The sequence below is a fragment of the Stegostoma tigrinum genome, chromosome 9 (assembly GCF_030684315.1).
Source record: "Stegostoma tigrinum isolate sSteTig4 chromosome 9, sSteTig4.hap1, whole genome shotgun sequence".
NCBI lineage: Eukaryota > Metazoa > Chordata > Chondrichthyes > Orectolobiformes > Stegostomatidae > Stegostoma > Stegostoma tigrinum.
This window is the reverse complement of record NC_081362.1, coordinates 63946735-64090913: the sequence shown is the minus strand read 5'-3', so window position 1 is coordinate 64090913 and position 144179 is coordinate 63946735. Positions and strand designations below refer to the sequence as shown.

General features: G+C 40.7%; 2 protein-coding genes across 12 annotated transcripts; one reads left to right on the top strand and one right to left on the bottom strand.

Annotated features, from left to right (window-relative positions):
- Positions 1–54965: 54965 nt before the first annotated feature.
- bicral (BICRA like chromatin remodeling complex associated protein) lies at positions 54966–121878 on the bottom strand. Of its 2 annotated transcripts, none has more exons than XM_048536791.2 (12): positions 121722–121878; positions 100531–100576; positions 91817–91865; positions 84967–85038; positions 79945–81936; positions 74069–74288; positions 72171–72292; positions 70481–70542; positions 68427–68575; positions 60097–60191; positions 59701–59803; positions 54966–58676 (listed from the first exon to the last, which is right to left on the bottom strand). In XM_048536791.2, exons 2-12 carry the CDS (start codon positions 100569–100571, stop codon positions 57733–57735), a joined length of 3849 nt encoding a protein of 1282 aa, XP_048392748.1. In that variant the 5' UTR covers positions 100572–100576; positions 121722–121878; the 3' UTR covers positions 54966–57732. The 2 variants fall into 2 exon arrangements, with proteins under 2 accessions (XP_048392748.1, XP_048392749.1); XM_048536792.2 differs by lacking the exon at positions 121722–121878 and adding an exon at positions 100693–100847.
- Positions 119936–143503, top strand: tbcc (tubulin folding cofactor C). Of its 10 annotated transcripts, none has more exons than XM_048536801.2 (5): positions 119936–120927; positions 122102–123225; positions 128465–128602; positions 138078–138183; positions 138296–143503. In XM_048536801.2, the coding sequence occupies exon 5, from the start codon at positions 138561–138563 to the stop codon at positions 139605–139607; it is 1047 nt and encodes a 348-aa protein (XP_048392758.1). In that variant the 5' UTR covers positions 119936–120927; positions 122102–123225; positions 128465–128602; positions 138078–138183; positions 138296–138560; the 3' UTR covers positions 139608–143503. The 10 variants fall into 10 exon arrangements, with proteins under 10 accessions (XP_048392758.1, XP_048392757.1, XP_048392759.1 ...); XM_048536800.2 differs by having other exon boundaries at positions 119936–121166; XM_048536802.2 differs by lacking the exon at positions 119936–120927 and adding an exon at positions 121433–121819 and having other exon boundaries at positions 122403–123225.
- The last annotated feature ends 676 nt before the right edge of the window (positions 143504–144179 follow it).

The following is a 144179-nucleotide window of genomic DNA, read 5'->3' as shown; positions in this document are numbered from 1 at the left end:
ATCACTAAAACAAATCTTTAAGACAATAGGTCACTTCCAGAAACATGTTGAAGTAGGACTCAGTTCAGAACAGTAAAAAGCTTTCTCATACAACGAGTTAATATCGTTGCCTACCTCTATTAGAAAAGGTACCTGAAGCATTCCTGGGAAAAAAGAAATAGTGCTTCAAACAGAAGTTTGACTAACTTGACTTTCACAGAACTTACTTATGTCAATGTTAAGTGTAAGCTTGGTACAAGAACAAGTTCACTATTCTGTCAGATTAGATACTATGTCTGAAGAAACAGAAGTTCCAGCCTACAGAAATGAAATTACATGCTCCAGCTGGAACAACTCCTAGGATGCTTCAAAAAGAGAATACTTGCTCAAGTCAATAAGCAAATTCTTGGCCCAGAAATCCAGCAATTATAGTAGGAAGTAAGTAATTCTGCAACAGAGCAGCCATCTTCCTTGATGGACATAATTGAGATTAAAAGTCTCCCAGATGATGTTAAACAACAGTTACTAGGGAAGAGTTCATCAATGAAGGAAATTTGGGCAGTGAAGGGACTTTCTAATAAGGTAATTGGCCAACTATTGGATTCAGCAGAAACAACACCTTCTGTAAAGGGAATCTAAAAGAAAAATGTGTGCAGAGAAATTACTTACAGAGAATTACATTCAAAATCATCAGTCAGATCTGTTGGATAAGTTTGAAGATAGCAGGAATTGATAAGAGGCTTAACAATGGGCTGTTATGTGAATAGAATGAGCTGAGTCATGTAGGTCTGCTAAGAGTTAAACCCGCAGGAAATCAGGAGCTGCTGCCCCTATGAGATAAGGCATACATTTGGACAAAATATTCAGGATTGCACATTAGTCTTTAGTTGGAGAGTCCATTAGTCTTGTTTGTGTCCCAAAGGAGACAAACAAGACATACCATTCTTCTGCTAGTTGTGCTTTTATATCTATGCTCGTTAATTTTAGTTCTTACATATATTATATATATTCAGCTATTATGCAATAAATTATATCTTGTTGTGCAACATAGCTCTCATGTTTTATCCTCTAATGCTGACATTCAGACACTTCCTGAGACCCAACAAAGAAGGGAAAAATGATGGCAGTGAACTATCCCAAGCACAATTCACAAATGGCTGGTAACAAGGTGAAATATGCTAACAATGCTAGTATCTAAGAATACAACACTTTCATATATGTTTACAGAAAGAATTCATAGTGAGAGGTGAGATAAATGATACAAACCTTGTTAAAATCTATTTTGAAACTTCCGGCCATTCAAGCTAACCTAAACTGTTCTTAAGCCCAAATTTATCCCAGAGTTAGTCCTGTCCAAATGGATTAAAGTAAGATCACAGACTTAGCTCGTACCTCTACAGTTATTTTTCAGTATGCCAGAGATAACAAGATTACTGAAATTCCAGTAGCATGCATCTGGGTAAGGTCCTAGGTAAAGGGTAAAGTGTAGGGGGACGTTTGCTTTGTTTAATTCTTCTTGAAGCAGCTTCATTTTAGTACCTGAAAATCCAAAGCAATTTACAATTTCTACCCATGAATAATCTGTGGAAAGCAAATGTTTCACAATTACTGGAAGAAAAAGATGAAGACCCGTTAGGTTATGATAGAATGACAACCACAGAATGAGTGTGCCACAAAAGAAAATTATTCAGGCTGTCAAGTCATCAAGATTTCTCTGCAACAACAATACAGCTAGTGTCCAGGTTGTTTATAAGTAGCTCTATAACTTTCCTTGTCTTCAGGAGCTTACCTGACGCCCTTTTAAAAAGCTACAATTCAATTAGCATGCACTACCCTCTCAAGCACTGTATTCCAGATCCAAACCACTTATTGTGGCTGAAGTGGTGCTAACATCAGAAATACCTGGATCCCTTGCTGACACTGCAGTCACTCAAGCAGCACATTTATCATGATTGCTCACAGCTATCATTTAAATCAGCAGCTAATATGAGGCACAATTTTGAACTTTGGATTTTTCTGGTCACCGCTAAGGTGCAACCAAGGCAATCGATCATTTACTATAGACTATTGTTTCAGACAAAACACCAAGTCAAACATCAACTGCGGAAGAGAGAATCTTTTGATGAAAGATCAACTTGAAACATCAGCTCTGCTTCTCTTTCCATAGCTCCTGAGTGATTTGCTCATTTCCAGCATTTTCTGTTTTTAATCAGTGTTTACATTTGTGCAGTAAATTGAATCATTTATCTTCCTGTGTATTCAATGTAAAAATACAGTGAAAAGTGCAAACGTTCACGTATGGGTTTGCAACTGAGCTTCAAACAATGCCAACACAGTGTTTTGAATGTTGTTCACACGTCCAAAGTGGATGGTGAAAATTAACAGAGAAAAAAGATGCAACGAGGTTATGATAAAGTCAAAAAATGTATTATATATGTAAAAGTATAACTCCAAAGAAACAAAATCAAATTATATTTGTATCTGGAGACAGCTTTACAGCATGGCCACACACGATACTCCAGTGACCATATTTTCTGTACTATGAGTATCAATTGCAGCATTGTACTAGATAAGTTTAAAGCTTAAAATAAAGATTAGGGATAACATAAAAAATGTTTTGATCTTAATTTGAGAAAGGCATTGATATTAGCCTATGCTAAGGCTATCTGCCAGCTCCCTCAGGAAAAATAAACGGAAAAGACCGCTGAAAATGCAGAAGATAACGTAATATATAATGAGAAGCAAAAGAATATAAACGTTAAATCTCTGAAAACAAATATTGAAATAACACTAAAAGCTGTGGAACCAATTTTCTATGCAACTGAATGTCTAATGGTTTTTGTTAGCTTCTTTCCATTGGTTAAATATAGTTGTTCTCCAGCTTTAAGAAACATTTTGTAAAAGGAGCTATTCAAAATGGAATAGAATGTGTAAAACTTGATTATGACACTCTTCCAAACAAAACAAATCAGAAAAGCAGCAGAAACAGAGTAGGAGCCAAAAACAACTAATATAATCAAAACTTTTGGTTACCTGCATGTGCTGCAAATACAGTTTAATCCTGATAAGCACATTACTAATTCACCAGGAAATGTTAGGCTCACTTACTGAGAGAGGGTCTTTCTACACATTGTGAGAGCAAGGAATGGAAATGGATTTTAAAATGCCTTAATGCATGCCCTATTGACAGTGAATGGCTAAAAAAATGGTCTTTGACTTGGTTAAATGGCAAACATAGTTCTAAATGGGACAATGGTGTCCATTTGAGCCATATCCATAACTTTATCACCGAAAAGAAACTTATCTCCATTACAATAAAGAATTAAAGCAAACACAAATTACTCAAGTATTCATTACCTGTACATGACAGCCACAGGGATAAATCTGTATTGGAAAAGAAGCTCATTATGGAAGATGGACTGATTCTTCTCAGTTTTCTCTTCAGAAATCATGCAGGCATCCAGATCCATGTCAATTTTTCATAATTTGCATAAGAAACTATGCTTCAGATGAACGTTATCTTGACAGTGAACGGACAACTCAACTGAACTGTCAGCACAACTGAACTTGGCCTTGATACTCACATGAGCACATTCCATCCCGAGATCAATATCATTGAATGGAAATGCTTGTTGTTTTTTGACTATTCTCAAGCTTAAGGGCACCAAAGTCAATTGTAATACCTCAATCACCATCCTGGTCCACATCAGCCAATAGCATAGTTAAGGGACCGAAATTGGGGATGCTTGTTTTGATACCACATCTTATTGTATGTTTACTCATTAAGCCAGCCTGACAAGTGACAACCTTTCAATATATTTCTTTTAATCTCTGTCTTTCCATCAAAAGTCCTTCAAGTCCTATTTTAATAAGCAAAAATGATGCTTTCTATAGTTACACAGGTTGAGTAGTAATTACAGTTGTACCCAATTGACATTGTAATGGGAAACTGATGAATGGGAATCAAAAAACAAAGAATAAAGAAAATTACAGCATAGCAACATGCCCTTCAGTCCTCCAAGCCTGCACTGACATGCTATCTGTCACAACTAGAGCCCTCCACCATCCCACTATTATAAGTCACTATCATATTTGCTTCCACTACCTACCCTGGCAATGAATTCCAGGCACCCACCACCATCTGTGTAAAACTCCTGCCTCATACATCACCTTTAAACCTTGTCCCTCACACCTTAAACCTATGCTGCCGGATAACCGACTCTTCCACCCTGGGAGAAAAGTTTCTGACTGTCCATCTCTGTCCATGCCCTTCATAATCTTGTAGACCTCTGTCAGGTTGTCCCTCAACCTCCATCATTCCAGTAGGGCAACCCAAGTTTCTCCAATCTCTCCTCATAGCTATTGCCCTCCATACCAGGCAACCTGGTAAATCTTTTCTGTACCCTCTCCAAAGCCACCACATCCTTCTGGTAGTGTGGTGACCAGAATTGATCACAATATTCCAAATGCAGCCTAACTAAGGTTCTATAAAGCTGCAACGTTACCTGCCAATTTTTAAACTCAATGCCCCAGCCAATGAAGGCAAGCATGTTGTATACCTTGTTGACTACCTTCTCCACTTTCAGTGACCTGTGTACCTGTACACTCAGATCCTTCTGCCTATCAGTACTCTTAAAGATTCTGCCATTTACTGTACATTTTCCATCTGGATTAGACCTTCTGAAATGCATTATCTCACATTTTTCCAGATTAAATTCCATCTGCCATTTCTCTGCTCAAATCAATCTATATCCTACCATATCTTCTAGGAGTCCTCATCACTATCTACAATTCCACTAACTTCTCTGTCATCTGCAAACTTACTACTCAAACTAGTTATATTTTTGTCCAAATCTTTTGTATATTTTACAAATAGCAAAGATCCCAAAACTGATCCCTGAGGAACGCCACTCATCATAGCCCTCCGTTCAGAAATTCCATTGCTACTGTCTGCCTTCTATGACTACGACAGTTTTTTATCCAACTTGGAAGCTCACCTCTGACCCTGTGCGTCTCTACCTTCTCTATCAGTCTGCTTTGAGGAATCATGGGATTCTTGGTGTAAAACCTAAACTACTAAAACTCGAGAGGCATTTGTCTGTGAGGTAGAGGGTTAATTTCTAATCAAAAGGAAATGAGATCAAATAGAGAAATAGACAATATCATTTAACAATGAGAAGTAAAAAGGATGGGATCAGGGAAAACAGTGAAAAATCTAATTATGAATGAAACAGCTGGTCATATGAATTTTTTGTAACTGAATAAATTGACTAATCATACATTGTGCAAGGAGAAACTGTCTGATCATCCTTGACAATAAGATTTCTGTTTGCATGCTTGTATCTAATTAAGATTATTCATTTAGGACACGGCATTGAAGCATATTTTGGATACTGGGACAATTCCTCACCCTTGCCACATCAAACTTGTAAGCGACCTATCGAGTTGCAACTATGGGAACTTCTTCCAAACAGTTATGTGCTTTCAAAGACCATTTGCCCTCATGCACAAACAACTTACTGACCTAGAAATGAACAAGCCTATCCAACTATAATCTCAATAAATGGAGATAACAAGGTGTGGAGCTGGATGAACACGGCAGGCCAAGCAGCATCTTAGGAGCACAAAAGCTGATGTTTCGGAATAAATGGAAACATTTTTGTATCACTTTAACAACAAAATAACATCACCAGCACTGAGGATTTTGAACACAGGCGCACCACATTGCAATACAAAGCAAAACCATTGATTGCATCAGTCTGAAGTCCCATTTGTCTAAATAATCTTTAATCATTAATTTAAAAATTCAGAAGTCACATGCATGTTGCGTAAATAGTGCACAGGGCACCGAAGATCAAGTTGCTGACAATGGAAGCAATTCCATAAGTCCATAAGACTATAAGACGGAGGAGCAGAAATTAGGCCATTCGGCCCATCGAATCTGCTCCACCATTCAATCATGGCTGAAAGTTCCTCAACCCCATTCTCCTGCTTTCTCCCCATAACCCTTGATCCCCTTGATAATCAAGAACCTATCTATCTCAGTCTTAAACGTACTCAATGACCTGGCTCTGCAGGCTTCTGTGGCAGTGAATTCCATAGGTTCACCACTCTCCGGCTGAAGAAGTTTCTCCTTATCTCCATTCTAAAGGTCTTCCCTTTACTCTAAGACTGTGCTCTCGGGTTCTAGACTCTCCTACCAATGGAAACTTCTTCCCAACATCCTCTCTGTAAGTTTCAATTAATCCTCCCATCCTTCTAATCTCCAATGAGTATAGTCCCAGAGTCCTCAAACGTTCCTCATATGCTAAGCTTTCCATTTCTGGGACCATTCTCATGAACCTCCTCTGAACCCGCTCCAAGGTCAGTACATCCTTCCTGAGATGTGGGGCCCAAAACTGCACAAAATACTCCATACGTGCCTGACCAGAGCCTTATAAAACCTCAATAGTACATCCCTGCTTTTACATTCAAGCCGTCTCAAAATAAATGCCAACATTGCATTTGCCTTCTTGACTACTGACTCAACATGCAAGTCTTCCTTGAGAGAATCCTGGACTAGAACTTCCAAATCTCTTTGCACTTTAGACTTCTGAATTTTCTCTCCATTTAGAAAATAGCCCATGCTTTTGTTTTCCTTACCAATTTGTATAACCTCACACTTTCCCACATTGTACTCCATCTGCCACTTTTTTGCCCACTCTCCTAACCTGTCCAAATCCTTCTGCAGCTTCCCTACCTCCTCAATACTACCAGTCCCTCCACTTAGCTTTGTGTCAGCTGCAAATTCAGCCAGAATTCCCACAGTTCCTTCATCTAGACCATTAACGTATAAAGTGAAAAGTTGTGGTCCCAACACTAACCCTTGCAGAATACCACTTGTCACCATCTGCCATTCTGAAAAAGACCGTTTTATCCCCATTTTCTGCTTTCTGCCAGACAGCCAATCTTCTATCCATGCTAGTATCCTGCCTCTAACACCATGGGCCCTTATCTTACTCAGCAGCCTCCGGTGTGGCACCTTATCAAAGGCCTTCATGAAGCCCAGGTAGATAACATGCATTGGCTCTCCTTGGTTTACCCTTCTCGACACTTCCTCAATGAGTTCTAGCAGATTTGTCAGGCATGACCTACCCTTGATGAGTCCATGCTGACTTTGCCCTATTTTACCGTGCACTTCCAAGTACTCAGAAATCTCAATCTTTACAATGGGCTCCAAAATCTTATCCACACTCGAGGTTAGGCTGATCAGCCTGTAATTTTCCGTCTTATGGCCTACTCCCTTTTTAAACAGGGTGTCACGTTAGTGATTTTCCACTCCCCTGGGACCTCCCTGACTCTAATGATTCCTGAAAGGTCACCACTAACGCTTCCACTATCTCTTCAGCTATCTCCTTTAGAACTCTGGGGTGTAGTCCATCTAGTCCAGGTGATTCCCATTTGCAGAGTTCCTACATCACTCAGTAGGTGCTTTTGTTCTCCCCTTGTTCCAGAGTTTCACATGCACTTTCTGCAAATTTCCTCATATTTTTTGATGACTTTTATTTGTCCTTATTCCTGTCCAAAAGATATTGCTTTGATGAGGATAGCGAAAAGAAGATTGTGGCAATTTGCAAGTGCAGAGGTCATTCATCTTCTTCCTGCAGTGCTGGGGTGTTCTTCCAGTTTACAGACTGGCACAGACCCAGGTGACAATGTCAGACCAGGCTGGAAGAGTGGTACATTCCAGCACCTCAGATGAAAGGTGATGGCTCCACTCTGCACTATCCTATCAACTAGGCCCTCCTAATCCCAGACAGAGCCGGGTGCCAACATGCATCGGTTCGCCATCTCCAGGGCAATTCTTCCTGGTAGTGGGCAGATATTTCGCTGCTGGCACGTACACAGTAGGGCGAGCATGACTTGACCCCATTTATAATGAGATGAGTAGCAGAGAATTGCATGAGAAAACTCGCTAGGGCTCATTCAGCAAAATTCTCTATGCAGCTCCCTGAAACTGAAACTAAGCTGCATTTTTGGTAAAATGCAGCTCATGAATACTTGAAATCTGAATTTAAAAGAAAATTTTTATAAATACACAGAAAACCAAACAGCCCACAGCCAGAAATTATCGGCTAAATTCCAAGCAATGTACATTGAATCTCAACAATTAGGCAGAGTTACTCCTGAAGTGAATTTGATTATCCCTCATGCTCACAGAACAATTTCCAGCATCTTCTCTTTGCATGATAAATCCTCGTGGTGGCAACTGAGTCGATATTAATGATTTACTCAACACGATTACACAAACTTTCTTCAACATTGCGATAGAATTGCCATTAATGTAGGGGCAAGCCAGGTTTTTTTCTAAAAACAATTTCCAAAATCAGTATGCCCTATATTTTATATCCTTTTCTTTGTACGTGCATCAATGTTTATTCTGTCAGTAACTCAATTTTAGCTGAATTAAAATTCCCCTTGTGTTTCCAGCTTGATTTAACTAAATCATTAGTAATTTACTCAGGTTGGGCAGAATTAGTACCTTCCTCGTGATGAGTTTTTTGCGGGGTTTTTAATCAGGCAAGTGGGTAGAGGGCCCCAAAACTCTCTGCCATTGCTTCAAATAAATCAACAGTGAGAAGCTCCATAGACTTTTCACTTCAAAAACTGAGGAACTGAGGCCCTTAAGCAGACATTAATAGTCCACTTAAGGACATCACCCTGTCACCACCGGTGTTCTCTCAGCAGGGGCATGCCGGACAGGAAGCCTAAAACAACGCAGACTTCCAAGGAGTGTCCTACTCAGGGCCTGATTACAGGACTTGGTTTTGGTAGAGGAATCATTGAGAGCACTCGTCTGCCCTTGCAACTGAATCTTCTCTCCATTCCTCCCTTCCGTTTTATCTACACCTGCATATCTGGTGAGTGTAGGTCTCAATGCCTCGCTGGTGGCACTGTCAATCAATGAGGAACTGTCAACAGCTCTAAAGTTCACCCTGAGAATCCTTGATCTGGGAGAGGCGGTGGCACTGCCCAGTTCAGTACCTGACTAATCCTAAATGTGGGGACCCTTCCGCAAAGGAAGCAATGCACGGCTCTGACCAACTTTTCAGCTGGTGGGTGAGACACCCATCAGCTCATCAAATGCTGCTCATAATGTTGTCCAAAGACATGCAAAGCTCAGGACAGAAAAAAAATACAGTTAGCATGAACTGCTCCTTTAAAACTTTCAAGCTGCCCCTGCTGCACAATGACAATCCATTGCACCCCTTTCTGTTTGTTTTCTTTTCGAGCATAGGAACTTAAGAAAAAGACAACCCCTAATGAAATGCCACACAAATTTTCATTCCTGTTGTTGAGATTAGTTAATGCATCTTACACTTCGAGCCTTCTTCATTTGTTATCAAACAATGCAATGAAACTTAGTATTATCTTTTGAAAAGTACCTCAATAAGTTCTTAAGTGGCAAGGATATGTTGTTAATGAAGGTTTACATGTTTTCTATATAATAAAGAAACAATAAGAAGGTGGTGTTGTATGCAGCCGTGGTTTATGACAATGGAGATAATAGGGCTTTATGGGTTGCAGTGACAGACCTTATCACAATAAGTGATAGGAAATATTGTACATATAGTGAACACCTCATCTATTGGATTTCCTTCTTACACTGGATCCTGACATATCCAACATTTATTATAGTTTTATATATTTCATATCTTCAAATGAATTGTTTTGTGAATTCACTAACATCAGATTTGAATTTCCAAATAAGCTATGATTGAATAAGAATGGTTTGCACTGAAATATTTCACTCCTGATCTCATCACTCCTGAGCAAATGGTAAATGAAAACCAGATTAATACAGACAGCATTCCAAAGAATTCTGTTTATCTTAACATCCAAATCAGTGATAAAGAAAACATGCCGTGAATTCCCACTGAAAATAATGGAAATTCCACAAATGTCTGAGTGAGAATGGTATGATTGAAGTAGAATTTGTATATGGTCTGTGTATTTGTGATATCATTGAAATAGATTCCTGTTATCGCAGTGAGTTGGTCAAATAACTGAGAATGAGAGGCAAATTCAATTACCTTGGTCAGGAACCACTATTGTTATTGCTGAATTCCACCCTGAACTTCATCATTCTCTATTTTTGTCTCCTGACCCCAATATACATGGTAATTTTTGCCTCTTAATCCTTACAGCAACAAGATTCAAAAACGCCAACAAATATGACTTTGCTGGTAATTTTTGTCTGTCTGTGATCTTCCTTGCTCTAGATTTGAGGGATAACAACAAACATTAAGTAATGCTGTAATCACAGTGAAAATGGACAATCAATATGTAGCTTCCATCATTTCACTTTGATACAGTAATGCTATCAGATATTAAAAATAGACTTTAAAAGGACACACATCAACCTAAAATGGCTGCTGTGATCATCTGACTCATCCAAGACAAGCTCATGGAACCCTCAGTAAACAAATGCCAATCTGAGTCAAAATTAGTATTATTACAAAAGGACTGATACACAGATCAATGGTGGCTCACCCAGGATTTGAACGCACTAATAAATGAAAGTGGGAAACAAATTGTTCCTTGAAAAACTGTTTTAAAAATGTGTGAATTAGTTTTCTTGATTATCTAAGAGTAAAAGTGCTTAGTTGTCTAACGTTTGATGTTAATACCCTTTTGAAGACAGAACTAAGTAACTTATAGAAATCTAAAACCCTTATCCTTGGAAGAATTAAAAGTAACAGCCAAGCACTTTGAGATGGACTTCTGCCTGAATGTTGTGTGTTATGTTTCATGGTCAGTGTGTCAGTATACCCTTAAGAGACATATTTGTGATATTTTCATTTTATCATATGACTCAAAGGTATAAAAGTCTCAAGCTCTATCTTTCCTCGGATAACTTGAAACATGACAGTCAAGTGCCAATCTGTCACTCTTGTAAAATAATAGCTCAGATGCTTAATTGCCTGAGGAATATATTGCTTGTACATAAATGTTGGTTGTAAAAAGTGTCTTTTGGGTTCTCCAATATCACAATATCCACACCCAGTTTCTTATATTATGGGTGATTCCATAAACATTGTCATATCAGGAAACCACACCAGGAAGCTAGAAAACAGGAATTGTAAAATAGTCAGCAAAATAACTAAAGCTAGGAACTGAGGGCTATGATAGAGACTACCGCTAAGGTCAGAGCTGCAAGGCCTTTGTCTGTGGCATTAACGGTAGTCAAAGCTTGCTCAGACATGACGTTTTGACCAAGAGTTTGTTTCCAAAGGACTGGTAACCACTGACTGTTTTACACAACCAGAGAGAAAAACCAGCTTTTTCCAAAACATTACGTACTCTCAAACCTTTGCCTAGGAAAATAAAAGTTTTCCCCTGGAAGCAGATTAAATTCCATTGTGCTGATAAAAGGCCTGAAGAGAAGGATGCAAGAACCCTATAAGAATCTAACCTCAAATGGTGATTTACAACACAGAGAAATATTGTTCACTTTCTGATCTTTAAGGTGGCGAGATGTTCCAATGTACTGAAAATGGGCTATCAATATTCAACCTCTGTCCTTTGGCTTTAATGCCTAAGAACTTAATAGACTAAAAATGAGTTTAAAAAGAACAACTACTGGCCTAAAATTCCAGGTGTAATTCCCTGACTATGCTGAGCTAAGCTCATGGGCCCATTACTAAACTCAGATCAGTCTGAGCCAAAATTAACATCATCCTAAGGACACTTAGACACAGATCAGAATCTCCAACATGATTCACACCTTTCTGAAAGTTGCACATTGAGATGACAGTTTGTCTGCAGAGTATTCAGTTTGAAAAATAATGTACAGACTCAGGAATGTACAAATGGATCTTTATCAACAGCTGCTTCTGAGCAGATAGGAGACAGGGAGAAATGGATTTGTGAAGAGCTGGAAAGCTTTCTCTCCTACCTTCAATTTTAAACAATAGATGATGAAAAACAATTTAAACAGCAGTAACTAATAGCTCCAGAATATCTGTACCCTCACCATTCTTGAGCAAACAAGACAGCAGCTACATAGTTGGACTCAAATTGGCATTCTGCAACCGAATGATTAAAAATAACTAAACTGCAACCACTTTGTATTCCTATCCAGAAGTCCCCACTTCAATCCCATTTCTTTGTATGCTCATTAGCCGTGTTTTATGTGTGTGTTTGTTGTCACATTTTAATTTTCTTCAGCTAATAAAATCTCACTCTTGTTCAGTTATGTAAGTATTAGAATTGGCTCTCCTTCATTTTTGATCTGGCAAATTAAGTTTAATTGAAGTTTGGTAGCTGCATGCTTAAGTTGAAAAAACAGATTGATTTATGAGTGCAGTTATTTACATAATTTAGCAAATGTGGCACCTGATTTATGCTTGGCTTGATCTCACATGTGGGATAATTTATCAAATAATCAATTTTAATGGCATCAGTTGAGGGATAAATATGAGCAAGAACACCAAGAAGATGATTCCTTCCCTCCAGTAATGCTATAGGATCTTCACACCTACCAGAGAGGGTAAGCTTAACATTTCCTCCAAAAGACAACATCTTCAAAAGTTGACAGCTCACTCAACCTGGATTACATGCTGAAACTACTGTTAAATGAAGTAATAGTTGTGAAAGGGCTGGTGTTGGAGACCTCAATAAGCTCTAATCAATCTGATAATATCATGGGTGGGGAAAAACAAAGTGTAGCTCAAGATCCCAATGGTTCCTAATCGTCCTAGTTATTATGTAGAACAGGCTGAAGTAATTTGTTGATGTTGCTATCATCTACATCTACATAAAAATTGTCTTATTTAGACAGAGGTTATGACAAGGCAGGATGTACTGGATACAGGGATGCTGTTTCCCCTGACCAGGACGTCCAGGATATGTGAGAGTTCCAGTGTTCTAGATGGGATCAAAATAGTGCCTTGTATTATTTTGGCAAGACCTCCCTATTTTTAGAGTCCATTTCCTTTTAAGTAAAGGCCAATGTTCTATTTGTCTTCTCCATTACATGTGAATTTATAAGACAGCTGTTTGTGTTTTATACACAAGAATTGCCAAATCCCTCAGTGGTGTAGCTCTTTACAGTATTTCTCCATGTGAATATCATTCAGCTCTTTGATTCTTCCTGCCACAGTGTATAACTTAATATTTTCTCATATTCTATTCTAACTAGAAAGTCTTTGCCTACTCAGTTAACCTGTCTTTGTACACAGTCATCAATTGTGCTCACCATATGCTTTCCCCACTTATCAATACATCCACGTTGTTTATCCAAATCATCAGTGTATGTTGTACATAATTGTAGCCCCAGCACACTGATCCCTGTGGCACTCCACCAGTTATAGTTTACCATCCTGAAATACCCCCCTATTCCACCCCTATGTCTTCTATTAGTTAGCCAATCCTCTATCCATACTAATATATTACATTCAATACCATGGACTCTTCTCATGCTAAGTAGCCTAATGTGTGGTACCCTATCAAAAGCTTTCTGAAAATCCAAATAAGTTACATCCATCTCTTCTCCTCTGTCTATCCTTCTTATTACCATCTCAAAAATTCTAATAACTTTGTCAGGCACGATTTCCCATTTATGAAATTTATGCATTTCCAAGCTAACTGGCTATATTTACCTGCTTTTCTCTCCCTATTTTTTTTAAATGAAGGTGTTACATGGGCAGTTTTTCAATCCTCTAGGACTCTTTCAGAATCTAAGAAGCCCTGGAAGATTACAACTAATGTATCCTAGATTTCAGTTGTGCACTAGTAACTATTACTTTTAATTGCTTAGGGTGCATCCAATCAGGTCCAGAGAACGTATTGGTCCTTAGCCCCATTGTTGATGGTTATTGGGTTTATTTCTTCTCCCCCTTTTAGTACCCTTCAAATGCTAGTAATGTCTCCTTCTGTGAGAACTGATGCAAAGTATTTATTAACTTCTCTCCCTATTATTATTTCTCCAGCCTCATTGTCCAAGGGGCCTATGCTCACTTTGGCTCTCTCTTCCCTATATATTTTAAAGTAGCACTAGCAACTTTATCCTGTCTTCCTCAATTATTTCTTTGCTCAGCTTGTGTTGTTTTTAAAACTTTCCCAATTCTCTGGCTTACCAATAATCTTTTTGACATCATATATTTTTTTCCTTTCAATTTCCTTTCAATGCTATCTTTAATGTCCTTAGTTAACCATTATCGGCTTATCACCTTTCTAGAATACTTCTCTCTCACTGGACTATATCTTTACTGTGAATGCTGAACTATTTCCATTAATGTCGGCCATTGTTCCAAAATAGTTTTTGCTGCTAAACGGATTTCCCAGTCCAGTCCAGCCAGCTCTGCTGTCATCCCGTGACAATTACGCATACTTAAGTTTAGCAAAGTTCTTTCAAACCAGGTGTCCTCCTCTCAAACTAAATGCTAAATTCTGCCATATTACTGCCACTGTTTTCTAGAAGTCCTTTCACTCCAAGATTATTCTTTACACATCATCAGATCTAAAATAACCGGATTCCTGGCTGGATCTACCACTTACTGTAAATGGTCTTGATGAATTCTTCCTCAAGTCTTTCCTCTGTCCCTTCCTGTCCAATTCTGAGTGTCATTATCCAAGCAGCTGCTCTGTAATAATGCCATATCCTCTTGTTTCCTAAGCCTACATTTCCACTCTCCCAAACTTTCCCTCCTGTAATTAGTGTAAAGCTGCCTCTACAGCCCTAGCAATTTGATTCACCAGGACATTGGTCAAGCATGGTTCATTCTACCAGAGCAGGCCATTCTACTGCAGTACAGTACCAATGACCCCCCCACCCCCCCACCCCGTACTGTTAGCCATTACACCTGCATTAATCCTGAAGCCACATATTTAACTCCTTCACTTCACAAAATCACAGCAGTTTTACAGCGCAGAAAGAGGTCATTGGCCCATCCTGATGAACTGGCTTGTTATATGAACATCATCACCTGGTGCTAATTTCCTGTTTTCTTCCCATGCCCTTGCACATTATTTTTGCCCAAATAATGATCCAATGTCCTCTTGAATACCTCAATTGAACCTGCCTCCACCATACTTCCAAGCAGTGTATTCCGCACCCCAATTACTTGCTGAGTAAAAATGTTCTTCCCCATTTCACCCTTGTTTCTTTTGCAGATCATTTTAAGCCACTGCTCCTTGTTCTTGTCCCTGTTATGACTTTATTCACCCATTGCCAGCTTACCCAAGGCTCAGTTAGTAATCCAGAGATGTTTACCTCAGAGGCTCTGCTTTTCAATTTAGCTCATAACTGTTCAAATTCTTTCAGCAGAACCTGCTTTCTAGTCTGATCAATGCCATTGGTGTCAACGTAGATGATGAAAATTGGATCCCTCCCCTCCTACGCCATGTTTTTACCCCAGGCCCAAAGAGATGTCCTTAAACCTAACACCAGGTAAGCAAAACAGACTTTGAGAAATCCGTTCATCTAACCCCGTAACTATACTGTCCCCTGCCACAACTACATTGCTGCTTCCTTCCCCCCCTTGAATGGTTCCCTGTACCAAGGTGATGTAGTCAGTTTGTTCATTCTCACTACCGTTATCGATTCTCATATCTATAGCTTGCAAGAACCTCATAACTATTGGATAATTGCAAGGGCCAAGACTCCTCAGATATAATTCCTGGGTCCCCATACCTACATCACCTGCAGTCATAGCCTTCTGTCTCTAATTACAGCCTGAAATCGAATTACCCAATCTGAGGGGTGTGACCACCCTCTGGAGCAAAGTGTTCAGATAATTATCCTCCTCTCTGATGTGTTACAATGTCTGCAGCTCAGACTCCACCTCCTCAATTCAGGCTTGAAGTTCCTTGAACTACAAACACTGATCATCGATATATGGCTTTGGTGTCCAGCAGCTTCAACATGCTACAGCAACACATCACCTACCCTGCCATTATAATAAATACTGAACTGTAGAAAAGAGGATTGATTGCAGTGCTCTAGCCCCACCATCCGCTGCTCTTGATTTGACCTACAACATGGGCAATACACTGAAGTCAGACTTGAATCTATAGCTTTCTGCTCAGGAAATGTAGGCTTAGAATGAGGGTGACACTCACAGTGATCACAGCTGACATTGTCCTCAATAACTTCTTCAAATCTACTAAAGTTTATTAGATACCAGTCTAGAGCAGATCCCAGGAATGAATAAGAATAAAGGAGAGATTATTGCTAGTTGAAGACTTTGTTCATGGCACTTCTTGCCTCATTAATAAGTTTGACCCCAGCCACAGCTACCAGGCTTACAGTACTGCTGTACTGCCAAGCCATTTAGCACACACTCAACACTAGGAAGCTTGTTGTTGTTGTCAGCAGGCATCAGTCAAGTCAAGGGAGGTAGCCTGCACTAGGTCGACAAGAGCAGTAAATCAAGGGCAGCTTGCAGTACCAGGTCAGAGATTCAGGCACTGTCAGTGAGCTGTCAGGATGCTCTCCGCATGAGGGGTAAGGAACCAAATATCAAGCAGCCCACCATCTGTTGACTCTGTTTTACAGTTGTGCACTGTTTTTCACCTGAAGTAAGACATGGGCAAGTATTATATGAGATGGAAGTTGGTGGTGCAGTTTTTACTCTTGGTACGGGAGAGGTGGAATGTCCTGATTGGGTAGGCGATACAGAGGGCATGCAGGATTAGAGGTGTCGGGGGATGGGATGAGTAACAGCGTCTGAGGGAAGATGTTGGAGGTAGCAGCGAGAGTTTTAGAGCATGAGCCTTGGTGGGTGGTGGGTACAGAAGCCGAAATAGAGTGAGTCTAAGGTTTTGGAGAGAAGATGGTGACATGCCGGTGAAGTGAAGAAGGACATTGAACTTCTTCCTATAGAGCTGGGCATTCTTCCAGACACCTGTTGCTCCAGGTGGCAACCTCGGGCCAGGCTGGCATGGCCTACTGTTGTGGCTCCCTCTGCTGGCCCTGAGGAAACTGTGCACGACACCCATCCAGCAGGACACCAAGATCTCTGCCCGTAAAGTAAGGAGTGAATTTTCTCTTGCTTACTACATCCAGAGCAAATGTCAGGAAAAATGCAGGGCAGCACCAGTTTGACCTCACTTGTCCAGGTGCATAATGATCCTGAAAACTTGCCACGAATGCCAGGGATGCCGGTCAATTCTGAGGTATCCCAGCAGTGACGAAATATTCCTGGTAAGACGTGCAGTAAGATAGGGCTAGGAGTTAACAAGAGGATGCCATAGGAGCAGTGTAGTTGTTAATGAGGCAGGTTTGGAAGATACGATGACAGATAGCAGAAGCTGCCTGGAACTGACATCATAATTAAACACTGCGGGGAAACTGACAACCAAAGGCAGCATTGTTCATCTACTGAGATTTCAGTTGTGACTCCATCAAGTGATATTTCTTGATAATAACCTTCCTGAGAAACAATAGAAGTAAAATCTTGTGTAGGCCATTTGGCCCATTGAGTATTTTTTACCATTTATCTAGATAACTACTGCTACCTCAAAGCCATATTCTCGCATTATCCCCTTGCCATTTTGAAATCTTTAAGATCAAAAAATGTGTTAATCTCCATCTTGAGTTTGCACAATGATTGAGTCTCCATAACCCTCTGGGCTAAAGAAATCCACCAATCATTGAAGAAACTTCCCTTCATCTCAGTTCAAAATGGTCCATCCCTTAATCTGTGATTATGTTTACTCACAGAGGTGAGAAATAATGCATTACACATTGCTCCTCAGACAAGTTGAGAGAAGTAATGCTCTCTGAAAACTCACTGTAGGTTTTATCCTTCCATCCTCCTGTCTCTGCTCGCAATAGCTCCTGCGTCTTCCTCTCATCTTGACTGCTCCCACTCAAACATCAGCTTCCAGTGATGGATGCTGGTGCAATTACAACATTTAAAAGGCATCTGGATGATTATATAAATAGGAAGGGTTTAGAGGAATATGACCCAAATGCTGGAAAATGGATCTAGATTTATTTTGGATATCTGGTCAGCATGGATAAATCAGGCCGAAGTGTCTGTTTCCACGCTGTACATCTCTATGGCTTTATGAGAAGGCAGAAAAATCTGTGCCAGAGTAACAAAATATTGCTAGCAGAAGTAAGAGGACAGTTGCAGAAAATTTCAAGAGAGGCATTCAGAAAATATCCATCATCCTTAAAAAAAGGTCAAGCCAATTGCTAAAACTTATAGGTAGCAGAGACCTTTGTAAGTAGTCGTAACTATCAATGCTACAATTTGTAGAGAAAATTTATTATACACTGTGCCAAGAACTGAGCTGAAATGATTTTAAAAAAAGAAGTGCAAGATTCCTTTTTAGCCAATTTAATGATGTTTTTTAAATACTTTAGTCACATTTCCTGAATAACTATGGAGAAGCTTTATGCAAGTGGTGAGCAATGCACATTCAGTACTAAATGAGTGCATATATATCACGCTTTACCATTAGAAAGCGATTCGCTTGAATATCTAGAACTGTGTCTCTAAGGCAGTGGAAGTTACTTATAAGAAACCTGCTGGTAGTAGTTAAAGCAGAAGATTTACATTTGCTGTAACAAAAAGTGATTCATGGCCAGTTTGGGAAAGAAATTCTTCAAAATGTTAAAGACACGTCAGGTTCCTATAAATATTGATCACCATCACAGATCAAATTTCACAGTTGTTGAAACGTTAAAAAGGATAAGAGCAAACTTAAAAAACACTGTCCCTCGTGTGTTTAAATTTTTCAGACATTGGGTCACGTAAATGAGATTTACAATGATACCATGCCCCCTGCTTTAGACTTGGTTTCCTGTGGAGACCACAAGCTTTTGAGTTGCAAAGCTGATTAGGCACAAACACATTCTTCAGATTTTTCTGATTTAATATCTGCCTTCATTTAGGTTAGACTAAACGGCTATCCTCCTGAAACAAATAACTAAATTAAAAAGAGGATGCAGCTTTTGATGTCAAAGCAGCTCACATTTCTCAAATAATTAGCAACAGACAATTGCAATCTACCAGTTATTTACACAGTACTATTGCCCTTTGATATTGTCCTTCAGATCTCAGTGTGCCGAAGATTGGATTGGTTTGGTTTGTTTAACACCAAATCATAGGATTATATGACTAAGATTGGGCAGGTCATCGTAGAGTTCATAGAATAGCAGAATTACCTGGCTTTCTCCCTCCTTCTCCCCCTCCTCCCAATCCCAATTAAATTCTTATTTACTTTTCAATACCAAGCAGAGCATGATCTTGTGAATCGTTCAGGTGAGGGATGCTGATATTTAGCACAATATTCTCACTGATAAAAGTAAGATTTAATAATGTTCGCTTAGAAACAACTGTTCTAGATCATAGGGAAGCCAATTCTAATGCTCAAAACAAAAATGGAAAAAACATACTTGTCAATCTTTTCATAAAAAGTGGCATTTGTAAAAAACAATTGTAAAGCATGCAGTTTACTAACAAAGAAAACTACTGGTTAATCATGAGGTACTTTCAGTGTTTCTGAACTGCTGTAATTCAGCAGGAACGTTGCAGCTAACAGCCAAAAATTGCTCAGCAGCTGCAATACAAAGCCATTTTTAATGATATAGCTTGGCATATGTGGGCGAACATTGTCATAGAACAACACAGAAGTATTGCTGACATGACAAGCCAGCTCCCAGCATGTAAAGAAGCTGTAAAGTTTTGGCAATGGATTAGAGACAGCATTAAGCTTGTTCTCAATGTTCTGGAGGGCTGGGAGGGTGTCCAGAAGAAAGCTGCACTGTTTAAGAAGAAGCATATATTTAAGGCATGTACTTCAAAATAGGCAAGCCAAAAAAAAGTATAATACATGCAATTACACGACACCTTACTGAGTCAAAGTGCTTCACATTATAAATGACTTTTAGAATCCAATGACTCTTGTTATTGAGACAAACATAGAGGGAAAGTTTCAATTGTAAAAGTTTAATGGGAAAAAAATGCTTCACTGACACAATGAAGTGTTAGCAAGAATGTCACAAGTAAGGAATTAGAAGTGAAAAATAGCAGGCTTTTGCAAATCACATTAGAAATGCCATATTGGACTACTGGATGGATTCCAGGAAGAAATTTCCATGGGTCAGATCATTGCATCTTAGTCAGCACTGCTTTTGCGTTTAAAGGCAAACTCACATGTAATAAAAGGGTGGCACCTGAAAGTGCTAATCCCATATGAACAATGGTAGATTATTTGTGGGAGGAATAGTTTGAAAGTAGTTGGATTTGTTGATATTGGGAATGAGAACAAAACCAGTGATATGTACCATATCAAGTGGAAAGCCTGTGGACTGCTGTAAATGTTATGCGATGGTTTGTATTGTAAATGTTAGCGAATGCAAAGTCATGGAGTCAGAGTCATACAGCACAGAAACAGGCCCTTTGGTCCAACCAGTCCGTGCTGAACATAATCCCAAACTAAACTATTCCCAACTGCTCCTGGCCCATATCCTTCCAAACATCTCCTATTCATGGCCTTATCCAAATGCCTTTTAAGCATTGCAATTATACCCAAATCCACCACTTCCTCAGAAAGTTCATTCCAGACATGAACTACCCTCTGTGCAAAAAAAGTTATCCCTCATGTCTTTATTAAATCTCTCCCTCCTCTCACCTTAAAAATGTGCCCTCTGGATGTAAAATCCCCCATCCTAGGAAAAAATTGATCTTTTGACGATACAATACAAGCACAGTGTCTCATATCCAACTATGTCAAAACTGGAGTTGTCCAAAAAGCATACATTTTCGTAAATTGCCATGCATCAGACGTAATTGTTATTAAATCAATAAAATAACTTACTGCAGGTGTACCAAACTAATTATCAATTCCCCCATCATCATTTCTCTTGTATCAAATGGGTCTGAGTGACTTTGGCCCTATCCTACCCAGTTTGACAAAAATCCAGCACAGCCTGTGTGTCAACCTTACTTAGCTTATCATCTCATCTTGTTTCAAACATTATTTATTCATTAGTATGTATTCTTTTGTTAAACTTTGAGAAAACAAAACGTATTCACGTGATTTTACATGTCTCCTTAGAATTGAATTGAGGTTCCAATTTCTTTTCACTGAAAACCGGTAAGATTTAATTCAGTTAGGCAGTAGCAAGTGTCAAACAACAAGAGAAATAATGACCAACGAAAATTTTTTAAAAAACAAGATGGGGCAAGAAGCAGTGAAGACGAAGGGCTAGCAATGGTTATGAATGATGGGTGGCCAACTGATAGAGAGCAAAGGATCAGATGGCCAAGATTAAATGTATACAAAGCACTAGAAGGTACTGTCATATTTCTTCTTTCAGCAGAGAGGGAAACAGCTTTGCTAATAATCAGTGTCATATTTTAATGATTAGGACTAATCCAATTTAACCCCAATCAAATCCTGTAAAATAGAGTTGTCCACCTAGTCATGTGCCTCAGAAGATTTCAAATAACGATATAAGGTCAAGGCCAATCAACTCCTAATTTCATTTAAAACTGGGATTCTGATTTAATGGTCTACTGTTGCAGACATTGACTTCTAATGCCCCCCAGTGTCCTGTACAAAAAATACTTTCAGATCTGCATTTATTAATGAAACAAACCTCTTGATCTGCAATGAGCAATTTCAAGACAGGATTGATCACTTGTTTGCTGGTTAACTTTGAAGACAATTTACTGAAAATAGTTCTTCCTCAATCTTCTCTACTTCTTTGCTGAAAAATATTTGGCATCACCTCTGTCACCATGACAGCCATGGCTCGAAGGTAGAACGAAGAGGGTGCTGGTGGAGGGGTCCTTTTCAGACCCTGACCAATGGTGTGCCACAAGGATCAGTGCTGGACCCACTGCGTTTGCATTTATATCAATGGTTTAGATATGAACATAGGAGGTATGGTTAGTGGGTTTGCAGATGACACCAAAACTGAACGTGTAGTGGGCAGCGAAGAATGTTAGGTCAGAGTACCTTCGGATCTTGATCAGATGGGCCAATGGGCCGAGGAGTGGCAGATGGAATTTAGTCTAGATAAATTTGAGGTGCGGCATTTTGAAAAGGCAAATCAGAGCAGGACTTATACACTTAATGGTAAGGTCTTGAGGATTGTTGCTGTACAATAAGAGTACACATTCATACTTCCTTGAAAGTGGATTCACAGGTAGAGAGGATAGTAAAGAAGGCATTTGGTACGCTTGCCTTTATTGGGCAGTGCATTGAGTATAGGAGTTGGAAGTCATGTTGCAGCTATCCAGGACATTGTTTAGGCTGCTTTTGGAATACTGCATGCAATTCTAGTCACCCTGCTATAAGAAGGATTTTGTGAAACTTGAATGTGTTCATAAAAGATTTACAAGAATGTTACCAGCGTTGGAGGGTTTGAACTATAGGGAGAGGATGAATAGGTTGAGATTTAGGCTATTTGGTTGGTGTGGGCATGTTGGACCGAAGGGTCTGTTTCCGTGCTGTACACCTCTATGACTCAGTTGGTAGCACTGTTACCTGGATTACAAGATTTCAGGTTCAAGCCCCACACTGGGAACTTGTGCATAAAAATCAAGACAACTGCACTGAGGAGGTGCTGCACTGTCAGAAATTCTGGATTTTTCATGTGACATGTAAACAGGGTCCCACCTACTCTTTCAGTTGGGGATCCCAAGCAGTATTTTGAAGATGTAGAGATCAGCTATCCATAGTGTCTTGACCGATAATTATGGCTCAATCAATGTCACAAAAGCAGATAATCTGATCATTATCAAATTGATGCATATTATACATTACCTGATCATGCTTATGGAAGATTGTTCTATCCAATTGCCCCCTATGTTTCCTATATTACAATAGTGACTGCTCCTCAGGAGTTTTTAGTTAGCTTTAAATTGCATGGAATAGTATAGGTTAGATGGGCTTCAGATTGGTATGACAGGTCGGCACCACATCGAGGACCAAAGGGCCTGTACTGTGCTGTAATGTTCTATGTTCTATGTTCTATGCATTGCGACCATGAAAGAGTCTATATAAATGAAAGATTTTCTTTCCTTTTCCTGGCTGCAATAGTATTGCTCAGAAACAGAGCAAAAGATTTTCCACCATCCCTGCTCATCAAAATAATCAAGAATTTACATCAGTGCAGATTTGAATCATGGCACAATGCCCTGCTGCAGGCCTACGGTGCACTGGAAATTCAATGTAATGTTACAAGGGGAAGGGTTTGGAGTTTTTTGATCAGGGTCAGTTCTTGAAGCCTTGGGGCAAATACTCACCTGTGTTGCACGTCTGCAAAGAAGAGGAGGGGCAACAATTCAGTGCATTCCTACAACACTTCGGAGGTACCTACCCCTCAATGGGCCACAGCAGTGCAGGAAGACCTCTGTAATGACAAAATGGCGCCCTAACCAATGATGGCCGCATCCTGTGAACAAACAAATTAACATTGTCTCGCTTGAAACAAAAAGTCTAACTCTTTAAAGATACCAACTCTAAAGACGCACAGTGAAGCAAATCAATGTATGTTGGCCTATGCTGTAGTGTCATTGTGTTAGTGAAGTGGCAAAAAAAGTTATCATGCATTTTGTGTTTCTATGCCTGGAAGTGAAACCCACGTCAGGCACTTTACCAGAGATAATGGGAACTGCAGATGCTGGAGAATCCAAGATAATAAAATGTGAGGCTGGATGAACACAGCAGGCCCAGCAGTGTCTCAGGAGCACAAAAGCTGACGTTTCGGGCCTAGACCCTTCATGATGAAATGTCAATTTTGTCTCATATTCAAAATGTTCAATCTCCTGAAGGGTTAACATCTTTGTGGAATATATTCCAGCTCTTCTGTTTGGAACGGTTTAAACAGCAAGTTGAAATTAAATTCAGAAGTTACCCAAAACGAAGGTCAAATTCTAATCATTCTATGGGCAGGGTATACTCAAACACCACCACCTCCCCCACTCCAGCCCTCCCTAATCACCTTCCCCTTCCTAACTCCCTACCCACAACTTCAAATGTGCCGGTTGTATGAGACCTAGAAAGTCCCGAATTCCCTGTTTTGTGTCCAGGAATAATTCTAGCATCGGACTACCTCCCTGAAAAAGCCAAAAAGGCAGGAAACTGGAGCACAGCTACAGGCTCTGGAGACATAGGGAACTTCGGATCATAGCTGGAGTTTGGATTCAGAAGGTTCTGATTCCAGAATGATAATTCCCAGTAGATTCCTGCAAAAGCAAATCATGGTCCTACCTGAAGATTTTGCCCTTTCTTTAGGGGTCCCCACAGACTCTGCAATTGACAGGGCAGGAGACAACCTGTTATCTGTGCTTCTCACCCATGGAATCCCAGGCATATTGACAGGAGAGAAATGGGACTGGAGGTTAGGAATACTCGCTCCCATTGCATTTATCCTTCTTTCAGTAGGTGCAGCGCACAACTTACACACGCACCTACAACCAATCACCAGGAAAACCTGGAAACACCAGAGTACTCTGAATGATTGACAACTGAAAGACTCAGGTGTCAATCACTATTTCCTGATATATGAATCCAAAGTATTTAGCATTCTCTGAAGCAAAGCAATGGAAAACATCATTTATTTTATTTAGTGTTCACAGTTTACAATCAGACGAGAGTTATAGCGTTGCTCAGCTCAGAAACAGACCCTTCAATCCAACTTGTCCATGCCAGCCAGATATCCTAAATAAGTCTAGTCCCATTTGCCAGCATTTGGCCAATATCCCTTGAAACCCTTCCCATCAATGCACCCATCCAGATGCCTTTTAAATGTTGCTATTGTACCAGCCTCCACCACTTCCTCTGGCAGCTTGCTCCATACACACACTGCCCTCTGCATGGAAAAGTTGCCCCTTAGGACCCTTTTAAATCTTTACCTTCTCACCTTAAACCTCGGCCCTCTAGTTTTTGGACTCCCCACCCCAGGGAAAAGACCATGGCTGTTCACTGTATCCATGTCCCTCATGATTTTATAAACTTCTAAAAGGTCACCCCTCAGCCTCTGATGCTTCAGAGAAAATAGTCCTGTCCTCTCCCTGTAGCTCAAACCCTCCAACCCTGGTAACATCCTTGTAAATCTTTTCTGAACACTTTCAAGTTTGACAACATCCTTCCTATTGCAAGGAGACCAGAACTGCATGCAGTATTCCAACTGTGACCTAACCAATGTCCTGTACAGCTGCAACATGACCTCCCAGCTCCTACATGCAGTACACTGACCAAGCAAGGCAAGCATACCGAATGGTTTCTTCACTATCTTGTCTATCTGCCACTCCACTTTAAAGCAACTGTGAACCTGCAGTCTCAAGTCTCTTTGTTCAGCAACACTCCCCAGGACCTTACCATTAAGTGTAAAAGTCCTGCCCTGATTTGCCTTTCCAAAATGCAGCACCTCACATTTATTTAAACTACACTCCATTTGCTACTTCTTGGCCCATTGGCCCATCTGAATCAGATCTCATTACACACCGAAGTAACCTCCTTTTGCTGTCCACTACAGATCCATTTATGAAAATACTAACCACACCTCCTATGTTCACATTCAAATCATTTATGTAAATAATGCAAAGCAGTGGACCCAGCACCAATTCTTGTGGCACTCCTCAGGTGAATAAAGTAGGCTTACCCTCAAAGATCACAGGAAGAAATAGTTTGAATATCAATTCAGTCTGGCTCTCGCTTCGCTTTGCCTAATTCTCTTAAAATGGCACTTCTCTCTGTTACTCCCATTCATATTCTCCTGAGAGACTTCTTCTGCAGAGAATCTTTCATTCTCATTTCTGGTATGTTTCCTTCACTCCTCACATTTGATGGCTGCACTTTCTTTCTGACGGTATTTACTGCCTCGTCACTAAACATGATGAATGGTCAACAATTAATGCTCATGAAAAGCAACAATGAAAACAAACACTGCTCGACCACTGTCAGGCAACACTGCTTCAATCCATTCCTGGCTCACGGTTGTTTTGTACAACTACAACAAGATTTATACAAGTTGCATGTGAGACAATATTTAAAAATGTTCAATTCAGTCAAAAGGCAACTTTTGTAATTTTGCTAATTCCCGAGAGGGGACAACACACAACTTCTGCTCTAATTCATTATTTATCTCATAACGCCCTTTCAGACGATTCACTCAATTCCCTTCAGTCATCATTTATAACTTGTATTTTGTGGTGAACATTTGTGGTCAACACAGTGAAAGGATATTCGTCCAAGAAATTGAGTTTCTTGTACAGGTGTACACCCTTCCATGTTGGGACTCCGTACTTTGATGGCCAAGTTGTCACTGTTCTGGACAATTGGTAGTAAATTCTGTATGGTCGATGCATCCAGCCATCAAGGCGAGCTTCAGGTTGTCTTTGAAGCTTTTTACTTTGCCTCCCCTACAATGCTGGCCACTTGAGAGGGAGAAGAACATAGCACAGAACCATTTTTCAGCCACAATGCTCAGTTCATTGCATTTGATTTTGCAGAAGTTTGCTTGGGTGCTTCTGAGTCTGGATTCCAGGAGGACATCAGCATTTATTTGATGACTCACACATTGGATTTGAGAATGTGATGGAAGCGTTGTTGATGGAATTTCTCCAGTGCTCTTATTCATCAGAGATTCCTGTACTGCAGTGCAGGAGCGCGGTGACTACAACTTCTCGGTACACTAGGACCTGTATTAACGTGTTTTTGGTGTCAAACACAAGCTTGTAGAAGATGAGAAAAAATGTGAAAGTTTTTGAAGAAAGTTTGAACAAATTAGTTCTGTCTCCATCAGAATTTACAAAAGCGATATGTGATTTTATTGAAAAATGAAAGATCTTGAAGTGACTGAATTAGGTGGTTACCCAAAGGATGATTCCATTTGTGACAGAGATTAAAACTGGTGCACATTATTTGAGAATAAGAGGTCTCCTTTTAAGACAGGAATGTGAAGAAACTGTTACTCTCAGTGGGTCATTAATAAACGAAATTCATGTCCATAGAAAGAGGCGGAGGTTGTTCTCTAATTGTGTTGAAAGCTGACTTAGGTATACAATGGAGTGAAAGGCTTACTTGGGGTGGGGGGGGGAGTTGTCAGAGAATTGGGAATGGCACCTTAACCAGATTAGCCATTATCTTATTGAATCATAGATCAGTCTCAAAGGGTCAAATAGCCTGTTTCTGCTCTGATGTCCTTTGCACAGATCCAGTATTGAATCTCCTCTTCAATTATGGCCCTTTGAAAGAGGTGGCTGCTGAAAGATAGTAAGTGCTCTACCTTTTCCAGACCTCCTTCTTCAACATATATGGATAGTGGAGTGTTTTGCTGATCAGTTTTCAGTTGATGTGTTCAGTTTTATTTGTGGCAGAGCAGCTGCAGGGCAGGAAATAAGAGAAAGCTGCTTGGATCTCACAGCCTCAATGAATAACCTTCCTCTTGAGACAAAGATGTGTCATTCGTTAATTGGCACATGATGGGTGAAGCTCACAACAGTGAACAGACAACAGTCAGGGCAGCAGCCATCTGCTCATTGCCTTTCCAGAGAGGTATCACTGAGACCAGCAACTAAATGACATGGCTGACATGAACCCTTAGCTATGAATTTGTGGTGCAACCAATACAACTTAGACTGGAGCGTCTGTGGAATGCAGTGTCAGCATTAAGAACCCCAAATCAGGAAACGTACTTGATGCAGTGAGGAGCTTCCTCTACTTTGGTGCAGCATCATGTTATTAATTTCATTGCACCAATTCTACCTTTTTTTTATATATTCACTTGTGGGACATGGGCTTCACTGGTAGACCAGCATTTATTGCCCATCCCTAGTTGTTCCTGAGAAGGTGGTTGCAGATGCTTTCTTGAACTGTCGCAGTCTATTTCCCATAATCAATATCATTGTTGTTTCACCAGGTAGAATTGTCAATGGGATCTCAAATATAATCATGTCACAGGTATGTTCATGGGTTGCTCTACTGAAAACCAGCTTCACACTTTGTGCACATAGCCCCATCATGGCCATTTCCAGCATTAAAAAATCATCAGACTTGATCTGCTGATAATCAAACATGACGATAATCCATTGTGCAACTTTCTTCTCTCTATCATAATCTGTATTTCTTTCAGTGTTTAAGAGCCATCACATTTACAATGCTCTTTTGCTTAGGTTTGCATTTTTATATATAACATACAAACAACTTGGGGAAATAACTATATAAAGCTATTTAAAGGCTCAATCTCCAAATGGTTCTGGGACTGTAGCCAATGTGCAGCAGGCCATGAAATGTTGTATAAAATCTATTATCTATAAAGTTTCAGATTTTATAATGATGTATAATTAATTCTGTTGGATACATGAGGCCCCCTCCATATTAAGAAAACCAAGTGCAGTTTAGGTAACTGCTTTGCTCATCACTTCAGTTTTCCTGCAAGTGCAATGCCCCAGGCTATCCATAGTTCACTGTGTTAATTCACCCTTCTATTCCCACTCTGGCTTTTCTTGACTAATACTCTATTCCAACAAAGCCCGATGTAAACTTCATCTCTTTTTTCTGAATATTCATTTTGACTACTTCAGTTTTATTACATTTACAAGCCTATTTAACTTTATTGATGATCGTTGGACTGTCATATTTTCCGTTGTTCTGAATTCCCTGCAATTCACTTTTCCCAGGCCTTCTCCAGCTATTGCTGATCTGGTTCTTCTACAATCATAGCATGCGATCAACAGAATTTGCACTGAAATTTACAATGTACCTCTGCTTCTTTCTTAGATTTCTCGTGTTTCTGCCCAACACTTCACTGAGATGGCTGTTTACAATGTTCAATTCCAGATTCTGTTGTTTTACTTTTCTCTGTTTTAAATAACAAAACAAGACCAAAATACTTCTCAGACAGTAGGAACTGCCAATGCTGGAGAATCTGAGTCAACAGGGTGAAGAACTGAATGAACACAGCAGGCCAAGCAGCATCAGAGGAGCAGGAAGGCTGACATTTCATGTCTGGACCCTTCTTCAGAAAGGAGAAGGGTCCAGAAGCAAAATGTCGGCTTTCCTGCTCCTCTGATGCTGCTTGGCCTGCTGTGTTCATCCAGCTCTATACCCTATTATACCAAAATACTTCTGGATGTGAAGGTTCAGTCCTATCCTATGATGAACTCAGTCTATTGCTGTATCTTGATATTCCTTAGATGATTCCTGGATTTTTTTATGTCTTCATTGCTCTAGTTTAAAAGATCATGCCGTGTGTTGAAGAAGAACCTCCTGGTTAAGATCCTAAAATGACCTGTGGTCCTTGTCCTACTGCCACGATATCATTGTATTATGACAGATTAATCTTTCTCATGCCATATATTTTCTTTATAGTGGCACATTCAGAGGCATTGGGTTTAATTTTATGCAGTTGCCCCTCCCCTGAAGATGAACTAGCAGGGAAAGGAGCTGTCATGGTGGTACCACTGTGCCCATTGTCTATCCACATCTGCTGGCATTTTACAATTAGCAGGGAAGAACTGAGCAACTCACCTTCCCGTGAACTATTTGAGGTCTCACAGGCTTCCTCTCACACTAATAATGTTTTACGTGGGGTGACAGCTGTCTGCACCACATGACAAGTAGGTTTTTTGGCTGACTGAGGTGCAGCCCCTCCTGTTCAGGTACCTTGTGCCCAATTGGGGCATGGAACCCCCATCCCCAACCACAGTACCCTAAATTTCCAAACCTGCTCTCCTAATCCTGGGCCTTCACCCACCTCACTGGCAGACAGTCTACACCAGAACTCCCCACATTATAGCTTCCCCTACATCAGTGATCATCGTTACAGTCTGCTTGCAGTTCCAACAGTGGCCACCAGTGCCTGTAGCACTGTTGGAACTAAGAGGTATCTACCATCTCTTGGCTGCTAACTCTTGAAAATAAGAATATACTGTGACCATTGTAAGGCATATTTTGTTGCGGTACACACAAATTCCCCGACATTAATTGGGATAGTCAGAGTGTAAAGGGATTAGAGGGTTGGATTCCTTGAACTGCATTCTGGAGAAGATTGAATGTTTGCAGTCCAGTGACCCTTTGTCAGAAGTGAAAGTAGCTGTGAAATGGTGACATTAATGCTGATGTCGAGGCGTGAGCAAAATGGAGTAAGTTGAATTGATGGAGACAGTGCACAGAAAGTGAGAGCATAACAGGGAAAGCAGACAAAGGAATTGCTTATGATAAGCCAGGCAGGAGGTAAATGCTGAATGGTGCTAACAGAGCAATGGAGGGGGAATGGACCAGGGTGTCACAGAAGGAACCATCCCTGTGGAAAGCTGCTAAGGAAGGGGCGGGGGGGTGGTGGGAGGATCCCACTGGAAGTGTTGAAAACAGCAGCTTATAGTCCTATTGATGTTGAAGCTGGTGGGGTGAAAAGTGAAGACAAGGGGGTTTCTACCATTGTTGGATGCTTTCAGGTCACACATTGAGTACAATCTTTATGAGTTGTTATAGCTGGTCATAAAGTAGTTTCCTGGATCTGCTGTGCTTGGCAGTGAAGTGCATGAAATTAATGTAAAGACTATCTTCCAGTTCAGATTCAGTAATGTCTATTTATAGATCTACAGGAATAGTTTTGTTCTCTGTGGTGTTTGGAAGATGGCTAAGAACATCAGAGATGGTCATGAGGGAACTTGGCTTGTAAGCAAACCCTTTGCATCTTCACAAGTAGGCATTGTTCCCTTCAGCCAGGTTCGAAAGGCTGTCAGTATTGCTGGGGTGGTGTGCTGTTTTGCACAAGCAAACACACAGGCTGATTGTTAAACATGTGTTAGTTAGTAAGGATATGTCTGAAGATGGAGGAATCCTGAAATAGGGGTCTCCCAGTACTGTCAGTCACGGGTACAGTCCACACACAGTCCAGGGGCTTTGCCACAGTCAGTTGTCCACACATCCTTTCACAGTCGGGCAATATGTCTGACTAGAGTCTGGAGCGTGGGCAGCAGTCAGATCCATCACAAGCAGTCAATGGAATTACATATTATCAATCCTGAAAGCTTTGAAGGCACAGTCATGCATCTGGTCAGCCATGTATTTAAGAAAGATGGTAAAGAAAAGCCAGGGAACTATAGGCCGGTGAGCCTGACATCAGTGTTGGGCAAGTTGTATGAGGGGATCCTGAGGGACAGGATTTAGATGCATTTGGAAAGGCAAGGACTGATTAGGAAGAGTCAGCATGGCTTTGTGCGTGGGAAACCATGCCTCACTAACTTGGCTGAGCTTTTTAATGAAGTAGTGAAGAGGATTGATGAAGGCAGAGCAGCGGAGGTGATCTATATGGACTTCAGTAAGGTGTTCAACAAAGTTCCACGTGGTAGACTGGTTAGCGAGGTTAGATCATGTGGAACACAGGGGTACCTAGCCATTTGGATACAGACTCGCTCAAAGGTAGGAGAGAGAGAGGGTGGTGGTGGGCAGTTGCTTTTCAGACTGGAAGCCTGTGACCAGCAGTGTGCCACAAGGATCAGTTTTGGATCCATTGCTTTTCATCATTTATGTAAATGATTTGGATGTGAACCTAGGAGGTATGGTTAGAACATTTGCAAATGACACCAAAACTGGTGGTGCAGTAGACAGTGAAGAAAGATACCTCAGCGTACAGCAGGACCTTGATAAGATGGGCCAATGGGCTGAGGATTAGCAGATGGAATTTAATTTAGACAAACATGAGGTGCTCCATTTTGGAAAGGCAAACCAGGGAAGAACTTATGGTAAAATCCTGGGGAATGTTGATGAACAAAGAGACCTTGGAGTGCAGATTTATTGTTCCTTGAAAGTGGAGTCCCACATAGACAAGATAGTGAAGAAGGTGCTTGGTATGCTTGCCTTTATTGGTCAGTGCAGTGAGTATAGGATTGAGAGGTTATGTTGCAGTTGTACAGGTCATTGGTTAGACCACTATTGGAATACTGTATTCAGTTCTGGTCTCCCTACTATAGGAAGGATGTTGTGAAACTTGAAAGGGTTCAGAAAAGATTTACAAGGTTGCAAGAGTTGGAAGCTTTGAGGTATAGAGAGGGGCTGAACAAGCTGGAATTATTTCCCTTGGAGCATGGGAGGTTAAGGCGTGACTTTATTGACGTTTATAAAATCATGAGGGGCATGGATAGGGTGAACAGCCTAGATCTTCTCCCCTGGGTTAGGAGTCTAAATCCTGAGGACATCGGTTTAAGGTGAGAGGGGAAAGATTTAAAGGGGACCTTTTGAAAGGCAACTTTTTCACACAGAGAATGGTGGATGTACGGAACAAGCTGCCAGAGGAAGTGGCAGAGGCAGGAACAATTACGACAGTTAAAAGGCACCTAGATGGGTAAATAAATAGGAAGGATTTAGAGGGATGTGGTCCATGTGCTGGCAAATGGGACTAGGATGACTTTAGAATATCTGGTCACCACGGACAAGTTGGACTGAAGGGACTGTTTGCATGCTCTACAGCTCTATGACTCTATGTCTCCAAGTCATTCAAAGGTTTGGGATGAATTTAGTCCGGTAGCTCTGTGCATTGATCATTCAGGAGGCTGCATTGGGGGAATTGCAAGGGCAAATGGGGCTTGCTGGCAAAAGAGGTGGGGCAGCCAAAGCTTAGGGAAAAGCAGAGGCATGAGTTGAGATGAGGCGAAATCTCAAGGTATAAAGAGCGTAGGCAGGAACAGAATTGGAGGGCATGGTAGGCTATAGGAACAGGGATACTGGCAGTGATCACTGCTGTAGTTTCCACAGGTGGAGCATAAATGACCAGGCAGGACAGAGTGAGTGTGTAATATTGATGCTCAAGAGGCATGGAGGATAGTTGAGGCACAGGTCAATGTGATGTGTATTCACAGGGTAATGTTAAGTGAAGTGGGAATTGGCAGCTCTGGGTGATATGTGATGACCAGGCAGAACCCAGTGCTGATGATGTTTATGATGTGCTGTGCTCCCTGCCAGCATTTGCCATTCTTTAGATGCTAACTACAACTGAAAAATGGCTGGGACAATACCCAAGGTGATAAAGTCATTGGATCTAAGTTTGCTGGATACTAGGCCACCGAAAAGGCAAAGGTATGAAGCAAACATTTGCAAACTTCAGTTACATTTAAATCCTAATTATTTCATTGCCCATTTTCAATACACATAAAGTGAATATGCTGAGGGTTTAAATGCTATCAAGATGAATTGCACCATGCTATTATTCTCACAGATCTAAGACTGCCATCTCAGTGATGCAAAAGTTAGCAACTACAGTTTAAAAATCAGACAAATGCCAGAAGTATCTCATCACTTGCGAAACTTCCAAGAGTGCTGTGGGATGACAAGGGCACTACTTCATCATACATCATGTAAGTATTCCATGGAATGTACTGAATACAATGAGCAGTTGAATGGTTGATGTGGCTCTGGAATGAGAAGGGGGCTCAGAGCATAGTGAGCATTCTCTCTCTGACATAACACATTGGTCACTCAGTGGGCATTGAATTTTCACCAGGTTGATGCATGTTCTTCTACTAGAACAGCAGTGGAAAAGATTATAAGGCTACTGTAGATGCAATTCCTCTGCTCAGACTAGCCTAGGGCACTGTCCAGCACAACTGAGACAGAACGTGTGGTATCATCCTGGAGAGATGTGTCCTACACAATTGGAGCAGGGAGCAGAGTGACGTGTTGGAGGTTGAGGCTCTGGGAGCAGTATTCTGAGGAGAATGACAAGGACACTAGGGAGGAAAATTCGGCATGTTGAGTATAACAAGCCAGCCAGGATCTGATTGACACCTGGTTCCAACAGATGTAAGTAGAATGCAGAAAACCATTGTGGAATGTAAATATATATTGGTTGCATTGCCAGCATTTGTTTGGCATTGTGGATGTGAACTTCAGCCTCTGCTGGTTTTGTTCTTGCTTGCTTTTGCCGACTGTAAGTAATAGCTTGCATTTGGAGATGTCTAATTGCTTGCCTGCGTGCACTGGTCCCCTGCTGGGCAATAATGAGCTGGAGGTGTCTATTCAGCACTGGGGACAGTGTAATGCTTGCTTCATACCTTTGCCTTTTCAGTGGCCTAGTATCCAGAAAACTTAGATCCAATGCCTTTATCACTTTGGGTATTGTCCCAACCATTTTTCAGTTATAGTTAGCATCTAAAGAATGGTAAATATGTTTAAACAGGATGTAACTAAGGACAAGTAAAGTGTGTGACATGGCTATTTAACAGAGATCAGGGTGGGAGGTTGGGTTCCACGTGCCAGGAAATGTAGGCCATGCCCAGCTGTGAGCTATCAGCAGCGCATCTTTGTGGTGGTTGTGCAATTGCATTGCTTGTGAGGGACATCACCAGACTGTACCATTGCACCATTGCACTGCTGGTGAAGGGCATTGCCAGACTGTAACATAGCATGGCATTACCAGATTGCCAAGTATCTGGCTGCACAATAGCCTTGCGTAGAAACATACAAGAAAGGAGTATGAGTAGGCCATTTGACCACTTAAGTGTGCTCTGCCATTTGATATTGTCATGTCTGATTATCGAGCTCAATACCCTCATCTCAACTACCCTCATATCTTTTGATCTCTTTAGCCACAAGAGTAAAATCTACTTCCTTCTTGAAAACACACAATGTTATGGCCTTAACCACTTTCTGTCGTTGCAAATTCCAAAGGCTCACCACTGTCTCGATGAAGAAATTTCTTCTCATCTCAGTCCTAAATGGTTTATCCCTTCCTTATCCTTAAACTATGACTTTTGGTTCTGGACCCCCTAATCATCGTGAACATCCTTCCTGGATCTAACCTGACTAGACCTGTTAGAATTTTATTGGTTTCTATGAGACTCCCCCCTTAATTCTTCTAAACTCAGGGGAATAAAATCCTAACCGACTCAATTTCTCCTCATGCATCAGTCTCACGATTCCAGAAATCAATCTCATGAACCTTTGCTGTATTCCAATAGCAAGAGAATCCTTCCTCAGATAAGGAGACCAGATCTGCACATAATATTCCAGGTGTGGCCTCACCAATGCCACATATAAATTCATGACACCCTTGTTCGTGTAATTGAATCCTCTCGCTATGAATTCCAACACAGTTTACCTTCTTTACCGTGCGCAAGGAGCACATGCATGTTTACTTTCAGGGACTGGTTCATGAGTACAACCATTCAAATACTAATCTGCCTTCTTACTTTTGCTACCAAGGTGAATAACCTTGCATTTGTGCACTTAATATTGCATTTGCTATGCACTTATTCACTCACTCAGCCTGTCTAAATTACACTGTAACATCTCTACATCCTCCTCATAACTCACCCTTTCCCCCCCCCATCTTTGTGTCATCTTCAAATTTTGAGATATTACATTCAGTTCCTTTATCTAAATCATGAATGTATATTGTGAATAACTGGGGTCCTAGCACCAATCCCAGCAGTATCCCACTCATCACTGCCTGTCACTCAGAACAAAAAAATTATTCCTATTCTTTGTTTCCAGTCCACCAACCAACCTTCTAACCATCTCACTACACTACACCCAATCTCACGTGCTTAAATTTTGCACATTAATCTCTTATATAGGACTTTGTCAAAATCCTTCTGAAAAACCAAATAAACCATATCGACTGGCTTCTCCAACCAATTCTACAAGATATATCCTCAAAGAATTCCAGTAGATTTGACAAGGATTATTTCCCTTTTCTAAATCCATGCTGTGTCTGATTCTAACACTGTTTTCTAAGTGCTCTGCTATAAAATCCTTCATAATGGACTCACATTTTCCCCACTGCCAATATCAGGCTCAATGGTCTGTAATTCCCTGTTTTTCTCTACCTCATTTTTTACATAGTGGGGTTATATTAGCCATCCTCCATTCTGTAGGGACTGTTCCAGAGTCTTAAAAATCTTGGAAGATGTCGACAAAAGCATCCACTATTTCTTGGGCCATTTCCTTAAGTACTCTGTGATGTAGATTATCATGCCCTGGGGATTCACCAGCCTTCAAACCTATCAATTTCTCTACCACCATTTCACTACTGATGCAGATTTGCTTCAGTTCCTCCCTCTCACTGAGCCCTGCGTTCCCCATCATTTCTGGTCTGTTATTCTTTGTGTCCTCCTTTGAAGAGTGACTTGATGATGGGATACCGGCCTCTGTGGAGTTATTTCACTTTGGTCCTCCTTTTCTGAATTCAAAACTATTTCCAGTCTTAAAGGTCTATAGATTTTTCTTGCCAATTTGGATGCCTCTTTTATGTAACTAATACAATCTCTAACTTCCGTCATAAGCGTGGTTTGGCCTATGTTCTCTTTGCATTTTTGCACCTTTTAAAGACGATGTGCGTGTAGTGACGCCTGTCTTTCAATGGATATCTGCTGAACAGTGAGTTATTCCAGGAATGGCATGTGCTCAGATGGGGTTGGAACAAGATGAGAGGGATCCCATAGGGGTGGAGTAGACAGTTAATGAGGTGCGTCTAGTCAAATATGATAGGAGATCATGTTGGGTCTCGCGGCAAGATATCCTCCAAAAACCTTAGCACAATTGATGCTTACTCAAAAAAATGTAACATTCAGCTTGATAGACTGGCATCCATGTTGTGTCATGTTATTTTACATTACATTCATGTAGCAGACTAAAAGAACACACCCCATAGACAACATGACTCAGAGACAGTGACTGAGGGAGAGACAGATGGATAGCTTTATACCAGAACACATTGTGATGTAATGTAACTGTCTTACAGGTACAGTGCTGGGGTCTTCTAGAATCTATGCCATGATACAACATTCTTGGAGGGAGAGATTAAACAGGGTAAAAGGGCAGCGAGAGAACATGACAACATTCTGGAGGAATGTGTGGAGTGGGTGTGAACACTGGCAGAATGTACATGGTTGTCACCGAGATTATTGAGTTGAGGAAGGAGATTGGCAAATACAGTTCCTTGAGGGCATTCTTGCACAAGTGTGAACATTGTTCTTCCCCGACATCTAGAAGAAGAATTGCTCCTAGGAAACAATCTAGGCCACTATGGCCTCCTACTGATGGCCTTAATTGTCATCTTCCACCTGCCACCCCTTCCAGCAGTTTATCGTGGCCTCGGTTTGTGCTCTAAAAGAAGTTTTATTGTAAGCAGTGCACCTACTAGAATACCCCTGTCTGACAGCTACAGGCTTGCACCAAAGCCTTGAAGTCAGCAAAAAAAAGTTCTTCAGCACTGGTCACACCACTCACTGTAGGCTTCCGTACATTGAAACAACCCTAGAATGTAGAAAATAATTTTAAATCATAGCACATCAGCAAGAAATCCACATTCAACCAACTTGTTAGTTCGTGATTTTGTAAATGGTGGTCCTTCTTGCTGTTGAATGCACCTTCAAAATGCCAGCATGCACATCAGATTTTAGATGTTGCATGCTGAGACACGGTATGCCTGTCTGCAAACTTCCAGTGGACACTCACTCATTGTTTCTCCAATAGTGTCATACACAATTCATCATAACAAGCATACACACACACACACACACACACACACGCACCACAGATGCCACCTGGGAAATCCTAAAGACGCACATGGCACCCACACAGACAAATGTTAAGGAGCCCAATTCCTTTCCAGTATGCATGAAATAATTTTAAATCCAGTATGCATGAAATTCATTGCGGAAAATCTAGAAACGTTACACGAAGGTGCATTTGCAACATTGCTGTCAGACATGAACCATCTGCCATCTAGTGGTTAAATTAGGGTAATACCATACAGTACTTTTCTCTCCTGGAGTAACAACTGAGTCAGAAATACCAAGAACTGCTGATGCTGGTGTCAGAGGTAACATAGTGTGGAGCTGGAGGAACACAGCAGGCCAGGCAGCATAAGAGGAGTGGGAAAGTTAACGTTTCAGGTTTGGACTCTTTTCTGAAGGAGAATCCGGAACAGAAATGTCAACTTCAACAACAAGAACAAAGTTGCTGGAAATACTCAGCAGGTCTGGCAGCATCTGTGAAGGTAAAAACAGAGTTAACGTTTCAAGTCCGGTGACCCTTCCTCAGAACTGTTCCTGATTTGCAGCATCCGCAGTTCTTTCGGTATTTAGAAATGTCAACATTCCTGCTTCTCTGATGCTGCCTGGCCTGCTGTATTCCTCAGCTCCAAACGATGTTATTTCAAACAATGGAGTCAGTCTTTTTACACTAGTTTGTTTATTTAGCAATTCTTAAATCCTGCAAATACCACTCAATTCTGAATTTAGTAGACAAGGGAGTTTTCTATTTTGCAAAGTGTGTTTTACAATTTATCATCAAAATACAGGGAGCCTCGTGGCATCCACCATTATTTATTGACAGGGAAGGTCAGATTCATGATTGAACACCAAAATATTGCCAACTGAGTTGCACTGGTAAGACTGACACAATCTTCTGGCCAGAGGCATCAGACAGTGACTGTTGTCGTTGGTTGGTTCCTAAAGTTGCTGGCTCCTTGACAGGCAGGCCTCCAGCAGAGGGAATGATTGCCAGAGCAGGATAGAGATGACAAGAACATCTCCATCTCAAGGCACAGAATTACAGGGAGAAGGCAGGAGAATGGGGTTGAGAAACATATCAGCCCCTGACCAAATGGTGGAGCAGACTTGATGGGCTGAATGGCCTAATTCTGCTTTACAAAATGTTGGCAGTTGATCACTCATTAGGAATTTTCAGTTCATAAAGTTTATTAAAAGCCTCAGGTTAGTTATGATAGATTCATTAATTAAACTAAAAAGAAGTCTTTCATGGAATCAGATCATATATGGGTAAAGGAACAAACACAGAAATTGCCGGGGAAATTCAGCAGTCCTCGCAGCATCTATGGAGAGAGAAACAGCGTTAATGCCCCTAGTCTGATGTTACTGCTTAGAAACGGGGTCAGTAAACCTCCTGCTAACTACCACCACCATGTTCTCCCACTGCAGCTGATGGATCAGATCTCCGCCATGTTGAACATGAAATGGAAAAGTACTGAGGCTAGCACAGAATATACTTGACACAGGTGGCATCGACATCCATCAGCCAATAATGACTCATTGGTACCAGCACTGATCAAGGAGTCCTGAAGAACACGACAGCTTTGTCAGTTTTGTGGCAGTGGTGAGGGAACCAACAAGAGTCATTAACTTACTCGACCACATATTCACCAAACTACCTGTCACAGACATATCTGTTTATGACAGCATTGGTAGGAATGACCGCCACACAGCCCTGTGGAGATGATTTGCATTGTTTTATGTTATCGTCCTAAATAGGACAGACTTCAAACAAATCTAACATCTCAAAACTGGATATCAATGAGGAGTTGTGGGTCATCAGCAACAACAGATTTGTACTTAATCACAATATATAACCTGATAGCCTGGCATATCTTCACTGTGCCATTACCATTAAGCTGGACAACTAATTGAGTTCAATGCAGAGCATAGGTGGGCACGCCAGGAGCAGCACCGTGCATAACTATAAATGAGGTATCATCCTCATGAATCTACAAGACAAATTATTTCCATGCCAGACAGCAGAAATAGCATGCAACAAAGAGAAATGTAATCCCATAACAAATACAGCAGGTCTAACCTCAGCAAAGCAGCCTCATTCAGTTGTGAATAGAGATGTACAATAAAACAGCCAACTGCAATTAGAAGCTGCACAATTAGCTCAACCCAAAATGCAGTATATATTGCATAAGACCTTCAGACCATCAGATATCAAAGCAGAATTAGGCCATTCAGCTCATCAATACTGCTCCAACATTTGGTCATGGCTGATACATTTCTCAACCCTACTCTTTTGCCTTCTCCCTGTAACCCTTGATAGCCTTACCAATCAAGAACCTATCTATCTCTGTCTTGCATATACCGAATGACTTTTCCTCCACAGGCCTCTATGGCAATGAGTTCCACAGGCTCACACCCTCTGGGTGAAAAGATTCCTCCTTATCTCAGTTCTAAAGGGTCATCCCTTCACTCTGAGACTGTGCCCTCGGGTCCTAATCTCTCCTACTGGTGGAAACATCTTCTCCATGTCCATTCTATCCAGGTGCCTCAGTATTCTATAAGTTTCAGTAAGATCCCCCCACATCCTTCTAAACTCTACCATGTCCAGAGTCAGAATCCTCAACTGCTCTTCACATGACAACCCTTTCATACGAGGGATCATTCTTATAAACCTCCACTGGAACCCTTCCACTGCCAGCATGTACTTCAGTAGACACAGGGCCCAAAACTGCTCACTATATTCCTAATGCAGCCTGACCAGAGCCTATACAGCTTATATTCTAACTCTCTTGAAATGCATGTTAACAATGCATTTGCCTTGCTAACTATCAACTGAACCTGCATTTTAACTTGAAGAAGTTCCTGAACTAAGATTCCTAAGTACCTTTGTGCTTCAGATATCCAAAGCCTTTGCCCATTTGGAAAATTGTTTACACCTCTATTCTTCCTACCAATCTACATAACTTCACACTTACCCATATTATAATCCATCTGTCACTTCTTTGCCATTCTCCTAGGCTGTCCAAGTCCTTCTGCAACCTTTCTGTTTCCTCAGCTCTGTCTTTACATCAGCTGCAAACTTAACAACAATATCTGCAGCTCCTTCATCAAGATTGCTAACATAGAATGTGAATAGTCGTGATCCCAATACAGAACGCTGTGGACCTCCACCAGTCACTAGCTACCATCCTGAAAAAGTTCCCTTTATTCTCAATCTCTGCCTTCTGCCATCTGCCAACCCTTCATCTGTGCCAGTACCTTGCCCCTAACACCATGGGCTCTTATCTTATTTAGCAGCCTCCTGTGCAGCACCTTGTCAAAGATCTTCTGGAAATCCAAATAGATCACATCCACTGGATTTCTGTTATCTAACTTGCTCATTACCGCCTCAAAGAATTCTAACAGATTTGTCAGGCATGATTTCCCTTTGTCAAAGCTGTGCTGACTCAATCTTCTTTACCCTGTGCTTTTAGGAACTCCCCAACCTCATCTTTAATAATAGATTCTAGAATCTTACCAAAGACCAAGGTCAGGATAACCAACCTGCAGTTGTCTGTCTTCTGTCTCCCACCCCTCTTAAATAGAAGCATTACATTAGCTATTTTGCAATCCTGTGGGACCTTCTCTGACTCCAGTATTTCCTGAAAGATCACCATTAATGTCTCTACAATGTCCTCAGCTATCTCCTTCAGAACTCTGGACTGAAGTCCATTCAGACCAGGATTTTTATCCACCTTCAAACATTTAAGCTTTCCCAGCATCTTCCCATTAGCGATGGCCAATGCATTCACCTCTGCACCCTGACTCTCTTGAAGTTCTGATATGCTACAGTGTCTTCAACCATGAAGACTGATAAAAAGTATCTATTCAGTTCCTTCACCAGTACTTCGTTCTTCATTATTATCTCTCAATTTCCAGTGGTGCAATGTCTACTCCTGCCTTTTTCTTATCTTTTATGTACTAAAAAAGCCTCTTACAATCTTCTTCTATATTATGATCTTGCTTACCCTCATATTTCATCTTCTCCCACTTAAAATGCTTTTTTTAGTTCTCCACTGCTGGTATTTTAAGGGCTTCACAATCTTCTGGCTTCCCACTAATCTTCACCACAGTGTAAGATTTTTCTTTTGCTTTTATACGGTTTCTGATTTCCCTTGTCAGCCATGGTTATCTTGTCCTCCCCTTCATATGTTGTTTCTTCCTTGGGATGAATTTCTGTTGTATCTCCCAAGTTATCCCAGAAACTCCTTCCATTGCTCCTCCACTGGCACCCCTTTCAATCAACTGGCCAGCTCCTCCCTCATGTCTTTATAGTTAGTTTTATTCAATCCTAGTGCAGTTACATCTGATTTCAGCTTCTCTCTCTCAAATTGCAGGGTGAATTCAAACATGTTATGATCACTGGCCCCTTAAACTCCCTAATAAAATCTGCCTCATTACACGTCACCAAATCCAGAATTGCCTGTTCCCTCATGGGCACTACCACAAGCTGCTCCAAAATGCCATCTTGTCGGCATTCCTAAAATTCATTTTCTTGGGAACTGCCACAAACTTAATTTACCCAGTCCACCCACAGTGAAGTCCACTGTGATTGTAATTGTGCTTTTCATACATGAGTTTTCTATCTTCTGGTTTATTTTCTGACCCACATCCTGACTATTGCTAGGAGGAGTATACACAACTCCCATCAGGGTCATTTGTTTTTCCTTATGTGGTTCCACCCACACAGATTCTATGCCTTCTGACTCTATATCACTTCTTGCCATTGATTTAATTCCATCTTGCTACCAAGGCAATCCTGCCCCCTCAGCTTATCTGCCTTTTCCTTCAATAGGATCTGTATCCTTAGGTATTTAGTTCCTAAGTCCTGATCCCCTTGCAGCAATGTCTTTGTGATACCCACAATATCATACACACCAATTTCAATCAGTGCTGTAAGTTCATTTACCTTGTTTTGTACATGCACACACTTAAGTACAACACCCTCAGTCCTGTGTTGACCATTGCCCTTCTGATGGTTGTCCCCTTTTCTGCTGTGCCCGAAGGTAGATTCCTGACCTTTTCCATACTCTCCGGCCTATTACTTGTTCTAGTAATGTTAAAAACCTCCACTGAGATTCCCCCGACCTGCCTTTAAATTTTTCCATTGTTTTCCACGCAACTGAACCCACCTCCTGCCCCATTTAGTTTAAAGTTTTAGCCGCAAACCTAGTAATGCTATTTGGAAGGTTCCAGCGTGATAGAACCCAGCCATCAGAATAGCTCCCCCCTTCCCCAGTACTGGTGCCAATGCCCCTGAATTCAAACCAATTTCTCCCACACCAATCTTTGAGCCGTGCATCTATCTCTCCAATCTTGTTGACCCTGTGCCAATTTGCTTGTGGCTCTGACAGGAATTAAAGATTATTTCCTTTTTGTTTTTTTTTAATTTAAGCCCCTAGCTGCTCATATTCCCTTAGCAGAACCTCTTTCTTCTTTCCACCTGCATTGTTGTTGTCTATGTGGGCCACAACAACTGGACCTTCTCCTCCCACTCCAGGAATCTCTGCAGCCCAGATGAGATAACCTGAACCTAAGCACCAGGAAGGCAACATAGCCTTTCAGACTTTTGATCCTGGTCACAGAGAACAGTGTCCATTCCCCTGCCTACAACACCCCCGTTTACAACTACATTTCTCTTTTCTCCCCTTCTTGAATGGCTTCCAGTACCACAGTGCTACGGTCAGTTGGCTTATCCTCCCTACAACCGCTGCTCTCATCCACATCGGGAGCAAAAATCTCAAATCTTTAAATAAGTTCACGGGCTGAGGCTCCTTCAATCCCACCTCCTGGATGCCTCGACCTGTCTCATTCAATGTCTTAGCCTCCAGTCCCGACCACTGACTGGATTCAAGGTAGTTAATCTAAGAGGCATAATTGCCTCCTGAAACACAGCATCCAGGTAACCCTTCCCCTCCCTGGTGTGGCACAGTGTTCGAAGTTCAGTCTTCAGCACATTAACTGTAAGCTGAATTTCCTCAAGTAACCAACACTTGCTACAAATTTGGTGACTACAAACCACAATGGGGTCCACCAGTTCCTACATCTTGCAGTTACAACTCATCACCTAGTCCAACATCTCTAGTTTGTTTACTTAGTCCTTAAATTGACTTTTATAAATTTCCTACTGGTCTTTTAGTCTGTAACCTGTAACTATTTCCATTGTTAAAGCTTTGCTCTGGAAGTAACCTACAGTAGGCAGTCTAATTAGTAGCTGTTACAAACCAATGAACTTACAGTTTTCATGTTATGTCACTCTCTTTTGTGTTGACCCCCGACCCTGGGCTTCAATTTATCCTGTAAAAAGACATTACAAACTGTAACCAAAGAAGCAAGCAAAAAGGACCTCTTCCCTTCTACACCAAACTCCAAAACTGTCTCAAAATTCCCTGACTTATATAGTCACTCGGGCTGTGTCTCACTCCAGATGTGACCGCTCCTTCCTGACTGTGTGCAACTTACTACTGAAGCATTTCCAACCATCTTCAGACAGAAATAGTGGGGATTGGACAGTCTATCTGAGCCTCCTCCTGAGGTTCCCAGTGTCACAGATGTCAGTCTTCAATCATTCACTTCTTCCAACATGAAATCGCAAAATGGCTGAAGGGACTATCTATGGGCCTTGTCATCATTGTGACAGTGGTACTGAAGATATTTGCTCTAGAATGTTGTTTTCACCTAAATAAGCTGTTCCAGCACAGCTAAAATGCTAGTCGTTTATCTAATAAGTGGAAACTTGCCCAAATACGTTCGCTCCACAAAATCTGGACAAAGCCAACCTAGCCCATTATCAGAGATAATGGGAACTGCAGATGCTATCCTCCGACACTTCCGCCATTTACAATCCGACCCCACCACCCAAGACATTTTTCCATCCCCTCCCCTGTCTGCTTTCCGGAGAGACCACTCTCTCCGTGACTCCCTTGTTCGCTCCACACTGCCCTCCAACCCCACCACACCCGGCACCTTCCCCTGCAACCGCAGGAAATGCTACACCTGTCCCCACACCTCCTCCCTCACCCCCATCCCAGGCCCCAAGATGACATTCCACATCAAGCAGAGGTTCACCTGCACATCTGCCAATGTGGTATACTGCATCCACTGTACCCGGTGCGGCTTCCTCTACATTGGGGAAACCAAGCGGAGGCTTGGGGACCGCTTTGCAGAACACCTCCGCTCAGTTCGCAACAAACAACTGCACCTCCCAGTCGCAAACCATTTCCACTCCCCCTCCCATTCTCTTGATGACATGTCCATCATGGGCCTCCTGCACTGCCACAATGATGTCACCCGAAGGTTGCAGGAACAGCAACTCATATTCCGCCTGGGAACCCTGCAGCCATATGGTATCAATGTGGACTTCACCAGTTTCAAAATCTCCCCTTCCCCCACTGCATCCCTAAACCAGCCCAGTTCATCCCCCCCCACCCACTGCATCCCAAAACCAGTCCAACCTGTCTCTGCCTCCCTAACCGGTTCTTCCTCTCACCCATCCCTTCCTCCCACCCCAAGCCGCACCCCCAGCTACCTACTAACCTCATCCCACCTCCTTGACCTGTCCGTCTTCCCTGGACTGACCTATCCCCTCCCTACCTCCCCACCTACACTCTCTCCACCTATCTTCTTTACTCTCCATCTTCGGTCCACCTCCCCCTCTCTCCCTATTTATTCCAGTTCCCTCCCCCCATCCCCCTCTCTGATGAAGGGTCTAGGCCCGAAACGTCAGCTTTTGTGCTCCTGAGATGCTGCTTGGCCTGCTGTGTTCATCCAGCCTCACATTTTATTATCTAGCCCATTATCACCCTGTTAGCCTATTACAAATAATCAGCAAAGGCATAGGAGAGGTTATCAAGAGCACAATTAAGTGCCACTTGCACAATGATACCCGTTCACTTTAGGTTCCACTGGTTCACTCAGCTCCTGACCACATTACATACAGTCTTGGTCCAAATGTAGACCAAAAGAGTTCAAATCCAGAGTTCTGAGTGACTGCTTGGCTGAGTGTGGTGTCAAGGAGCTGTGGCAAAATCAAAACCAAAACCAGTGGGAGACAGGGAGAAACACTGATTGGAATCTGAGCTAGCACAAAGGAAGATGGCTGTTTCTATCAGAGTTCAAAATCAGTCCCAGGACAACATTGCAGGAGTTTTTTTTAGGATAATGTCTTAGGTTCATCCATCTTAGCTGCTCATCAATGACTTTCCCTCCCTCGTAATATCAGAATTGTTGAACATATTGCTAACATATTTCTGGAAAAGAACCACAACCAAAAGACTAGGCATCAAAATTTTAGTTTGATTTCCATCTGGCATTATTAACCTGTACGTGGATATTCTTGTCATCCATTTTGATTTTTATAAACTTTAGGGAGAAAAAAATGTTGATCCATAATAAATAAATTGTCAACAACAGCAAATGTAATTAAATGTGGATGAGTAGGAGGCTTTCAAAAATATAAAAATCCAGTAGGCAGAAGACTGATTGCACTATGAAAGCATGCATATTACAGACAGTAATAAAAGAACTTGCGGGAAAGATACAAAGTGAGTTGACTGACTCATAAAAAGGATTATTACAATCTGCTAGGCAGTGTGTTAACTATATTTTAAAAAGCAAAGCAAGTTAGAAAAAGTAATAAAACAACTGTGAAAAAGTAAATTGATTGAATAATACAAACATTAACACATAAAATTATATAATTTGCAGTAAATAGACCATTCAGTTAAACTATTCAATAGTACTTATGCTCTACATAAACTTCCTTTTACCCTACATGATCTAACCCTATCAGGATGTCCTCCTAACCAGTTCTCCCTGATGTACTTATTTAGTTTCCCCTGAGATACATTAATGTGATTGTCCTCATGTGTTCCACATAGTAGGAAGTTCTATTTTCCAACCACCATTAAGCTAAGTTTTTCCTGAATTTCTTACAGTATTTAATGGTGACTATAATATTTCTGAAATCCAATTTTGAATACTTCAACATCTTTTCACTATCTAGCCTATTAAACTGCTCCACAATTTTAAAGATTCCCACTGGCATGAAAGTGTAGCATAAATGAAGACTAAGTGTGATAAGTGAGCACTGCTAGTTTCCACTTCCAAATCCCAACTGATATTTTAAAAATCTGAACTGTAAGTATTTGGTTTTCTCTTCCTTTGGCCTATAGCCCATACTGGTTCCTCTATTAAGCAAACCATTATAGATTTGAAAAATCTGCAGTGATGTATACCAGAACTGATCAAAGCAATTTATATTGTAAATTCCTTGTTGATTGTAGCTTGATTTGTAAGGCGTGCTACTGTAAAACTACACAAGTTCAAAGCAAATGGATCATTAATCAACGTGACACTTTGGCCAGCAATGCAGGTGTTTGAGTGAAATTGATGCAACAAAATAAATTTAGTGTTCATTCGCAGCACTGATGAACAGGTCTTTTAACTTATGTCAATAAATAACTTACTTAATTCTATTCTGAGGAGAACATTGTAGTGTTTATGTTTATGCTGACAGCTGTCTGAAAAACTCTTGGGGTTATTATTGGATTATTTAAGTCATTAAATAACACTTACTGGTTTTCACATCATGCAGCATAAAATATACAATTAAATTCTTGTTAAAGCCAACTGTGGTATTTACTACTCAAAAGGTAAAAGGTTCATCTAATCAGATTACTTCCCCATGTCCAATGACACTGACGGATAGTGTAAGGACAGAACTCTTAGAGAAATGCCAGCTATTGTTTCCAAAGCAAAATGAATAGACCTGCATTTGGAGAAAACACATGTTCAACTCTGATTTCACCTGATTGAACCTGTTATTTCAGGGTTGACATTTACTTTCTAAATCCATGAGGTAGACCTTAGTTTTGAATAAAATAGGCAGTAAGTTTGCAGCTAATTTTGTTTTATACAATTGCAATGAGTAAAGATATGTCCTTGTGCCAAGATCAAATGAAAATTTCAAATTCACGATTGATGGATTTATCTTTAGCTGAGATATTAAGCCTTATTAAAAAGGGATTGTCGAACCAAAGGGAGATGAAGTTAAAGATACAAATCAGACATGATTTAATTAAGTAGTTCAATGGGTTTGAGCGACCTGTCTATATTTAGAAATTATTGGAACTTCTTTTCATTATTTATTCATGGAACGTGGACGTCACTGGCCAAGCAAGCATTTATTGTCCATCCCTAATTGGTGCTGTGCTGCCTCCCCGAATTGGTGCAAGGTTTGCGATGACAGGACACCCACAGTTCTGTTAGCGAAGGAGTTCCACACAGCAGTGAATGATGATATATAGTCAGAATAGTGTGTGGCTTGGTGAGGAAATTCCTACAATAATGTTCCCATGCATCCGCTGCCCTGATCCTTCTTGTTGCTAGCAGTCAGGAGCACAGAACATGTTGTCAGAAGAACCTAGGTGACTTACTGTAGTGAATGTTGTAGATGGCACACATTGCCCATGTGCATCAGTAGTGAAGGAGTGAATATTGAAGGTGGTGGAGTGCCAATCAAGGGGCCTTTTGAGCTGGATTGTGTTGAGCTTCCAACAGTTTTTGGAGCAGTACTCATCCAGTCCAGTATTCCATCAGCTTTTGCCTTGTAGATAGCGAAGACACTGAGACATGAGGCAAGTTATTTTCTGCAGAATTCCTAGCCTCTAACCTGCTTTTGTAGCCGTAGTATTTATACAGCTAATCCAGTTCTATTTCTGATCAATGCAACACCCAGTCCCCTCACATCCAACCCCCTCCCCATCCCAAGATGTTGACAGTGGGGGATTCAGCAAGAGTAATGCAATTGAACATCATGGGCAATGGTTAGATTCTCTCGTCTGAAATGATCATGCCCTGGCACTTCCGTGGCTCAAATGTAATTTGTCACTTATCATGTAAAACCAGGAGTTCTCAAGGTTTTGCTGCACATCGACACAAGATGTTTCAATATTTTGAGGAGTCACAAATGGTGCTGAACACTGTGTAATCATCAATTAACAACCTTATTTCTCTCAGTATGGTGGAGGGAAAGTCATTGATCAAGCTGAAGATGGTTGGGTCTAAGACACTACCCTAAAGAATTTCTGCATTTATGTCCTGGAGCAGAGGTGATTGACCTGCAACAACCACAACTTTGTTCCTTTGCGCTAGGCATATACCAAACAATGGATGGCTTTCCCTAATTTCCAATTGACGCCAGTTTGCAAGGAGTCCTTGAAAACATAATTAGTCAAATGCTGCCTTGATATTATGGGGAATCACACTCACTTCACCTCTAACTTCTATTAACATTTGGACCAAGGATGTAATCAGGACTAGAAAGATCTGGAGGGGCCCAGAACTGAGCATCAGCAAGCAGGTAAGTGCTTCGTAAGTGCTGCCTGACAGTATTGTCAACGAGATAATGGGAACTGCAGATGCTGGAGAATTCCAAGACAATAAAATGTGAGGCTGGATGAACACAGCAGGCCAAGCAGCATCTCAGGAGCACAAAAGCTGACGTTTCGGGCCTAGACCCTTCATCAGAGAGGGGGATGGGGAGAGGGAGCTGGAATAAATAGGGAGAGAGGGGGAGGCGGACCGAAGATGGAGAGTAAAGAAGATAGGTGGAGAGAGTGTAGGTGGGGAGATAGGGAGGGAATAGGTCGGTCCAGGGAAGACGGACAGGTCAAGGAGGTGGGATGAGGTTAGTAGGTAGCTGGGGGTGCGGCTTGGGGTGGGAGGAAGGGATGGGTGAGAGGAAGAACCGGTTAGGGAGGCAGAGACAGGTTGGACTGGTTTTGGGCTGCAGTGGGTGGGGGGGGAAGAGCTGGGCTGGTTGTGTGGTGCAGTGGGGGGAGGGGACGAACTGGGCTGGTTTAGGGATGCAGTAGGGGAAGGGGAGATTTTGAAACTGGTGAAGTCCACATTGATACCATATGGCTGCAGGGTTCCCAGGCGGAATATGAGTTGCTGTTCCTGCAACCTTCGGGTGGCATCATTGTGGCACTGCAGGAGGCCCATGATGGACATGTCATCTAGAGAATGGGAGGGGGAGTGGAAATGGTTTGCGTCTGGGAGGTGCAGTTGTTTGTTGCGAACTGAGCGGAGGTGTTCTGCAAAGCGGTCCCCAAGCCTCCGCTTGGTTTCCCCAATGTAGAGGAAGCCGCACCGGGTACAGTGGATGCAGTATACCACATTGGCAGATGTGCAGGTGAACCTCTGCTTAATGTGGAATGTCATCTTGGGGCCTGGGATGGGGGTGAGGGAGGAGGTGTGGGGACAGGTGTAGCATTTCCTGCGGTTGCAGGGGAAGGTGCCGGGTGTGGTGGGGTTGGAGGGCAGTGTGGAGCGAACAAGGGAGTCACGGAGAGAGTGGTCTCTCCGGAAAGCTGACAGGGGAGGGGATGGAAAAATGTCTTGGGTGGTGAGGTCGGATTGTGAATCACCTCCTGCAAAAATTCCATCCCCTATTCCCAATTCCTCCGCCTCCGCCGCATCTGCTCCCACGATAAGACATTCCACTCCCGCACATCCCAGATGTCCAAGTTCTTTAAGGACCGCAACTTTCCCCCCCACAGTGATCGAGAACGCCCTTGACCGCGTCTCCCTTATTTCCCGCAACACATCCCTCACACCCCGCCCCCGCCACAACCGCCCCAAGAGGATCCCCCTCGTTCTCACACACCACCCTACCAACCTCCGGACACAACGCATTATCCTCCGACACTTCCGCCATTTACAATCCGACCCCACCACCCAAGACATTTTTCCAAGAGTTTCATCTCTTCAAAAAGACATCATACTACTATTCAATACTCCCCTCACCTGAGGTGTGGTGACCCTCAGCTTAAGCCACCTCTCCAATGAGAGAACAGCCACATGATCCTCTGGGACAGCGGACGCATTATTACTCTTCATTACTTCAGTACTGCACTGAAACCTTGGAATTAATGTGGAGCAGAATTTGAATTCATACCCTTGGAATCAAGAGTCAAGAACATTACTGCTGAAACAGATTTGACACCAGGGGCTGGATTTTCAAATTGTTCAGGACCAAAATCAGATGCAAGCAGATCAAACCACCAAACTCTATTCTGCTTGCCCACAAACATCCTGATTCAAAGCAATTTCAATGATCATGGTTCAAGGACAAACTGACCCCACCACTTTCCAGAGACAGCCAATTAAAACAAAAAACAAAAGAGAAGTCCAGCACAGGAATAAGCTCTTTGGCCGTGCAAGCCTGCGCCAACCATCATGCTCTAACTAAACTAAAAAAAAACAAACCTCCTGCACTTATTCAGTCCATATCCCTCTATTCCTTCCTTATTCATGTAACCACCCAGATGCCTCTGAAATGTCACCAATGTGCCTGCTTCCAACACCTCTTCTGGCAGTACATTCCAGGTTCCTACCCCTGTCTGTGTGAAAAACGTACCTCGTACATGTCCCTTTAACATTCCCCCTTTCACCTTGAACCTGTGCCCCCTTATAAATTGAAACTTCAACACTGAATAAAAGCCTCTGACTATCCACCCTATCTATGCCTCTCATTATTTTGTAGACCACTATCAGGAGTCCTCTCAGCTGCCATCTTTTCAGTGAAAATAAACCTAGTCTCTTTAATCTTTCCTCATAGCCAATGCCCTCGAGACTGGGCAACATTCTGGTGAAGCATCTCTGCACTCTCCAAAACCTCCAAATCCTTCTGGTAGTGTGGCAACCAAAAGTGCATACTAGTAATGTTGATTACAGGCCTTAATAAAGTCCTGTTCTTTTGGCAATTCAGATTTCTAGTCAGGGACACGGGCAGTTCAAGTTAGGACCAGGTCTAAAGTGGTTGGAAAAGAGTAGAAAGCAGGGAGGGATAGGGAACTAGGATAATAAAGTGTGAAGCTAGATGAACACAGCCTGCCAAGCAGCATCTCAGGAGCACAAAAGCTCACGTTTCGGGCCTAGACCCTTCATCAGAGAGGGGGATGGGGTGAGGGTTCTGGAATAAATAGGGGGGAGAGGGGGAGGCGGACCGAAGATGGAGAGAAAAGAAGATAGGTGGAGAGGAGAGTATAGGTGGGGAGGTAGGGAGGTGATAGGTCAGTCCAGGGAAGATGGACAGGTCAAGGAGGTGGGATGAGGTTAGTAGGTAGGAAATGGAGGTGCGGCTTGGGGTGGGAGGAAGGGATGGGTAAGAGGAAGAACAGGTTAGGGAGGCAGAGACAGACTGGGCTGGTTTTGGGATGCAGTGGGGGGAGGGGAAGAGCTGGGCTGGTTGTGTGGTGCAGTGGGGGGAGGGGACGAACTGGTCTGGTTTAGGGATGCGGTGGGGGAAGGGGAGATTTTGAAGCTGGTGAAGTCCACATTGATACCATTGGGCTGCAGGGTTCCCAAGCGGAATATGAGTTGCTGTTCCTGCAACCATCACCATCCTCACCATCAAACCCGCAGACAAGGGCGGCACAGTGGTAGTATGGCGGACTGACCTCTACATTGCCGAGGCCAAACGCCAACTCTCCGACACCTCCTCCTACCGCCCCCCCTTGATCATGACCCCACCCCCGAGCACCAAACCATCATCTCCAACACCATTCATGACCTCATCACCTCAGGGGACCTCCCACCCACAGCCTCCAACCTTATTATTCCCCAACCCCGCACGGCCCGTTTCTATCTCCTTCCCAAAATCCACAAACCTGCCTGCCCTGGTCAACCCATCGTCTCAGCCTGCTCCTGCCCCAACGAACACATCCTCACCTATCTGGACTCCATTTTCTCCCCTTTGGTCCAGGAACTCCCTACCTACGTCGTGACACCACCCACGCCCTCCACCTCCTCCAGAACTTCTAATTCCCTGGCCCCCAACACCCCATTTTCACCATGGACGTCCAGTCCCTATACACCTGTATTCCGCATGCAGATGGCCTCAAGGCCCTCCGCTTCTTCCTGTCCCGCAGGCCCAACCAGTCCCCCTCCACCGACACCCTCATCCGCCTAGCCGAACTCATCCTCACCCTCAACTTCTCTTTCGATTCCTCCCACTTCCTACAGACAAAGGGGGTGGCCATGGGCACCCGCATGGGCCCAAGCTATGCCTGCCTCTTTGTAGGTTATGTGGTTATGTGGCACCTACACAGACCCCAAACCCCACCTCTTCCTCCTTTACATTGATGACTGTATCGGCGCCGCGTCTTGCTCCCTAGAGGAGCTCGAACAGTTCATCCACTTCACCAACACCTTTCAACCCAACCTTCAGTTCACCTGGGCCATCTCCAGCACATCCCTCACCTTCCTGGACCTCACAGTCTCCATCTCAGGCAACCAGCTTGTAACTGATGTCCATTTCAAGCCCACCAACTCCCACAGAAACCTAGAATACACCTCCTCCCACCCACCCTCCTGCAAAAATTACATCCTCTATTCCCAATTCCTCCGCCTCCGCCACATCTGCTCCCACGATGAGGCATTCCACTCTCGCACATCCCAGATGTCCAAGTTCTTCAAGGATCGCAACTTTCCCCCCACAGTGGTCGAGAACGCCCTTGACCATGTCTCCCGCATTTCCCGCAATACATTCCTCACACCCCGCCACAACTGCCCAAAGAGGATCCCCTTCGTTCTCACATACCACCCCACCAACCTCCGGATACAATGCATCATCCTCCGACACTTCCGCCATCTACAATCCGACCCCACCACCCAAAGCATTTTTCCATCCCCACCCTTGTCTGCTTTCCGGAGAGACCTATCTCTCCGTGACTCCCTTGTTCGCTCCACACTGCCCTCCAACCCCACCACACCCGGCACCTTCCCCTGCAACCGCAGGAAATGCTACACTTGCCCCCACACCTCCTCCCTAACCCCCATCGCAGGCCCCAAGATGACTTTCCATATTAAGCAGAGGTTCACCTGCACATCTGCCAATGTGGTATACTGCATCCGTTGTACCCGGTGTGGCTTCCACTACATTGGGGAAACCAAGCGGAGGCTTGGGGACTGCTCTGCAGAACACCTCCGCTCGATTCGCAATAAACAACTGCACCTCCCAGTCGCGAACCATTTCAACTCCCCCTCCCATTCTTTAGATGACATGTCCATCATGGGCCTCCTGCAGTGCCACAATGATGCCACCCGAAGGTTGCAGGAACAGCAACTCATATTCCGCTTGGGAACCCTGCAGTCCAATGGTATCAATGTGGACTTCACCAGCTACAAAATCTCCCCTTCCCCCACCGCATCCCAAAACCAGCCCAGTTCGTCCCCTCCCCCCACTGCACCACACAACCAGCCCAGCCTGTCTCTGCCTCCCTAACCTGTTCTTCCTCTCACCCATCCCTTCCTCCCACCCCAAGCCACATCTCCATTTCCTACCTACTAACCTCATCCCACCTCCTTGACCTGTCCATCTTCCCTGGACTGACCTATCCCCTCCCTACCTCCCCACCTATACTCTCCTCTCCACCTATCTTCTTTTCTCTCCATCTTCGGTCCGCCTCCCCCTCTCCCCCTATTTATTCCAGAATCCTCACCCCATCCCCCTCTCTGATGAAGGGTCTAGGCCCGAAACGTGAGCTTTTGTGCTCCTGAGATGCTGCTTGGCCTGCTGTGTTCATCCAGCTTCACACTTTATTATCTTGGATTCTCCAGCATCTGCAGATCCCATTATCATAGGGATAGGGAACTAATTCACATTCAGGACTCAGATACAATCCATTTTCAAGTTAAGCTTCTTTTGTACTGCTGGCTGTTGTCTCTCCATTATTTTGGCCAGGCAGTTGCACGTATTCTAAAATAAACTGATGTCCTTTTCAGAGGTACCACCTTTTGAAATGTATTTTTGCACTGCCCACCTTGGCTGGTGGGCAAGCCAATGTGTGCAATGCTGGAGGGGCTCTAATTACCATCCAGCTTCAGGAATTCATCTGCTATTCTTAATTGAAAAATGAGCCTACTTCTTGCCATTAATTGGCCTGTGGACTCTTAAAGTTCTGGAGGGTTCATCTGGAATACGTTGCACAGGGTAGGGATGCAGAATTGAACTGGCAAACAGTTTCAGACCCAGAAATAAAAATCCTGGCCGCAGATAGATTTCGGCCTGTTATTTCTAATGCAACAGAATTCCTGCTCCTTTAAGCTGCTGCAGGCCTTTTGAATCCTACAACGTCAAATCATCCTTTCTCCTAAGTGCTCTCCCCATATTAAAAGATAATTTATACTTAGCATTGACACCAGCGTCAGCTCTCACTTTATTGAGAAAGCAAAATTCCTACACCACTATCAATACGCAATTGGAAAATCAGCTATGAATTAATTCCTTTATTCTGGCTTTACACCTCTTCCCACTACTGAGCAGTTATAACCTCACGCACCTTTATATCTTTCATATAGTGTGCAGATGGTAGATAGCATAATCATTTTAAAGTCTATCATATCAATTCAAATCGCGGTATTTTAAATATTTTTCAGAATGTGTACTTTATTTGTTAATTGTGCTCATTAAGAACATAAGAAACAGAAGTAGGAGACCACACACCCTTGCAGCCTGTTCTGCCATTCAATATGATTGTAGCTAATCATCTGCCCAACTCCACTTTCCCACTTAATACTTCCTGGAGGAACTAAAATCCATGTGTCTCAGCTTTGAACATACTCAACCACTGAGCAATTTTAACCCTTGAATATAAAGAATTCAATATATTCATAACTTATTGATTGAAAAATAATCTATTTATCTCAGGTCAAAACGATTGACATTATATTCTAGGACTCTGGTCCAATGTTCTAGAATCACAAGCCAGGACAAACAACTAAACAGTCTACCTTGTCAAACCCCTTCAAATTCTTACATCCTTCATTTTTTTGAAGTTTTCAAGATATTTTACTCAACTCTCACCTTAGAACTACTCTATCATTCCAGGAACCAAACTAGCTGAGGGTTGTCAATGCTGTCATGTAACTTTTTACTTCAATTATCAAGATATCCTGTTGCACTGCTGAATGTGGGTTGCTGTTCTATCTCACCATAAATTAGGTTACCATCATTAAACTTTTTATATTTGAACCTCACAATCAACACAGAAACCTTGTTTTTATCAATTCAACATTAAGGTTCCTTAATTAGTGTTCTGACATACTATAACGGTGTTTTAAGTTGATTCGGTTATAAAATGATTTGCTACAGCAAATACTACAAAAACAATTCTCCCCTCCTCCTCCAAAGAAGGTGATTCATATGTCATATTAACCACAAAAATTGGCATTTCTCTACTCATTAATTTTTAGACTGAACACAAAAAGTGACAATTGAAGGGCTATTCATATAAGGAAGTGAACGTGGTCTCTACTGGTCCAACATACGTTTCAGCAGTAGTCACAAGAAGTACACTAGAAACTGCCTTATTTGATTAATCTCCTTGGCATGGAAGAACTGAACCCAACTGTAATAAAGTCAAGAATAATTTGTGATCTGTTCTACATTAAATAAAGTTTGGGAATTTCCTGGTCTATTTGGTTCAGAACCACAAATCAAGAATGCAATTTATCTACTGAACCATCAGGTATCCCAGTTACAGGTGAACTATCATTATTCAGATTCAGTTTGCTTTCTCAACACTTCCTACATTAAATTCCAAAAATATTCAACATTTTCAAAGTTCACATGAATGGGGATTTTACAAATTTAACAATCAATGAAACATGCCTTTTTCTTAGTTTATTGTCTTTAAGGCTGGGGATTCAACTCAAGGACTTTTGTTGCTTCCTGTGTGTACAAATCTTTCAATTTGCTAATCTTAAAAAATACACGACAAAAATTAATTAGGTTTCATCTTTGGCAGGGCAGCAATTAAATAATGGTTCACAAAGCATACTTCCTTTCATAAGAAATAAATCCCACATCTCAAAATATTTTGTGCCAATCTTCCGCCATCATTTTAAGAATTCTAAGATTCTTACTGTTACTGTACTATCCAGGTATATCTATCATAGACTCAGTTACTACTCGTGCAAAGAATATCAAAATAAATAATTACAACACAACATTCAAATAAACTGTAATATTGAGAAATGGTGGCCACTAGCCTGCAGTGCTACAAATTTGAATACACAGATAATCTTCAATAAATTAAAAGAAGAAAAGTTCAACATAAATCGGTTTTGTTGAATTCTTTGGCTCATTTGACAAGTTGATTCAGTGTTTTGTTAGCATCCAACTAAAATATTTTTTTAATAATTCATTCAGATCATGTTTTACCATGCTTTATATACAGGTACTGAACCAACATAACAAAAATAACTTTGACGTTTCCTTTTTTCTTTTTTTTTACAAAAAATCTTTATAAATATTTTAAAAATGTGTACAAAGCATTTCTAAGGAGGACCATAGCTGGACACTACACAAATCAGAGAAGTTAAAGCAAAAGGTGCTGTACCAGTTAGTCCATAAGTGACAGTTTCTTCTTGTGAAGTCAGTTTGTAAGGCCTCACTGATCTAACCGTGTACTTGTGCTCCTCACTTATGCATGGAAGCTTACTGTTGCACGTGCAAGACAAAAATAAAAAAGTCTGCAAAATGGGAATGCAATCATCATCTCTTAAATCTACAGTCCAGTGGATCACAATATGGACATCCACACTGCACTTTGTACTTAGGTCTTTAAAGACCTAAAGCAGCTTCCTTAAGAAATCATACTTAGTGGTATTAAAAATGGAAAATGAATAATGAAGTGGGTTTTCACTTCAATATCTACAGTTCCAGTTTTAAATTTTGATTTAAATGGGAATGTTGATCATCAACTATTCAAAAATTAACTTATTGGCACTCGATTCTCAAAACATCTTACATAAAGTAAAAGACAAGAAGAACACAAAATAACACTTACACATTAATGTTTGAACAAAAACATGAATTACTACCACAAACTGAAAAGCACTCTTGAAATTGAAGAGCACATTTTACATGAAATTAGAGCTTTCAAAACAAAACTCAATAAAATTAAATATATTTTAACCACTTTAAACAAAAGACTTAATGTGCACCTGGTGCCACCATAATTATTTTCAAAGTACAAACTACAATGGATCTTCCTAAACTCAAACTAGTATGCTTCAAAATAAATCTATTTCCTAGCTTCTACTCCATTTATCCTCTTTCCAGGATCTCTAAGTGCCTGTTCTCAATACTGAGTAACATGCTACTTTATCTCTATAAGTTGTCAACACAGCTGACAATCTTTGTAATTTCTCTTCCTTCGGGGTCACATTATCAACATTCCAAGATGCTATTTACTGCTGCTTCTAAGATGGAGTCTGTTTCTCTAATGCCCTCATTATGATCTGGGATACATTTGTCTACATAGTTCTCCACAGGAGCTAAGGCTGAAAAATGAGGAGTTTCAGGTGAGTCATTTTTGATGACAGCATTGTCAGAAGGTTTATGAGCTTGTTGTAGATCCAAAATGCTATTGATTGCACTCTCCAAATGTTCATGGAGTGATGTGTCACATTGTGCTTCTTTTGCCTCTTTAGTCTGGACACATGTTAAGTCTTGCAGTTGAGAACTTTTAGCATTTCTGTTTTGGGACTGGTCATGCCAAGGCAATTGTGAGTCACGCTCATCATGTTCCAATTTAATGGGATCACTAATCTTATTAATAACAGTGTCCGGTGCTTCCTTCATTAGATCTTCTACAATGACTTTATCACAAGAATTATTATGCTTCTCCTCAACATCAGACATACTTTCATCTCCTTCACGTACTTGAACAGCTTCAACAGCAGGTTCACAAACTTTTGTGCTTTGAGTCTGTGCAGAACCAGGCGTAGAACCAATAGTAACTTTACCACCATGGTTGCCAGTGTCTGATCGCTCTTGAGTTTTTGAAGATTTACTTTGTGTTCCAGTTCCATAAGATGTCTCTGGCTCGATTGTTAGTTTTAGTGCTCTACTGCTACTGTAGGATTTACCAACACATGGACTGTTAGTGGGAGAGTTGGTGGTTGCTTTGACTTCCGTTGTCGCAGAAGAAGCTAAATGAACTAATCTCGAGGAGTCATTTTTCTGGTTAATAGTAGCATTTGCTGGTGTAGACTGACTGCTACTACTGGCTAAAGATTTATGTAGCATCATATCTGCAGTTAGTGGTTGTGTTTCAGGTACAGATTTTATAAGAACTGTAGAGGAGCAACAGAATTTTGCCAAATAGCCATCTAAAGGAAAAGAAAAAAAAATAGATCAATACAGTATAAAATTAAATATATATCAGATTGTAATGAGCAATGTTTTCAATTGAACAACTATTGTTGAAGCCCTGAAGATTATTTAACGATAATTTAAAATGTGCATGATTTCAATTTAGAGTAACTTTCATCTACTTCTTTGTAATTTCAAAACCAAAAATAGCATGGCTGGCAGCTTCTTTAAGTAGTCCCTTTCTTTTTATCTACATCAGTCTTTTAAAAACATTTATGTTACTATCTTCTTCCAAATTGATTGTTTAGCTTATGTGGCTTAGGTTTTAAGTATTATTCTTGCTTCCACAGCAATCCTGGACATCAAGAATACACAGGCATTCTTAATACTCGGTATTTTTAGGCAGGAATAATTTCATGTTATTACATTCTGACATCTATGTTTAGTACAACTTTATATACCAATGTTAGTATGTGCATGCATGCCCCATCACTCCTGGTAAGAAATCTACTAGTGGTAGCGACAGCACAGTGACCCAGACGACCATTTTACTATACTGGTTTACTGAAATATGATAAAATTTATAAGATAGCTAATCTGTTCATTGAATTTGTATTTCTTTTAGTAAAGGAAACATGCATTGATAATAAATGCACAAAGCATGTTAACTAGGATGATTACAAGAAGAAGTGCTATTCTGTTCGTGAAATTCTTTTAACCACATCCCCATTGCCGGCTACTAATGTTATTACAGTTTGAATAGCTTAGCCTGTATTGTCAAATATGAGTTCCTTTGACCCTCAACTACCGCAGGACCTTCATTATGACTTTCTAACAGCATACTTTTGACTGCAGATGAGGAGTCTAGGACGCTTTGCCTCTCAATATTTTTTTTTTAAAAATCACCAGATTCTGAATACCATTTTACAAATTGATCATTGCTGCAAAGTTTTATTTAAAAATATTGACAGATTTGAGTACTTTAAAATATATTTTTGTTTCAGGTTATCTTACAACAATCACTACAGCCACAGTACTAACCAGAATCCTCCAAAGCTAAGCGTTTGTCCTGGATAAGGGATGCTTTCTCATCCTGATTGAACACTCGGTCAATCATCACCATTTCAGCAGAAGGATTTACCCGCTATAACCAAATAAATTAGGGTTACTACAATTCGTCAAAAATATTGTCACTTCTCATTTATATACATATACCGAAAAGTATGCTTTCTATATGAATGCATTTATTGCATTCTTAATCATATTACAATTTACATTTACAATCCATTATTGTTTACATTCAATAATTAACAGGTGATTTGTACATATATCAACATGCAAAATTCTTAAATATCTTCTTCTGCCGTAATTTTCCAATTAGGTTAAGATAGGATGTTAAGTGTCCACTGGATACTTTCATATTATAGTACTACTTACCATTGCATCTTCCAATAACAGACTTCTATACTTGCTGAGCATCATCTGAGTACGTTTTAGCAATTGCACTGAGACATCTTCAAATTCATTATCCACTAATTTAAGAAAATGGTTCAAATTAATATTCTATGCCCATGTCAAAGCACTATTATATTTGTAAGTAAAATAATGATTGTCTTCTAAAAATATTGCAAGAAGAGTTCCTCAAATGCTGGCTTTACTTTTGTGTATCAAACATATCATTAATGGGAGATCAATTCTACTCTCCTTTGTGAATGCAGAGAATTTCTGCAGTATCACTGGCCAATCTGAGATAAATGGAAAAGGAAATACATAATACTTTACAGCACTATTATTTCAGAAAGAACATTAAAAACATTTCATGTTGATCTGCTTTGTCACTTCTTTGATTGTCCACATCATTAAAAATAATCATTTCAGTGTGAGTGAACTATCTGATGTCAATAGGTACATCTCCATAAAACAAATAAGACAATAGTGACCACCTATCATATTTCAAGAACATTTGATCATTTTTCCAAAGAAAATATTTAATTTTTTTCAAAAACTCAATGATTTGTTTAAAGGCATAATGAATTTAAACAAGCTTTTTGTAGAAGCACATAACATCTTAAGTTTAAGATTATACTGTTATGGAAGGACCGAGGCACAAATATAACTAAAATGGTTTCACTGAACTAAACCTGGCTCTCAGAGCATTAAATTCAAAGGAAACATGGATAACAAGTACTAATTGAATTTTGGATAAGGTGCCTGAACCAGTGTGCTGCAGAGAACAAATGACAGTCAATCATCAATACTCACTACTTATGACAATGCTAAATTTGAACTCAACAAATATCACTGCCAATTTAGGCGAGTGGGTTTTTCTCTGTAATGGGATTCGATAGTGAGGGTGTGATAAAACTTGATAATGAATTTAATTTTGTTTTTAAAAAAAGCAATGAAAGCTAGAGACAGTCAGGCAACAAAGAATTGCACAAAGAATAGAATTCAAAAGCACGGAGTTAGAACTTATTTTTAAAGTAAAGCAAGGTAGAGGTGGCATGGTGCACTATATTCATTGTGAATAATATAAAGACAAAAACAAATTTCTGATGGAAATAATTCAATCAGAACTGTTATTCTGTATGTTCAACTGATCGAAATAAAGCAGCTTAACAATTTGTTTTAAGTTTCCTTTCACTAACTGTCCAGTCAGCCTTCAGACAAGAGATACAGGTGCAAGACACAACCGTATCTGCTTCAGATTAGATGCTATTCTTATATTACTCGGTTAACCTACTGTACAAGTTATATAGGGAAACATGAGTCGACAATATAAAAGTAAGGTGTGCAAATGTTTGAGAATGATTAAACATGAAATGGACTCAATATCTCAATAGTAGTTAAACTGCTAAAAATCAATCCTTGATACAGGAAATGATAATTACTTCTTTAGAGTGTTTTGCAATCAAAAAACACTCACTATTTTGTGCAGTCTTATATTCCTTCCTGCCTGCTAGCTGAAGATAATAGAGAGAGATATGTGGTAATTTCAATACGAAGCAGTAAAACAATTAGGTTCAGCAAGGTGAGATTAAGGAGTTAGAAATGCTGCGGTAGTCTTGAGTCAACTTACTGAAGTCAAGCAAACTGATGCACTGTTTTGGAGAACTGTGGCACATTCTTTAGTTTGTATTATTATGCAAAGTTAAGTTGCATCGACTGAATTCATTGGTTCCAATTTGTGCATTCACTTAATGTGACCTAATACAGATAATGGATTTGTACCAAACTTCACATTGTTCAAGTGTTTACTTGATCAGCCTTGAGGATGTCTAAGTACACATGCTGAAGTCACAGATATACAGTTCAGAATCACACAGAAAATCTAATGTAACCAGTTCCACTCCCCTATAGTCTAGGGTAAGAGCTCAGTGAGTCTACAGCAGCAACTGATGTCACTGAACTTGATAAGACATCTAAAACAGACTTCAATTTGAAATAATGACGCTAAGATTTAGTGAATGTAATGGGAAGTAATATCTTTCTCTGAACTGTTGGCTGTCTTAAGAGTTCAGCCCATTTGATTTCATGATATCACTGTCTGTTAGAGAATTATTCTCAATATCTTATCTAGATTCTAAAGGATTCTACTTATATCATTGAGATCAGGTTAATGATGACTTTATTAGTCTATTGTCATCGAACCAGCATCAACACTCAAGACATTGTGGAATCTGATAATGCAATCCCAACAGAGTAGCACCAGGATGACATGTTGTTCAGGAGCTATTTAAGTTCAAATCTGGTAAGGTGAGAACTATCAGAACTACCTTACAGCTGTCCTGCTAAAATGCAAGGGTTGGAAAAGAATTGACACAAAACTGTGCCATTTGCACAGTTCTGTTATGGTACTGCAACCTGAAACACAGCAAACCAAGCTGGGGCACTGAGGGTCACTTAATACTGAAGGGCTGCCAAAGAGTAGCCTGGACGGTGATAGCGTAAAGAATAAATGCTGTCTTACCTGAATAATGAAGGTGAGAGAAAATGAGAATGAAATTTACTGGAATTTGATAAATACTGCTCACATTTTGTATGATTTTACAGAAGTGCCATACATTGCATGCTATACATCACTTAAAGCTTAGTTCAAAATTACTCAGAATGCACAGCATTTTAGTGTCTGTTCATTTTGTTTTAAGTGCACAAAACTAGCTTGAGCCTTCCTTCAGCTGCTCAGGTCACAATCAGAATCTTAAATGGCATGACGAATTCTGAGCCCATTACACACAAATAATTGTCAACTTGCAAAGTTTGAAATCAACAAAATTAAAGTCTATTAGCTAACTCTGTGAGCTGATTTTTGAAGACTAAGTGAACTGAAGAATATGGGCAGAAGGGGTCATTCGTTGTATGACCATCTACTTTGTTGCACCCAGTAACATTGGTCCTAAGCTCAATTCTCTATTGAACACTTTGACTAGGCATTCATTTTTTGCTTTGAATATATAGCAGTTTTTTTTCCCCAGTTATAGTTGAGCTGAAAGACCTACAAAACTAGTTAACGCCTTAGAGACCTAGAATATCCTTTCAGTACTATTGTCTCTCCAACTAATGTGACAACTTCTAAATCAAGAAATCAGGATTATACAAAGATAGGAGGCAAGCACATCACAACTTTGGGCCTACAATTCAACAACCAAATTAAATGTGTAACCTTGTGTTCAAAGTGCAGAGATAAAGTAGGGGCCTATATAGCCACAAATGCATCGTCAAATTGCCCTCCACAAGAGGAGCAGCAGTCATCTCTCTTGATGCATATTTTCATTAAAAAAAAGAATAAGCTCTGCCAAGAAAGGCATTTGTCACCTACTTGGAGGACCACTGGTTGTGCAATTAAGCATATTTCCCTGCTGTTGCTGGAAAGGATCCAGTAGCATTGAAGTTAAAGGCTGTAGTTACCTGGACAGTCACTGGCAGAGCTGTTCGCATCAGGGGACTTGTATGAAGGAGACATGAGATGTGAGGTAAGAGCGAATGCGGCAAGACCACTTCAATGCAAACAGACCTCTCTCTTAAGTCTCCTCAGATCCTCTTCTTCCTTCTCTATAACCAGCAAATAGACAGGTCTACCCAGCAGGATGTCCATCTCAAAAACTGCATTGTTGAAATATAAATTGCAGCTGCCACCAAGCCACCACAAATAGAAAATAGGGAGCTGCTGAAAAAATCAAAACTCAAAAATGCAAAAACTAAGCTATGCCTGAAACCTGAAGCAAGGAATGGGACAAAAACAATGCAAGACAATTGACTGAACATGAGTGCTGCAGCAAAATAACATAACCCTCTCCTACAGTTTTTTTTCATAGGGTGTGAAGACTGTTGCCCATTTCTAATTACCCGTGAAGTTAGGGCAGTTAAGGGTCAGACCATAGAAACATAGAAGATAGGAGCAGGAGGAGACCCTTTGGCTCTTCGAGCCATGATCATCCAACTCAATAGCCTAATCCTGCTTTCTCCCCATAACCTTTGATCCCATTTGCCCCGAATGTTATATCTAATTGCCTCTTGAATACATTCCATGTTTTGGCATCAACTACTTCCTGGGGTAGCAAATTCCACAGGCTCACCACTCATTGGGTGAAGAAATGTCTCCTCATCTCCATCCTAAATCGTCAACCCTGAATGCTCATGTTGTGACCCCTGGTTCTGGACATACCCACCATCATGAACATCCTCCCTGCAGCTACTCTATCCAGTAATATTAGAATTTTATAAGTCTCTGTCAGATGTCCCCTCATTTATCTGAAATCTGGTAAAAACAATCCCAATTTAGTCAATCTCCCCTCAAGTAACGGCAGATTTTCTCTTCAAAGGAAATTAGTGAATCAGGTGGGTTATTAAAACAATAGCTTATAGTTGTCATGGCCACCATTATTGAGTCTGAGCTTACAAATCCTGTTTGATCAGTTGAATTTAAAGAGCACCAGCTACTGTTATGCAATTTAAACCCATGTTCCAATGGCACTGACCCAGGCCCCTGGATTATTAGTCCAGTTACATTAACACAATGCCACCAAATTGTAAATGTTCAAATGGCTAAAATGGCAGTAGTATTTGTTTCAAATCTATGAGGAACAATTTCAGTGTGTGACTTGTAAAAGCAAAAAACTACGAACAGGTCGTGCAGGATTTTACAGCCACATCCAGACGTGGTTTTGCAGGTTGGGAGTATGGGAAGAGATGGACACATAAAATGTGACAGGTAGCTGGCTCGTGTTCGTACCCACTCCCAAGTCAGTGTCCATAATATGCAAGATAGTGGTGCATCGACAAGAGTGGAAGGGCATTTTTTTTAACCAAATTGATATCAAGATGGAAGGAAGCAAAATACACCCTTGGGGGTAAGCTGTGAGCAATGGAGGTGACATGCCACCCCAAAAGATGTCATGACCCCTCCCCTCGCCTCTGTGCCTCTCTTTCCTGTATCCAATACCCTCAGCCTCTAGCTCCCCTTCCTAGAAAGCCTAATTCTATCCCACCCAAAATAACTAAACTTACCTGTCTCCAGGATCTATGCTCTCTTCTTCAGGAAAATAACTGCAGTTCCAACTGTAGCTACTCGGGTAAAATGAAGCCTTCAGATGTTTAGGCTGCTGAAAGTGTATTATCACTATAGGGTGCCATTGCTTTTTAATCAGTTGGTTTGCAACTGACATTTGCAGGGAAGTGGAAAGCAAATTAAGTAGTCAATTAATGGTCATTTAAGGACCAAAAAATGCTAACTTCCTGGCGAGTGAGAATAGGTTCCAGTTTCCCAAGTGGAAACCACGGTGACATGCCTACAGGTTGGGGTTGGCCTCAAATTGCCCCAATCTGGTGCAGGTGGTGGAACAGATTGGATGGAAAAGGGTTGGCCTCCAAAAGCCATCTCACTTTCCCTCCAACTCCCTGACACCCCCACTCCCCATGGCCCCTACCCCATGACAAAAAACCTACCTTCTCACCATTGGATCCCCTGACCATTAGGCTTCAAATGACTGACTTTAGGATTCATAAGTTACTGGCCTTTGATTGGTCCACAGCTTCGGGTGACCCATGTCAAGGTGAGATATTTGCCCTTGCTTGACTGTCAACTTCTAATGAGCTGATCGACCCGCAATCAGATGAGTTGGACAAATGCCCAACACTTTTAATAAAAAAAGAGAAGGTTTTGCCCATACCTTGTGTATTTTAGGACAGGAGGCCACTTAAATCCTGCTCACGCGAATATACGTCCCTAACCATTTGTTACCACCGATGCACCCCATCTCATATTCAGTTTTACAATATTTAAACCATAACAGTGAGCACAAAATTGAACAGGGCTTGAAAACAAGTCAGAAGCCACAGTGCAGAAATACCTTGTGTCCACTACCTCTGATCAGGCAGACACAAACTTCATGCCACCTAGTAATACTTGCATCTAGAACTAAGAGTGCTGTCGTGAAGCTACACAACTGAGTAGAGATTGCAAAATCGTGACAGGCTAGTACAAGTTAAAATACTACTAAAAGCCAACCTATAACTCAAACACATGGGGACGTTATAGCTGGAGCAGATATCTTAAGTCACCTTCACAGTAACTCTGATGTGAGGAACACACAATAATGACACCTCATTCCACAAAATCAGCTCTAAGAGTTTACGACGCTACACCCTTGCAGGATGACAGCATTCATCCTTTCACCACTGCAACTCCAACAGTCTATGACAGTCAACCAGCAAGCCCAAATTACTGCCTCTCATTCCTACATTGTACAATCTGAAGCCTAGCCTTCTATGCTTAAAGCTGTGCAGGGTTATCTTGCAAAGTCATTTGGAGTCTCTCCCATTGAAAGCCAATCATCCTGCAGCCATTGCATACTAACACAAAGACAAACAAAACTACCCAAGCACACAAAATGGACAAAATGATTAGTTGACAGTTATATGCAGCATGGCATGGCTTAAAATATAAATTCAGTTTAGAATGTTTATTTTGTGGTGACTTTTTATTTCACTGTGACTGAGTAGACTGGGTGATAGCGCATTGGCAGGGTAGAGTTGGACGAGTGTGAATAGGAACTGTGTCACGTTTACTGGCAGTGTAGTCAGGTGATTCAATCATAATGTGTGACCAGAAATGGACCTTGTTGTTACCTCCTAACTTTCTCTTTTCCTCCTCCTCTCCTATAGCTGGTCTTTGTATGTTTGGTGACAAGAGCTATCTGTTTGTGTTGGTAAAGTTATGATGCACACAAACCACTGTGAATCTTGCTCTGCTAAATATGACAACAGCTCAGGACTCTGGACTGCAACTATCTTATCAAAGGATAGGTTTTGCCACCCAGAAGCAAATCTCTGCTCATGAGAGCCTAATTACAGGTGGCACAGTGTTGGCAACAAAATTAAGGTATCATGACGGCTGCCTGAACAGCTCACACCAATTCAACATAAAGCGTTGAAGCCCTTTCAATTGAGGTACATCTCATCATTGAAAGGTGACATCAGCAGATGCACCGTGCATCTTTGGAAGACTGAAATCCTCATGGTGCAATATGCTTATGCACCTGCTTCTCTCTGACAACAAAAGTGAAACAGTTTCAGCTCTCTTGGAACACAGGACATCAGTGACTTGCCTCATACAAAGGTTGGTGCAAAACTGTAAGATTATAGAATCCCTACTGTGTGGAAAAGGCCCTTTGAACCAACAAGTCCACACCGAACCTTAGAGCACAACACCCAGACTCATTCCCCTATAACCCACCTAAGCTACATATCCCTGAACACTATGGGCAATTTAGCTTGGCCAATCCACCTAGCCTGCACACTTTTGGACTGTGGGAGGAAACCAGAACACCCGGAGAAAACCCACACAGATACAGCGAGACTGTGCAAACTCCATAGTCGCCCAAGGGTGGAATTGAACCCGGGTCCCTGGCACTCTGAGGCAGCAGTGCTAACCACTGAGCCACTATGCCGCCATACCATATATGATGTAAGAAGCCAGATGCAGAAACATTCGCGGTCACTGTTGCCTTCACAGCCAGTAACAATGCTGTCCCTGTCCTGCTTCAAGGCTGCAACAGCTGGCAGATATCAGTGAAGATATCCCTAGTCAAGTGCGAACATCCAGCACACCATTCCCCACTGAGGTTCAAGAAGGAGAAGGGCTCCTTCTAGAGCCTTGTTGTCCACCTCCTCCCTCTTCTAGTAGCTTGCCCCTTTCTGTGTTGCCACTTTTCCTCCCACTATGACTCAAATACAAGGTAAAACGCAGGTTGCTGATTTCTTAAAATAGCATTGTCTAGATATCTCAGTCTGCAAAGTTAAGGCAGGGCATCATTTGGGAGCACTGAGGTCCAAATCAGTACCACAGCACTGACTGACAGCACAACTGCCTACCGTGGTTTATTTCACTGGATACTCACTATGTGAGCACCATCACATAATTGGCATCCAGTGCCAGAAGTGTGCATATGTGCACGTTTTTGGAGGATAATAGTACTAAACAAATTTCTTTATTCGCACTTCACTGCTCTCATTTAAACTTTTATCTATCCGAGTACAGACAATAATGCAAATGCTAACTGCTTCACATTTGTTACCATGAACTCCAGAAGAACATTACAGTTGTAGCGGGTAATTAAGCAGAGTAGAAAGAACTTGTAAGAAGCTATGAACATACAATTTCTAATTATTGCAGACTAAAATATTGCTAAATTTCTTCATGAAATCACATAAAAATATGGATTACTGCTTTTGATACTAAAATGGGATTGATATATTCAAACATTTACCTATCAGGAATTCTTCCTGGGAAGGCAGATTCCCTTGGAAAACATGATATGGAAGAAGCCGTTGCATGGCATCCTGTAGTGAAATGAAGGGTGTTTTATAGTCAGGTTGTAGAACATTTCTTTGTTCTTCTTGTAATTGCTGGAGAATCCTTAAGTAAAAATATGAAAAGGAACTATCAAAATGAGACAACTTGTTAATTTACAGTTTAAAATAAATCGCAAGTTTATCCAGTTTTCGGTTAAATGACCGATAGCCAGAATCATCCTGTACTGTACGATACCTGGATGCGTCCCAAAAAAACTACTGATTACACTTTTGGCACTAGGCAGGAAAGGTGGACAATGAGTTTAATTAGGGCCCTTTGCTTTTCAAAAACAAAATTGTTGTAGAATATATTTATATTCCAGTTATGTTTCTGGGGAAAAGGTTTTCATAGCTGAATTAACCAAATCGATTAACAAAAGGGGGCATCTGGTATCACAATAGGTCAACACTGAGGCATCTGTACATATCCAACTAGACTGACTGATTGAAGGTTTTGTCCATCTCTATCTGATATTCTTCTACAAAAAGTTACTGTTATTAGTCTGACCTAATTCTGTAACTATGGATCCACAACACAAAATCTTGGGAACTGCTAAAAAAAAGGCATGCAATTGAACCTTCTGGTTTGTCCTCATCAGGAACGAAAAGCAAAAAATATCAAATGTCAAGAGCTGCAACAAATTAATCTACATGTGAAGAAGGTGTCAACTGGTTGGTAAGGGGACTCAGACTGGTAGAGGGTTGCTATAGAGAATGCAACAGAGAACATTTAGACTTAAGGATTTGTTTGAATTCAAACTAGGAACATCAGCTTTTCTGATTGGTCAAGGCCTTACCATCGTTAAGTTCACAAGGATTAGCTGTGTCCCAAGTTTTTGCTTAGTTGAAAAAGATGCAACGAATGAACATGTCCTTTCCGTTTGCAAAGGCCACTGTTCACCTAATGAATACTGATTGTTCTAGCACATGTAAGTTAGCCACTCCGTGAGTCCATCGATAATCTTAAATTGGTTGTTAGTGCATGCTTAGTACAAATAGCATAGTTTTGCAAGCATCATTCAATTGCAGAATCATATTTGATGTTGATTGCAGTGTTCTGAATTTTGCAAACATAGTCTGGTGGATATGGTCAGTACTTTAGTTGTTACGAGTGCACTGGCTGTACAGAAATAATACATTACACAAACTGTTGCTGAGTTTGTCCTCATTGAGCAAAAACCAGGACAATAAGGGCAAGGACAGGTAGCGTGTCAAGATGAATTGGTGGTGTAATCTCCTGTTTCGTGTAGGTTAGAAACAAAAGGAAAGGCATTAAAATGATAAATGGATAGAGAGGTGGGCAGTGAGTGAACTGGTGACGTTATTCTGAAGGATCGTAGAAATGACGAGTTTGAAGATGAAGCAGGAGCAGTCACAAAGGATTAAAGGCTTCGAATGTTTTTTTTCAGGATAAATTGATGGAAGTGCACTTAACAGGGAGAAACAAGATCTGAAGAAATGAAACAGTAAGCAATTATTGACGCAACAACAGGACTTAACCATGAGGATCTGAGCAAGGATAGATGGGGCTGAGGCGATAAGGACAGCAAGAAGGCAATGGCTAGGAGGAAGCTGTACGCAATGGTGGAGAAGGGAGGCTCGTGGTTATTCAGATGGCACTGAGTTTAGTCAAAGAACATGAGTAGCAACGTAACTTGACATAGTTTAGCCAAATCTGGCAGTGGACAATCGGGCCAGTCAGACGGTGGGAACACACAAACCTAAGGCACTCAGATTTGAGGAAGTAAAGGTAACATATGTGTTAGGACGTCAGAAACGAGATAGGACAAAGAAGGAATTGCAGGAGACGAAGCCATCTAAAGCGGAGGCAGAGATGAAACAGAGCAGAACGACAGAAGCAGCAACCTAAATGTTGGTCCAGAGGAAAGACAGCTATTGAAAATATTAGTTGGGAATATGCATTAATATTTTTTAAATGTACAGTAAACAATTGAACAAATATACATACAAACTTTCTTTAGTAAGTTGCTTTGAAGCAGGTCTCTTCTGTCCAACATTTTGGCCTTCGAACTAGAATGAAGCAAACAAATGAAGTAAAACTATATCCATGTACAGCAGAAGTAATACAAGTAATACACAGCAACTTTATCAACATGTCCACAAATATGGCCTAACATATCTCCAAGTTGATCACAATATTTTTGAGACATGTGACACTGGTTAGGGGTTCACACTAACTTTTGTTTGCAGAATACCACTTCAAATTACAGCCTTCTAAACCGCTTGCAAACAAGAAGTAAATAAATAGTTAGATAAATAGATAAACTGCAGTTTGCTAAACAATAGCAAACTAAGGTAGTGCTTAATGCAAGGAAAAAGCTCCTTTCTAAAAGTGCACTGACTATACAGAAGTAACACATTATATAAATTATTGCTTAATTTGTCCTCACTGAGCAAAAACCAGGACCACTAAGGGCAAGGACAGTTAGCATGTCAAGATGAATTGCATGGTCTAATCTCCTGTTACAGGTAGGTTAGAAACAAAAGGAAAGGCATTAAAATGATAAATGGATAGAGAGGTGGGCAGTGAGTAATCTGGTGACGTTATTCTGAAGGATCGTAGAAATGATGGGTTTAAAGATGAAGCTGGAGAGTCACAAAGGATTAAAGGCTTGAATGATTTTTTTCAGGATAAATTGATGGAAGTGCATTTGACGGGGAGAAACAAGATCTGAAGAAATGAAACAGTAAGCAATTATTGACGCAACAACCGGACTTAACTATTAGGATCTGAGAAAGGATAGATGGAGCTGAAGCCACATGGACAGCAAGAAGACAATGGCTAGGAGGAAGCTGTACGCAATGGTGGAGAAGGGAGGCTGATATCTGAATATTAACCACGTGTGACTGAACTAGCTAAGAAGTTAGTCATGCCCCTATTAGCAATATAGAATTTTAGACCTGCTCAGTTTACTGTGGGGTTTTGAAAAGTAAATACCAATTTATGGCAACTCAAAGTCTTGAAGATACGCCGTTAGAGTAAATCAATATTTTCATATTGCATATTATATAAGAAGATACTTAAAATTATTAAATAGCTCAAACTGTTAGCAAATTCACAATGTTTTAAATAGATATCATGCTTTGCATTTTTCATGAATCTTTCTAACTCTGCATTTTTCATTAATCTTTCTAATTACATTTTTATTACACATCTTGTACAGAAAAAATTTTACATATTTCTAACATTCAACACTGCAAAGCAGATACACAAAAGTACTGAGTTACATTTTGCAATATGAGAGGCATCCTTATAATTGTGACATTGTCATTTAGCATTCAGATGTAAAGATATTACAGCAATCTGTAAAAATATTGTATTGAATGTGGCTTTGTAAAAAATGAAGTTTTCTTTTTGAAGTAACTTTTTAAAAGTTTATGCTAATATTAACACAGTAACTGTTCACTGCATTTTAAACTCTAAGCTTAACTCTTAATGCAAAAATATGCAGAAATTTTGTCATAACTTCATTGCATCTTTTGGGAAGGTTGCTTGCAAATTCCTTAATTTGTAATTGAGAGACCCATTTTTAAGCTAATGTACTCTGAATAACTTAATGCCTAAACAAGTTGTTAGCATAACAGTTGTAAAATTGCATTGGACAAAAAAAACCAAAGACACCATAAAAGCAACCCACTTGTGAAATTTTCTGCATCTCTGGCAGTCCTATCATTTTATCCTGTAGCGGATGCAGCTGTCCTAAGTGCTGTTGTAAAGTACCAGCTGTTTTGTGAAGTTGGCTGTCATTCATTTGCACAGCTGTAACATACAAATATATAGAACAAAACTTTATAAAGTATAATTAAAGAAATATGACCATAAGGTTAAGTTAAATTTGGAAATTTACTAAAGAAACAAGGTGTTTATCTTTAATTAGTTGTTCAACTTTTAACTAATTAATCACAGGGAATTATATTTTTGAGTTGATAAGTTCTGTAAACCATTACACAAAATCTCTAAGACATAACACGGCAAAGGTTTCATTTTATATTTTCACACTACTAATTTTAAAAATCTATACCAAATCCTGTACTTATCTCTCTGATGACACCGTTCATTAAAATAAACTAAAATACATCATGTGCCTCAATTTTGCTGACATTCAGTGTCTTGACAATAAGAGTCAGCACCAGTGTCACATGAACTTCATATCTGCTCCTATTACTTGTTTTGTCTGAAAAACGCTGGATAAGTGGATTTACACAAACTGTTTCAATTCATTTGGTTCACACGTCAAAAAGCATCCCTAAGCTTTTAAAAACAGTTAAAGGAGATAAATTAGATACACGCATATTGTAAACTGGGAGATGTTACTGCTGTAAATTGCTATATCATTCTAAAGGCAATTTTTTAATGGATGTACTATTAGAAAGTAAGAAAACACTTAACCAGAAAAAGCCATTTATCAATCAGACACTTTTCCACACAACAAATATGCATCAAAAATATTTCTCTTGATGTATTAAAAGGAAAGAAGTCCAGAAGATCTAATTAACTTTACAAGTTACATTTAAAAGAAAACTTTAACATAACACATGTCCCATGACATCATGGAAGAAAATACATTTTCCACAAACACATCCTAAACAACATGACATTTTCAAAAAGTAAGAAGCTGAAGTATTCCACAGGAAAATGATTATCTGTTTTTATGCATAAAAATTTTAAAGGTTTCAGTTTACTTTGGACCTGATATTATTTAGTTCCTGTTGACTTAAAAGTGCTAATTATTTACTTGACACTCTATCACTTTGAATTATAATTGATTTGGATTGTGAATTTTACTCTAATTTCTGAATTATCTACAATTTTTATCTTCAATCTACAATTTCAACATTATATTAAAAAAAGTAATGTTTTTGTAAATATTGTCTGCCCTTTGTTTTATTTCAGTATTAGATTAGATTCCCTACAGTGTGGAAACAGGCCCATCGGCCCAACAAGTCCACACCGCCCCTTGAAGCAGCCCACCCAGACCTATCCCCCTATAACCCACACACCCCTGAACACTACGGGCAATTTAGCATGGCCAATCCACCTAGCCTGCACATCTTTTGACTGTGGGAGGAAACCAGAGCACCCAATGGAAACGCACGCAGACACAGGGAGAATTTGCAAACTCCGCACAGTTACCCGAGGCTGGAATTGTACCCGAGTCCCTGGTGCTGTGAGGCTGCAGTACTAACCACTGAGCCACCGTGCTGCCCTATTATTGAAAAATATAGCCAATTTGAGTTTTCATTCAGCCTTTGCAATTGAGATATGAACTCATGTTTTCTCCATTCAAATGCTTAATCATTTATTGTCTATTTCTAGCAATATGCTTACTTTGTAAGTTGACAGAGCTATCATTACCCATACATGTTACCCATACTTCTAATGCCTCATTACAACACATCTAAGTATATTCTTTATACAAGTGCATCCTATATATAAAAACATTTTGAGACTTATTCTTAACAATAAAAATACAAGGCAGTGGGTCTTGTTGCAATTTCCGTCCATACAATTACACAGAAAATTTTCCTTACTTACCTGCACATGTGGTTTTGTTATGAATTCCCGTATTGTTCAATAAGTTGGGTATACGGGGCTGTTGTATGCCATTATTTGAATGGATCTTTGAAACAGAACTCGGAAGAGTCTGACTGCCAAAGACTGAAGCTGAAACTTGACTGGAGAGCTGTCCCAAGCTAGCCAAGGAATGATTAGTTACTGGTTGATGTTTACTTGTCGCCATCATTTTCTTTGGAGCCTGCAATCATGACGATGTATGAATAAAATCATACAAGCATTCGATTAAACAATTCACATAAATGCACAACTGCACCAACTTTGGAAAATATATCAAGATACCAATTAACACATTTACAATTCTAATATATTAATTCATGTGCAAGCATTCTAAAAAAATTGAATCGGGAACAAATTCTGGTTCAGTCATAAAATGATTTTTTCAATCTAATCACGGTAACTATTTTGTTCTTGCTCTCACTCAAATTAAAGAATAATAAATTTCAGTACACTGAACCATAAACATACTCCACAGAAAAATAACTTTTAAGTTAAAAATCAATTTTGATTTTGACATTTCCAAAACACTGTTTGGAAGTTAGTAACAGCACCAAAAAAAAATTTATAAAGTTGTCATTTTCTAAAAAAGACAGAAATCATAATGCTGAAGTAACCTGCCTGCTATTTTCAACATGTACCGCACACCAATTTAATACCGCCTATGCATCACTACAGATGTAGTCTAAAGCAAGCACTAGCTGCCCTGTTGAGCAGCAACATGCCTAGTAAGGGAACCAAAATTGTTAAGAGGCTAACATGAGTTGAAGTTCCAAGCTTCTTACATAGGAGACGCATTGTGGCTGCAGCAGGTATTAATTTCATTCTACAAATAATTCTGATCCAAGAAGCATGTGTGTCATTCCACATTGAAGCCTTATGGTTGAGGAGAAATATGCAGCATCCATAGGGTGTGACAAAGTCAAAACCCATGCACCAGGATACAGCAGATACAATTCAATGAACTCAAACAAGTGGACAAGATCAGTAAGTTCACCTTCAAATATCATATCTCATCAACTACAACACCAGACTTGGATATTACTCCGTGCTCCATCCCCTAGTAGTTACCAACCAGCAATTTCTATTGATCATGATTCTAAGCTAAGATTCACACAATCTTTTTACATTTAGTATTGTTGAAGTGAATTACATTTATTGTTACATGTACTCACATGAGTACAGTGAAAAGTTTGCAAGTCGCAACTTATGGCACCATCTTAGTTACAAAGGTACCTAGGTAAGAATCTCAGGTACAAAGCAGTAGAAGAAAGAAACAAAGTTAAAAAATGAAATATTACAGTCCTTCTTACTAAAAAGAAGAAAAACAAAGAAACACAATCAAAAATCTCACAACCACATCTCAGCGCTAATACACTGCCAACTACTCAACTATAGCTACTTCACCTCAGCAGATTATGTTTCCTAGTAGAGCAAACATTCCCAACCTTTGAAGACCTCAGCTAGAATATCATTGTGGCCACAGGCTTTTTTTTCTTCTACTATATCTAATTGTATCTTGCAGATATTCCATAAATGGTAGTTCACACATGGAGTCCACCACAGGATACTGTGGGATAGCCTGGAGAGTATTAGCTGCTACTGTGGAATAACGGTTTGTTATGAGCTCTTCTTCCCTTCCTCTTCCAAAGTGTCTTGTTCTGTGTGTCTCTGGTCACTCCCCAAGTCATGTACCATTCCAAAGATAGTGCCTAAGACTGCACCTGTGTCTGGGATTTATGGTTTGTGGAGAAGCTTTACACCCAGGAAAAATTTCTTTAGCACCCTTCACACCACTTCTGATAGCCTTTCCGAGCTTAATAACTCCATAAAGCATTTCAACACTTATGATTTAGCTCAGCTTTAGTTTTGGTGTTGACCTGCAAGTCAGAAAATGAACAGTTCGCACGAATTGCGTGTACTTTGTCCAAGCTACAGTTCTAATTCAAATTCAGCTGGAACACAAAATGAGGGTTGGAACTACTACAATCTCTCAATTTTGTCAGTCACTTGTGTGAAACAGTCAATTGCCTGATCGATTGGCATGAGGTGAATCTTGGAAAAACTTAAAAGAAAAATACCACAAACAATTTTTAAAAAGAGGGTTCTTTGTGAAAGACAATAAATAGAGAAAATTAAGTTAGCACAGAGCTGAACACAAAAATGATGAGATCAACATGCTAAGTTTCAATGTTGTTCACGTTCATGAAGATACGGTAAATGTGGATACTGACATATTTAAATTCTGTTTATGTTTAAGAATAATGCAGGATACATTGTAGTATCAGGTAGCAGGATTAAGGAATATATTGTGGCTAGTGAAGAACTTGGAGAGGAAGGGCAGAGGTTTTCAGTACCCACACTGGCATCAATGACATTGACGGAACTAGAAACGAAATTCTGCTGAAACATTTTTAAAACTTAGGAGCCAAAAAAAAAAGAATCTCCAAGCTGGAACCTCTGGATTACTGCCTGAGCCATGGTCAAACTGGCATAAGGTAAATTAAATCAGAGTTAAATGTGTGACTCAAAGATTGGTAAAGGTGGAATGAATTTCAGTTTGTGGGGCACTGGCACCAGGAGTAGGGTATAAGGGATCCGTTCCAGTGAGATGGGTTTCACTTGAACTGTGCGGGGACCAGTGTCCTGGTGAATCAAATAATTAGAGCTGTAGAAAGGGCACTACACTAATTAGACAAGAGAGGATGTAAGAGAGGGGAAATGTGGGCTTACAAAATAAGAGAATGTGACAGCATTAGGGGACAGCTTATTTAGATAATGACTCTCAGAGTTGGACAGTAAGGGACAGAGCGTACAAACGTAGAAAACTGGTATTAAATAGGTTCAAAAGGAGAAAACAGTTGTAAAAAGACAAAAATCATATCACTTTATTTAAATGCTCATAGAATTTAGAGCAAAATAACTACAGGTTATGCCATGACACTGATATGGCTACAAACAGTTCAAAGCTAGCAATTACATATTCGGGAATATATGACTTTTGAAAAGAACAGGTAGGAAGGAAAGGGTAATAGGATAGCACTGCTGGTACGGGATCGAACAAGTACAATAGTAAGAAGGGATCCTGGATCAGAAGATGTACAATCCATTTGGGTTATGGTAAAAAAAAGGGGAAGAAGTCAGTTGCGAGTAGTCCACAGCCCTGTCAACAGTAGCTATATAGTGGGACAAAGAATAAACAAGGGGAAAATAAAGGCAAGTAACAAAGGTACTGAGCCATGGGAGACTTTAATTTTCATGTAGCCTGGATAGATTGACATGAGGAAGAATTCAGAGAGTATACACAGGCCAGTTTCCTACAAAATTATGTTGCAAATCCAACCAGGGACCAGGCTATTTTGGATCTGGGAAAGGGGTTCAGCAGCAAAACTGCATGAGGAACAAGGGCAGATTTCATGAAAATATTAATGGTTCATAGCAAAGATATATTCCACTGAAGAAGAAGGATTCTAAGAGGAGGAAAAGCCAGTCAAGATTAACCAGGGAATTAAATGATATCATCAAATTGAAAGAAAAAACATACAATGTAGCAAAGATCAGTGGTAAGCCAGTGACAGGGGGCATTTCAAATATTCAACAAAAGAGGACAATAAAAGAGGCAGATGAAAAATTCTGAGGAAAAACTTGCAGGCAAAACCAAGATAGACAGCACAAGCCTAATGGATGAAAAAAAAGAGAAGCCAACATTGTTGAAAAGTCAACATTGGCCTCTTCAAGAACAAGGCTGGAGAAATAACAATGGCATAGCAGAAAATGGAGTATGAGTTGAATAAATACTTTTGTATCAATGTTCACAAGAGAAGACACTGATAGTATTCTAAAATTATTAAATACTCATGGCATAAAGGAGAGGAAATAAATACAACAACTATCACTGCAGGAAAAGTACAAGGGAAACCAACTAGACTAAACGTCCAGCATCTGATGGGATGCATCCAAGCAATAAAAGAAGGAGGTACAGAGACAGCGATGCACTGGGAGTAATCTCCCAAGAATGCTTAGATTCTGAAAAGTTTTGGAGGAATGAAAACCTGTCAATGTAACACCTTTATTCAAAAAGGGAAGCAAATAAATAATAGTGACTGTGGGTTAGATAGTTTAATGTCTGGCATTCGGAAGGAATTTAATTGCACAGCATTTAGACGTAAATGATCTGATCAAGCAGAAAGGCAGCAGGGCTTCATGAAAGGAAAGTCATGTCTGACAAATGTACTAGAATTCTATAAGCAGGTAAGAAGCTGGATAAAGGGGAAGCAGAGGATATAACATATTTAGATTTTCACAAGGTGTTGACAAGTGTCTTTAGGCTACTTGATAAGATAACAGCCCATGGTGTTGAATACAATATATGAGCATGGGTAGAGAACTAGCTAGCTAACAGGAGTCAGAGAGTTGCCATAAGGGGAGCATTTTCAGGATGACAATTTACAACTAGCGCAGTGCCAGAGATCGGTGCTGGGGCCAAAATTATTTACAATTTATATGAACAACTTGAATGAAACAAGCAATTGTACTATAGGCAAGTTTGTGGATTACACAAAAATAAATGGAAAAGCAAGTGGTAAAGATGACAAGTGTCTACAGAGGTATACAGACAGGTTAAGCGAGGGGACAAAAACTTGCCAAATAGCATGTGAGAATAAGTGAGGTCTTGTGCTCAGGCTGGACGAACAGAGGAGCTGAATATGACTTAAGTGGAGAAAGCTACAGAACAAAGGAATTTGGAGTTCTCCGGCATGAATCACAAAAAGCTAGCAAAGTTCAACAGGAGTAGGGAAAACGAAAGAGTTTTGGCCTTTATACCAAAGTGAATGCGGTATAAAAACAGGAAGGTTTGCTAACATAATCAAAGCACTGGGCAGACCACTGCTGGAATACTAAGAACATTTTTGGGCCCCTTGTCTAAGGAAAGATATCCTGGCATTGGAAGCAGTCCAGAGAAACTTCACAAGCTGATGCCAGCATGGAGAGACTGTCTTAGGAGGAGAAGTTCAGTAGGATGAGTCTGTACTCATCAGAATTTAGAAGAATGAGAGATGGCCTCATTAAAACAAACAAGATTCTTAGGGAGCTTGACAGGGCAGAGTAGAGGTTGTTTCCTGTTGTGGGAGAATCTAGAACCACAGGCCATAATCCCAGAATAAGGGGTTGTACATTTAAGACAGAAATGAAGAGGAATTTCTTCTCTCAAAAGGGCAGTGAATTTGCAGAATTCCTGAGCAGAAGGCTATCGAGGACAGACTGTGAGGTATATTCAAAGTCAAGATAGACATATTTTTCATTAAGGGAATCAATGTTACAGGGTATGGGGAGAAAAGTAGAACTGCAGATGATCTGAGCAGACATTGTCTAATTGAATGGAAGGGGCAGACTCAATCGGCTGAATGTCTTACTTCTGTTCCTACATCTTATGGTCTTATGAAATTTTTCAAACAAGCTGTGCTTACCAGAACATACCAATAATCATCATGTAGTCTAGTCGGTAAACGTTTCACAGACTCTATCAGTCATGTGATAAAATACAATATGAATTTGCTAAAAGTTCAGAAAGCAATAAAGCCTTTCAGTTTTTGCTCATTTGGAGAGATAAGTAATTTACTGAAGCACTACATAGCTTTGGTATCTTTAAAAGTACATTAAAAGATGCATGTATGCATAAAGAATTTTGCACCAATAAAGTCAGTGTACTATTGTTTCTACATTTCAATGCTGTACAATGCAATTGCTCAGGTGATGCGATGAAAAAAAAATCTTCTCTAGTACAGCATTTCATTTCTTTAAAAATTTATCATTCACAAATTAAGTAACTGATCACTTACTTGGGAGTACAGAAATTGTTGGTGATTGCTGGTTTGCGTTACTGGCATGTCCGTCCGGCTGAAAACAACCTGTCGAGAGGGCTGCATCACACCTGCATTTTGATGATAAGGATTGGAAATCCGGTAAATTTGATTCATTCCCAACTGTTGCTGACACTGTGGGTGCTGCTGTGCAGACTCTACTGTCACAAGAGATTGCTCTCCCTGACAAACCATTACAATATTACCACTGGAACACATTTGTGTGACATGGTCACCACAACTGCTTGCCGATATTACAGGCTGTACTGTAGACACGTAGCTGGAGCACACAGAACTAGGTGTATTTGAAACAGTAAGTTGGTTTTGCAATGACTTTCCTCGGGCTGCATTCTGCCCAGATTGCTTAAATATTCCTGTATTAATGCTTGAACCACCAGCAGTGGGTTGCACACCTTGAGTGGTTGGAAAATTAAATACCATCTGTGAAGTCTGGTGGAGTGGAACCTGCCCAGTAACTAGCTGCGTTGAGCCATTGTTTGTTAGCAGCTGCCCGCCTGAAGCATTAACAACTTGCTCCATGCCATTTTGACTAGAAACCAACTGTCCAGCAGAATTCTGACTATTCAAGAACTGTCCTGAAAAAGACTGGGTAGCCAACACTGTACCTGATGAATTACGATTTGCTAAAACACATTCAGAAGCTACTTGGTTAGAGACCAACTGGGTTGATACAGTTCGATTTTGTAGAATCTGTCCATTTGCAGTCTGAAGGTGTGGAACAGTTGAATTCATATTTAATGCTAGACTGGTAGGAATGAAAAACTGGTTCTGGGATACAAGAGGTTCATGTTGCGCAATGGGAGGATGAATTATGATACTGTTTCCAGTTTGATTTAAAACTTGTGGTCTAATAGACTTTCTAACCGCCTGTTGCTTTGCAATATTGACACCCAGTGATGGACCCACTGATGAACTCTGAGCAGCATTTGTGGAACAAAAAGGAAGGCCATGCTGTATCTGCTGTTGTTGTAATGCAACTTCATTTTGGATTTTGAACGCTGTCTGCAATTCCAAGTTGTTGACATTGTAAACTGTTTGTTGTTGGTTCATTTGAGCAGGCTTAGGCTGAATACTCAGTGAAATTTTCGGCTGACTTGGTACAGGGCCTCTCTGAATGATAATGTTATGCAAAGGCAGTGCTGTTTGAATGTTATTACCACTGAAGTGAACAGACATAGGTTGCGGTACCTGGCCAATATTAGAGGTTCCACAGTAAGTGTTTCCATTAAGTGCAGTCACTCGTCTCTGAAGCAACAATCCACCAGTTTCATTTAAGCCAGATGTACTCAAGGACATTTGTTGCTGGTTAGGAAGAGATGACATATTGTAACCACCTACAGGCACAGGGTTTATAGCTGGTGGTTGTCCACTGCTCTTCGATATAAAATGAGACCCTTCAAGGTGATTAAGAGTCATTGGAGGCTGTTGAGTATCTAATGAACTAATCAGCTGGATTGGTCCAATACCACCAGCTTGGTTGCTGCTAGGTACATGCTGAATCGCAACACTGTTGATGCCCATTTGTTGAAAAAAACCAGGCTGTACATTAGTTTCATTATTCACAAAGGGTGTTCTCAAAACTTGCTGCAAAATGGGAGCCGGTGTTACATTCATCTGCTGCTGTGTCAGGCCTCTTACTGTTGAAGTGCCAGAAGGTAACTGTGAAACCTGAGAAAAGGATGCAGCATGATGTGAAGTTTGAGAAAAATCCTGGGTAGAAGTAATACCAGCCGCCAAATCTGCTTCCTCCTGCAACGTTTGTTGAGTGATATTAGCCTCCTGGAGAGATTTCTGCAGAATATCAAAAGGCTGGTCCCCATTTAAGTTTGAGAGCGGTGAAGAGGTATCCAGTTCCTCCAAAACATTAAGACTACTTGCTAATTGCAGTCTTGAGGATTCTTCTCCAATATGGTTATGTGTATCTTTAGTAGAAGAGGTAGGGTCAGCACTCTGAAAAATCAAAGTTGGAACATAATGTAATCATACGTCTATCAAACTGACACAATCTTGTCTGAAACACATGACTGCACAATTTTATTTCTTTTGAAAAGTCAGGTTTTGGACAGATTACAACATTTTAGAAACAGCTAGAAGCAACATTTAATAGGAGTGGACTTTCCAAAGTTGTTGCCCCATCTGTTACAGAGTAACACTGCAGTTGTCCATGGCCAGACAACATTTGCCCACATACTAAAGATGGTATCATGAACACAATTTGGATTGCATGCATTTGGGTAGCCTTCACCTTCAAGCATACTTCAGGGACCCCTGTCCTGCTTCACCACTGGAAGTCAGAATGGCTCTTACCCACTCCGAGAGACTTTAAAGTTTGGGAAAAGAGGCAAAACAGATTAATGTTGTTTTCATTATGTTCATGAGGGAATAAAATACAGTATTCTTAAAGGTAATCAATCCCATTCTTTGTTTCAGGCATTCATTGAATCTTTATTAAGGTCTCATAGAAATCCACGCTGGTTGTTAGCTAGTGATAATTCAGTTGAGTCAAATAAGACCTCAATAATCCTGGCATAGTCTAGGAACTTACCCAACCCTTACAGTAGTTTTCTTTTAACTGAAATTTGGGATGGACTAGAAAAATTGCAAACACGTAGATCCTTTTCAACTTACAACATTTCAATGTTGCAAGTCCACCTAAAGTGCAGCAGTTCAAGAAGGCAGCAGCTCGCCATCACCTTCTCAAGAGCAACTAGGGAGAGGCAATAATTACTGGCTAGGCAGCACCACTCATGTCACATGATTGAATTAAAAAACCTTCAAATTCTTGCTTGCCAAGTAGAAACTTTTTCTGTTTATTCCTAAACAAAACTTTAAGTTCCATATACTTTAAATAACACAGTCTGGGAATTTATTTGGAGTTCTTTCCATTCTGTAACTTCACCTGACATGAAAGGTATCTGCAAGATTTGCCCTGCATGTATCACCAAGGTCCATAAAAACTAAGCAAGATTTTTGGAGCTTAGGGGATTCACTAGCATCCTTTATAGGCTTTATATGTTAGCTCTATATGTTCACAGTAAATGCACTACTGTTAAAATATAATTATTAAATCCATCGAAGTATGGCTCATGGTAAATCAAATGATGACGAGGACAGGAACATGCTAACATTGATGAAATACAAGAGCCGTACTAATGCTTTTATTACTAGCAGGTGTTCCATATTGCTCAAGGTGGATGATGTACTGTTTTAAAACCACCATGTTTAAAGCCACATAATTTCTGTTAAGGAAACTGTAGGTGATGACAGACTTTCAATAGGTCTTCAAGAAACCACCAGGCCTTTCTTCTTTTTCAGAAAATGTTGACAACCACACAGAGGTTATAAACAATCATATTTATTCTTCACATATTCTTTCAAGCATGAGATAGATATTTTAGTGTGACATTCAAGGTATGGCAGCCATGAAGAGAGTATTAAAATATAGTGCTTGTATATTAAAGCAGGTCTCATTTGTTATTCACACTTGAAGATACTGGAAATTGGAACTGGGAAAAGGCATGTACGTCCATGGAGAAAAACCTGGAAAAAGATTTTTTGAAGAAATCACCTTAAAAAACTGAAATAAATATTCTTTCAACAGTAAGCAGATAAACAAATAAAGTTGTCTTAAAGTTGTCCCACGTATCGTAATTAAATAAACACACATCTCTGCAAATAATTTGGAGTTGCAATTCTTTATTGATGTTGCCCATCTATTTAAGGTGTCATTTTTTATAACTCAGTGGAGGTTGATTCGCCGGTCAGTGCAGAACTGAGAGAAGGGTGCACGACACCAGGTCTTTTGAGTAAAATATTAAAATGAATCCCAAGCTACCCTCTGATGAAAATATTAACTCTTCAGATCAGCAATATTTTCAATCACTTATCATCTCTAGCCTTGGTACAGTAGTGAGTTTGAAGAATGATTTATTCAATTTTCACGAAGGAAACTTGATGGGGGAGATGGCATCAAGCTCTGAGAACACAATGGGATTAACACCTGTATTTACTAATTGTGATTCCCAAATCACAGGATAACATCACTCATGGGAAACAAACTTCCCACAACTGACCTTTTAAATGTCTCGTGGTGCTGTGATAGTATCTCTACCAATGAGCCAGAAGGAGCAGACTGAAGTCCTGCCTGCCCTGAAGTTATGTCATAACAAATCCAAACAGGTCAAATAGAGTAACTACATAACTATTTAGTGCCTTTAACTTCCAAAGTGATTCAGACAGGATTAATCAAGACAAAGAAGGAAAGATTAGATGGGTAACGGGATGGTCAATGAAGCCAGCTGTCAACAACAATAAAGAAAATAATAGAAAACAGAAAATGAAAACATGTTTTGTTAAAACTGCGTACAGTTCTGGTCACCACATTACCAAAAGGATGTGGATGCTTTGGAGAGGGTGCAGAGGAGGTTCACCAGGATGTTGCCTGGTATGGAGGGCGCTAGCTATAAAGAGAGGTTGAGTAGATTAGGATTATTTACATTAGAAAGACAGAGGTTGAAGAGGGACCTGATTGAGGTCCACAAAATCATGAGGTATAGACAGGCTGGATAGCAAGAAGCTTTTTCCCAGAGTGGGGGACTCGATTACTAGGGGTCACGATTTCAAGGTGAGAGGGGAAAAGTTTAAGGGAGATATGCGTGGAAAGTTCCTTACGCAGACAGAGGTGGGTGCCTGGAATGCATTGCCAGCAGAGGTGGTAGAGGCGGGCATGATAGCGTCATTTAAGATGTATCCAGGACAGATACATGAATGGGCAGAGGGATACAGATCCTTGGAAAATAGCCGACAGGTTTAGATAAAGGATCTGGATCAGCGCAGGCTTGGAGGGTCGAAGGGCCTGTTTCTGTCCTGTATTTTCTTTGTTCGTTCTAAAACAGATGCAACATATCATATTTAGAGTAATCTTACAGTTATTATAATCCACATATATAGTATAGAGTTTTTTTTAATTTCAGTACTTACAATGGCATCAGCAAAAAGTGAATTGGAGTTGTCAATAGTGCAGGCTGAACCAAGCAAATCATCCTCATCTATCTGTGAAAACCAAAGATCCAAGACTCAATCATATTAAACATCAACAAATTGTAATTACAAAAATACTTATAATATATTTTGACATGCTGAAGTGTTTCACAGGAGTGATTATGAAACCAAATTTGACATTGAACCACACTGAAACATAAGGACTGGAGGGGGCATCTGGTCAATGTCTAGTACCAGCATATTGATGGTGAGTGATTCAACAATGGTAATCTCAGATTGCTGTGATGGAAGTGTGCATTCTCTTTTGCTGTTGACTATCATTGTCAATTACCAATCTTATCAATCCAAACCTGGATGCTATCAAGTCTTTCTGCTTCTGAACATGGGCTGCTTCAATATGTGTGGAACTGAGAATGAAACAATTGAAGAGAAAGGTTTAGAAGAGAGTCTTAAAGAAAACAGAGGTGAGAAACCACAGAAGTTTAAGGAGGGAATTATAGAATTTAGAAATGTGGCAATTGAAGGCACAACCTTCATTGATGAAGCTAAGAAAATCAGGAATATACGAGATAAACAGAAAGTTCAGGGGTTATAGGAAACGAGAAGGTTGGAAAGATGTTGGTTTGAGCTGATCAAAAATTTCAAGATGAAATTGTAAAATTGTATACAATGTGATGATAAGCACTGCCTAGCAGCTCTGGCGTTTCACGCTGGCATATGAATCTCTGCCACATTTTATGCAGAAAACAATAGGGAACTGAAAAAAAGTTGAGGATTCACTGGTCTCTTTTAGTTGAAGCCATTATCTCAATCAGGTGAGCTTTGCGCTTCTGAATGATTACTCATGACTCTCAAATAGCCCTGACACATGTGCAGACAAAGCCTGTGATATCAGGTGGCCACAGCAGACCACAGGAATCATCTGCACGTGCACCACTAATGGCATTGTTCCTCTGTCATGCTCACAGCACCCAGCACTGCTGCCAAATCCTTTCCAAATGCCCAAGGCACAGGGAAAGGCCTTTCTGCAGTCAGGGTGCCATGCCTGAGGGGCAGCTGCTCCCTCCTTCTCTTCATCCAAGTTTCAGGCTGCCAAATGATGGCCACTGGAAAAGCACTGCTACTTCAGTATCCCTGTTTCAGCCGCCATTCAAAGCCTTCACAAACTGACCTCTGTCATTCACACTCTTTGTGATATGATTCAGGCCAGAGTACCGGATCACATGGATTTACCAGCAGCACCATCCTGGAAACAGGTTTCTGCCTCTTAAGAATAATCAGATGCCTTTGTACACATACATTCTTCCTGTGCCACCTAGAGGTGGTGTTTACAGTAATCAGGTCCTATTGTGTGCCAAAAAAAGCATTAGAGGGAGACTCACTGCCTGCCAAAGCTGCTTAATGTGATTTCCTCTTTCCATGACAACATGATAGAAGATGAGCTATGACAGGGCAGTATCAAACCCTATGAGCTTCGTAGTCATTTAAACAGGGTTCCTCCCACACCTCCAATTGATTATTGATGTCAGCAACGATTTTCTCTGCTTTTGTTTCCAACGAAGCCGTTTCTTTCCCAAGGACCCGTTACTTAATTGATCCCATCAGACAGAACCCTAGTATTGTGTGTATTTGGACGGTCTGGAAAAGCTGCAGTCAACAGTTACTCGCATTCTGCCTCACAGTCATTCAGTCTTCTCACTCTACTCGCTTTTATGATTAAGAAAAGCAGAACATTCAGCTTCAGTGACTGGTTCCATCATGGTGATTGAAAGCAATCCTTTTCTTATAATTTAAATGATATTCAAAGGTACTCCTGCCTTGTTATTCTTCTCTTGAACCCAGGTCTTAAACCTTCAATCACAGCAAATGTTCAGGATGGCAAAGTAGCAAGCAAAGGGAGTTGAGAAATAACTTAAACTGTAAAAGCTTCAGCACTCCTGAACCATTAGGGCTTGCATTTCCTAGGTGTTCAAGCTCCAGCTTCAGATTTAATCTGGATCTTAAATGGGAAAGCAAATCCAGGAGAAGGAAGTGGCAAAGTGTTGGGGTAGTGGGGGAGGCTACAATTTGAAGGACAGGGGATGGGGCAGAGGCCACAACTTGGAGGTCGGGGAGCAGAGAGAGGCCACAACTCAAAGTGTCTGGAAGCATGAAGCGTCCACAGTGACTAGGATCAGGAAGCAGGACTGTATGCAAGGAGGTGCAGGTACTGTAAGTAGCAAGTTACATTTTTCTTCCATATTTAACTTACTATACTTTTAAAATTATTTCATTAAGGATTTAGCAATTTGAAATATTTCAACTTGAGGGTATAATACTTTAGTTCTTTTCTAATAAGGAAGGACTTACAGAACCTAACTACAAGTCTCAGAAATGCTAACACAACTTTAACTACTATAAACTCTATTTTGCTTTTGCACTCTCCATAGAAATGCCAAAGAATGCCTGCTCAATTCATATTTTTTTAAAATCAATGAGGGCAATATGACTAATGTTGATGCAAGGACAGCGTTGTTACTTTGAAAGCAACAGAAACTTCAAATGTTGCATCCCAACAATAGTCCAAACTAGAAGTATCTGTATTAGTCAGTGTTAAACCAGTATTCCATCGAGATCCCGCAGATTGATGTGATGCATCTATAATGTGTGGGTGAAAGGAGTTACCACACCTTCCATTTGTGTGCATGCTGGTTTGCTTCTCATTTTTAACCTATATCTGTATACACTGCTGACTAGCAACTATGTGAAAAAGGCCAAATATGTAAGTCTCTCCATATCAGCAGAAAGCCTCCCCAATGGCCAGCGTTCAGCTGTGCCTCCTTGTGACCACAGATAGAAACTGGGTCCCTTGCACTTGGCTGAAGCTGAACAGGAGTGTGAAGAAACTTGGTACGAGACACACAGTGTGCAACCCCAGCAAAAGGACTATTGCAATTCATCCAACAGTCACCACTCACCTCAAAGCAGACAATACCTAATTAGAAAAGTATTGTTAATCTATCCGCTTCAGTGAGTGCTTGGTGCTTAGTCTCTGCTCAACAAGTGAAATGAATCCATCATACCAACGAACAATTGAACAAATTCAAAGAAACAAGATGCCTACTCATGGACTGGCAAGGTAGAACATCAGGGTCATGTGGATGAAACTGACAAATCTCTTGGATCTTGTTGATAACAACTGGAAGATGGCAGTAGTCAAACAGACCTTACAGGAATTCTACAAAAGCATTTGACAAGGTCCTTCACGGTGGGCTGGTACAACAGATGAAGTTACATGGGATCCACAGTGACAAAAAAACCCAAAGCCTTGTGGATGCCGAAAAACATAAACATAAACAGAAACAGAAACAGAAATTGCTGGAAAGCTCAGCAGGCCTGGCATTATCTGTGGACAAAAAGCAGAGTTAACGTTCTGGATGGAGCCAGAGGACAAGAACAATTGTTAGGCAGACAAAGGAATCAGTAAAGGTCAGCCTAGCAGAAGGCACAGCTGCTAATGGGGACCATTAGTGGCTGACAATGTGTTAGTTGTGAAAGCAGCCTGTGTAATGACAAGGCCTGGTATATGAGGATTCAGATAAAGAGAGGGGAGAATGTGCTCAGGCCCTAAAATTATTAAACTTGATATTGAGTACTGAATGCTGCAGGATTCCCAATTGGAAAATGAGCATGTTGTTCTTCAAGATTGCACTGAGCTTCGCTGGAGTACTCCCGAGGCAGAGATGTTGGCAAGGAAACATGGCAGACAAAAGGAAGCTCAGGGTCATTTTTACATACGAAACATAGTTTTGCAAAGCAATAGCCCAGCCTGTGTTTCACCTCCCCAATGTTCATCAGACCACATTGTAAGCGGAGAATACAGCAGACTAGATTGAGCGAAGTGCAGGTAAATCATTGCCTCAGCTTGAAGGTTTTCCTGGGACCTTGTATAGGGAGCAGGGAGGAAGTAAATGGACAGGTGTTACACCTTCTGTGATTGCATGGGATAGCACTGTTGGGGCATGAGAGGAGGAGTGGAGGAGCAGTAAACCTAGGTGTCCTAGAGTGGAATGCTGACAAGGGAGGGGAGGGGAATATGCGTCTGCAGGTGGCATTCCGCGAGAGGTGGTGGGAAAACGCTTAATGATCTTTTAGATGTGGATGCTGGTGGAATGGTAAATGAAGACCAGGGAGACCACATCAGTGTTGTGGGAGGGAAGAGAAGGGATGAGGGAGGGATGATGCGGGAGATGGGCTGGACACCGCCAACAGCCCTGTCAACCACGATTGTGGGAAATCCTCAGTTGAAGAAAAAGGTGAGCATGTCAAGGGGCTCCATTGTAGAGATCATTGGAACAGATGTGACAGAGACGGAAAGTTTGGGAGAATGGATAGAGTCTTTACCAGAAGCACAGTTTGAGAATGTGTAGTGAAGACAACTGTGAAAGTCAGTGGATTTATAATGGAAATCAGTGGCCAGCCTATCCCCAGTAATGGAAACAGAAAAGTCAAGGAAGGAAAGGGAGGAGTCAGAGATGGAACAGGTGAAGAGGAAAGCAAGGTAGAAATTGGAAACGAAACTGATGAACTTTTCTATTCAAGACATGAGAAGGAAGCAGCAATGATGTCATCAATGTACTAGAGCAAGATCTGTGGGTGGGAGCCCAAGTAGAGCCGAAACAAGGAATGTTCCACATAAGCCACAAGAAGATAGGCATAACTGGGGCCCATTCAGGTACCCAAGGCTGCACCTTGGACCTGAAAGAAGTAAGAGGAAAGTTTTGTACACAGGTGGGAGGTGCCTGGAACACGCTGCCAGAGGAGACGGTAGAAGCAGATGTGTTAGCAAAGTTTAAGAGGCAATTAGACTGGTACATGACTGGGCTGAGAATAGAGGGATACATACCATGTGGAAGCAGTTGGGATTAGTTGACAGTAGTATCATGGGCAGCACAGATATGATGTATCGAAGGGCCTGTTCCTGTGCTGTATTATGTTTCATGACATGAAAATTAAAAGCGTTGTGCATAGTGAGGAAGGTTTTCAATGGATACAATACAACATAGAGCAGTTACAAAGTTGGGCGGAGAAATGGCAGATGAAGTTTAATCTGGACAAGTTTGAGGTGATGTATTTTGGAAGGTCAAATGCAAGCAGAAAGTATACTGTAAATGGAAAGACTCTTTGGGGCATTCATTTAGAGGGATCTTGGGTGTAAATCCATTGCTCCAAGAAAGTGGACACACGGCGAATGAAATAGTAAAGAAGGCATACACCATGCTTGCCTTCATCAGTTAGGACACTGAGTACAAAGGTTGACAAGTCATGTTGCAGCTGTATAAGACGGTAGTTAGGCCACATTTGAAGTATTGTATGCAGTTCCAGTTGCCGCACCATAGGAAAGATTTGGAGGGTTTGGAAAGCATTCAAAAAACATTTACCAGGATGCTGCCTGGACTGGAGTGTATTAGCTATATGGAGAGGTTGGACAAACTTGGACTGTTTTTGCTATAGCATCGGAGGCTGTGGAATGAACTGACAGTATATAAAGTATATAAACTTACGAGAGACAATGGATAGGATGGATAGTGGCAGTCTTTTTCCTAGGATAGAAATGTCAAATACTAGGGGGTATAGGTTTAAGGTGAGAGGGAAAAATTTAAAGGAGATGTACAAGGAAAGGATTTTTTTTTACACAGAGGATTATAGCTGCCTGAATTGCACTTCTAGGGGAGGTGAAAGAAGCTGATATGATAGCAATGTTTAATAAGCATTTAGATAGGCACATGAACGGGCAGGGAATAAAGGGATATGGACCACTTACAGGTAGGTAAGATTTGTTCAGAATGGCATCATAGTAGGCTCAGACATAGAACTGAAGGGTCTATTCCTGTGCTACATTGTTCCATGTTCTATGTTGACAGACTAAACATTGAAGTAAGTTCTTCACAAGAGGCCAGGCTCACCAAGAGCAGATCACTGAAAGTAAAACATTACATATTTGTTTGCCTGGGGAAGAGACACTCCTTACTGTCAGTAATTTAAGGCCCTTTCCAGCTCCATTCCAAACTGTTCAGAACGTTTCTCTCTCCATTCACCTTGCAACATTCATACAGTCAGCCCCATGTATATCAAAGATCCAACTGTATGCTCCAAATACAGGGACAAAGTTCAGATTGTTGGGAATGAGGAAAAAAAAGTTGTAAGTGACTTCGAGACAATAGAAGTCAGTATTTCAATGGGAGACAATAGGCAAAAGATTCCCTCTGAAAGCAGATGCAAGCCAGCATTGAATCATTTACATTTATCATGTTGAGACTGATCTATATTATTTCGGAAATTAAAATCATCACAAAACTCAGAAAACCTTTTTAGTAGTTTCACTGAAATGCTGTATACTGCTACTTTTTGAAATACCAGAACAGTGACAATCTGCTCAATTAGCACTGACTATATCAACAACCAAATTGATTCCGTCTCCTTTTGAATATTGGCAATATCTATCAATATTGTTCTATCGTATATTTTGAGCAATTCTGAGGAAGATACACTGCACCCGAAATGTTAAATCTGATTTCTCTCCACAGGTGCCGCCAGACCTGAACTTTTCCAGCAATTTCTGGTTTTGTTTTTGGTTGTTATATCATCAGTTTGGCTTTAATTGTCACTATTAATATTGATCAGAAAACCACAAATGTAACAAGGTGTCTATTATTTTGCTTTAATATTTTACATTATACTGTTGAGATATACTTAATCTAAGACTTACAAATCAACAAAATTTCATGAATGCAATAATCGTCAACCTGGATACATTAAAATTCATAATGGTAAACATAAAATTTCTTACTTCTTGACTACCAGGTCCATGAAGAAAATCATTCAATGCCTGTACATCACTGAAAAAGAATTTATTTTAAAAATCAATTAAACCAATCAATTCATTATAAATGTCACAATTACAAGTAATTTCCAGGGGGAAAAATGTTGGCATATAACACTTACAAATACTTTTTTAAAAATCAATTTGATGCTATTGCAGACTGCACTCAACTCAATGTATGTACATATCAATTTGAAATGAAACTTTCTCCAAGTTACTAATGCAGACTTAAGTCTAGCATTTTAATTTTGTTATGAAAACAAAGTTTAATAAGTCACCCAATGAATTCATTCCATAGAAGAGTCAAATCTTTATCACAGAATGACCAATGCAAATTCGTAAATGTTTCAACTAAAGCATGGTTGTGACTATTTAGGTAATGGAATAACACAAATTAGCATTTCAGCTACAAAAACAAAATTTCTGGAAAAGCTCAGCAGGTCTGCCAGCATCTGACAAGGAGAAAACAGAGTTAACGTTTCAGGTCCGGTGACCCTTCAGTTCTGATGAAGGGTCGCTGGACCCAAAACGTTAACTCTGTTTTTTTCTTCACAGATGCTGACAGATCTGCTGAGCTTTTCCAGCAATTTTGTTTTTGTTCCTGAATTACTGCATCCGCACTTCTTTCGGTTTTATTTAGTACTTTAGCTACTTTTGAGATATGTGGCAGGATTCCATGTTTTGAGTCAGGAGCCTGACAATCAGGTGAAATACAGGTTGAGGTCCCATTATGTGCTGGAAACAGCAATGAGACAGTGATAGTACTGAAATTTTAAAAACTGTAGCCTAAGCACATGCTCACCATCCAATTAAATGGTGGACAGATTCTCAACACTGGACAGCAAAGACCCTCCAGTGTGGAAGGAGCTAAACACTGCTACTGTCTTTTAATTACTTATTTGGCTATCCAGTACTTGTTGGCAGGTCACAATTCTGCCTCTTATCTGGCTTCCAGGGGTACTCTCTGGGTGCAGAATATTGCCTATAAATCAGCCAGTGATGTGAAATCATATGCCCACCTGCCTCAGTGACAAAATCCTGCTCATGGATAGGAGGTCAGTTGGAATTTTTTGGATTTTATGCAGAAAATAGATGGTTGTAATGGAATTGAATGGAGATTTATCTGGAACAAGCCAAACATGTGGCAGAATGAAGTCCAAACTTTTTTCTACAGCTTTCTGGATACTAAAGATACTTCGAGAGATTGTACTAAAAGGGAACTTAAAATAGAAGCAAATAAAAGGCAAAATATGAAGAGTTTGATTTTGTTTTTCAATGTTTTAAAAGTCTTTCCAAACATACATCAGTGAAGGCGGCCTTGGAGATTATACCAGTTACATGCCTTTGTCTATTGAGCTATATAATTAGCTACTGTAAGTTTGAAAAACTAACACTGGAACATCCTCCAATTTCCCCACCTTCTTGTGTAAAATACCTCACCTCTGCTGCACAACTCCCTTCCCACTACTTAAGACTCAGAAATCAGGAATGCACCAGGGAATTTGAACAGAACTAACCCTTACTGTAATATGATGTAATGGTGGACTAATCTACTACAATTAAGATTCCAAGAAACAAAGGTCTGAAACACAAAGAAAAGAAAGAATCACACCCCTGTCCTTTCCCCCACTGTCCTGCAAATGTATACAACTCAATTATCCAATTCCCGCATGAAAGCAGAGATTGCATCTGCTGCCACCACATCTGGGTGCACATTCCAGTTCCTTACCACTCACTGCATAGAAATGTTTTATCTCATGCCACTGTTTATTCTTCAATCAAAGGTAAGTTTCTAACTACTCTGTACAGATATCTCATGATTTTTAAAAGGCTCTAACAAATACCCACTCAACAGTGCCTTCTCTAAGGAGAACAGCACTAGTTTCATCAAGTTATCCAGATAACTGGCATTGCTCATCACTGGAACTATTTTAGTAAATATTTTCTGCACACTTTGAGGACTACACTCCTCCCTAAAGGCCAGTTGGACACAATATTCCAGTTGCGACCAAGCCAGTGATTTATAAGGATCACCATAACTTCTTGCTCTTATACTCTGCACTATTAGTTATGAAGTCCTGTGTACTTCCTTAATCACTTCCTCAACCTATCCAACCACCTTCATACATACCCAGAGGTTTCTCTGTTCTTTTACCTCTTTAGAATTGTGCCTATTATTTTACACTGCCTGTCCTTTCTTCTGATGGAAATGTATCAGTTTTCACTTCTCTGCATTAAATTTGACCTGTCATGTTCACCAATTTCACAAGCCCAGTTATGTCCTCTTCATGTTGATCATCATTCTCAATGTTCACTAAACTTCCAATTTTAATGTCAAGACCCAAATCAAAGTTATTAAGTTGTACCAGATAGGCAGTAATCTTAGTATTGATGCAACTGCATATTTTCCTTCAGTCCAAAGACTAATCATCCAACACGACACTGTTCCCAGTTATTTAACCACTTTCATATCCATGTTAACCTTGCCCCTGTTGTTTGCAATAAATGGGGGAAATGTTTGATTAGTGAGTTTGTGGATGACACAAAGGTTGGGGAACTGCAGATAATAAGGATTGCCAACAGGGTACAACAGGACAAAGGCTGGAGATTTGGGTCAAGAAATGGGAGATGGAATTTAATGCAGACAAATGTGAGGTGATGCATTTTTCAGGAGAGAAGTATTCAGTAAATGGCAGAACCCTTACAGCATTAAATATAGCAGGATCTAGGTGTACAGGTCCTCAGTTCCCTGGATAAGGTGGTCAAGGAGGCATATGGCATGCTTGCCTTCCCTGATTGGAGCACGGAAAATAAAATTGGCTCATCATGTTGCAGCTGTATAAAACTTCCGTGAGGCCACATTTAGAATTTTGCAAACAGTTCCTGGTTGCCACATTAGCAGAAGGATGTGGAGGTTTAGGAGAAAAGGTTTACCAGGGTGTTGCCTATTTAACATGGTTAGGCTAGGCATGGTTAGGCAAAGTTAACATGGTTTGGAGGGTATTAACTATGAGGAGAGACTGGACAAACTTGGTGTGTTTTCACTTGAACAGGCTGTGCAGTAACCTGAAAGAAGTTCTCAAATTTATGAGAGGCACATACAGATTGCAGAGTAGGGAGTCTTTTTCCCAGAGTACAAATGTCAGTTTCTAGGGGTTTAAGGTAAAATGGTGAAAATTTGAAGTAGATGTGAGGCAAGATTTTTTTTACAAAGAGAGTGATAAGTGCCTGGCATGCGCTTACAGAGGAGCTGGGAGTGGTAATTTGACAGATACATGAATAGGCAGGGAATAGAGGGATAAAGACTGCAAAGCAACAAAATATTTTTAAACTATAAAAGCGCCATGCAGCAGTGTAGGATTAGTGGACTGAAGGGCCTGCACTGTTCTTTGTTCTTTCCATGGGTGTCAACTTTACTAACATATCTATTGTGAAGATCTTAATCGAACAACTTTCAAATGCCCACATATACATTACTCACGCTGTCCACATTAACCGTCCCTGCTGTCTCGAAGAATTCAATCACGATAATAAAACCTAATGTGTCTTTCACAAAAACAAAAATTGCTGGAAAATTTCAGCAGGTCTGGAAGATGCTGCCAGACACATTGAGATTTTCCAGCAATTTTTATTTTTTGTTTCAGATTTCCAGCATCTGCAGTTCTTTCAGTTTTGTGTCTTTAACAAATCCATGTTGGCTTTTGTTAACTACTTCATACTTGTCCAAGTGAGTGGTGACTTTGTCCTAATCATCATTTCTAAAAGCTTCACTGCCATTCACTGCTCTGTAATTGTTCTGTTTAGCTGGGCACCCTTTTTAGAACAAGACTGTAATATTATCATTTCTCTACCATGTCAACTGGCAGTAGCCCATAAATAAAAAGGACTGGAAAATTAGGATCAATGCCTCCCTAACTTGCTCCCTTACTTCCATCAGCAACACAAGATGCAACCTATGTACTTTAAGTATAATCAGTACCTCCTCTTTATTGAACTTTTGTCCATCCAGTGAGATTTCTAAAAGGGTAAGAATCAAAAACGTTTTTCATTGTTGCTCTTTTTTTGTCAAGCACTTACCCCTTAAAAGAAGGATAGGCTATATTACCTATTTTGTGGGGACTCTTAAAATCAAAGCATTCTTGACATACAATATGAGTCAGCCACAAGTGAATAATTCTGTGTCACTGGCCCATGTCAGTTTGCTTGAGCTATTTTCCTGCCAGATAAAAGAAAAAGGAACGGCTACCTCTTCAGAAGGGCTGGAAATTCACGATAATTGAAAGACCAATTACGGCAAATGATCAGAGGTCACATGGAATTTCAGTCACAGGTCACCCTAATGGCCCAATTGGAAGTAGGCAGCTGTGGTCATTTTTCATTTAAAAGTTTTTTAGAAGTGCTGAGAGGATATCTGGTAATTTCAGGCATTTAATGTTTACTTGTTTTGATAATACTGCTACAGCACCATACCAAAAATAAGCAGACGACTACTGGAAACAACTTTATCTACACCGTTCATGGCCTAAAGATAGCTTAAAGCCTTCACAGTTGTGTGCCGCCACTATTACTAAAAAACAAAAGGGGCTGGTAATTTCCTTCCAATGAGGACACAGAATATGAATGGTCTAATATTCTGTTTTCAGTGTGTTTGTTGAGTAAGGAATGATGAAAGGGAAATGTTGGCCAGGGGTCTGAGAGGAAACATCGATCGCCTTCAAGCATTTCAACAGAGAATCATACAATCCCTACAGTGCAGAAACAGGCTACCTGGTTCAACAAGTCCACACCAACTCTCCAAACAGCATCTCACCCAGACTCACTCGCCACCCTATCCCTGCATCTCCTTAGCTAATCCATCTAACCTACACACTACGGCTAATTTAGACGGCAAAAATATCGAACCTACATACCTTTGGACTGTGGGAGGGAACAGTAGCAGCCAAAGGAAACCCACAGACACGAGGAGAATATGCAAACTCCAAACAGACAGTCACCTAAGACTGGGATTGAACCCAGGTTCCTGGCACTGTGAGGCAGAAGTGTTAAGCCACCGTGCTGCCATTTCTATGGAATCTTTAACATGCATGAAAATAACAATTTGAACTCTCAAGTTGACATTCTCTTCAATAATATGGTACTCCTCCAGTTTTGCACTGGAATGTCAGCCTAGATTACATGTTCTAAATTCCAAATAATAAGAAAAATACGTTGTGAATCCAACCCAGGGTCAGAATATTTTGGATCTAAAGATGTGTAATGAGGCAGTCGAAATAAATGCTAACAGAGTAAAAGAATCCCTTGGAAACAGCAATCATAACATGGTAGATTTTGGCATTCCGTTTGACAGGGAGGAACTTAGGTTCGAAACAACTGTGCTAAACTTAGGTAAGACAGAATTCAAAGGAATGTGGGCTGAGCTGGTTATAATGGACTGGAGAATGTGTTTAGCAACAAAAATATTTAAGTATCAATGGCAGATTTTCAAGAAGAGTTCATGGCTCACACCAAATACATATTCCAGTGAGGAAAGATTCTAGGAAGAGGGTAAACAAATCATGGTTAATAAGGGAAACATTAGTTTAAAAGAAAAAAAAGTTGCAGAAACTGCTGGTAAGGTAGAGGATTGAGAGAGATTGAAAAATCAATAATAGACAATCAAAAAAAGGAAATAAACTGAGAGAGTAAACTTACAAGCAATTTCAAGATGGACAGCAAGAGCTTCTTTAAATACGTAAAAAGGGAGAGAGAATCAAAAGTGAACCTATGCCCCATACAGAGTGAGGATGAGGAAATAGAAACAGGGAAGTAGAAAATGGCAGAGGAGTTGAAAAAATACATTGCATCAGTCTTCAGTAAGGGATTACGGGGTGAAGGCAGGAGAATGAATTTAAGAACCATATCAGCCATGATGGAATGGCAGACCAGATTCAATGAGTCAAATGGTCTAATTCTGCTGCTACATCTTTTGGTCATATGTACTTCACAGTACAATACACTAATAGCATCCCAAAATCACTAAACATTAAAGGGGCAAAAGGATTGGAAATAATTATCAGTAAAGAAAAATTGCTAGGGAAACTAATGGGACTGAAAGTCAAAAGGTCTCCTGAGTCTGATGGGATGCATCCTTGGTTATTAATGGAATTAGCTACTGAAATAGTTCATATCTAGTAGTACTCTTCCAGGAATCCTTAGATTCAGAGTCTTGGATAACTGCCAAGTAACACCTTTACTTAAAATGGGGAGGAGACAAAAATAGGTAACAAAAGGCCAGTCAGCTTCATGTCGGTTATTGGGAAAATGTAATCATCAACAATAACAGATGGAATAAAACAGCATTTAGAGCACATAATATTATCAAACAGAGTCATCGTGGTTTCATGAAGGGGAAATCATGCTAGACTCATTTGCTAGAATTCTTTGAGGAGGTAACAAGCAAGTCAGATAAAGGGAAATAAAACGGGTGTAATGTATTTGGATTTTCAGAAGGTTCTTGATAAGATACTATACATTACATTGTTTAATAAGATAAGAACCAATGCTGTTAGATGTAATGTATTAGCACGAGTGGAGGATTGGCTAACTAATAGTAAGATGAAATAAAAGATGAGATGGGGAGAATGTTGGAGCTAGCAAACTGTAACTAATGGTACACCACAGAGATCAGTTCTGGAGCCACAATTAATTACAACACATTAATGTCTTGTATCAGAAAAGTGAACAAAGAATTATTATGGAATATACAGATAAATGTGAGATGTTGCATTTTGGAAAGTCGAACCAAGGTAGGGCTTCTACAATGAATGGTTGGGTCCTGAGGATCGTTGTGGATCAGAATGACTTACGAGTACAAGAGCAGAGTTCACTGAAAACACTGTTACAGGTGGAGAGGGTGGTGAAGAAGACATTTAGCATGCTGGCTTTCATCGATCGAGGCACTGAGTGTAGGAGTTGGAACGTTATGTTACAGTTGTATAAGTCGTTGGTGAGGCTGCACTTGAAGTATTATGTACAGTTTTGGTCACCCTGTTATAGGAAAGACATAGTTAAACTGTAAAGTGTGCTAAGGAGATTTACGAGGATGTTGCCAGGACTAGTAGACCTGAGTTGTAGGGAGGCGTTGGCCAGGATAGGACCTTATTCCTTGGAACATAGGACAATGAGGGGTCTTTATTAAAGTGTATAAAATCATGAGGGGCATAGGTAGGATGTAGAAGCGTGTAGTTGTTTTCTCAAGAATGAGGAATTGAAAACTAGAGGTCATAGGTTTAAGATGAGAGGGAAAAGATTTAAGAAGGACTTGAGGGGCAACTTCCAATGTAGCGAGTGGTATGTATGTGGAATGGGCTGCCAGACAAAGTGGTTGAGGCAGGTACAATAGCAACATTTAAAAAAACATTTGGATAGGTACCTGGATGGGAAGGCTTTGGAGGGATATGGACCAAACGTGGGCAATTGGAACTAGCCAAATGGGCACCATGGTTAGCAATGGGCCAAAGAGCCTGTTTCCATGCTGTATTACTCTCTATGACTGGGTGTTCATAGAAATGTTCATAGAATCCCTACTGTGTGGAAACAGGCCCTTCAGCCCAACAAATCCACACTTCCCCTCCGAAAAGCATCCTACCCTGACTCAATCCCCTACCCATCCGGTTCCCTGTGTCTAATTCACCTGAACACTACATACAATTTAGCATGGCCAATCCACCTACCCTGCACATCTTTGGACTGAGAGAGGAAACCAGAGCATCCGGAGGAAACCCGCACAGACACAGGGAGAATGTGCATGTGAGGTTTTGCAAATTGGCAGGAAGAATAGAGGGGTTGAATATTATTTATATCAAGATAGACTACAGAAAGCTATAGAACAGAGGGATTTGGGAGTCCTCATTTATAAATTGCAAAAGGCCAGCATCCAAGTTTAGCTGGTAATTGGGAAGGCAAATGAAATGTTGGCCTTTATTTCAAAGGAAATATTATATAAAAATAGGGAGGTTTTGCTTAAACTGTTCAAGACACTCAGCAGACACAGCTGGAATAGTGTGAACAGTTTTGGGTCCCTTATCTAAGTAAAGATATACAGGCACTGGAAACAGTCCAAAGAAGGTTCACTAAGCTGAAATCAGATATGGAGGGCCTGGCTTATAAAGAAATATTGAGTAAATTAGACCTGTAATCATTGGAATATAGAAGAATGATAGGCAATCTTACTGATAGATAAAAATTTTGTAGATGACTCAACAGGATGGATGTAGGAAGGTGGTTTCCCCTTGTGGGAGAATATAGGACCAGAGGCCATATTGTCACAATAAGGGGTCACACATTTAAGACAGAAATGAGAAGGAATTTATTCTCTCTGAAGAATCTCTGTAATTCCTTACCACAAAGGACTGTTGAGGCTGAGTCATTAAGTATATTCAAGGTTAGAATAAACAGATCTTTAATCAGTAAGGGAATCAAGTGTTATGGGGAATATGGAAGAAAGGGGATTGATGATTATCAGATCAGTCATAATCTCAGTAAATTGCAGAGCAGACTTGATGAGCTGCATGGCTTAATTCTATTCTTCTATGTCTTAAGGTAAAAACATGGAGTGTGATTTCAAATCCCACAACCTTCCATACTAAGCTGACACAATTTAAATTATTTTATACAAATAATTTTACAAAGAGATTACATACCCAATAACATCTCGCAGATCACGGTCATCATCATCGTCCATGACAACTGGAAAAGATGCAAGATTAGAATTGTACATTTCACCTTCAAGCAGTAATTACTAAATTATAATTCAGAATTCTGCACTACCATAGACAAACAAACTAAAATGGGTGAACATTAACCATGATATCAGGGCCTCCATAATAGCTTTCTTTGAATTGGTATGATACTGTTTATGTCCAGTTGTTCAATTCAAGGCTTCTACCATCAAGCAGGTTGACTCAAACCTTTGGAATTCTCTGTTCTGAAGAGCTGTGGAGACACCACTGTTAAATATATTCAAGACTTGACACAGTATTTTAACCATTCAATAAATCAACAGAAACAGGAATTGGGTGGAATGGTGAAGCTGAAACAGATCAGCCATGATTGCGCTGAATGGCAGAGCAGGCTCAAAGGGTCAAATGGTTTACTCATGTTTCAATTTATTATACTCTTAAATTATATTAGAAAACAGTTGTTAGATATTTTGAACTTATTTTGTTAAACAGGTGTTCTACTTCTAATGCACCATAAGAAATCATTATAAGGCAATCGCCTGTAGCCTTCTCCTTAAGCAGTTTTCACGTGAGACTCATCATATATAAGTTCATGGATAGAGCACCAGCTTTCAAAATATTCCCAGACCATCACTGAAAACGCCAAAATTTATTCATAATAGGTAACATGTGCAATTTATACTTCTAATCACAATAAGTAATAGAAAATCATAGCAGGATTTGTGCCGCAACTGTAAGAAAATCATTTATCTTTCGCGGAAAGAATTTTAAATAATAGAAGAAAAAGTCGGCATAATCATAAAACAGGAAAAGTATTGGCTTAATGACCAACCACATATATTAAATAAATCTGCTGACAGTGCCTCAGTTACAGGTAGTTAGTTACAAGTATAATCAGACCACAGTCCAACTTAATCTCTTACAAACAGCTGCATTTATGGGATAGTGAGATTTAAGCAAATTTATTCATTCCTGAAAACATTACAAACAGTAAAAAAAAAGTTGATTTTATGGGCCTGCAACATTGGGAATGGAGGCAGACAAAGCCCAGATATTATGTGGTCAGTTCTGTTCCAAAGAGTTATTTTGACTGACATGGGTTTGGAAAAGAGAATTGATCTCATTAATGATAATGGGAACTGCAGATGCTGGAGATTCGAAGATAATAAAATGTGAGGCTGGATGAACACAGCAGGCCAAGCAGCATCTCAGGAGCACAAAAGCTGACGTTTCGGGCCTAGACCCTTCATCAGAGAGGGGGATGGGGGGAGGGAACTGGAATAAATAGGGAGAGAGGGGGAGGCGGACCGAAGATGGAGAGTAAAGAAGATAGGTGGAGAGAGTGTAGGTGGGGAGGTAGGGAGGGGATAGGTCAGTCCAGGGAAGACGGACAGGTCAAGGAGGTGGGATGAGGTTAGTAGGTAGCGGGGGGTGCGGCTTGGGGTGGGAGGAAGGGATGGGTGAGAGGAAGAACCGGTTAGGGAGGCAGAGACAGGTTGGACTGGTTTTGGGATGCATCCCACTGCATCCCAAAACCAGTCCAACCTGTCTCTGCCTCCCTAACCGGTTCTTCCTCTCACCCATCCCTTCCTCCCACCTCAAGCCGCACCCCCCGCTACCTACTAACCTCATCCCACCTCCTTGACCTGTCCGTCTTCCCTGGACTGACCTATCCCCTCCCTACCTCCCCACCTACACTCTCTCCACCTATCTTCTTTACTCTCCATCTTCGGTCCGCCTCCCCCTCTCTCCCTATTTATTCCAGTTCCCTCCCCCCATCCCCCTCTCTGATGAAGGGTCTAGGCCCGAAACGTCAGCTTTTGTGCTCCTGAGATGCTGCTTGGCCTGCTGTGTTCATCCAGCCTCACATTTTATTATCTTGATCTCATTAATGGCCTTGTTAAAGATAAATTGACTGGGATTTTTCCATCACTTTAAGTTTCACGACTTGATCAATTGCTTGGATCAACAGAATGAAGTGCCAGTAATCCTGGTAGGTCACAAATCCTTTCCCACCTACCTGGGAAAGGGGCTTCACCATCCAGGCTGCTGATTTTCTGACGGTTTTAACCTTTTTTCGCCAAATTATTAAAGGATTGTTAACTGAAAGTTTGAGATGGCGTTGTGGTTTGTATTTGCCAGTTCAAGTTCCACGGTGAATCTGGATCTGTTTCAATTTTCATTTGTTGTTCATTTTTAAATAGCTTTCTTACTTAATTCTTTATATTGAAAAAGAGATTCCACTACATTTTTAATTCTCCAAGTAGTGCCACTTTTGCTTTTTATTTTATCTTGAAAGATTTCAACAAGTAATTCCTTGTTCCAACCAGGCTATCAATGACTATGGTGTCAGTGCATGCATCAGAGTATGTGTAGTTTTGCAGAGTAAATCAGAACCAGAGACTGAGCAGAGAAATTGTACCGGAACAACTGGTGATCTTTAAAGAAAAGAAACTTTAGGTACGTGCTAAGTACATTCCAGCAAGGGAAAAAGCTAAGGGGACCAAAATCAGAGTTTTGTGGATGATGAAGGTGTCAGAGCTTATGATGTATATCACGTGAGTTCATCAAATGAAAACCAGGTCCGATAAAGGAGATTGGGAGATGAGGAGAAGAGAAAACATGACTTGCAAAGAGATACTCTAAAAACAAAGTGGCAATCAACACAAATAACCAAAACTCTTCTACCAATTTGTAAACACTAAACAGGAAATAGGAAGTAGAGTGCACATTCTCTGGACACCAGAATACACATAGAATTATGTTTCTACAGCTGCTTCTGAGCAGCAGAGCTAAATAAAATTGGATTTGTTAGCAGGAACTGGCAGACTCCCTCTTTCTTTGTGCCTATTTCTCATGATCTCAGAAGACAGCACTTGGTGAAAAAAGCAAATTGGGGAAACAACTGGTCAATGAGAACTCAAAATATATCTCCAACATTTGCTGCTAACAAAGTGTGAAGCTGGATGAACACAGCAGGCCAGGCAGCATCTTAGGTGCTCCTAAGATGCTGTTTGGCCTGCTGTGTTCATCCAGCTTCACACTTTGTTATCTCGGATTCTCCAGCATCTGCAGTTCCCATTATCTCTGATCAACATTTCCTGCTGCTGAGATTTACCAGTCAGCAATTTAACAACTCTGGTCTCAGGTTAAAAAGTCATCACGAGTGTAATCTTAATTCTCCCTGTCTGTACCAGATACTCCCTTTAAACTTAGTACCAATGTATTTGATGCATTTTTTTATTATTTCCTCAGGATTGGGAGGTTAATAAAATTCTTCTTTCAGTCATTAATGAAAGCCTTGAAAGTGGCTCATTTCCTCTCTCATTCTGATCCAGTTAACCAATCCTTAACTAAATACAGCCCCAAGCTGAAAGAAATTAAATACCTGTTGAAACCAAACAAGAGGGATTTAAGAAAGAAAGGAGGTGAAATCCCCTCCTCACCTGGTCAAAACATAATTCCTCTGGAGACCTTGGAAAAAATGCATATATCCATTAATGGAAAGGTGTGGTTACAACAGCAAGACATGTAAAATCTTTTACAAAAACAGAAGTTGTTGGAAAAGCTCAGCAGATCTGGCAGCAAATGTGAAGAAAAATCAGAGTTAACATTTCAGATCCAGTAACCCTTCCTCAAAACTGATGGTAGCTAGGAAATGTCAGTTTATCTGCAGAAGATACGGTGGGAGGAGGGGGTAAGGAGTAAACGATAGTTGGGGATAGAGCCCAAAGAGAGAGAAGAACAGTTTGACAGACAAAGGAGTTGATAATGATCTGGATTGGAGGGTGAATAGTTGTTAATGGAGACTATTAGTGGTTAATAATAGGTAGTGTGTAATGGAAGACTATGTGATAACAAGGCCTGACGCGTGGTGGGCTAGGACATGACAGAGTTCAGACCCTAAAATTACTGAATTCCATATTGAGTCTGGAGGACCGCAGGGTCTCCAAGCGGAAAATGAGGTGTTCTTTTTCCAGCTTGTGCTGAGCTTTGCTGGAACACTGCAGCAAGTCTGAGGCAGAGATGTTGGCCAGCGAACAGGGTGGTTTGTTAAAGCAGCAGGCAAAGGGAAGCTCAGGGTCTTTTCTGCAGGCAGAACATAGATGTTATGAGAAGCAGTCACCTAGTCTACGTTCATTTCCACAATGTAGAAGAGACCACATTGTAAGCAGCGAGATGCATAGACTAGATTGTGGGAAATACAGGTAAAGTGCTGCTTCACCTGGAAGGTATGTTTGGGCCCTTGGATATTGGAGATGGAGGAGGTAAATGGGTAAGTGTCCAGAAGAAGGGCATTACCCAAAACGTTGACCTTTCCTTTCCTCCAGATGCTGCCTGGCTTGCTGCGTTCTTCCAGCCTCCTGTTCGTCTACCTTGGATTCCAGTATCTGCAGATTTTTTTCTCTAAACTGTTACACCTTCGCCGGTTTCAAGGTAACGTGCCGATATAAAATCTTTTGTCTACAGGCCAGTAATGAGGAAACTTACCTGAAAATACAGGAATGTTTCTACAGCTTTCCAAATGGCTGTGCATAATTAGATCTTTTTAAGGGTCTTGGCTATTAGAAAAGGATGTCAAGAGCACTTAACATTCACATACTAGTACCTACACACCCATAAATACAAAGAGTTCTGAAGAAAGGTCAATGGAGCTGAAAAATTAACTTTGCTTTCTATCCAAAGTTTTGCCAGACCTGTTGAGTTTTACCAGCAAATTCTGTTTTTGTTTTTAATTTCCAACATCTGCAGTTTTTTGGATTTTTTGTTAAGTATGTGGAATATTCTGCCCACAGAGGTGGATATATTGTTGTACTATGACAACTGTGTTGTTAATCCCGGCTCCATCTTCTTAGAAACATGCCAAAATGTTGATTAGTGGAAATAATGTTGTAAAACGACACAGCACAATGCTTCATGTTGCCATCTCATCTCAACTTCATCTCAATTTCAGCAGACATTAAATTTAGATTGGCTAGGCGTACCGGTAGTGAAGTGCCTTCTTGAACCACTGTGGTCCATTTCCTTAGTTGGACCCACAATGCCTTTAGGGAGAGTGAATTTTCACGAAGGCAACACAGAAAAAAACCACAATACATTTCCAAGTCAACAGTATCACACATACCTGAATATTGCCTTGTAGATAGTGGATAGGAGGCTTTTTGGCAGTCAGGATGTGAATTACTCAATTCAAGATTTCTAGTATCTGACCTTTTCTGGTAGACAAAGTACTTAGATGGCTAGTCCAGTGCAGTTTCCAATCAATGGTAAACCTCAATACATTGATAGAGGAAGATTCAGTGATTGTGATGCCATCGATTGCCAAAGGGTAATGGTCAGATTCTCCCCTGTTATAAATGGTCATTGCTGGTACTTGAGTGGCACGAGAATTACTCACTACTTGTCAGCCCAAACATGGACATTGTCTGGATCTTGCTGCACCGTCAATTATGATGAATGGCACTCAATCTTCACTGAACTCCTGGACTTGTACTTAACTGTCCTACAGTATTTCTTCCATTATACAAGTATACTGTATTTGGCATTTGATCATACAAGCCTCTATCTAAACTCACTATTTTCATCACATGCCATCAGTCTTTTGATTATTTTCTCGATATAATTACTGAAAAGCCTTTCTCACAACTGTGTTTAGATGTGGAAGAATATGGAAATATAAAAGACAGGAGCAGACACAGGCCATTTAGCACTCTGGCTTGCTGCATCACACGAAAAGATGGTGGCTTGTCTGATTGTTGCCTCAATTCCACTTTCATGCCCGACCCCCAAACCCCAACAACAGGTAAAATCATCATAGAACTACAAGACCAGAAGGCTGCTCTCTCAATAGAGTGGCGGTTTAACCTGAGGATCACCACTCCTCAGGCGAAGGGGGAGGTAGAGAAGGAGAGTTCATCATAATAACCTCAGATGGTGAGGGAACTTAACCCACGTTATTAGCATCCCTCTGTATCATAAGCAGCCGTAGAGCCAACTGAGCTAACTAAACCCTCACCACACGCTTGACTCACTTGTAAATCAAACATCTGTCCAACAGTTTTGAATTACCGAATGATCCTGGGTCTCCAATTCTCTCTGACAAAATGGATTATAAAAATTTACAACCTTCTGACATAAGAAATTCCTCAGGTAGAAAAAATTCCTCAGGTGGAATTTTGTGAAAGCAACAGGCAGAACAAGTCATAACCTCCTGCCACCTCTTTAAGGAAAGATCAAACATACGTCATACCACTCAGGCCAGAGGCAGGCCTTCCAGAACAAGAAACTCAAGGGTCAAAGTCCGACCAATAATATCTGCTGACTAATCCAAGGCTGGTACTTCTTCTGTACTCACCAGCACATCTGAGGCGGAGGGCGGTGGTTTACAGCAGATGGAGTTGTCAGCAAGGACAAGGGGATGGATTTCCATTACTTCACCCTTCCCAATGCTGAGTGCCTTGAGACAGCACCAAGTGCCATTTAATGAGGGACCACTTTCCTAAGAAGGATGAGACTCTTAAATGGGCATTAACTACTCACTTAAACATGCCAGTTGGCATTGGGAGAATGTCCAACAGTCTTCCATTCTCAAAAACTCCTGGAAGGGGACAAACTAACCAGTTAACCAGGAAAATTAAGGATAGCATCAAATTGAAAGAAAAGAAACATACAATGTAACAAAGTTTAATTGTAAACAAGAGGATGGGGAGAGTTTTAAAAAGCAAAGATGATCAAAAAGAGAGGTTGAAAATAAACTTTGATGGTAAACTTGCATGTAATATCAAACTACAAGCAAGAGCTTCATTCAAGATATAAAAAGAAAGTGAGAGTCAAAGTGAACACAGGCTCTTTGGAGAATGAGGCTGGGAAAATAACAGTAGGCAACCAGGAAATGGTAGAGGAGTTGAATAAATACTTTGCATCTGCCTTCATTGCATTCTGAAAATATGAAATAATCAAGAGCAAAAATGGGAGAACAAATAAATACAAGAACTATCACTGCAGAAGTAGTACTAGGGAAAAATAATGGGACTAAAAGCCATTGAATCCCGTGGACCTGATTGGATGCATTCAAGGATATTAAAGGAAGTAGCTGCAAAGATAGTGAATGTGGCAGACATCTTCCAAGAATCCTTAAACTCTGGACAAGTTCCTAAGGGTTGGAAAACTGCCAAAGTAACACCTTTACTGAAAAAGAGAAGCAGACAAAAAGAAACAGGTAACTATAGGCCAGTTGGCATAACATGTGTAATTGGGAAGATGTTAAGAGTCCATTATAAAGGATATAAAAGCAGAGCATTTAAAAGCACATAATATTATCAAGCAGAGTCACCACGGCTTCATGAAGGGGAAATCATGCCAGCCAAAATTATTACTATTCTTTGAAGAGATACAGATAAAGATAACACAATGGATGTAATATATTTACATTTACAGAAGGTGTTGTATAAAGTATATTAGCATGGTTAGATAATTGGCTAACTAACAGAAAACAGAGAATTAGAATTATTGTAGATGGCAACCTGTAACTAGTGGAGTGGCACAGAGATCAGGGTTCGGGACAAAATTATTCATAATATATAAATGGCCTGGATGAGGAAAATGAACATGCCATAGCTAAGATTGCAGATGACACAAACAGACATGGAAAGGCAAGCAATGTTGCCAGGGTTGGAGGGTTTGAGCTACAGAGGGCGACTGAATAGACTGGGATTATTTTCCCTGGAGCGTTGGAGGCTGAAGTGTGGCTTTATACAGGTTTTTAAAATCCTAAGGTGCATGGATAGAGTGAACAGTCAGGGTCTTTTCCACAGGGTGGGCAAGTCTAAAAAGACAGGACACAGATTTAAGGTGCGAGAGTAAAGATTTTAAAGGGACTCAAGGAGCAGCTTTTTCACACAGAGGGTGGTATGTGAATGGATTGAGCTGCTACAGGAAGTGGTAGAGGTTGGTATAATTACAACATTTAAAAGACATAGAGCTAGGTATATGAATAGGAACGTTTTAGAGGGATATGGGCCAAATGCTGGCAAATGGGACAGGATTAATTTAGCAAAACTGGTTGGCATGGACAAGTTGGACCAAAGGGTCTGTTTCCATGCTGTACAGCTCTGTGACTCTATAACTAGTCAGGACAGAGACACTTCTTCTCTCAGAGCGTAATGAATCTGCAGAATTCTTTGCCACAAAGACAAAGGTTGGAGAGGCTTTGTCAATCAGTATATTCAAGGCTTAGGAAGATGTTTAATCAGTAAGGGAATCAAGAACTACGGGGATATGGCAGGAAAGTGGAGTTTGTCAGATTAGCCATTATCTTCCAATCCTATGTCTTATGGTCTCATACACAGTTTGGGTGGAAGTAGAAAGGTGGCAGTATTCCCGACCTCTCATCAAGTTAACCCCACAGTCAATTTATCATGGAGAAGGACAAAAGATTCCACCCACAATTTCCAAGTGAAGTAAGAGACCCTTTATTTTGAATTGTACTCACTTGACTCAAGATTCCTCCACAAAGGAAAACATCCTCTCAGCAGCTATCCTCTGACACCTTCTCAGAATCATACATTCAGTAAGATTACATCTTATCCTTCTGAATTCCACTAAATGGAGGCCGAACTTTCCTCATAAGATAAACCCTTTATCCTAGCAAACTATTGCATGTTCTCATTTGAATTACATCCAAGCAACTCAGGAGACGAAAGCCATAGGGAGAGATTGAACAGGCTGGGGCAATTTTCACTGGAGCATCGGAGGCTGAGGGGAACCTTGTAGAAGTTTATAAAATCATAAGGGGTATGGATAGGGTGAATAGTCTTTTCCCCAGGGTGGGGGAGTCCAAAACTAGATGGCATAAATTTAAGCTGAGAGGGTAAAGATTTAAAAAGGACCTAGGAAGAACTTTTTCACACAGAGTGGTCTGTGTGTGGACTGTGTGCGTATGGGGTCTCACCAACAATGTGTACTGTTGCAAGAAGACTTCCTTACATTCCCCTTGCAAAAAGAAACTAGCTTTCTATATGGTTTCCTAATTATTTGCCATATTTTCATCACAACGTTCGTGACCGATGTATGTCAATACCCGACCTCCTCTCAGAATTCTACAGTGTCTCTCCATTTAAATAAGATACTGCTTTACTATCCATTCTACCTAAGTAAATAACCTCACATTTTCCTTCACCATACTCCAGAGGCCAAACTCTTGCCAAATCTCTGAACCGAAATCCCGTTTCAGACTCTGCTCCTCACAAACTGCTTCCTATTTATTTCTGTACCATCAACAAATATTGCTCTAATACACTGTTCTTTCATCTAGGTTGTTCATACAGATTAAATTGTTGAAGCCTCAGCATGGAGCACTGTAGCACTCCATTAGTTGCATTTTTCTAACCTGAAAATGATCCATTTGTCTCAACACTCTGCTTCCTGATTGTCAATCCTCTATCTATGCTAATATATTCATCATGAGTTCTTACCTTGTACAATAAAAACTTATACCACTTTATTATATGCATTTTGTAAATCCAAATATGCTACATTAAATATGACTCCCCTTCCATAAGGCCACATAATATGAATGGGATCTGAGTTCCTAAATGTTGTACTATTACTTCCTTAAATATTGACTCCAGCGGTTTCCCAATGCAACATTATCAGTCAAACTGGCCTAGTCTCTAGCTTTCTAATTGCCCCCATTCTTCAATACAGATGTTACATTCATGATTTCTCAATTCACTGTGATCTTATGATGGTTACAACAAGTGTAAGATTATCTCTACAGGTATTTCTTTCAAGCCCCTGGGATCCAGACTATCAGGTATGCACCAGGTTTTCCATCAGCAGGATGTGGTTTCGAATCTTGTTCAGCTTTGATTTTCTAACATGGTTAGGGAGGATAACTGTGAAATAAAATTTCCAGCGGATCATTCTGCAACAACTGGAAGGCATCATTTTGAAGGCTCCACGTATCCAGCTTGACAAATGTGACATGCTAGGATGTGGGGCATTTCTCCTTAAAGTTAATTTCTTTCTTCCTCTACTTGAGGTCCTATACCTTTCCTTCTACTTCATTATAAATTCATACATAGAACATGATAGATGCTGCTCAGATTGTGGCTTATCCAAGGAGTAAGAAGTTTGAAGTAATCTGTGAAATACAGAACAGACCTAAGATACAAGCCTTCTGATTACAAAATTCCTAAATTTGGGTTACGATTAATATTGTTCAAATAGATTAAATGAATCCCCATGAAAACTATCAGCATCTCCCTACAATTGCATATCCATCCACTACGAATAAGTTTAGTTATGTTGTCGATGATATGCTTCCATGCATTAGTTGGCAGGTTTCACAGCAGGATCCCCTGCATGCTTATGGCACAGTTCTCCTAATACAGTATCTCACTGTTATTTTTTACCTATTCTAGAATGTTGCTTTCAATATCTGACACAGAAGTCTATTTTCTACATTGATGACTGTATGAGGAACTGACAGCATTAGCTTTTAATTTGTCGACTAATTTGATGTAGAATTCCAGTTACCTTTTCTGCACCATATCTCCTCAGTCATGTTGAGTTAGTGTATATGCTATTTTATGTTTATTAGGTGTAAACAACAAAATGGAGCAGGTAAAAGTTATACGAAGTATTTAGAAGACAGGAAATACACACCATACCCTCTGTTCGCAAGAGATGCCCAGATTTTACATTGTTATAACAGCCTAAAACAGGTCAAGCATCTGCTGAGAAACAAATAGAAGTAACAGATCTGTATATAATGGTGCCATCTTTAGTAGGTTTGTACATGCTGCATCTGGAATTCACCTTCAAAAGCTTCACTTTTCTTTGGCCTCCCTGTCCTTAGGATTTTTTTATTGCTTTTATCTATTTTAACGAAACCCTCAGTTTTAAGCAGCCCTTGAAAGCTGAATTTATCTGGATAGACACTAAAAACACTGCATGAACGGGATCATTTTGGGAAGACCTATCATGTACTCTATAAAATATAAAAATTTTCAGTATCTTGCATACAGTGTGCACTTCCTCTTTATGACACACTTGCAACTGTATGCCTTTTGCCTTGCCATAGCAGATCTGGTAGGGATTATAAAAGAATGAAAATTACACCAACAGTTCTTCAGTAAATATTAAATTATTAATTATAATTTTTTTAAAATATAGTCTGTGTAGAAACAAGATGGTCCAGTCATAATAAGCCCTATTTCACTAGCAGAACTTAAAAGAGAATTTAAGTTCATTTAAATGGGTAGAAGTCATGACGGTAATGTAGGATTGTTGTAAAGGTAATAAACAATGAAATTATTTTATGCGCTGTTTTAAGTTCTGAAATTGAAAATCAACAAAGCTGTGAACTAGAAAATGAATTCTTTTGATTTTTTTAAAATATGTTCCAGTAATGGTTTAAAAAAAACTTTTTCTTTTAATTAATTCATGGGATGTGGACATATCTAGCAACATGAGCCTTTACTGCCCATCCCTAACTGCATTCTGGTATCATGTTTGGAAATAGGTATGGCATTCAAGTGGTGTGGACAGAAATATGATTCAATACTATACAGTGTAAGATATTGTTAAAATCAAAACTCATGGAATTCCCCAGCTATTGCAGTGGACTTTGATCTCACGTTTATGGATCATTAGCCTAGATCTCTAGGTTACTAGTCAAGTAATACAATATGTAGCAGAGATCTTAAGGAGCAACAAGTGGCTTGTCCCTAACAAACACGGCAAATCTTTAAAAAGAGGCATTGCTATTTTCTACATATTATTCCAAATCATTGGTAGATGCAACCATTCACCACATTTTGTTCACTCCTTCTTCGAATGAGTGTGGTTGGCATGGCTAGCATTTATCACCCATCCCTAATTGCAGTTTTCTTAAATAGCAGCCAATCTAAGTGGAGTAAGATGCTCACAGTACAAACAAAAAGGTATTTTCAGCATTTTGATATTCAGGATATTTCTAGTAGATTTATCATCATTCAACTACTGCTAAATTCAAGAAAAATGTGTTTTGCAAATAGCTTTACATCCACATTAAAGCTTCCTGTTTGAATGGTACCAAACAAGCAGCCAAAGATAAGTTTACTGACTCAGCAGTTGTCCTGCTAGAAATGGGCCAACAATGGAACTCCAGTCGACTACTATGAAATAAAAAGGGAACACTCAGAATTCCAAAGATACTTCAAGATCTGAGCATTATTAGATTACCCTTTGCATTAGGGAGTGTAAATAAAGTTAAATAATGACTGTCTGAAGATCAGCATGTGTTAGTGCAATATACTACTGAAATATGGTGCTGAAGATGGGATAGCATTTTCTTTTAATTTTATTTGAGCAAGTAAGACCTGGTTGTGATACATTTTTGAATCTTAAGGTTGATATATTTAAAAAGCTGCGTACAACGTGTACATGGAGAACAGAGTCAGAGCTGTACATAATGAGGCCACAGTCACAGAAACGGCAGAAAGAGATAGTTGCAGATTGCAAAGCAGGTCTCTTCCTAAGTTTACAGGGGAAGCCCACAGGATTTCAGTGAGAGCTAGTCAGTCCAGGTTAATAGTGCCAAAGTCAGAAACCTTGATACTATCATTGTCATGACAGCCACTATCCATTCAAACACCCCCATTTCCAGGCATGGTGCCATGCCTGTAGAAAAGTCAGTAATATTCAGACAGCATAGAGGAGAGGAAATAGCCAATCCTTTAGGTTGCAATTATGCTACAAGTCATTGTCATGCATCAGGTCAAAGTCACTGTAGATCTAAAGCTAATTCAGGAGTCCAGAATCCTTAAATGCACATATTTTTGACATGGAAACAGAGCTTTACATAATCAAGCAGGAAGATCAACAGTTGTACTCAATCAGAAATCACAAAAAAAGCACAAGGATGATGACAGTAAAAGGCTGAAGAAACATTCTTTTCACAATTATTCACAGGAGAGTCACAATTTATTTTCATCTTTAGAGCTGCAGCCTGGTTAGCTCAGAGAGTGCCTGAGGAATCCCAAAACTGCATTCCCTCACACAAAACTACAGAACTATCGACTAACTCTACCAATAACGGAATCCAGTGTCTGGCAAAGTTAATGTTTATAATAGAATGTGATGATGCATCCTGTTACTTACCTTTGGTTGTAGGAGTGAACAAGGTCTTTCAAATAGCAAGAGATTAACTTAAGAATATATGATTTAACTCAACCAAGTTGTTAACAGTAGAGGTCAGTAGGAGTATTTGTTATTGAGGAGGTTCTAAGGGAATACAAAGTCATCTTTGAGCAACAAAGAGCAAATGATAAAATTAGGAATCACAAGGTGGAAATCAAGATGAAGGGCAATGTACAACTGATATCTTAAAGGCGAGGTCAGTGCCTTATGCAGTCACAAGTGTAAAGACTTGAACAGATCAGAAAGAACAGGTGAAAAGAAGTGCAGAGATGAGCTGCATCTGTTGTGGTAGTTCAAAAGCAGTTAGGTCTATTTGGATTTGTGGAGATTTATTGCTCCCATAACGTTCCACAGAATAACTGGTGAGGTACTAGGTCAAATGAAAGGTGTATACTGCTTCTTAGTTGACATGCTAGTTAGCAGCAAGACAAAGAAAGAGCACATTATAAAACTGAACAAAGTTAGGATTGATTGCAAAGCTAAGAAGCATGTGTCGCTTCAAGGTACTTGCTTTAAAGAACAGAGTGCCATTCCTAATGGCAGCACAGTGGCTTCAGAGACAGGTACTGATTTTTCTGTAACATCAATAGAATATTACAGATCTTCAGTCAGCAGATCACACAAATATAGACATTCCATTGAGATTTCCCATAAGAACTGATTCATTTCTAGCCTCTGCAGTAATTTGCAAATTACTTTACCTTCTCAATCAGCATGCCAATGTCTGTCAGAGAAATTAGTGAACAAACCTAAAGGGTCTGGTGATCAGTGAGATGCTCAATTAAGTCAGAAATGGGTGGCCTAAAGAATGTGACAATGAGAAATTGTCACAATGCAGAAGTGTTTCACCAAAAAATTAAAAAAATCTAGATCAATGCCATCTCCTAAGGTATTTAAAAATCATTACGCTGCCAAAATCATCACAGGAAATAAAAGACACATGGATAGTTCAAGGCAACGAGCCTGAGTGAATTGCTGCACTGCATTTAGGCATAGTACACACTACAGCCATTGTTCTTCAATAAAAAGGGAGTGAATGGTCAAAGTAATGAATGGGGTACCAATCAAGGTGACTGGTTTGACCTGGATAGATGAGCTTCTTGAGTATTGCTGGAGCTGCATTCAGCCAGGCAAGTGAAGAGTATTTCATCACACTCTTGATGTGTACTTTTATAGGTGGTGTAAAAGCTTTGAGGCATCAGGAGGGAGACACCACCAAATACTGTACAAACGACCTGCTTCTGTTCCCATAGAATTTACATGCCTGGAAGCAGAAGGCCCGAACAAGGAATTCAGCAGGTTTTGGGCCTCGGCAAGGATGCAGACTAATGATGTTAAATGATTTAGGTGGTTTGGTGATGGAAAGAACTTGGCCCAGCAAATTAGTTCAGGATCACTCTTGGTCTGCCTGAAACTTCTTGGTCTTCCACAGCAAGGAGTTGACCTTGACCAAGCGTTGCAGACTTGCACATTCCAAGGTCCTGGGCTACGTACTGAAGCTTGCAGCAATTGCCACCAAGGCGCAGTGGGGAAAGACCACTGGCTGAGGTCTTCCTGCTGAAGACAACTGGGGAGCTGTTAGTTATCAGACCCTCCTAGTGCCTCAATACACATAAATATCGTCTGATACATGTAGGAAATCAAAAGATTTGCTTGTTTACTTTATATGCTGTTGTACAGAACCAAACTACATTTGTGACAATGTATATATACAAAAAATAATTTTATGAATAAAGCACGTTTTTGAAATGAACGCTGAATGAGCTCGGGGCAGCTGTCGCCAAGGCACAGTGGGAAAAGACCACCATCTGAAGTCTTTCTGATAAAGTTTAATAGGGATCAGTTCAGTTATTGGACCCTCCTGGTGCCTCACACGTACGCAAATATATGTGTGAGAGGTCTTTGGTTTTTTTTGAATAGTCAAATTCCAATGTTTTGTTTATTTTCCTTGATATCATACTGTACAAAACAGAACTGCATTTGTGACTATGTGTATATACCCCACATTTTTTTCATAGAATCCCTACAGTGTGAAAACAGACCCTTCAGCCCAACAACTCCACGCTAACCCAGACCCATTACCCCTAAAACCCACATATCCCTGAACACTATGGGCATTTTCCCATGGCCAGTCCACCAATGCTGCACATTTTTGGACTGGGGGAGGAAACCGGAGCACCTAGAGAAAATCCACGTAAACACAGGGAGAATGTGCAAACTCCAATCTCCACATAATCTCCATAGGATGGAATCGAACTCGGGGCCTTTTTTTTGAAAAAGGTATATTTTTGAAATTTAAAAAAAGCAGATTAGTTCAGGATCAAATAGGTTGCAGTGACTGTTACAGGCTGTTTCACTCTCAATCTACATATGACCACAGATTCTTGTGAGCAACAGGACATTTTATTAAGGTGGCTTGGAAGGCATAAGGGATACTTGCCTTTATTAGTTGAGGTATGAAATAAAAAAGCAGAGAGGTTTTGACGGCCCTGCATAAGATAAGGTAGGCCATGGGTACAGTACTATGGCAACCACAACTGCACATATTACAGGCAGGATGTGTCTGCACTAGAGAAGCTGCAGATGAAATGAACCAGAATGTTGCCTGGTCCAGGGTGTTTCAGCAATGAAGATAAATTATATACAGCAGATTTGGATTGTTTTCCTTAAAACAGAGAAGGCTGAGGAGGAACCTAATTGACATGTACAAAGTAGTCAGGGACAAAGACTGAAAGAAAACATTTTCACTGAGTACAGTGATCAATATCAAGGGGACAGATTTTAGGTAAATGACAGGGTTGATTTAGACGGGAATTAAGAAAAACTTTTTCACCTAGAGGGTGCTGGGTATCTGGAACTGAGAGGGTGGCAGAAGCAGGAACTGTCATTGCATTTAAGAAGTATTTAGAAAATTCTTTGAAGTGTCACAGCCACAGGCCAAAAGCTGGAAAATTGGATTAGAATACATAGTGGTTGATGACCAGCGTGAACACAAAGGGTCTGTTTCCATGTTGTAAAACCACATGATGTTGGTGGGTTAATAGCTAGAGTTTGATGGCTATGAACTTTACATTATTTAAGTGAGAGAATCTCCTGCTTCTCCAATATTAGACGTTGAACAAGCAGTATGTCAAAAGTGGATTAATCTGGGCAAGTGGTGGTGAGATAGAGACGGAGGACAGCAACATTCACGTGGAATGTGACACTGTGTTTGGTTATGATAATGCATCATTACCCTTGAGTACTGTGGGTATTTTAATGTAATTCCAAAATTTGTGGCTGCGGATGCAAATGAATTGGCTTTTTGGAAAGAGAAGTATCAATGGAATGTAAGACCTTGCAGTGTCAAAAAACTTCAAACAGACTGGACTGCGATTTCTTGTGATTCTACAAAGACAACAAAGTGTTGACAACTAATCCCTGGCCCAAACTGCAGACGCATTGTGTTTTTCTCTTTGAAGAACACACAATGACAGCAGTTAAAAAACCAGTTTTGACAACACTGTGACGGGCACTAGTGGGACTGTACATTTTGGTTATGTACCAGTGATAATGGGAACTGCAGATGCTGGAGAATCCAAGATAACTAAGTGTGGAGCTGGATGAACACAGCAGGCCAAGCAGCATCTCAGGAGCACAAAAGCTGACGTTTCAGGCCTCGACCCTTCACCCGAAACGTCAGCTTTTGTGCTCCTGAGATGCTGCTTGGCCTGCTGTGTTCATCCAGCTCCACATTTTGTTATCTTGGTTATGTACCAGTTTGGTTTCAAATGCTCACATGCTGTGAAGGTTAGTCAAAGAAATATTCCTAGGTTACCCCTGCACTGCAGGTACAGAATCACTCACACACTGCTGCAAGAAACAGAAGGGAATAGGACAACAAAAAGAGACTCTCACGCTGAATGCTAGAATTCAATCACAGATGAAAAGAAACTACAGAATCTCAAAAAAATCTGCAAAAGGAACATAAAATCAATTGTTCAACAAACACAAAATTCTATTGGTAACAGTCACATTTAGGTCAGAGATAATGGGAACTGCAGATGCTGGAGAATCCCAGATAACAAAGTGTGGAGCTGGATGAACACAGCAGGCCAAGCAGCATCTTAGGAGCACAAAAGCTGACGTTTAGCCCGAAACGTCAGCTTTTGTGCTCCTAAGATGCTCCTTGGCCTGCTGTGTTCATCCAGCTCCACACTTTGTAGTCACATTTAGGTGTCTGTTCTTTGCTAATAATTCAGAGACTGATGCATTTTGTTTTAAACTTTTATCTTTTTTGACTCATGTCTTATTTCTAATCTGTCTACATGTTGCACTAGAGTTTTTTCTTGCACGCAGTAATAAATGAACATTTTTTAATTCAAGAAAACCTAATTAAATTGGATCCCCTTAAAACATAAGTTCATGTGGTCTGAGAGAAAGGTATCCAAAAACTGACCCCTTTTAACCAAGGAGACGAGTAAATGAAGAAGGGGATCCAATTTGTCCACCTCATCTGGGAAGTTAATTTAACAATTAACCTGGGGTACTCTAGCCAGAACTGTAACAAATGAGTGTGGGTTCTGGATGTAACATTTCAGACATTACTAAGGAACAGCACAAAAATGATCGAGGAAATGCCAAGAAGGATCTGTGGGGGAGCACCTGGGGAAACCGCATGGGAGAAAAGCCATTATTAGAGTGTTAGATTAGATTAGATTACCTACAGTGTGGAAACAGGCCCTTCGGCCCAACAAGTCCACACCACCCCTTGAAGCATCCCACCCAGGCCCATCCCCCTATGACCCACACACCCCTGAACAATACAGGCAATTTAGCATGGGTGATCCACCTAGCCAGCACATCTTTCGAGCGTGGGAGGAAACCAGAGCACCCGGAGGAAACCCTCACAGACACGGGGAGAATATGCAAACTCCACACAGACAGTTACCCGAGGCTAGAATCGAACCCCAGTCCCTGGTGCTGTGAGGCTGCAGTGCTAACCACTGAGCCACCATGTCGCCCCAAAAAAAATGGAACCAAGAAAGGGTGGTCTCACCTAGCTGGATAATGGACAAAGAGTCATTAGGTGAAAGATTGTAAGATCAACTGTGTCAATGGCTGGCAATGACACCAGAAAGCTTGAGGTCTGTGCCGCAATCACTTGTGTCTTTGATTCACTGTCGTGACATTTGGGAAAGCCAGAATGAAGATCAAATGTGGGAGTGAAATAAGAACATTTAGAATCTGATATGTTCAAGGAAACGACAGTCAATTCATACCACCTCAAGAATTTCATTATCAAACTTGCCACTTGTGGAATCAAATTTGCATCCCCTCTTAAGGGTTAACCTATATCTTTTATAAATGATAGTAAATTATATCTGTACTTTTCATGCAGTTTTTTAAAAAAGCTAGGTTCAAAATAATAACCTCTTACCCCCAATCGAATGTGTGATCAGTGATTTTGAAAAATATTCTTAAGTACCAGAGCTGCACAATCGAATCTACACATTCATTCTGAAAATGGCCCCATTCAGCAAAACGTATTGTGTTCTCCAGCCTTATATGTTCATTTTAGCATGGGCCACAATACCTTCAACTGCACAATTAACAATTTTATTTGAAAGATAACTATCTTTACAGCACAAACCACCAGATGGAATCAAAGGACAGCTGGTTCAAGCTCCAAATTTTGCATTAACATTTTGCATATCATGCAAACCTTTAGCATTTAAATATGTAGATATATTTATTGGTATACATCAATCCTTACATAAATATAATCAAAACAAGTTATGTACATATTCTTCAATACTTTTTGCAGCATTGATGGCCTACAGCGTAAGATGCTAATTAGCCTTACTGAGGTCCGCATCTCTGGGATAAATGTAGACCAACTGCTTATGTCTTAACTTGTACTGCAGTTTAATAAAATCCTTGAATGTTTTAGCTATTGGCCCGTGAGCAATATTAAAACTACAGCTGGAGGGATAAACACCTTTAAAAGAACATTTGTTTACTTAATGCACTTTTATAAAAAAAAGTTCCGCGAAAGCACACAAACCATTACATTGTTTTATTAAATCAAACTTTGTGCAGTGCATAGTGTGATTAAGACTTAATGTCATAAAAAAGTTTTATATTGGAAAAATAACGGAACACGTAAAACGTTGGTCCAAGTGAAATGTCCGATGGCTTCATGCAACTATAATGGCGACGCTACAGCGAATTTAAACTGCGCAATCAATGTTGGCACAGTGCCAGTGTGATCATCTCCCGAAGTGGAACTACGAACAATAGTATTTACTACTCGAAAATTGAAATATTTATTACCAATATGATCAATAGAAACAAGTTTTTTTTAAAAATAAAAACCCTTTTGACGATTATTAAGCGGGCGGAAAAAGGCGCGCAAGAGACTCCGAGGCCTACAAACTGAAAATGTTAAGAAGTGGCTACTTAACAAGGAAAATCATGGAAGACATGCTTTTTTTTGAAATAATAAAAAATGTGGGCTAGTCATTATTTCAGCTGTTTTTTTTAAAAAAGAAAAATTGGCTTGAAACCGAATTTAAACAAAAACCTTAATCCCGCCCACAGGTGCGGCACTTTCGGACTTTTTTTCCCCGAACAAAGAAATCAGATCATGTAGTTTTTCGTCAACTTTAGATGGACTACCGAATAAAGGAAGGAAAGAAAATATTTTGTCCCTTGAAGAGGAAGAGCATTTCCAACTATGTATTGCGCGAGAAGAAAAGCCAGGAGACTGAAGGATAATCAAAATAATAACCGGGCACTGGGACATTGAAAGGCGATTATCTTTCCTTTTTGTAAAGAAAAAATCCGGAATCGCAGTCGAATTAGCGAACAACAATCTATTTAAGATTTAAGTGAGGAGTGCGGAGAAATGATCAACATCATAGTAGTTCATATAGAAAAATCCATTTCTTCAAAAAAATCGTTTTAGCAAGAAAAAACCCTCAAATGAAACAGATGGAAATGAGTCAGAGACCATCAGAAGGGAAGAGAGAAAATATAAGTCTGAAAATAAAACCAAAGATCGACCTCCAATCCCGCCCATCGCCATGAACGGGAGGAGCGCAGCAAACAGCTCCTTAGGTTTTTTTTCCTCTTCGGCGTCGGGTTTAAGGTTTATTTTGTTTTAAGCCGCCGAGGGACAGCATCTGCTCGGTAACACTAGCAATCCGCAGATTTGTGCTTTTTTTAAAAAAAAGGATCTGTAACGGAGCGCTGAGAAACACACAAAGGCGGCGCCGACTGTCGAGTCTGGCTTCATCCATCTTTGGTCGGAATTTTTTTTTGTTCTCTCCGGTCTTCAGCCGTCTTTGAGGCGACGAAGGTGGAGAGAGGGAAAAAAAACATCTACTGGGAGAATCTAGGATCGCCGCTTTGAAAAATAACCCCGTGAGGTCAATTTACCAAATGGTGCAACTAACAGCCGTCCGTGACTCCAGACAAAACCGCTTAGAAAGCAGGGAAAAAAAAGGGAGGGATCTCGGACGATTATTTCTCTCCCTCGCTCCGATCTTTTTTTGTTTTTTAAAAAAAGACTGGTTGTGATCACGGGGGCGGAAAAAAATATATTTTCGAACGGCTTTCTCTGTACAATGACTCATTTAGTTTGGGGACAGGGTGGAGATGAAAGGGAAAGGGGGTGGGGTGAGGGGTTTGGGAGAGAACGAAAACGGGCGGGGGGGGGGAAAGGAGTATATTTTGTATAAAGAAGTGGGCCACTGGAATAGCTTTTTTTTCTTTTGATGGTGCTGTTGTCGTTGTTGGGTGATTATTTTTTCCGCTCGGCTTGCTGCTGCTGTTCCTAAAGGCGGGGAGGTGATTTTTTTTCCAAAAAAATTATTTTCCCTTAGACCCTATTTTTTTTCTTTCTTCCCCCCACCTCCCCGAAGGAGTTGTTTTTTTTCCTTGAAAATTTTATCACAAAATTATAATACACTGAAGGAACTCACCGTCATGAAGCGTGCCTTGTCAACGGGGTTTCCTCGCCATCAAATCAGGGGCGAGATGACCAAGAACAAAAAAAATCCAACTCCACACACATTGAAAAGTAAGAGCTGTTCAGAGCATTTTCCTGTAAGGAAAAAAACACGTTTTTTTAATGTAGAAAACATTATACGTTTGTCTTTATTATTTTTAAAAATCGCCTTTTTACTTTTTAAAAAAAAAATCGACAACCCACTTTCAGTTTTGTTTGAACATGTTTGTTTCATGCGCCCTCTTTTTGCTCCTGAGGGGGGGAGGAGGGGAGTGGGAAATGTTTGAAAACTTATTTTTCTGTAAGTGCGAGGATCATTGTTTTTGACTCCTTTATATTTACATCACAAACCAGAAAAAGGGGGTTGAAAACGATATTTGTTTCGTCGAAAAACTGCGGGAGTATTTTGATTGGGAGAAAAAGCTTGGCAGTACCCTTTCTTCCATATCCCCAACTCTCCGAGGCAACAGAAGAAAAATTCCAATTTGTGTTTTATTGAGATTTGATTGAATTGTGTTCTTCCTGGGTCCCAGGATCACATGACCCCATCGATTTAGAATGGTAAATACGAGGCGATTTTGAAGGATTTTAGAAGTCGAGATTATACTTGTATATGATGTAGACATATCTCTTTTATTGTGTTTTCTTTCAAAAGCAAAAGCGATATCTCCTGGACATTGGGAGGAAAAGTGAACCGAGATATTTCATCAGGGGTCACCCCCACCCCGCGCGAAGCGCTGCGCGTGGGCCGGGGTCCTTGCCCTGAACAAACAGACGCGCGCCCTGCAACCGCCCATCGTAGTCCATTGGCCACCGGCGGAGGCTCCACCCCCTTCCTCGGATGCGCCCATTGGCTGTTGTTGAGTCCCCTGTCATTGGAATGGGAGGGAGAGACGCAGCTGATGTGGGCAACTTGACTTTACCCATTTTGACTTATTTACATTTTATACTTCGGCAACTTTTTTCAAAAATTTTTTGAGGAAAGAAGAAAAGTTAAGAGATCTGTGATAACGATCTTCTTTTTCACCTTTATTTCCATGCCTACACAACAGGAATTTCTGAGTAGGTTTTCGCAAATTTGGTTTCAACTTTGAGTTGTTGATCGAACATTTGCAAATGCTGGACTCTTCTCTGTAGCAGTGGTATACGATCGAACGCCCCAGTGGGGGAGTTTAAAAACATTTTGTCCTTTCTGTAATTCTTTTTGAGTATTTACGAAAAAAATCTCCCGTTTTGATCGTAGTTGAACTTGTCGTTTGCAAAAATCGCCCTCACAAGGACATGCTCATGTTCATGTCGTACTTAGCACGAGCTAAAATTTGATGCGATTCGTTTCTGAATAGTGGGGCTGAATTCCACTTTGATAGCTTGGTCTGGCCAATGCTGTAACTTAAGACTGTACAAAAATGTAGGACTAATTCAACGACGTTATTTTATTTTGTTCAAACATACGGAAAGACCAACTTTTTCAACAGTCTGTGAGTGTTATGATTTTCTTTTCTGTTGAAAGACTAAATTTTTTTAGCTTTAGTGACTGGAGTGGAATTTTTTTTATTAGTAAATAAAAAGTTGATCATGCATTGTACTGCGTTGATTGTAAGAATCTTTTTAAAGCACCTCTGACAAGCGAAATTAAGTCAAATTCAATAACTACTTCATACGGTTGTAAGCTCTTTCAACTAGTCAATTTCCTTTGTTGTTCTATCTATGTGCGAATACCTGTGTATGAAGTAACCACGTATTACAAGAGGACAGGTATTCTGTTGCATATGTTTGCTGGTTCTAAAAGTACCCGTATTTGTTTTAATGCATGTAAATATTACGTATTAAGGTAATCTATGATCTGCTATTTCACAATTTGCTCAATGTAGAAAATAGGAAAGCATTTTGATAGCATAGCCTTTCTCGTTGTCAGTGTTTTATATAATCTACCGCTGCCTGCACAGGAACTTCTCGAAAATTATCATACTTGCACCATTTCCGGGACAGCACAGAAAAATACAATGGCCTTTGTTTCGATTATAGTGGCCCTATAACTTGCATGGTTTGACTTTTTAATTAAGGATAACCTGGGTAAATTACAAATGTAAAAATGCGATTGTTTCCATTGATTGGGTCTAACAAATGATTTCAAGCACATTAGTTGCGAAGTAATCATCATAACATGAAACTATGTGGAAGAGTTTGTGCTTGGAATGAAACCTGTTTTACTGGAAAAAGTAATTCAAATTTATGGTAAGCCTTAATTCAGTTAGAAAGAAGTATATAGTAATAATCATTCTAATCTATTCCTGATAACAAAAAGCAAAACTGGATAAGGATGTGAAAAATTTGACCTGCATTTGAATATCTCCCTGACGTTAGCTGCACAATATCTCCACTATTCTATGCTTGGCTGTCTACCAAACAATAATCAAGTAAGCGAGTATCTGTTGGTACTGTAAGATCTGCTTGAAAAGATATAACACAGAACATGCTCAGAGCCCTTGTGTTTGACTCTGAATTCTTAGAATGATTTGGTAAAGTTTTCTGCCCCTCTATTCCAACTAAGAAAGTAATAATAGAGCTGCATAACTACTGGAGAAAAGATGCCTACCTCTGTTAAGCTAAGTCTGTTGATAATTATTATTGGCTCCTAGGGATTTTGGAACCACGCTTTGGCTGAGTTAGCAAGATCTTTAATACTGAGTAGCTTTGGAGAGCTGTACTTTGGATGCAGCTGTATTCTGTCACTTGGCTGGCTCGAGGAATACCGCAGTGTTACTGGGATTTCACTGAGGCTACCATCCCAGAGGAGCAACAGCAGAGAAAAGCATAGCAGCTCAGATCTGCTGAAGTTCAAAAAGGGTGATAGAAGTGTCTCCTACAAATTTAGCTCCACATTGCCCTGCTCCAGGTTAACTGCATAGTCTCCTATTTCCTCAGAAATCCTTACATTTTCAAATATATCATTGTCTTGTCTCTGCAACATGCTACCCCTCTGTATCCCAATACATACAGTACCTTCTTTCTAAGTGTTCTACTGTGCAACCATACCCCAACTAACCATTTGCTCCTTGTATCTATATTTGGCAGAGTCCTTACTGATTGCCAACTTTCTGGTCTCCTCAATTCTTATGTCTCCAACTCTTCTTTTAATCACCAGACCTGAAACCTGTCTGATTTTGTAAGCAGGGTGGGACTTATCTGGCTGAATCCATTCATATTTATACATAAACAGAATATAATTTGTAAAGGCTCCCTTCTTGCTCTCACACCACCGTCTCTTCTAAAATTCTATCCTTAGCCATCTCCTTTTACCTACATACTACCCTTAAGTGACGTTTTCTAGTAATCTTGATCAAATGGCCCAGAAAAATGGCAGATCAATCTGGATAAATGTGAGGTATTGTATTTTGGTACAACAAACCAGAGTAGGGCTTACACAATTAATGGTTGAGCTTTGGGTAATGTTGTAGAACAGAGACACCTTGGCACGCAGGTACATGATTTGAAGTCACATGGACAGGGTCGTTTAAAAAAGCATTTGGCATGCTTGTGTTCGTTGCTCAGTCCTTTGAGTATAGGGGTTGGGAAGTCATGTTGAGGTTGTACAAGACATTGGTGGGGCAACTTCTGGAACATTGTGTCTGGTTCTAGTTGCCCAGTTATGGGAAGGATATTATCAAGCTGAAGCGGGTTCAGAAGACAATTACCAGGATGTCGCTGGGTATGGAAGGTTTGAGTCATAAAGAAAGGCTGGATAGGCTGGGATTCTTCCACTGGAGCATTGGAAGTTGAGAGGCAACCTAATAGAATTTATAAAATAATGAGAGGTATAGATAGAGTTAATAGTAGTTGTCTTTTTTCTAGGATGGGGGATTTTAAGACTAGGAGGCACATTTTTAAGGTGAGAGGAGAAAGATTTAAAAAAGACATAGGAGGCAAATTGTTTCCACGAAGGGTGGTTCATGTGTGGAATAAACTTGCAGAGGAAGTGGTGGATGCAGGTACAATTACATTTAAAAGACATTTAGATGGATACATGAATAGAAAACGTCTGGAAGAATATGGGCCAGGAGCAGGCTGGTGGGACTAGTTTAGTTTGAGATTATGTTTGGCATAGACTGGTTGCATCAAAGGGTTTGTTTCAGTGCTGTATGATTCTGTAACAGTGCATTACTTTTCACATGGTCATGGACAACACCCAGCTCTATCTAATTACAACCTCTTAACTCCAAAGGTGTTGAATTATCAAATTGGTTGTGTTACCAGTGGATGAGCAGAGATTTCCTCCAACTGGACTTTGGGGAAGCCCAAAACCTATGTTTTTGCTCACTGCCACAGATTCCATCCCTAGCTGCCAACTCCATCCTTCCCCAGCAACTGTGTTAGATTAAGTCAGACTGATCACAACCCTCTTGTCATATTTGATCCCAAGGTGAGTCAATCACATATGTACGACATCACCAAGTTTGACTAAATCAAACTTAATAACATCACCCGGGTCCACCCTTACCTCAGCACATCTGCTGAAACCATCATCTATGGCTTTATTATATCTGCACTTAACTAATCCAACACACTTTTGACAAATCTCCCATATTCTATAGTCTCTAGAGACTGACCTACATTGGCTGTTGGTGAAGCAATACCTTGAAATGCCAGTATTTTTAAAGTCCCGCCATGGTCTTGTACCTCAGTAACTCTGTAATCCTATGTATCCACACAATCATCTAAGATATCTGCACTTGTCCAATTCTAGTCTATTGCACACACCCCTGCCATTTAAATTTTTACGCTATTGGTGGCTTTGTCTGTGGTTCCTTAGACTCTAAGCTCTGGAATTCCCTCCCTCGACCCCTGTGCCTCCTAGCTCTATAAACCTTTAACACTTCCTTGAAATCTGCCTCTTTAACTAATCTTTTGGCTATCTGTCTGTCACTTTATACACCTGTGTTCAATTTTGCTTCATAATCACTCTATTTATTAAAGGCATTAAATAAATACAAGTTGTTGTGGTGTCCAAACCTCTACAGACAGCAAACAGAAAATACCACCTGCATCAAAAGCACAGCAACACACATGATGACTGGAGCATCATGACTAAGTACTTTCCTTGTCCTCACCTTAGTATTGCATAGAGATCAAAGCATTAAAAAAACCCTTCAGCCCATTGGAAGTCTGTGCTGTCAAAAACAACCACCTAACTGTTCTAATCTGATTTTTCCAGCACTTAGCCCATAGTACTGTGTGTCTCGGCATCGCAAATGTACATCTAAATACTTCAATATTATGACAGTTTTTGCGCCTACCACCCTTACAGGTAGTGAGTTCCAGATTCCCACTATCCTCTGATTGAAAAGAAAATTTCCTCACGTCTCCTTTACACCTTAAATTGATGCCCTTTGGTAACTGATCCCTCCACTAAGGGGAAAAGTTTATTCCCATCTCGTCATCTCCTTTCCACCTACCTCCTCCTCTATCCATCTTCGGTCCACCTCCCCCTCTCTCCCTATTTATTTCAGAATCCTCTCCCCATCCCCCTCTTCTGATGAACGGTCTAGGCCCGAAACGGCAGCTTTTGTGCTCCTAAGCTGCTGCTTGGCCTGCTGTGTTCATCCAGCTCCACACTTTGTTATCTCTGATTCTCCACCATCTGCAGTTCCCATTATCTCTGATCGCAATTTTAACCCCACTGTGAAGCCTCTTCCAGGATGCCTAACCTGAAGAAGTTACCCTCCTCAGTCCGGACCAACCTCAGGGGATCTCTCTCCCACTGTAACTCTCTTGTCGTCTCCTCTCCACCTATCTTCTCCTCTGTCTATCTTCAGTCCGCCTCCCCCTCTCTCCCTATTTATTTCAGAATCCTCTCCCCATCCCCCTTTTCTAATGAAGGGTCTAGGCCCAAAACGTCAGCTTTTGTGCTCCTAAGATGCTGCTTGGCCTGCTGTGTTCATCCAGCTCCACACTTTGTTATCTCAGATTCTCCAGCATTTGCAGTTCCCATTATCTCTATTCCCAACTATCCTGTCCTTGTCCATCATACTTTTATACAGCTCCAGCATGTCCTCCCTCAGTTTCCTCTGCTCTAAGGAAAACAGTCCAAATGTATCCAGTCTCTCTTCATACCTGAAATTCTCCAGCCCAGGCAACATCCTGTTAATCTTCTCTACACCCTGTCCAATACAATAACACAAGCCCCCCCCCCACCCCCCCATGTAGTACCACAATTGCACACAATACTATAGTTATGGCCTAACTGAAATTTTAGACAATTGCAATGAAACAAATAAGGTTTTCAATTTCAGCAAAAAATCATAACAAATATCTTCCCCCTATTAACCAGTTTGAACTTTAGGAAAAAGATACCCTAGAAGAGGTGGCATACATATCAAGTTATAATCATTTTCTAAAATTTGTTCGCCTAACTTTAAGTGTGTGTCTAATTCTGCGCACCACATCTTAGAAAGGATGTCAAACCCTTATGGGGAAATTGGATAGTGAAAGAATGATAATAAGATGAAAGACTTCAGTTATGTGGAGAGATGAAAGACACTGATATTGTTCTCCTTACAACAGAAATACTAAAAATTTGATTATGCGTTTTTTTTTGTGTTTGAAAGTCAGTAAGCAGAAACTGTGTCCAATAGCAAAACAGGCAATAACTAGAGAATATTGTTAGTCACTTGCAAAAGGAAATAGAGGCAATATGAATATAACACATTCTCTGTGCAGTGAATATCTGTCATCTGGAATTCATTGTCTGAAGGTTTCAGCAAGCTGATTCAATAAAAACTTTCAAAAGCGAATTGGATAAATAATCGAAGGAGAAAAAATTGCAATGCTTGGAGGAAAGAGTAATAATGTGGAAAGGTAAGTCTAAATGGATTGCTCTGTCAAAGAGCTGACAGACATAATTGGCTGAATGACCTATATCAATCTATGTTTCTGTATTGAAATTATTGAAATCATCGTATTGTAAACAAAATACCCCTCACCTCTTTTCAGGCTCTCTGAATGAGCAGCGGGACTCGTTGCTATTCTGCTGCCTTTTGTCAATTACATTGAATATTGTTTTTATTTAAATAACATTCTAATGACCTCTGAACATCCCAATTGAACCTATCTATACCACACTATCAAGCAGTGTGTTCCAGACCCTAATTATTTGCTATGATTTTTTCTCATATTTGCCTCTTTTGAAAATAATCTACATCTCTCTCTATATTTTTTTCAAAAAGTAGTTTTTGTTCACAATCCTTTTATGATGGAACAGTTTCTCCCTATCCACTTTGTCTGGTCCCCTTATGATTTTGAGAACTTTTATCAAATCTCTGCTTACTGTTCACCTCTCCAAGGAAATCAGTTCCAACTTCTCCAGTATTTCCCCCTTATTGACATGTGTTACCCTTGGACCATTCTTATAAATTTCTTCCACAGTCTTTCCAATGCATTCACATCCTTCCTATAGTATGTCACTCAGAACTCCACGCAGTACTCCAGCTGAGGTCTCACTATTGCATTACAAAAGTTCAGTATAACCTCTTTGCTCTTATACTCTTATGACCTTAATACTAAAGTCCAGGATATTGTATTTATTAACTGCTCCCTCTTCCTGTCCCACCATCTTCAGTGACTTATGTACATATACACCCAGGCACTTTTCCTGCAGACCCTCCAGAGAAGCACCCTTTATTTTATACTGCATCTCCTTGTTCTTTATACTGAAATTGATCACTTCACACTTCACCGCATTTAACATCATTTGCAATATTTCTGTCCATTCCACCACCTTGCAGTTTTACACCGTCATCCTCACAGTTGACAATGCTTCCAAATTTCACATCATCTACAGACTTTGAAATTGTCCCCAGCACACCAAGATCTAGATCGTTAACAGGCAAAATAGAAATTTATTGTCATGTGTACTCTTACGTGAAAAATACAGTGAAAAGATTTATAAACCAGCACACCATAGTACCTATATTAACGACAGACATCATATATAATAACCAAAAAAATTAAGACAAAGTTTGTCAGCTCGGTTAACAGCACCTGGGCTTGGGAAAGCCAATCAAGGAACAATGGAATACCCTGAAGATACAGCTGGGACAAGACTGCCATTCCAAACAAAAACAACACACCAGCATGAGACCACTGGGCCACACCAGAAGCCTCTGCCAAAAAAGACCTCCACGCTGGGCTGCTGGAAGCCGCTTCATCGCTGGGCCAAGAGAAACCTCCTGTTCCCAGTCTGACGGTCTTCCAGATGCTGCAGCCAATCAGCCATGTCCTTTTTGCTGATTCTTCCACTCCTTCAGATGCCCAGGCCGATATTTGGACCTGCAGCCCCAGTCCAGTCTGACAGTCTGAGCCAGAAGATTCAGCCCTCACTTGATGGAAGACACCGTGAGGTGGAGCCGTGTCTGGCTCTCCCTGGTGCTGCTGTCGCTGCAGCCGGAGTCTTTGTCCTTCACCCGTCACTTTCCAGGCTTTAAAGAAAAGAAACAAAGGAAAAAAGAAAGAGCAAAAATGAAAATAAGGGAAACTAAGAGAAAGAAAGCTAATGGGAGTGTACAAGCCCTGGGCTCAGCAGCCTACTTCACCGCCATCTTGGTTCAGGAAACACAAAATTCCCAACACCGACCCCTGGGGAACTCCATTACAAACCTTCCAGCCTGAAAATATCCATTAACCGTTACTATTCCTTTCCAATCCCTCAGCCTAACGCTAATTTTAATTCACATTCCGACTGTTTATTTCATGCCCGGTAACTTTTCTCACAACTCTGTTATTTGGCACTACCCTGAAAGCCTTTTGGAAGAATGTATACAGCATATCAACTGTGTCACCTTCATCAACTTTCTCTCTGTTACCAGTTTACAAAAGCTCAGCAATTAGTTAAACATGATTTTCCTTAAGAAAACTGAGCTGGCTGTTTCTGTTCACACGTTTCCATGTGACTATTAATTCTATCCTAAATAATCATTTCAATCACTTTCCTCACTACTGAATTTAAACTGATTGGTCTTTAATTGCTGGGATTATCTTTAAAACTTTTTCTGATTAACAATATTACACATAAAGTTGTCCAGCCCTCTGGCATCACTCCTGACTCTAGGGAACATGGAAAGATTGTTGCTATTGCCTCTGTAATTTCCCTTCTCACTTCATTCAATATCCATAGATGCAGCTCAACTGGAAAATTCCTGGCAGATTGGGAGGTGGCAGATGTAACCAGGTTATTTTACATAGAAGGGAGAAAGCAAGGAATTACAGACCAGTTAGCCTAAAACCAGTGTTAGGGAAAATGCTGGAATGTATGTGATAATGGGACACTTAAAAAAAATTGGAATTACGCAAAGTCAATATGGTTTTATAGAATAGAAGTGTAGTTTTTTAGGATATAACCATATAAGAATTGATGTCAAGAGAATTAGTAGATGTATTTAGATTTTCTGACAGCTTTTGATAAAGTCCTCCTAAGAGACTAGTGCACAAAATCAAAACACATAATTAGTGATAATACATTGGCATGGATTGAGGACGTGTTAACAGACAGAAAACAGAGAGTAGGAATGAATAAGTTTAGGTTAGGATAGGAAGGCAGTATCAAGTGGGGTATGCAAGGGCCAATGCTTGGGCCTCAACTATTCATGCTATATAAGATTTGGATGAGGTAAACAAGTATAATATTTCCAAGCTTCCTGTAGATGACTCAAAACTAGTGAGATATTTGAGTGGAGGAAAGTGTAAAGAGTCTTCAAGGTGATTTAGACAAATTGACTTTGTGTATAAACAAACGTATATGCAGTATAATGTGAATCAGTGTGAAGCTGCTACTTCAATAGGAAAAATAGAACATCAGAGTATTATTTAAATGGTAGCAGATTGGAAAAGGTTGCGATACAAAAGTACTTGGTGTCCTTGTATATGAAAGCAGGTGTGCAAGTGCTGCAAGCAATTAAGAAAGCAAATGTTACATTGGCCTTCATTGCAAAAGGGTTTGATTACAGGGGGAGAAAATGTCTTACTGCAGCTCTAGCAGGCCGTGGTAAGATCACATCTGGGGTATTATGTGCAGTTTGGATCTCCTTATCTAAGAAAGGATGTAACTGCCATAGCAGGACCAGCAGATCCTGGCAAGTTTGTCATACAAGAAGACAACTAGGGATCTATTCATTGGAGTTTAGATGATTGAGTGGGGATCAAATTGAAACATATAAAATTTTGGTAGAGCTGCCCAGACCGAATGCAAGGGATCCGGAGCCAGGGGTCATGGCCTGAGGATAGTGTTGGTCATTTTAAATGGAGATGAGGAAAGATTTCTTCAGTCAAATGGTGGTGAGCCTGTGGAATTCTCTCTTACAGAAGGTTGTAAATGCTAAGTCACTGAATATAGTTTAGAAATAAATAGATTTTGAGAGGATAATGGGGGAGACAGAAAGAGGGAGAATGGTGTTGAAATGGAGGATTAGCCATAATCATGTTGAATGGCAAAGAAGGCTTAATGGGGAAAATGGATTATTCCTGCTCCTGATTTCTTTGTTTCTATTTTCTAATCTATCCAAACTATCTCCCTTCTTACCACATTAAGGTCAGCTGTCCCTCTGTTGGCTCTGCGAGTGGTGTCCTGGCATGACGGCTTTGTCCTGGTGTTAAGGTCTTGTCGGCAGTCCAGTTTAATCTCTGGTGAATTCTTCCGGCCCAGTATTCCAACAGCCCAGTGGGGGTTCTTCATCCAGGTTGGCGGTCTCTTCCTGGCTGCATTTTCTTTGGCAGATGCTTTCAGCCTGGTGTTCTGATGGCCCAGTGTGGTGTTTCTCATCCAGGATGGCGGTCTTGTCCCAGCAACAGTTTTCTTCATAGGATGCTTTCGGCCCAGTTTTTCCAGAGGCCCAGTGTGTAGGTTTTGTATGAACGTTTGATGGTCTTATTCTGGCTGTGTGTTTCGTCTTTTGATCGGCTTCCTCTGAAACCAGAAGCCATTAAATTGACTGTGATGAACCTTTGTCTTAAATTTACTTCCAACTGTTACTTATGAAATTACTTATGTCTTCTGACATTAATACAGGCACCAAGGTGATTTATAACACTTTTCATTGTATTTTTCTTATATAAGTACACATGACAATAAATTCTAAAATGCCCTTTTCCACCATCACCGTTAAATCTTCTGATACAACGATTACTATTGTTTAAATGTTCCCCTTACTAATGCTTGATCTACTTGCCCATCTCATTCCTAAGAACCAGAGTCTCGCAATGGCTCCAAACCTGTTGGACTGGACATGTACTGCTATTGAAATTTCTCATGAACACTATCTAAGAAGACTTGCTCCACGCTGTTCTTTGCATAGCCAATGTCTCAGACTGCAATTCAAAAAATTAAAGTCCATTGTCTTTCTAGCCATCCACTTATCTACCTTACCTTCCTATTTCTGTACTCACTTGTGCATGGCAGAGACCAATCTAGAGAAATTTACTTTTGAGATCCTGCTTACTAAGTTTCGACCAAGATCGCTAAATTCTATCTGCAAGACCACATTGTCCTTCCTACCAATTACTTTGATACCAACATGGTCCAAAACCTCTAGCTTTTCACCTTCTCCCAGAAAAATATTCCACAACCAATCTATGATATCCTTGACCTTGATGCCAGGGAAGCAACATACTATTCTAGATAACAAAATGTGGAGCTGGAATGAACACAGCAGGCCAAGCAGCACCTTAGGAGCACAAAAGCTGACGTTTCGGGCCTAAACCCTTCATCAAAAAAGGGGGATGGGGAGAGGATTCTGAAATAAATAGGGAGAAAGTGGGAGGTGGACCAAAGATGGATACAGAAGAAGATATATGGAGAGGAGAGTATAGGTGGGAAGGTAGGGAGGAGAGAGGTCATTCCGGGGAGGACGGACAGGTCAAGGGGGCGGGATGAGGTAAGCAGGTAGGAAATGGAGGTGCGGCTTGAGGTGGGAGGAGGGGATAGGTGAGAGGAAGAACAGGTTAGGCAGGCAGGGACGAGCTGGACTGGTTTTGGGATGCAGTGGCGGGAGGGGAGATTTTGAAGCACTGCAGGAGGCCCAGTATGGACATGTCATCTCAGGAATGGAAGGGGGAGTTGAAATGGTTCGCGACTGGGAGGTGCAGTTGTTTATTGCGAACCAAGCGCAGGTGTTCTGCAAAGAGGTCCCCAAGCCTCCGCTTGGTTTCCCCAATGTAGAGGAAGCCACAACGGATGCAGTATACCACATTGGCAGAAGTGCAGGTGAACATCTGCTTGATGTGGAAAGTCATCTTCGGGCCTGGGATTGGGGGTGAGGGAGGAGGTGTGGGGGCAAGTATAGCACTTCCTGCGGTTGCAGGGTAAAGTGCCGGGTGTGGTGGGGTTGGAGGGGAGTATGGAGCGGACAAGGAAGTCCCGGAGAGAGTGGTCTCTCCAAAAGGCAGACAAGGGTGGGGATGGAAAAATGTCATTAGTGGTGGGGTCAGATTGTAGATGGCGGAAGTGTCGGAGGATGATGCGTTGTATCCGGAGGTTGGTGGGGTGGAATGTGAGGACTAGGGGGATTCTCTTTGGGCGGTTATTGCGGGGGCGGGGTGTGAAGGATGAGTTGCGGGTAATGCTGGCGACATGGTCGAGGGCTTTTTCGACCACTGCGGGGTGGAAGTTGCGGTCCTTGAAGAACGAGGACATCTGGGATGTATGGGAGTGGAATGCCTCATCCTGGGAGCAGATGTGGCGGAGGAAAAGGAATTGGGAATAGAGGATGGAATTTTTGCAGGAAGGTGGGTGGGAGGAGGGGTATTCTAGGTATTTGTGGGAGTCGGTGGGCTTGAAATGGACATCGGTTTCTAGGTGGTTGCCTGAGATGGAGACAGAGAGGTCGAGGAAGGTGAGGGATGTGTTGGAGATGGTCCAGGTGAACTTGAGGTTGGGGTGGAAGGTTTTGGTGAAGTGGATGAACTGTTCGAGCTCCTCTTGGGAGCACAAGGCGGCGCCGATAGTCATCAATGTAACGGAGGAAGAGGTGGGGTTTAGGGCCAGTGTAGGTGCAGAAGAGGGACTGTTCCATGTAACCTACAAAGAGGCAGGCATAGCTTGGGCCCATGTGGGTACCCATGGCCACCCCCTTTGTCTGTAGGAAGTGGGAGGAGTCAAAAGAGAAGTTGTTGAGGGTGAGGACGAGTTCGGCTAGGCGGATGAGGGTGTCATTGGAGGGGGACTGGTCGGGTCTGTGGGAGGAAGGAGGGCCTTTATGCCATCTGCATGGGGAATGCAGGTGTATAGGGACTGGACGTCCATGGTGAAAATGAGGTGTTGGGGCCCGGGGAATTGGAAATTCTGGAGGAGGTGGAGGGTGTGGGTGGTTTCACGGACATAGATCTACAACTACAGATATACCTATCCATTCCCCTGATTAATCTCCTTTCACTAATGCACTCTCCCTCATCTTCCTTCCCTCCTATACAGCTGGGCCCTATGGTACCAAGTTTTTACTGTGCATCTCTGAGGGACCATTACTCTTATCAGTGTTTAGTGTGGAAAATCAATTGGTAAGCAAGACCTTAAGGGATTCTGTACTACCTGCCTGGCTGTCTTTGACTGCCTGGTGGTCACCCATTCCCTTTCTAGCTGCATGCCCTCATTTGTCTTGTGACTACCTCTCTAAATATGATATCCACAGTTACATGCCTCATAATAAACCAGTGACTCCAGCCAGATCAGATGCCTAAACATGGGCATCAAGATTGTGCAGCTAGTGTCACTTGTTATATGTGCTTGATTAGCTCACATGAAATGCCCGTTAACTCCCTACAAGCCACTGGACGAGCATTCCACATTGACTGAGTTGTCCTGCCATACTTTAATTTTACTTCTGTACTATTTATTATAACCATTTTTCATGAAATAAGTTGATTTTTTAAAAAAATTAATAATTCTGAACTTTGAGAAATAGTTGCCATCATCAACAATTCATAAAGGAACATATACTCCACACACAGCAACCTTAACTTCATACATTAAAACTTACTTAAAAAACTTCTTTCTCCCATGTACCAAATTCCAACTTTGAATCAAGTTTCTTTCTCACCCCAATCGAGTCTAGTCTGACAGTGCAGCCCTTACTGCCCGTGCTGCTTCAGTTTTGTTTATGGCCTCAGTTCTAAGACCGGTAGGCACCACAGGGCACGGAATGTATTTTAAACACTGATAATATTATCATTTGTTTGTTATTTGTATTTTGTTGCTCCTGTAATATGTTTATTATTTCTCATAGATTGCAAGGTATACATAGTACAGAAATGGACCATTCAACCCAACCATTTTATACTGGTACTTAAGCTCCTTTAGAGTCAACTGGCATCTTTTCTGATCTAAACTTACCATTATAACCATCTATTCCCTTTGCCCTCATAGGCTTGTCTAGTTTCCTGTTAAATACACCTACAGTGGAAGCAGAATCAAATAAGACATTCAAAAAGGCACTGGGAAATTTTATTTGGATTGAAATAATGTGTACAGTTCTGGAGAAAAATCCGGAGATTGATACTAAGTAAGAATGCTCATTTGAAGAGCTGGTGGATCAAATGGTCTCCTATGCCATAACACCTTTGTGACAGTATTCACCTCAACCACTCCATGTGACAGCAAGTTCTACTTTCTTGCCATGCATTGGATGATGACATTTATTTTGAATTCCTGAATTGGGCCGGTGCCCAACAGCACTTGTTACAAAGTCATGCTCCCTTTTGGTGGAAGTTGAGCAACCAACTGTCATCCCTACTCCTTAAATAAAACAAAAAGTTTTTAAAGTGTCCTTACATTATAAATTCACCACATACATTGGTTTTGTTTTAGCTTTTCTATCCAGAAACTTTTTGATTTTTGCTCTCTCTTATGTCACCCTGTTACATTTCTTCCCTTTGTTCTTCCTTTCCCACACTCTGCCCCCTTTGTTTGCTCAAAACCTATTACACTTTATTACATTTTTATCATTCTATCTCCCATGTGTTCTAAGTCCTACTTGACGATACTTCTCACACCCCACTTCCTCTATGGCCTCTATTTCCATTCTCCCATTTGTTCTTCTCAGCTGTTCAGATGATTCAGCCTTCTAATATCTTCCATTCTCTTCAAAGATTCTTATCCCTAAACGATCGATAGTATTCTCCACCGTGTTTGATTCTTTATTGCAGTTCTGTTCCCAACCAACTCCTCCCTCCTAAAACAAACATAGGTTTTTCCAGCATGGGAAAATGCAACACCCACCCGTCTTCCTCCTTTCTCACACCAAGGTCCAAAGCACTTTTCCCAAAATTAAATTTAATATTCTGCTCACAGTGTGGTCATATATGCAGGTTCACGACTGCTTTATGAACCCCTCCATTTGTGCTGCAGGTGTAAGTGTGAGCTTTCTGTCACTTGACATTATACATCCAAAGTTGCTGGAAAAGCTCAGCAGGTCTGGCAGCATCTGTGAAGGAAAAAAACAGTTAACATTTCGGGTCTGGTGATCCTTCCTCAGAAGAGCATTAACTCTGTTTCTTTTTTCCTCACAAATGCTGCCAGACCTGCTGAGCTTTTCCAGCAACTTTGTTTTTGTTCGTGATTTACAGCATCTGCAATTCTTTTGATTTTTATTTTACATAGAAAAGTATAGCACAGTACAGGCCCTTCGGCCCACGTTGTTGTGCCGTGGAATAATCTCAATCCAAAAATAACTGAACCTAACTTACATTCCCCTCAATTCACTGCTGTCCATGTGCATGTCCAGCAGTCGCTTAAATGTCACTAATGGCTCTACTTCCACGACTACCACTGGCAAAGTATTCCATGCGCTCTCAACTCTCTGGGTGAAGAACCTCCCTCTGACATCTCCTCTATACCTTCCTCCTAACACCTCAAAACTATGCCTCCTGGCAGTCAATCCTGCCCTGGGGAAAAGCTCCATATCCAGCTTGTTTATACCCCTGTCTTTGATCACCAAGGAAGCTTATTGCCATCTCAAGAAACACCAGCTGATTTTTCAGCTCTAAGAGATAATGGGAACTGCAGATGCTGGAGAATTCCAAGATAATAAAATGTGAGGCTGGATGAACACAGCAGGCCAAGCAGCTCCTGAGATGCTGCTTGGCCTGCTGTGTTCATCCAGCCTCACATTTTATTATCATTTTTCAGCTCGGCATTTTACAGTCTTCTGGACCCAACGTCGCGTTCAGCAACACCAGATCTCAACATCTGCTTCCATTTTGTTTCGTGTATTATTTTACAGTTTTGTTTTTGTACTTGCCTATTCTTTCCCTTAGTATTCAGACCACTGCTTTGCTCTACTTTAACTCACAGCTCATGTGGACACATCTTTCCTTAAGTAAAAAAGATAACACGTGTGGAGGTGGATGAAGACAGCAGGCCAGACAACACCAGAGGAGCAGGAATGGTGACGGTTCGGGTTGGGACCTTCCTTATGTTATACCCTTTAGCTTTTCTACCGTGAAATTTTATAGTTTGCTCTCTCGCATGCCATCCTGTAACCTTGCTGCCGTTTTGTTCTGTCTCCCCAGGTCCTTGCTGTTTACATACTCCATGTTTAATATCCACCTTCGCTTAGTTCTGGCAAATAATCATCGCCCTGAAACATTCATTCTCCACAAACTCTGCCTGAGGTCTCCAACTGGTCAGATTTCAGCCTATCAACGACAACACCACACCCTTCGTCCTCTGACCCACAAAACCATCCAATCAGAGCCACCAGCGCCGGAGAACGCGGCCCCGGTTAGGACCAATGAAATGGCTCGGTGCTGAGAGTTCGGTTAGAAACGGTTCAAGATGGCGCTAGTCGGCGAGAGCGAGAACCGGGAGAGCTTAACGGAAGAAATCCCGGAATATGACCGTCGTAAAGAGAAGATGGTGGAGATCCTGCAGCGGAGAGACCAGGAGAGGCAGCAGGGGGTGGAGAGGAGGAAAATGGCCAAAGATGTGACCACGGTGAAGGAGGAAAAGTCCAACTTCTTCACCACGGCGTTTTCGGAGGAGAAGGCAGCGATCGAGGCGCTGCTGGAAAGCTGCGAAGGCACCGACCGAAACGCGTTGAGCGCCCGCTTCGAGGAGATCTCGCAGAAGATGCAGCGGCTGCAGAAGTTTGTCAACGACAGCATGATGTTCTTGTCTGCCTACGAGCTGCGCCAGGCCCAGGACGCGGTGCAGAAGTTGCAGGGGGTCGTGGTGGAGAAGAGGGAGGAGTTTCTGCCCAAGAAGAAATTCGCTTTCAAGTCCCGCAAAAAAGAAGGCGCCGGCCCCAAGCAAACCAAATCCACCGATTCCCCGTCCGACAAGAAACCGACAGACCCCGTCGCGGTCGAGGAAAACCTCTGCGGCTTTTCGGATGCCGACTCCCAGGTGCTGGTCCGGCGCGCAGACGAGATCACCGGCAAGGATGTGTTGTTGACCCGGTTGTCCAACTGCGTGGTGCAGCTCTTGGGTTCGCCCAACACCCTCCACGTCAAGAATGTCATTAATTCGAAAGTGTTGTGCGGACCTGTCTCTACCTCAGTATTCATTGATCAGTCCGTCGGCTGCACCTTTGCCTTCGCTTGTCAGCAGCTGCGAACCCATAATACCAAGAATGCCAATGTATATTTACATGTGACCAGCAGAGCCATCGTCGAGGACTGCAGTGAAGTTTCGTTTGCTCCATTTAACTGGAAGTACGAAGGCATTGAGAAGGATTTTGAGCTGGCGGGTTTAGATAGAACGAAAAACAATTGGAATGTTATAGATGATTTCAACTGGCTTGCGCCTGATCATTCCCCTAACTGGAGTATTTTGGCCGAAGAGTCTCGAATAACAGACTGGGACAAAATCTTAGCGCCATAGATAGTATCATGTGTACCAGCGGTCTTTACTGAGTAACTGCAGGATGTCATGATTTAATTGCACCTGTTCCTGTACTTGAGTTCAAGGAAAACAAATGTTGGTCCTATTTATAGGACAGAATTAATATATGTTAACCCAAGTTTGCGTGATCTATTGTAAAGGATCTTGTCAACATTTTGTCCTTGTCTTGTTTTTCTTAAGTGTTATACTGTTGGAATATAGTTCATAAAGGAGAATTGAAACTAATTTCAGAATGAATAACAGTAATGGATGAAATTCAATAAGTCTTCTGCTATTTGGTGTTTTTGATGATCTTTAACCAGCTTACTTTTGATTTTTATGGAGGGTCAGTATTTATGCAAATCTACAAGAATGAAATTGAATTGCATTAGGTCTCTATGCCTGGTTTTCAAATTTACAATGCATGAGCAACAGGGAAGGTCAGTTATCTGCCTAAAATATTTATGATGTAAATCTGCTTCTGCTGATAGCTTAATAACCACAAACTGGCTAGAACCTGCCATATGCAAACTCTGCCTGTGACAGTCTTTTCAGTTCTACAAACAATGCAATCCATTATATGGAAGCAAAATGGTTGAAGACTGAAATGTATGAAATTTCAATATGAAACTGTTTGATGTTGAGCCACAGTGGGGACAATGATTGGACTACTAAACAGCCTTTGTCCAGAACCAGTCCAATTGTGTTAACTCAGGCCTTTATCTCCAGAGCTGTAGGCAGTATTGTAGTGGCTTGAAATTCATCTTTACTTGAAATTCATCTTTACTTGTTTTTCACTTATTGTTAAATCAATTAAAACAAAATCCAATTTCACTCAAAATAACCCAGTTTGGTATTGGCTTCCAGTTTACCAGGTCTGCTTCATTTTATGTCTTTCTGGATGTGAGTCAGTTTTGAGAGTTTCTACCTACTGCCTTGAAATTGTGGTTGGGCAGGTGTGAAGAGGAATGGAGAATGTTCATTTTCCCCTATAAGATTCTGCCAAGGACCATACTATCGATATAAAACATAAATTATGAAAGCTCACACTGTACTTGAGTATTTTACATACTTCATTCTTGTCCCATTTTTACCAATCTATATTTCATCCTTCATTTTCTTGTGTGCTTTACAAGCCTCTTCCACTTTGAAGAGCTATTCCAAACTCTTAAATGTAGTTTCTTTAAGCCAGTCAAATGGTAAACCTCTACCTGATGGGCCTGACAATCTTTGTTTCCCTATATCAACCCAGAGGAAATGAATTTACTTGTTAGTGGCTCAGAATCAAACAAGAAAGTAAAGTCCAATTAAGTTCAGGGATAAAATAGCATTTTTCATATTCAAGAGCAATCCACAACATTAATAAAGTGATGATCTTTAATAGTTGATGTAACTAAAAATATTTAAAACCTGATTTCCACACATGGCATCCCTTGGAAGATGCTTGCTAGATTTATTTAGACCTTGGAGAAGGCCAGAAGCATTACTGAAGCAGTTTCTTCAAATTTGAACGTTGTTACCTTGTGTAATTATAACTAGTGACTTCAACCAAACCAACCTCAAGAGGGTGCTGCCAAAGTACCACCAACACATCTGCCCCACCAGAGGCCCAAATGTTCTGGACCACTGCTAGACAACCATCAAAGATGCCTCCCGCTCTATTCTCTGCCCACACTTCGAAATCAGATCACAGCACTGTGTTCCTCCTCCCAGTTTACCAGCAAAAGCTGAAACAGGAGGAGCCTTCACAAAAGGAAGTATAATGCTGGTTGGAGACTGTGGAAGACCATAGCCGGACTGATTGGATTCGGTGGACTGGACCATGTAGAAGTACTGAGTGAAAAACCTAAACAAGTACAACACCACCATCACAGATTTCATTAGAAAATGCATGGAGGGCTGTATATCAAAGAAGATAATCTGAGTTAGCAAGAACGGCAGATGCTGGAGTCAATAATCAATACAGTGTGGGACTGGGGAAACACAGCAGGTCAGATAGCACCTGAGGAGCAGGCAAGTTAACGTTTAGAGTCTGAACCCTTCAGGACAATCTGAGTATAACCCCAACCATAAACCTTGGATGAACCAGGAAATCCCCACTCCCTGCTGATGACCAAGCATACAGCATTCAAGTTGGACGATCCAGAACTATACAGGAAATCCAGATATGACCTCTGCAAAGCCATCAGGGAGGCCAAGAAGCAGTACTGGACCAAGTTGGAGGCTCAAACCTATCAAACTGATTCACGCTACCTGTGGCGAAGCCAAAATAACGTTACAGGATACAAAATGAAGCAGAGAAGATAGCGGATAAAGACACATCCCTCCCTGATGTGCTTAATGCTTTCTATGCTCAGTTGGAGCAGAATGCCAGCAGCATGGCTACACCTGCCCTGACAGCCCCAGACATATCTGTGCCCACTGTCATTGCTGCAAATATCAGATCAGTTTTCCTGGGAGTCAACCCAAGGAAAGTGATAGGCCTGGATGGAGTCCTTGGTCAAGCACTCAGATTCTGTGTGAACCAACTGGTGGGGATACTCACTGTCATCTTCAACCTCTCCCTCCTACAAGCTGAAGTCCACACCTGTTTCAAGAAGACCACCATCACCCCGTACCTAAGAAAACACGTGGTGTGTCTTATTGACTAATGCGCAATAGCTCTGACTTCAATAATCATGAAGTACTTTGCGAAGTTGGTCATAGCCCATATCACTTCCTGTCTTCCAGCCTGCCTTGATCCCCTATAAGTAGTCTACTGACATAACAGGTTCACAGCGGACAGCATATCCCTAGCCCTGCATTCATCCCTGGAACATCTGGACAACAAGGACACCTCACTAACTACAGCTCCACCTTCAACACTTATTCCCTCCAGATTGATTTCAAAACTCCAAGTCTTTGGTTTCAGCTCTGCATTAAGCAACTAGTTCCTCAGCCTTTTGACACACAGGCCGCAGTCAGTGAAGATATGTCATTGCACCTTCTCCACAACAACATTGGAACCCCCCAAGGATGCATCCTCAGCCCCCAACTGTACTCCATGTAAATTCACGACTGTGTTGCCAAATTCCAAATGAACCCCATCTACAAGTTCACTGCCGACACCAGGATTGATATCTAACAATGATAAGTCAAAATACAGAAGGGAGATAGAGGGCATGGTGCAATGAGAACAACCTCTCTCTCAATGTTGGCAAAACTAAAGAACTGATCATTGACTTCAGAAAGAAAGAAGGAGAACATGCCCCCACCTACATAAACAGAACGGAGGTGGAGAGTGTCAGGTTTCTGAAAGTGACGATAATGGACGACCTGTCCTGGATTTCCTACATAGATACAATGGTCAAGGCAGCACAATAATGCCTTTTCTTCCTGAGGCACCTCAGGAAATTTAGCATGTCTGGAGGGAGCTTCACTAGCCTCTACATGCACCATTGAAAGCATACTGTCAGGGTGCGTGATGGCCAGGTATGGCAACTGCTCTGCCCAGAATTGTAAGAAACTACAGAGGGTGTGTGCACAGCCCAGACCGTCAAGGAAGTCAGCCATCCATCCACGAACTCAATTTACACAACTCATTACCGTGGAAAGGCTGCCAACATAATCAAAGACACATCCCACTCCAGGAATGATCTCCGACAACCCCTTTCATCAGGCAAAAGATACAGAAACTTGAATACATGAACCAGCAAGTTCAGGAACAGCTTCTTCCCAGCAGTTAATAGACTGACAAATGGACTCTGTAGCCTCAAATAATGCTGATCTTGCGAACGTTGATATCACCTCGCGCACGCCCGATACAATGTTACTTGTATGCCTCTTAGGTTTTCTACAAATGATCTGCCTGTACCACTCATAAACAAAGCTTTTCACTGTACATCAGTACACATGACAATAAATCAATCAATATTAATATTGACTGCAAAGATTTTGTAGGATAGTCAAATCTTGGTTGGGAAGCAAAGAACAAAATGTTGATGAAACTAATTATTTGAGTACTGATTAGAGTTTTGGTCTGCTGTTGAGTGATAACTCAACAATTTGAGCACTGATTGAGACAGTTCAGATAAATGATTAGTTGGCTGAATAGGTTTTTATGAGTAAAATTGGCTTGTGATCATTGACATTTAGAAATAAGAGCCAATTTTATTGAAACACAAAAGATTCTGGCTGTTCTTCACAGGAGAAATGTCGAAAAAATATTTCTCCTTGGTGAGGAATCTGGGTCTCCCATTTTAAATCAAATTGGTTGCCAATTCCACAGAGGTGAGCAGTTGCTTCAATGTAATTAAGATTCAAGTAGAAGCATCACTGGGATCTTCCTGCCAGGTAGAGTCCCGACATACCAACTGAAAAGGCTACCAGTTGATTGAAGGCACCAGCCCAGGGGTCCATCAAAGTTTTGTTGGGACACCTGACCAACCTGCCTCTGTAGTGCCCGAATCTATTGGAACTGTTGATGCTCTGGAATTACAAGCCCTTCAGGCTTAGGGATGTTCTGCTGGGTGTACTCAATGCTAGCTATAAATTTTGGCCAAAGATATATACTGCAATATTGCATAAGTAGTA

Coding starts and splice junctions, on each gene's coding strand:
- bicral (XM_048536791.2), bottom strand. CDS start 100,571: ATGGACGATGATGATGACCGTGATCTGCGAGATGTTATTGG. Junction 74,289..79,944: donor AACAATTTCTGTACTCCCAA/GTAAGTGATCAG, acceptor TCATGATTGCAG/GCTCCAAAGAAAATGATGGC. Junction 60,192..68,426: donor CCAGGAAGAATTCCTGATAG/GTAAATGTTTGA, acceptor TTCTTAAATTAG/TGGATAATGAATTTGAAGAT.
- tbcc (XM_048536801.2), top strand. CDS start 138,561: ATGGCGCTAGTCGGCGAGAGCGAGAACCGGGAGAGCTTAACGGAAGAA.